The sequence below is a fragment of the Chiloscyllium plagiosum genome, unplaced genomic scaffold (assembly GCF_037043375.1).
Source record: "Chiloscyllium plagiosum isolate Xiang-an unplaced genomic scaffold, Cpla_swu_hap1 HiC_scaffold_26, whole genome shotgun sequence".
NCBI classification, from domain to species: domain Eukaryota; kingdom Metazoa; phylum Chordata; class Chondrichthyes; order Orectolobiformes; family Hemiscylliidae; genus Chiloscyllium; species Chiloscyllium plagiosum.
Window position 1 is genome coordinate 7,956,444 of NW_028270164.1, and position 122,511 is coordinate 8,078,954.

A 122,511-nucleotide genomic window follows, 5' to 3' on the forward strand; every position below is an offset into this window, starting at 1 on the left:
AAAACATTTAAAAGGCATCTGGATGGGTATATGAATAGGAAGGGTTTAGAGGAATATGGACCAAATGCTGGCAAATGGAACCAGAATAATTCAGGATATCTGGTTGACCTGGATGAGTTGGACCGCAGGGTCTGTTTCTGTGTACAACTCTATGACTCTATGTCTCCAAATGTTCCTGATGAAGGACTATTGCCCGAAACATTGATTTTCCTGCTCCTCGGATGCTGCCTGGCCTGCTGTGCTTTTCCAGCACCACACTAATCTGCACTGTCCTAGCTACAATTCAAAAATACAAGTGTGTCCTTTACTGACCTACAGATGTACTTTTTTTCTTTCACAAATAGTTTGACTCCTGCAGGATCTTGTGGTACCATTTGGTGGCAGCAGAGAAATGCTCACTATTGCTAATGCTTGCAGTCACTCAGGGAGCTATCTAGAAGAATGACTCACAATGCAGGCAGCATAAGGATTCAGGAGCAGGAGGCTATTCAGCCCCTTTAGGATTCTGTTAGGGTTAACATGCAAGTTCAATTAGCAGTTACGAAGGCAAATGCAATGTTAACATTCCTTTCAAGAGGGCTAGAATACAAGAGTTGGGATGAACTGTTGAGGCTGTATAAGGTTCTTGTCAGACCACATTTGGAATATTGTGAGCAGTTTTGACACCCATATCTAAGGAAAGATTTGCTGGCTTTGGAGAGGGTCCAGAGGAGGTTCATAAAAATGATCCTAGAGAAGAAGAGCTCGTCATATGAGGAGCGGTTGACGACTCTGGGTCTGTACTCGATAGAGTTTAGAAAGATGAGGGGGGGATCTGAATGAAATTTTCAGAATACTGAGAGGCCTGGATAGAGTGGATATGTAGAAGCTGTGTTTCCACTAGTAGGAGGGACTCCAGACCTGAGGGCACAGCCTCAGAATGAAGGGGCGACCCATTAGAACTGAGATAAGGAAACTTCGTCAGCCAGTGAGTGGTGGATCTGTGTAACCATTGCCGCAGAGGCTGTGGAGGCCAAGTCATTGAGTGTGTTTAGGGTAGAGATATATAGGTTCTTGATGAGTAAGGGGATCAAGGGTTACAGGGAGAAGGCAGGAGAAAGGAGTTAAGAAACATTTCAGCCATGATCGAATGGTGAAATAGACTCAATGGACTGAATGGTCTAATCATGTTCGTATATCTTATGGTCATATGTTCTTGCAGCCACCAATAGAGTAATTAAAATCCAGGATGCCCAAGAGGCTAGAATTAGATGAATGTAGAGATCATGGGAAGTTGGGGAGTACAGAAATTGGAAGGAGCACGGCCAGGGTCAGTTGAAAATAAGTTTGCAAATTGTAGCTGCAAATCACTGTAGATCAGTGAACACAAGATTGATGGGTGAATGGAACTTAGTCATAGAGTCATACAGTGTGGAAATAGACCCTTCGGTCCAACTAGTCCATGCCAAACATAGTCCAAAACTAAACTAGTCCCACCCATCTGTCTCTGGCCCACATCCCTTCAAATCTTTCCCATTCATGTTCTTATCTAAGTGTCTTTTAAATGTTGTAACTGTACCCACATCCACTACTTCCTCAGGAAGCTCATTCCACAGACGAACCACTCTGTGTAAAACATTTGCCCCTCGTGTCTTTTTTAAGGTAGACCCTTGGATGGTACACATTTACAGAGGGCAGAATAGAGGAGACCAGTCCAGAGTGATTTGTAATTGTCAAGTACAGAGATTAAAAAAAGGTATGAATGAGAGTTTCAGCAGCACATCAGCTGAGACATGGCCAAAGTGGAATGATAGAAATAGATGATTCTAGTAATAGTGTGTAAATACATGGCCGGGCGAATCTCAACTTTCCATCAAACATGACACCAACTCTTCAAACAATCTGGTTTAGTTCCACAAAAGAAGTGGAGCTGACTCTACAGTTAGGGAACTCTACAGTCTGGAGCTGGGGACCAGAAGTAACAACTTCACATTATCAAATTGGAGGAAATTTCTGTTCATCCAGTACTGAATGTTGGGTACAGTCTGATAATTTACCACCAATAGAAGAACAGAGAGATAATGTTAAGGTGCATGGGACGTAATGCCATGACTTCAGACAATGCAGCTGGGAAAGCCTGTGAATGAGAAATAGGAATGATGTGGAGGTGCCAGTGTTGGACTGGAGTGGACAAAGTCAAAAATCTCACAACACCAGGTTTTGATCCAATAAGTTTATTTGAAATCACAAGCTTTTGAAGCAACAGTCCTTTGTCAAGTGCGGTGAGAGAGGTCACAGTGACAGAAATAGATAGGCACCATGGACAATTTCTTAGGGACACCAACTTTAATAATGTGCAAGACATTGTAAATTCAATGAAAATTATGTTCCTGTGACATTTGTGCTGATACCAAGATCCTTTTGTATCAGGCAGTCTTCCTTTTGACTCTTCTATGAGGGTCCCAAACTTGGACTATGAATAGATGCCATCTAAAGGACTTTGGGTAGAATCATCAACACTGTTTGAGACAGATTCTGTGCATTAGCTGTGAGGACTGGTGTACTAACATCAGCATCCTTGAAATAACCAATAACACTCGCATTGAGGCCATGATCATTCAAAACCAACTCCTCTGGGCAGGCCACATACTCAGGAAGCTTGAATTCCAACTGCCAAAGCAAATCTTCTCAGCACAGCTCAAGGATGGCACTCAAACAAGAGGAGAACAAAGAAACCATTTCAAAGACTGCCTGAAGGCTTCCCTCAAGAGATTTCCTCAGCATCAATGGGAAGCCCTCATTCAGAAGAAACTGACTTGGACAAAGCTCCTGTATGAATGGACAAAATTCTTTGAGAAGACCCGGTGGCAAGAGGAAGTAAAAGGAAATGGAGAAAGAAATGCCAGCAATCTCAGGCCCAAGGACCAATTGAGCTTTCTGGAAACATCAGTCTGACAAGGAGTCACACAACCCATGACCAGGGATACTGAATTACCTAGGTGGACAACAAGCGATTGTCAATGATAATGATACTCTGGTAATGATCAGACATTAAAAGTAGTATAAGAGCAGTGCTGTCAGGAAGAGGCTTTGGGAGAGGGTGGTGTTGTCAACAAGCTTCAGATGTGTCGAGAATTAAGGAAAGCATGGTGGAGATGGGAGTGAATGAAAGGTAAAAGAGAATCCTCAACTTAATGGTTGGGCAACCTATCTAGATTTAGTTGGAATTTCACCCAAAATGTGAAACTCTCGACTAGGTTATCAGGAAAAGATTTCCCTGTGACAAACCATAGACGATTCTGAATTAGCTATGCTGCTGAGTGAGTCTCTAATTAACCCCCTGGCAGCACTGCTACAGAAAAAGCCAGGAAACAAAGAGGCAATATTGGGAGGCAGGGTTTTCCGAGAATTAGAAAGCCTTGCAAATATAGACTCCATTACATCTACATGTCAGCCTCTGATAACGCAATCTCTAGTTTTATCATAGAATAGAATGGAATCCCTACAGCATAGAAGCAGGCCATTCAGCCCATCAAGTCAACACCAACCCTCCAAACAGCATTCCACACAGACCCACCCCAACATGAACAAAAACATATGACCTCATGCTTACATGTGCATCTTTATGAAACTTCTACACTTCATTTGTGACCTGATACTCAAGATATTGGATGCATGAAAAATACTGTGTGTGCAAATCCCTGATTCTAACATTTCCAGAACATATTCCAGGGAATGTTTGAACTCCTTACTAGGATTGTGAATATCAGCCCATGGTATAACTTTCAGTTAATTCCAGAATATCAGAGCAAGAGGCCATGAGTCTAGGGTTGTAACAATCAATTTGAGGAGACAGATCAGGAGTAAGCAGTATCAGATAACAAGTCACCCATTTAAGACAGAATTGAGGGAGAATTTCTTCTTTCAGATGGTAATGAATGAGCGTACTGTTCTGAAGGAAGGTCACTGGACTCAAAACGTTAACTCTGCATTCTCTTGCTACAGATGCTGCCAGACTTGCTGAGTTTCTCCAGCAATTCTTTTTGTTTCAAATCTTTAGTTTCTGTAGTTGTCATACAGCACAGAAACAGACCTTTGGTCTAACCAGTCCATGCAGACTATAATTCCAAATTAAACTAGTCCCACCTGCCTGCACTTGGTCCATATCCCTCCAAACATTTCTTATTCATGTACTTATCTTGATGTCTTTTAAATGTCGTAACTGTACCTTAACCCTAACCCCTTCCTCTGGGTGTTCACTCCACACATGAACCACTCTGTATAAAAGAATTACCCCTCATTTTATTTTAAATATTTCTCCTCTCACCTTAAAAATACACTCCCTGGTTTTGAAATCCCTACTCTAGGGAAGAGACACCTGCCATTCACCTTACCTACGCCCCATTTTATAAACCTCAATGAAGATCAGCCCTCAACCTCCTACGCCCCAGTGAAAAAAGTTTCAGCTTATCCAGCTTCTCCTTATAAATCAAACTCTTTTATTTTATTTTAATGAATTAATTAATTCTTTATCCCAGAGGGCTATGAAGTCTGGGCCATCAAGTATATTCAAGGCTGAGATAGAGAGATTTTTAATCAGGAAGGGAATCAGAGATTATGGGGGAAAAGGCAGAAAAGTGGAGTTGAGGATTTAGATCAACCATAATCCCATTATTAAAAATCACAAGACCAGGTTATAGTCCAACAGGTTTATTTGAAAGCATTAGCTTTCGGAGCACTAGTGGTTGTGACAACAGCGGACAGCTACCTGATGAAAGAGCAGTGCTCTGAAAGATAGTGCTTCCAAATAAACCTGTTGGACCATAACCTGGTGTTATGTGAATTTTAACTTTCTACACCCCAGTCCAACACCAGCATCTCCAAATCATGATTCCATGAAAGGTTCAGCAGACTCAATTCGCTAAATAACCTTCATATGCTGCTACATTCTATGGTCGAAGGGAAGTGTTTCAATATAGAGGCAGTGCAGGGTTTCCAGGAAGAACTCAATTGGATTGATATAATGAGAAGTTGGCATTGGAGGGTTGGAAGGAGGTTTGGATGGGAGTGCTGGGACAGAGGAGACTGATTCGATACATTGGGATGGAGAGGTTAGGATGGAAGGCCATCATGAAAAGGTTCACTTTGAAAAGTTGTGATCCAATGGTTTGGATTGGAAACTTGCCAGTGTGAAAGAATGGAATAATCTTCATCTAACCCAATCTTAGGATCAAAGGCCAAACTTATAGAGATATTCAAACAAGATGCAAGCAAATGATTTGTCATAATATCTTTAATATATATTATCTAACATTTCCTTTGTTGTCAGAACACAAGGCACTTCCTGAATCCAGTGCACTGATTAATCAGCTGATTAAAGTCCAACTGTTGAAATACAACCAAATTTCATAAAGAACATTTTTAAATAACAAAACACATAAAGCATCTCCTTTTCAGTCTACAAGGAAAAAAAAATGAAATCTCAACTTTCTGCAACACTGGAGGAATAAAAACAAAAAGAGGTTACATTATTTAGAGCAACTTTATCTAATTCAAGTGTTACAAAAGGTGTTTTTTTTTGCCCTGGTGGTATTGGCATAGTATTTGATAATAGAATTAACCTGTGCAAAGATGTTATTATACACCTCTGGAGCAGGTCAGACTTCAACTGAGCCTCCGGACTCAGAGGTAGGGACATTACCAATGTGCCAGAAGAGCCTACAGCTAACTGTTACCACCACATAGCAACTCTTCCAGCTAGCTTATTGTGCCGTGAGTGAGGCATTTAGTGTGGAACTCACCATTAAAAAGGCAAAGACTTGTCAAAGTGTTTTACTGCCTCTGAAGTGCTCTTAAAGTGCAGTCACTGATGTAATACAGAAAACGCAGCACACGATTAATGTGATTATGGCCAGATATTTGTGGTGTATTTTGAGAATGTTGACTGAGGGATAAATATTAACCCAGGACACCAAGAGGAGCGCTCCACTGTTCTCTTAAAATAGGTGCAATTAAAAATCCGATGGCATTTATCCTCAGTGTTATAATGGACTGTGCAGAAACATCGGAAAGGAGCTGGTCTTCAAGCTCAGAGGTAAGGGCACTATCACTGAGGCATGACTGACAATGGGAAGCAGGGCTTAAATGGTCACTCCTACATTGATCAAATAAGAATAGCTCTTGGCACATCTATAAACAAATATCCTCATGTATTTCTCAGAGATGTTAAGCTGTGAGTACGGTTGGATAAGGTCCCTTTTCCTCAGGGCTCAGACAAGATGAGAATATATTAGGAGAATTAAGACAGACTTTATCCAACTGATCGTGTAACCTCAGATAAAACTTCAGATTATGGCATTCATTCCACATTTATTTACTGTCCTGGTGCCTGGGAATATACTGCTGTTTCTATGCATCACCATACAGTCAGTTCTGCTAAAACGTGGTAGTTCCGTTCTTGTGCAAGCCCATGTTATAAGAACATTGTGTAAAAGCAGCACCATGGAAACTGATGGAGTTGGAAATGCACTATAACCAATACACGCTTTAAAATTTCACACTTAGAAACAATGTCCCCAATTTGTCAATCATCTTATAGTGAATTTGTATTAACGAAATACATATTATAGCAGAACAATCTGTATTATTGGCTTATAGAATGGTTACAGCTCAGGAAGAGATAATTTAATCCACTGTGTCCTCACTATCTCTCTTGGAAGAGTAATTTAGATAGTTCCACTCTCCAGCCCTTTCCCTTCAATTCTGTATATTTCCTTCCTCAAAAGCCTTTTTACGGATATCCCCATTTCGGATTTCCATTCTCAGCCCATTTCTGACATGAGGGAGAGATAACTGATCTTGTATTAGTTACATGATAAAGAAAATTAGAAAGCTTTCCTTTGATCCCAGTGCCAATATAATTCTGGAAGGATTTCGAAGGAATGGGTTTCTATTTGACATTAAGGGTGGGGAAAGGGATCTGGGCTACTATAATAATCCATCAGTCGCTGTCCTACACTCCCAAAGTTCAATGAAAAATGTGGCTGGAGCCTGGCAATGTTATGCCTTACCTAAGGAGCACACAGCCACAGTAACCAGTGTAACATTTCCCACCCCTCTCCCCATGATATTTGGTGCCACACCTGCATATCCTGAACGTAATGAGTTTGCTGGTCCCAGTGTAGTTCTACATGGAATTTGAACTACAGCTTTATGAGACAATCTCAAGTCTAGACAAGTATGTGAATGGAAATGAGAGTCATGAGAGATATAAGAGACTAAGATGTAAAAATTAAAGTGCATTGGATTGGGGGGAGTGTACTGACATAGTTAGAGAACAGGAAACAAAAAGTAGGAATAAATGGGTCTTTTTCCAAGAGGTAAGCATTGACTAATGGGGTGCCAAAGGAATCAATGCTTGGATCCCAGCTATTCACAATGTCTCTGAATGACTTAAATGCAGGAACTGGAAGTAATATCTTCCAGTTTGCAGACGACACAAAACTGGTGAGCTGTGAGAAGGATGCAGAGATGTATCAGTGGGAGTTGGACAAACTGACTGAGTGGGTAATTGTAATGGCAGATTATAGATAATATGAATAATGTGCAAGTGCAGCTGGAGGTGAAGAAGGTAAATGGTGTATTGGCCTTCATAAGAAGAGGATTCAAATACAGGAGCAGGGATGTCTTGCTGCAATTAAATGAAGCCTTGGTGAGACCACACCTGCAGTACTGTGTGCAATTTTATACCCCTTATCCAAGGAAAGATACTCTGGCTAACGAGGGAATGCAACAAAGGTTTGCCAGACTGATTCCTGGGATGGCAGGACTGACATATGAAGACAGACTGGGCCAGTTAAGATTTATAATCATGAGTTTTGAGGAACGAGGGGACATCTCATAGAAATCTATAAGATTCCAACAAAACAAGGTACGGGAATTGTGGGAAGGATGTTCCAGATCAGTGGGGGGGTCAAGAATGAGGGATCACAGTCTAAGGATATGGAATAGGTCGGTTAGGAGAAAAGTCTTCACCCAGAGAGTGGGGAGCCTGTGGAATTCTCTGCCACAGAAAGCAGTTGAGGCCAAAACATTGAATGTTTTCAAGAAGAAGTTAGATATAGTTCTTGGGGCTAAAATGATTAAAGGGTACAGAGAAGAAAAACAGGAATAGGATTTCAAATTGAATGATCAGCCATGTTCATACTGAATGGTGGAATAAGCTCAAAAAAAGCCAAATAGCCCAATCCTGCTCCTATTTTCTATGTTTTCTATGAGACATTGGTATGATTGAGGTTGAGTTTGGAAACAGAATCAATTACTTCTTGGGTTTTTACTCTGTCCTACACCTGACCTGAGGACTTTCTAGTCCCTACAGAAGAGTATTTCAAAGAGAATAAGTAACGAGTTTGGGGGAAGAATTTTAGTGTCAGAAAAATGACAAGCCCAGTTAGACTAGATAGAATTATAGTTAAGTGCAGAAGTAAGCTTGCTGTGGTTGGTCTCAGGAATGTTCATTAACCCCAAACACAACAGTACCTCTCCAATTGTGATGAAATTCATTTCCATTTCTAAATAGAGATTAGCTTATTCTTCTGAAACTGTCCACGAACTGATAAACATGAATTTGACTTCAAACAAATGCAACCAGATTCTGACATTTAACTTGCTAAAGCAATACAATCTAATCCACAGTGAAAAGGTAAAGAAGTGGCACGAGGTGAATTGCTTCATTGGAGGGACAGTACAGACGTGAGGGCAATAATGGCCTCCCACAAAAAAATATGAACCCATCTGAATGCATATTTGGTAAAAGGGTTAGGATTTTGCTGCAATCCAGCTCATCCAGAAGAACTATCAAGAACATCATAGAATTTAATCTTCCCTTTGTTGAATGGTGTTCATACTATAGACTGGAATTCTCCTGTAATGCCTGACCCAGTGTGACATTGGGTTACATTTCTCACCCACCCAGTGGTAAAGGGGTTGCTGTCAGGTCATTATATTTAGCACTTTTCCTTCTCTTTAACGCTTAAGGTGAGATTTGAGTACAACACCTGTGCTGCCACTCCTGCACAGTACCCTTGAGGGGAGTGCTACAACATTAGAGCTACCAATCCTTTAAGGAGTAAATCTTTTGCTATCAGTTGATGGCTATCAAGAAGTTCTGAATAAGGGGTTGACCATTTAGGATTTAGATGAGGAGCAACGTCCTTGCAAGTCTTTAACTCACATACTGTGGGTAACCAGTTGCCCTATCATTTATTCATTCTCAGGATGTGGGCATCAATAGTTGAGTCAGCATTTATTGTTCATCCCTGGTTAGGGAATGGTGAGGGTGAGCTGCCTCCTTGAACTGATGCAGTCCATGTGCTGTAGTTAGACCCAAAATACTGTTAGGAAGGAGACTCCACAATTTCAGTCCAGAACTGCGAAGGAACAGAGTTATATTTTCAAGTCAGGATGGTGAGTGGGGCTTGGAAGGAAACTTGCAGGACGATATGTTCCCATGTATTTGCTGCCCTAGTCCTTTGAGGGTTGAGGTTGCAGGTTTGGAAGGTGCTGTCGAAGAGTCTATGAGCACACTCAAGTCTGACATCAGTAGTGTTTTGATACTATGAAAATCAGAGGCTTGGACAAGATGATGGACTTAAAGGAGAAGATCAGACATGAATGATGAAGCCATCAGTAGGGCTGAATGGCCTCCTGCTCCTATTTCTTATGTTCTCCTAGTATCTTTGCAAATTTTCCTCCCTCACCCAATCTAGTGAAAGTAATTAACAAAGTTACCCATATTGTATACCAAATAGTTGCTGCAATCTTCACATTACAACAGTGATTACAGTTCTCTGTGTGTCCATGTACAAGTCTTTCCTTTTCTACTCCGTAGCCCCCATTGTGAAGGATACCAATACACAAATACTTAACAGACTTGCCAGAAATTCGTCTCTCTGCTATAACATTGGACTTATCATCCAGAACATGGTGGCTCAATTCCCACCATGGCAAGAAATTGAGTGTAGTAACTCTGGTAAAGACTGGGTCAGCACCAATTGGAAAAGAGCAAGTATAGATGTTGTTGTAAAAACCCAAACACCAATAGCCTTTGGGAAAGGGAACCCGCAACCATAACCTGGTTAATTCAGTTGCAGATTGTTGCTAGCAAAGCTGACATTAATTGCAATCCCAAGATTCAGTGGGGAAAGAAATGCTGGTGGGTGTTCATCTTGGAGTGCCACAGTCTCTGTGGCATAAGGACCGTCTACATTTGCAAAGTCCCAAGGCATTGAAACAATATCTCAAGCCCCACAGCAGCATGGCTGATTCAGCAAATCAAATGGACAGTGAATGCCATCTTGCAAGCCTCAAACACGCTCACAAAGAGATGAAAATACAATTAACCTTTAGCAGAGTTACAGACCCCTTTAACTTGAACTGTCTTCCATTAAGAAATAGAAAAAGAGGAACTTCAGGCTAATGCATTAAGATTTTATACATTGGCATCTACTTTACAAACCTTCATTTTTACCAATAATGAAATTGCAACTAAATGTTCCAAGTTCTCACTATATTCACATTTGGCAATATATTTTAAACAAACAAAAAAGAGAATTAAGCAAGATAGATCATTTACCTGATAGAATCAAGTGTGTGTTTTTTTTAAAAAACAGTTCTACTTAAAAAAAAACTTGAAGCAGTTAATTCAGGTTCCACATGATTATTACGGTGATCTCTGGTACATTATACCTTCAATGTCCATTCTCTTAGGAAGATTACTGCAGCCACATCAATCAGTGAGACGTATCAGTTAAAGCAGAAGTATAGACAAAAGCGACCTTGCCACTTCTCAAATAGGCGAGGGTAGCTGCGTGATGATTTAAACGCAGCAATGTCCATTGTTAAAGCCTGTACTGGCATTCAGTCTATTCCAATGTTGCATTACGTCCGTTCAGAAATAATGCATGTTACAGTGGCCGGTCGCTTGCTAAACCTCAGCTCTGGTATGAGAATTTTGACTCCTCTATCGTGCCTGTTTTCGAAGGTGCTGAGGAAAAAAAGACAATGGGATGTGAAAAATGAGCAGCAGCTCTTTCAGCCCCAGAACACATTGACAAACATTGTGTGGTGAATTAACTGAGCAAAAGTATAACATATGAACATACAAATTATTAGGGGTAAACCATTCAGCTCCTCCAGGCTACTCAATCATTCAATAAGATTGAAAGTACAATCAGTCACAATCAAGGATTTGATTGTCCCTTCAACTCCACGTTCTCACCTGTCCCCAGTAACCATTGACTCTATTGATGGTCAAGAATATATCTAGCTCTGCTAGGTATTCAATGATCTCCACCACTGCACATGTTAGGGAGGAGAATGTCCAAAGACTCATGACTCTCATAGAAAGAAGGTCCTCGTCGTCATCTTAAATGGTAGACGCTTTCCTTTTTAAACTGTGTCCCCTCATTCTAGTGACATCCTGCTTTAGTACTCTCCATGTGTCCCGAAGAAATCCACCCTGGATATATTATTTTCCATTGGGCAGAAGATGCAAAACTTTGAAAACATGTACCAACAGCTTCAGAAACAGCTTCTTCTCTGCTGTTATCAGACTTATGAACAGACCTCTCATATATTAGAGTTGATCTTTCTCTGCACCTTCCCTGTAGCTGTAACACTATATTCTGCATTCTGCTCTATTACCCAGATGCACTTACACTAAACAATCTTTTCACTGTATCTCAGTACATGTGATGGGGAGTGGTGTTTTTGGTTAGGGATAGCATTACGGTTGTACTTAGGAAGAATATTCCTAGAAGATTATCCTGTGAAGTTATATGGTGGAACTGAGGAATAAGAAAAGGAAGATCACCTCGTAGGGATTATATTATAGTACCCCACTAGTCAACGGGAAATTGAAAAGCAAATATGTAAGGAGATCTCATATCTGTAAGAATGATAGGGCTGTAATGGTGGGGGATTTTAACTTTCCAAACATAGACTGGGATTGTCATAATGTTAAGGATATGGAGGAATTTGTTAAGTGTGTACAAGGGAACTTTCTTAATCAGTGTGTGGATGCAACCACTAGAGAATGAGTAATATTTGACCTTCTGTTAGGAAATAATGCAGGAAAAGTCTGTGGGGAGCATTGATCATAAATCTATTAGTTTTAAAATAGTGATGGACAAGGATAGAACTGATCAAAAAATTTACATTCTAAATTGGAGTAGGGCCAATTTTGACTGTATTAGACAGAATCTTTAAAAATTGATTGGGGGAGGCTATTCACAGGTAAAGGGACATTTGGGAAATAGGAAGCCTTTAAGAATGAGCTAACTAGTGTTCAGACACAGTATGTTCCTATTATTGTGAAGGGCAAGGCTGGTAAGTGTAGGGACTGCTGAATGACTAGAGAAATTGAGGCTGTGGTCAAGAAAAGGAGACATATGTTAAGTATGGACAAGTGGATCGAGTGAGTCCCTACAGGAATATAAGGGCATTAAGTGTGCTTAAGAGGGAAATAAGGAGGGAAAAAGGTGATATGAAATAGCTTTGGCAAATAGAGTCAAGGAGAATCCAAAGCGATTCTGTAAGTACAATAACAGCAAAAGAGTAACTAAGGAGAGAATAGGGCCTCTTCAAGACCTACATGACCATCTACGTGTGGAATCACGGAGATGGATGAAATATTAAACAAATATTTCACATCAGTGGTTACTGTGCAGAAGGACATGGAAGCCAAGGGATTTGGGAAAATAAACATTGACATCTTGAAAACAGTTGATATTACAGAATAGGAGATGTAGGAGATAGCATAAAAGGTAAATAACTCTCCAGGACATGATCAGGTATTTCCCAGAACTTTGTGGGAAGCTAGGGAAGAAATTGCCGGGCCCCTTGCTGAGGTATTTGCATCATTGATAGTTACAGGTAAGGTGCCAGCAGACCGGAGGTTGGCTAACGTGGTACTTTATTTAAGAAAGGCTGCAAGGAAAAGCCAGGAAAGTACAGATTGTTGAGCCTTAGTCGTGGCTAAGTTGTTGGAGGGGATTCTGGGGAACAGGGTTTATATGTATTTGAAAAGGCAAGGACTGATCAGTGATAGTCAACTTGGCTTAGTGCATGGGAAATAGTGTCTCACTAACTTGATTAAGTTTTTTTGAAGAGATCACAAAAAGATTGATGAACGCAGAGCTGTAGCCATTGTCAGTATGGATTTCAGCAAAGCATTCGACGAGGTTCCACTTGGTAGACTGGTTAGTAAGGTTAGATCACGTGGGATCCAAGGGGAGCTAGCCAATTGGTTTCAAAATTGCCTTGAAGATAGGATACAGAGAGTCGTGGTAATAGAGGGTTGCTTTTCGGACTGGACGTCTGTTACCAGTGGTGTGCCATAAGGATCGGTGCAGGTTCCACTGCTTTTCACCCTTTATATATATGCATATAGGAGGTACAGTTAGTAAGTTTGCAGATGACACTAAAATAGGTGCTGTAGTGGACAGTGAAGAAGATTATCTCAGAATACAGCAGGACCTTGATTAGATGGGATGGACCAAAGAGTGGGAGATGAAATTTAATTTAGATAAATGTGAGGTATTGCATTTTTGTAAGGCAAGTCAGGGCTGGACTTACACACTTAATGGTAAGGTCCTGGGGAGTATTGCCAAGCAGTTTCTTGAAAGTGGAGTCACAGGTAGACAGGGTGGTGGAAAAAGTATTTGGCATGTTTGCCTTCATTGGTCAGTGCATTGAATCGAGGAGTTGGGACATCACGTTGCAGCTGTACAGGATATTGGTGAGGACACTTTTAGAATACTGCATACAATTCTGATCACTCTCCTATAAGAAAGATGTTGTTAAACCTGAGAGGGTGCAGGAAAGATGTACAGGGATATGGCTGGGACTGGAGGATTTGAGCTATAGGGAGAAACTGGATAGGCTAGAGGCAATTTTCCCTGGAGCTTCGGAGGGTGAATGGTGACCTTACAGAGATTTTTAAGATCATGGGGGCATGGATAGGGTAAATAGCCTAGGAAGGCGGAGTCCAAAACTAGAGGGCATAGGTTTAAGGTGAGAGGGGAAAGATTTAGAAAGAACCTAAGGGTTCACACAGAGACTGGTGCATGTATAGAATGAGCTGCCAGAGGAAGAGATGGAGCTAGTACAATTACAACAAATAAAATGTATCTGGATAGGTATATGAAAACAAAGGGTTTTGAGGGATATGGGCCAAATGCTGGCCAATGGGACCAGGTCAGATTGGGATGTCTTGTCGGCGTGGATCAATTGGACCAAAGGGTTTGTTTCCATGCTGTATGATTCTATGACTCTATAAACAAATCAAATTAGAAAGTATTCTTCACACGAGGAATTGTATAAATTTAGAAGCCATATCAATGCGTTGTCATCTGTCCTGTTTACACAAATCCTCAGGCTATGTTCTGTCGGTGGATTAGTAGGAGGATTGCAGAATTAATGGGAGTGGGAGAGGGGATGCAAGGCAACTGATCATAACTCCTGTAACTTGAGGTCATCCAAAATACCACTCACATTTCCAAAATTTCATCAAGAGAACCTGAGAAAAGGCCCCATGAAATTTCTGACCAAGTCGAGATTGTTGAAAGTGCAAATGGCACAGTGCAGACCAATTTCTAGGTCAAAGTCTAATGTTCTGGAATAAAGGTCTTCCCTGTTGACTGACCCAGTGACTGTCTGCTTACCTGCCATGGTCTGATGACTGTGTAGTCTGTGCACCAGTATAAGAACCAGGTAGAAGAGAAGAGCAAGACAGCCAAACGTTAGTCCGCACACAAGAAATATATCAGTTTCAGGTGACTGAATAACCTGAAAGGAATCACAAGTTGAATTAGTCAACATGTTGTAAAATCGATGGTCAACAAAATCAGAAAGAGGCCATTTTCAATCTCCATGAAATTATGGAACTTAGGGCAGGGACTAATCCCTGACTGACCTCATGTAGTGTGTATGATCAACACTAACTCCTTCCCACCCACTTTGAAAAGTTGGACATTACGCAGAAGAACCTTCTGGAAGTAAAGTAGGATTTTCTCCTGCAGCTCCTAAAACAGCTCTCCATCTCACCCAATCAATCAATCTACTTTTTTCTCCATGTCCTTTGAAATGTGCCCTCTCCAAATATTTATCCACCTCCACTTTTCAAGCCATCATGGGTTCTGCTTCTAATATTATTGCCTCATGTCTGAATAACATTCTGTATGGAAGAGATTACTCCTGATTTGCCCCTCTCCGCTCACCCTATTTAGTTTTGGTGATTAACTTAAAAATATACATGCTTTCACCTACATAGAGCGTTCAGAAAAGCCAGAATTATTCTCTTCAGGGGAGGTTGAGGTATGAAATTACATTGTGTTCAGGTCGATAGGGGAAAACTGTTTCCACAGGCAGGTGGGTCAGAAATCATAGGATGCAGATCTAAGACAATGGATAACAGAAATGCGGAGAGAGATAGGAGTTTGTCTTTTCTCTGTGACACACCTGTCATAAAGTTCTGGATTCAAATCCAACTTGGTACTCAAAGACATAATGCCTTATGATATTGGAGTAGAATTAAGCCATTTGACCCATTGAGTCTGCTCCACTATTTGAAATGTTGATGTTTCTAAACCCCACTCTCATGCCTTCCTCCTGTAACCAAGAGAAAGTGAGAACTGCAGATATTGGAGAGTCAGAGTTGAAAAGTGTGGTGCTGGAAAAGCACAGCAGCTCAGGCAGCATCTGAGAAGCAGGAGAATTGATATTTCAGACATAAGCCCTTCATCTGCCTGAAACGTCAACTCTCCCAGTCCTCAGATGCTGCCTGACCTGCTGTGCTTTTCCAGAACCACAATTTTCAACTTCTCCCCATAACCTTTGATTCCCTTACCAATCAAGAATCTGTCTTTAATGACACTCAGTGACTCGGCCTCCACAGTCCTCTGCAGCAGTGAGTTCCATAAATTCACCACCCTCTGGCTGGAGAAACTCCTCCTCATCTCAGTTTGAGGCTGGGACCATGGGTCCTAGTCTCTCCTACTAGTGAAGACACCTTCTACCCGTCCTCTCGGTATTCTGTAAGTTTCTATTAGATCCCTCTTCATCCTTCCAAACTCTAACAAGTACAGACCCATGATGGGAAGTGTACTAGCTGCCTTGGAGACTGATGGGAGTAGGTCTGATGACTTTACGAACGGAAGGAGATAAATTCTGAAAAGCAGAAATGATTTAGAGTGATAGGACGAAGCTGGGGAGTGGGGCTAACTGGGGGGGGGCTCTGCCAGCAGAGACATGATGAACCAAATGGCCTTCTTCTATGCTGTTTGGTTCTATCCTCTAGTGAATGACTGATCAAACAGTATAACAGGTATTTTCCCATTTTGCCTTATCAAAGCTCCTCAGCATTTTGAATACCTTTGTCACATCCCTTACAGCACTTCCTCTGTTCTACTGTAAATCCAGTTTCCAAGTTGGAAAACATCCAATAACAATTACTCTGATTTCAATAATGGATACATTAAAGTTATTAAGAAGTTTCCACAAGCCTTATTCAAATACCATTTGTAAATCAATCTGCTTTAATTCCTTTTGGGTGCCTTGAATATAAGCTGTTAGATGTGTTGGGCATAATTTCTATTTTTAGAAAAATAAACATTTACTCACTGATCCAACAAGCATCTGGAGGGCGAACTCACCGATTCCCGCCCCAGTCACCAGCACAGTTGTCGCACATCCTAACAGATGAAGTTAAAAGAAACAATTAAGAACTATCCAATTGGCTTCAAAGTACATATAAAGATAGAGTTGTGAAGCATCCTGAATGCTTTCAATCATCTGGCAGAGTCAGAGATGAAATCTCTAGAGTTTTCTCCCTGATCACACTCCACAATTAACCTCCTAGGAGAGATTAAACAAAGCAATGTCACTTGGGGATAACAAGCGCTTGACTAGAATCCAAGATGTATAAATTGTATTTCTGGTACACAAAGCATTGGAGGACTTCAGAAGGACATATAGACAATGGAGAGAGTGACATCTATCAGAATGATACTGATGCTCCGAGGTTTAGTCCTTGGGATTAAATGATCTAGTTTCATTGACATCTTCGAGACGTTAAGGAGGTCAGAGACAGACAAATAACCTTTTCTGAGGAGTCTAGAATCTAGGTCTTTCAAGATTGAAATTAGAAAACATTTCTTCACACAAAGGTGGAAATTTGGAATGTTCTTCCATAAATAGCCACCTGGATTGACTGTTAACTTTAAAACAACGACTCATGGATTCATTCACAGGATGTGGGCATTGCTGTCTCTGTTACTTGACCAAGGGCAGTTAAGAGATAAATCCATTGCTGTGGACCTGGAATCATATGTAGTACAGATCACGTAAGAATGGCAGATTTCCTTCCCTAAAGGGCATTAGTGTCCAACAACAATTGGCAGTGATTACAAGACGACTAGGCTGCTATTTTTTAATTCAAGATTTTATTTTAAAAGTTTGAAATCATGTTCACCATCTGCCATGGTGGGTTCTGAGCTTCCATGTGCCCACACCAAAAGCCCACATCTCAGATTACCAGCCCACTATGCCACTGCCTCCCCTCAGCAAAATGTCTTTGGAGATTTGGGACAGAAATGGGATACATGGAGTTAGGTGAAGGTAAGCTATGACTTCACAGAATGAATGGGAGCCTCCTGTTCCTATGTATCTATAAGCCTGGATTTTAGCCCAGTTTGTCTGGCAGGAAGGGTGTGAGAGGGACACACAGCGATGGTTGGATGGAAGCTGCTTTGAAGAATAAAGTATTCACAAGGAGTGAAGTTATGATAAACCTGCACAGGAATTCGACTCAGCTGTGGTAAGTGCAGAGTGTACAGAGTTTTAGTCGCCATGCTATAAAAAGGCAAAAGAAACATTGGGAGAGGTGCAGAAAGGATTCAGCAGAACAGAGAGAATACAGCTTTCATGAAAAATTAGTTCGATACAAAAAAACTGCAGATGCTGGAATCCAAAGTAGACAAACAGGAGGCTGGAAGAACACAGCCAGCCAGGCAGCATCAGGAGGTGGGGAAGTCAACGTTTCAAGTACCTGGCTGGCTGTGTTCTTCCAGCCTCCTGCTTGTCTACTTCGAGAAAAATTAAGCATGTTGGAATTTTCTTTCTTTAGTAAAGAGAGGACTTGGAGGAGAACATACAATAGGCTTTAAGATTTTGTAAGGTTTAGGAAGCATAAATCAAAACACGGGGCTGTAAAGTCACCAATAAGTACATGAGGGAAATAAGGAGAAATACATTTACTCAGACGGTGGTTAAAGTTTGGAACATTCCATTATAGAAAGTGATTAAAGAAAAAAGGTTAGATACTTTCAGAAGGAAATGAGATGCGCACATGAGAGAAATGTAAACAGCAGGACAGGCTGAAAGGCTGAGATGAGGCAGGAGGAATGGCAGAAGACTCATACAGAGCATCAATACCATCACAGGAGAATTGAACTGAAAGGTCTGTTTCTGTGCTTTAAATTCTATACTTTGCACAGCTTAACTTATGCGATTTATAAAGGAACGCAAATTCCCCGGCAGTGTGATAGGAATTAAAAGCACAGCATCTGGCAGGCGGTGCAACGAACCTTGGTAATTCAAGATGTCTTCAGTATAAGCCAACATACTGGGAAAGGTGCTGCTCAGGAAAAAACCCAGAAGTCCTGTTCCCACATAAAGACAAACAACACTGACTGGGAAACACAGCATCAGGACAAAGGTGCCAATGATTCCACCCTGCAACACAGAAAGCGCAAACATCAAAACAATGTTTTTAAATGATATATAGAAGCAGGATTTTTGCCAAAACGATTACAAGAATTAGATACAGGAAGACAAAAGTAGAAAAATAAAACAACTTCTGTTTTTGTTTCTGATTTCCAGCATCTGCAGTTCTTTTGATTTACAGATAGAGGGAGAAATGGGTGCACTGTAGTCATGGATACTTCAAATACTGAGATGAACAAATAATGTACACTCTGCTCATCTCAGAGGACAGGCAGACTTCAGTTTACTGGCTAGTCTAGAAGCCAGCACTTCTAACAGTGCAGCATTCCCTGGGCGTTGCAGTCGACTGACAGCCTGGATTTCTATGCTCAACATTGAAGAATGCCGTAACATGACCACCCAACTCCTATACTCAACGCGCTGACCAATAAAGGGCAAGCATACCAAACACCTTCTTCACTATCCTGTCTGCCGGAGAGAGACAGCTAAGGTCTTGAGTCCAATATGACTTCTTTGGAAGAGCCGGGGGGAAGATAGGGAGAAACAGCAGTGATTTTAAATTTGAAACATGCTGCGATAGAAAATGGTCAAAGAATAGCCTAGATACTGGTAGGTTACTCAAGCAAGTGCACAGCACCCAATTATACATGTTAATGAGGCTTCCACTCATTTCTAAACAGAAGACCACAGAGGGGAAATAGAATATAACAGTGACAACTCTGAACCCTGTCTGAAGCTGCTGTATCATTGACACTAACATACAAATAATAGCAAGTGTCATTAGTTAGGTTAGTGAGAGAGCAAAATTTGGTGTAAAAAATACTCACCAGGTTTATAAACACCATAGTCACAGGTTTTAACTTTCCAGATACTGGAATAGAAGCCAGTCTGCCCAGGGTGATCGAAGCCCAGAAGAGACTGCTGAGGTAGCCAGCTACCCTCGGCTCAATGTACAGAGGTTTCTCCACAGCATAGGTATATACAAACCCAGAGTACTCTCCCTGTCAGAGATCAAATACACGTCAGGTACATTGTCACTAAACTCTACAGCTTTATTTCTCTACACCATCAACAACCAATAAGACAGGCTCTCCAAAAGCAGACTCAGCCTTGCTCAATCACAGAGTGTGAAGGCCCTCAATCCTTCCCCTTCCTTCTTATCTAATGAAATCTACACTGTCTGTCTATTTCTCCACCTCAGTCCCTCCTATTGCCTGTACTAACTTTTCCATTTCACTATCTTGTCTCTCCCCATATCCAGTCCATCTCTCCACCCCAACCCCAAGTCCACGCAGGAAAGTCTCTCCCCTTCTCCATTCCACACAGGAAATCTGTCTCACCTATCACTCCCTTCAATCTCAGCCTGAAGGTCTCCCTCATCTCACTTCCCCTCCCTGCCCCTGGCAACTCCCGCCTTTTCCAGTTGCCAATCTTCTTCCCCTCTATGGCAACTCCCCCAGTGCAACCCACACCCACTGTCTACACTCCTAGTTGTTGATAGCTACCTATTTGTCAGCACCGCGCCCCATCCCAATCCCAGTTCATGCTGGGGCCCTCCACTGTTTCCCTGCCACCCACCCCATTTGTTTGCCGCACCCTCCTCACTGCATCTCCTGACACAGCCACTCCACAGAAAGCAGCTCACTGCAAGTTCTCAATATGAGTTTGCAACAATTAAATGAACATGCATACAGGAAGCAGGAATCTCACAGGGTTCCTTCTCTTCTCACAAGACACCAACAAAGGAGCGGGTACGTACCAAAATCCCGTCGGTCATAAAAAGCACAACAGCCCCAATAATGTGGACAACAAAGAAAGTACAAGGAGCTTCCTGAAGACGCAGTCCTTTGAGGCAGTCGATAAGACCATCAGGCTCTGAAAATGGAGGAGAAGAAAAATAACAAAGATTTCATTTACAGACAGGAATGGCTACATAGAATATACAATACAGCAATAGGCCACTCGGGCCAACTGCAGTCCATACTGGTGCTCTATCCTTTTGAGGACAAGTCCATCCCTCTGCAAGGAGGTTGCCTAAGGCTGACCAAAACAATTCAGCACTATGAGCACCAAGACAAAGTTTATGACCACGTTATCCTGTTATCACACCCGCTCCATTAAATTCCACTCATGGCATCAGTCTGGCTACACTTTTACCTGGGGCAATGCATTGTGAGTTTAAATCTCAATCCAGAGTTCAGAGCTCGGTAATCTGGGTTGAGATTTCAATAGTGCTACCGAAGGAATACTGCACTGTCAGAGATGTGACTTGTTTGGATTAATTTTAAGAACTGCCAACTCAGGCATGTACCGAAGGGGTGCAGAGGAGTTCTCCCTGGTGAGCTTGCCAATCTTTAAATCGGCATCATGCAAACAGACCGGTTAATCATCATCACATTACTACAGGCCATTCTGTTATAACCTATGTTTCATAAAGCAATTGGCAAACTGGGGACAGTTTCTACAGTGCCAACTTTTAAAACATGATTACATTGCCAATACTTTAAGCGCTGTTTCCAAAGCATGAGCTTGCCCAAGAACGCAACCATCACATTACAGAAGAACTGACTATATCTGTAGCAGCTTGCTGTGTGCAAATTGATTGTCACATTTCCTATAAAGTGCAGTTCCTGTTCCATTACAAGTGCTATACTGACTGAAAAGTGATTTGAGATCGTGGAAGGTCCAACATAAATGCATGTCTTTCTTTAAGTTTCATGCATCTTTATGATTGATGTCCTTGGGCTATTTAGAATTCACCTTGACAGGATCCTGATAAAAACTAACAACATGAGCAACTCAGCATTCTTGAACACTCTTCTTCTGCTAGCTCTACTGCTGAGAAGGACTAGAAAAATTGGAAATGCCTGCATTTCTGAGTAAGGTTACCAACTTTGGTTGAGTGTATTCCTGGGAGGTTGTGGACTGATCCTACTCCAGAAACCTCAGTTTGCAACTAATTTTGAGGGCTCTTGTGGTACAGAGGTGGTCCTTTGGGCCAGAGGACATGGGTTCATAGCTCCACCTGCCCCAGTGGTGTATAAAGTAGGCAAGCAGGAGATTGGAACACTACAGCAAGCCAGGCAGCATCAGGAGTGACTTTCCCACCTCCTGATGCTGCCTGGCTTGCTGTGTTCTTCCAGCCTCTTATTGGTCTACCTTGGATTCCAGCATCTGCAGATTTTTTTGTCCCTAACTAGCGGGGTGTAACAACAGGTTGATTGTCCAGCATCTATGCTGAAACTCGGATACAACACTGCGTCATCGGAGGTGGCTTTTTGTGCGAGACCCTCGCCATTCTCTCAAGGTGAATGCAAAAGATTATGTGGTGGTATGTCAGAGAGGAGAAAGGGAGCTCTCCCCAGGGTCCTGGCCAAAATTCATCAATGTTTAAGCAGCATCACTAAATCCGATTATCTAGTCATTAACACATTGCTCTTTGTGGGATCTTACCATGCACATATAGACTGCTCTCCTGTCTACACGACAGTGGTCACACTTCAAGAGTATTTCATTGCCTAAGAAGCTCTTTGGGGGTAGTGAGACACTTTAAGTCTTTCCTTTTCCTGGATATATTTCAGGTACAAGTATCTTTATGATAAACTTTGGATATCGATGAGATTTCAAGATGGTAGTGATCCCAATGAAACAAAAATAAAGAACTTCACTAAATTCCATTTGAAGGTTGAAGCATTAGGTGTTTCTCCAGCCCTGATAAAATCAAGGAGCTAACGACCGGTTTGCAGTTTCACAGTCACCAGATAAACTGGCTTCAAACAGCTTCACACCGTTTCAAAACCACATCACAAACAATAATCATCTGTCATCTAACCGAAGTGGTGCAACACAGAAAAAGGTCATTCACCTCATCCTGATCTTTGCCAGCTCTTGGAAAAGAGCATTCCAATTGGTTCCACATTCACCTGCTTTGTCCCCATCGTCCCTAAATGTTGCCCTGTCTGGTCAGATAACCACAGCTTTGCTCTACACAAAAGGGAGATCTAAACTTTCACTCTAGGTAAGACAGGAACATCAATGTGGCCTGGGATGTTATTTGTTGCAAAATATTTGTTAACCACAGACCTCATTCCAGTTGCTATCATACCTTGCTTACTGTAAACACATATTGTTGTATCTCCACCCTGTCATTGTAATCTCCCACTCTCATTTTTCTTCAATATACTCCTCCTCCATCTTCACCTCCTGAAGATAGAAAATGGTAGTTGGGGTACAGATTTTAAGCAACCTCTCTGACAGTGTTATGGTTCCCAATATCTCTTTGTCTAACTTGGTATCAAAATGTAGTTTTACTCCCCAGTGAAGTGCCTTTAGAGGTTTTGCTGTGGGAAAGCTTCTCTAGAAATATGAATATTCAACCATACAAATTAGGAACAGGAGTAGATCACCTAACCCCTCCAGCAATAAGGCCGTAGCTAATCTGATTAATCCAGACTCCCCGCTACTCCCAATAACATGTCACTCCCTTTCAAATCAAGAGTCTTTCCATCTCTGCCTTAAAAATATTCCAAAGTCTCACAAACTTCAAGGGAAAAAAACCTCCTCATTTCTGCTTTAAATAAGCAATCTTTTATTTCCCCTAGTTCTAGATTTTCCCACAAGAAGAAATATCCTCTCTACATCCACCTGCCAAGACCGTATACACTTGTCGTTTCTTTTTGTAACCACACAGACAGGATCTCGATGTTTCATCTGACTAGCCATTATTTTCACCTGAACCTAATCTGTCAGCACCCTAATACTGTCACCACGCCCGTGTGTGGCACAGTGGTAGTGTCCCTGTCCCTGGACTGGGAGACCTGGTTTCAAGTCCCACTTGCTCCAGAAGCATGTAATAATATCTCTGAACAGGCTGATTAGAAAAAATGGGTTAAATTTAAAAAAACGTCACCATCATCCAACTCATTGGAGAGAGATGACTGATGGTGGTTTAACCTGAGGGTCACCATGCCTCAGGTGAGGGGAGACCTTTAGAAGGAAAGTCTTTTATGGTCATCTCAGCTGGTGCAGGAATTGAACCCACGCTGTTGGCATCACTCTGCATTGCCAACCAGCTGACTGAAGTAACTGCACTGAGGCCAAGTCACCCTTTATTTACTTGTGCACAGTACATTGGCTGTTGCCAGACAGCTCCAAGTCAATCCCTGAACTGAGGAGATTGTAAATCCCCTGTTTATTTCTGGGTTTTTTTCTCCTTATAAGCCCCCACGCTACTGCTAATCAGCAGTAGTGCTTATTTTAATCCCCTGTTTATATCTGTCAGCCTGGACCCCCTGATTGGCCCAGGTTAACAACTCCAATCAAGGATCTCAGTCAACAAAATTGACCTGGTTCCAATCACGACACTGACTGAACTAACACCCAAGCAATGATGATGAAAGAACAAATTTGCATTAATCTCGCAAATTCTCAGATCATCCCAAAGCACTTCACAGTCAATGATGTAATTTCAAAATGTTATCACTGGTGTAAAGTAGGAAAATCAGCAGCCAATCTACACATAGCAAAATACTGTAAATAGCAATGTCTGATAAATAACCAGATAATTATGATGATGTTGTTCGAGAACTTAATGTTGGTCAGTCCAATGCTCAAGTTCTCTGTTACGACGTGCCATTGGAATTAGCTTTTCTACCTCAGCAGTAAGACAAGGCTTTCATTCAATGTCCCTTTAATAAAATGCCACCACAGTGCTCCCTCTGCATCACACAGAAATGTTTACCTGGGTTACCTGTTCAAGACACTGAGTGAGTCCTAAACCCACAGCCCTCTGACATGGAGGTGAGAAAGCTACCAACTGAACTAACAACATTCCTCAGAGAAAATACTTTATGGTGCAATGATATATGTAGGTTAGTTTTTATCCTTAATGGCACTTATGACATTCTCTCAAGTGCCAGAAGGGTCAAGATAAGAGGTTGCATTTAGTTGCTGAGCAACCACAGCTTGGCTCACTGGATGTGATCAGTGACACTGACTGTTTAAAAGGTTGGGTTTACAAATTATCAGTCCACACAAATCCAGTAGGTCACTTAAGCCTTATACCTGTTGGCAAGAAACACAATAGACTTCACCCTAACAATGGCTTTTTAGTCAATGACCTTTAACCAAAATAAACTTCACATCACCTCCTACTTGTGTGCCTTGTTGATACATTTCAAATAAAAACAAAATTTCCATTTCCATAAGAGTTTGTATGACCTCAGGATGTTCAAAAGCAATTCACAGACAATGAAGCTTTTTGGAAACGCAATCACCTCTGTAAATCAATAGCTGCATCTCAGCAAAAGTATTTAGAATATCCACATCATTACCTGCCCTCTCCCAGTCCTTCCTCATTTTAAGTCATTTGTTCATTCAAATTAATCTATTCATCCAAGAGATATGGACGTCACTGGTTAGGAAGCATTTATTGCCCACCTCTAATTGCTCAGAGGGCAGTTAAGTCAACCCCATTGCTGTGGGTCTGGAGTTACATGTAGACCAGACCAGGTGAGGATGGCAGATCTCCTTCCCTAAAAGGACATTAGCGAACCAAGTAATTTTTTTCCCTCCAAAAATCTACAATGGTTTTGTGGTCATCATTCGACTCTTAATTCCAGAATTGTTATCGAATTCAAATTCCACTATCTGCCATGGTGGGATTTGAACCAGTATCTCCAGAACATTAACTGAGTCTGGATTAATAGTCCTACAATAATATCACTTGATCATCACCAACATGAACTCCCTCGTGACTCAAGACTACCAAGCACCTGTTCCTAGAGCTGGGAATAGGGTTTCTGGGGATTGTCAGGCGCTTGGGTGTTGGGATGTGATGTACATGTACCTTTAAGGGGCTGTATCCAAAACATTGTCCGTCACTACCTATTGTTAATGGAATGAAGCAGCAGTCCTATTGGTCAGACATGTCTACACAGCCACCCAGTTAGAACTGTTGGCATACAGTCTAATCTCGAAATAAAGAACCCACATTATGACTTTGCCAATTCTTGTTGTGCAATTAGTACACAGGTGATAAACAGAAGAATATGATGCTAGGAAACAGGAAAACCTCAGTCAGCCCCAAATTTAAATCAGGAGAGAAAAGAGCAGCTGGAGGGAATAAGGGAGCAACATGTGGAGTGTGAGTAAATGGTTATCCCTAAAACTTAATTTGTTTATTGATCTTGTATGATGAGGTACTGGTTTTCCAGATTTTCAACCTCTCTGGTTAGTGGGGCTTAGCAGTGCAGGCAAGAGATATTCCTTACTAAATCCCTACAGTGTGGAAGCAGACTATTCAGCCCATAGAGTCCATACCATCCTCTGGGGAGCATCACACTCAGACCCTCCTATGCTTGTAACCCTGCATTTCTAATGACTAACCCACCTAGCCTGGACATCTTTGGATTGTGGGAGGAAACCAGAGCACCCGGAAGGAAACCCACACAGACACAGGGAGAATGTGCAAACTCCACACAGACAGTTGTTTAACAGTGGAATTGAATCCAGGTCCCTGGCACAGTGAGGTATTAGTGCTAACCACAGAGTCACCATGCCGCCCCAAACTCCTACGGATCTGATCATTGGACATTTGACCACAAATCAGAATTTTTTAACATTATTCATTCATTAGATAAAGAACATTGACTGGCCATCCTGAATTGCAGAGAGAGTAGTTAAGAGTCAACCACAATATTGGAGTCACATGTAGGCCAGACCAATTAAGGTTGGCAGATTTTCTTCCTTAAAGAATATTGGGGAATCAGGTGGGTTTTTCTGACAATTGACAGTGGTTACATGATCACTGTTAGACCAGCTTTTTGAAAAAAAAAACATTGTTACTGAATTCAAATATCACCATCTGCCTAGGCTTCAGGATTACTGTTCCAGTGTCAGTGGCACCATATCACAGCCTCCCCTAGAATGCCTGGTCACTCAAAGAATCCCGACAGTGCAGAAAGAGGTCATTCAGCCTATTGAGTCTGCGTATTCAAGTCTCTCTCTGCCAGTCGCTTTATGGTACAGTGTCTGAAGTAGGGGAACCGGGAGAAGGAGGATGGATTATTGTTCTGTGATGTTGGCATGCCCAACAGATTCATATTCCAATCCTGTGAGATCCCGTGGCTAATTCACAATGTTGGGTAATCCTAGCTCACCACACTGCTAAGGAAATACATTACCGAGAGTTCCAACAAAAGTACTCTAGGACGAGAAGTGGGAAGAGGCCAAGTTATTGAAGTTAGGGTTGTCCTTCTTAAAGCAGAGAAGGTTAGGAGGAGATTTAACAGAGCTGTTCAAAATCAGCGAGTGTTTTCATATGGTAAATAAGATAAATTTAGTTCCACTGGCAAAGGGTTTGGTGAGTACAGGTTAGCAAGACTTGCATTTATATGGCACCTTGCAAAACCACAAGACAAGCACCCCAGCTGGACTAGTTTGAGCAGTTCCGGATGCCTCACTACAGGAAGGATGTGATAGCGCTAGAGGGGGTACAGAGGAAGTTCACCAGAATGTTGCCTAAATGGAGAAATTGAGTTGAAAAGTGTGGCGCTGGAAAAGCACAGCACGGCAGATAACATCGGAGACGTTTTGGGCATAAGCTCTTCATCAGAAGTTGAGCATTAAGGTAAGACTAGACAGGCTTGGATTGTTTTCTTTAAAACAGAGAAGAATAAGGGGGGGGGGGTAGGATTGAGGTGTAAAAGAATGTGAGGGTATGGACAGGGTGGATAGAGAATTGCTGTTCACCTTAGTTGAGGGGTCAATCATGAGAGGGCATAGCTTTAGGGTAAGGGGCAGGAGATTCAGAGGAAATCTGAGAAAAAACCTTTTCACTCAGTGGGTGGTGGGAATCTGGAACACACTGCCTGGGAAGGTAGTGGAGGCTGGAAAACTGACAACCTTTAAAAAATATTTGGATAAGTACTTCAAATATCATAACATTCAAGGATATGGGACAACTGCAAGAAATTGGGATTAATGCACTTTTAGTGGTAATTACGTCAGTGCAGATTTCTTGGTAATTACGTAACTTCAAAAGTAGCCAATTTGCATGTAGCAAGTTAGCTCAGTTAGCTGGAAGGCTTGTTTATGATACTAACCATGTGGAGAAAGTGAGGACTACAGATGCTGGAGATCAGAGTTGAGAGTGTGGTGCTGGAAAAGCACAGCAGGTCAGGCAGCATCCGAGGAGCAGGAGAATTGATGTTTCGGGCATAAGCGTCCATTCATGACGAAGGGCTTATGCCAAAAACGTTGATTCTCCTGCTCCTCGAATGCTGCCTGACCTGCTGTGTTTTTCCAGCACAACACTCTCGGCATTAACAGTATGAGTTCAATTCCTGCACTGGCTGAGGTTATCATGAAAGGCTCTCCTTTTACTGAGGTGTGCTGATCCTCAGCTTAAATCATCACTAACCATCGCTCTGTAAGGAGAAAGCAGCCCTATGGTCTGATAAGACTAGGGCACCTTCACCTTTACTGACCTAGATAGATTTTTACAACAATCTTAGATGGTAATCTTTTATTCAGAATTGATACAACCAGTGAACCTGCCGAGTCCGCCCCTCCTGAAATAAGTGCACACAGTAGGTGTGGTCTCACAATGCCCTATATGGGCGGCAAGAATACCACACATTTACACTCATCCCTGTTTTAATAAAAGCTCACTAGTCTGCTCATTGCATGAACAAGATCAGTTGTTAACTGGGTGAAATCTTGACTGTGAATGGCGGATGTAAATCCTGTGTCCTTGACTGTACATAACACTGCCAAGGGCGTGGTGCTGGAAAAGCACAGCAGGTCAGGCAGCATCAGAGGATACCTGACCTACTGTGCTTTTCCAGCACCACACTCTCGACTCTGATCTCCGGCATCTGCAGTCCTCACTTTCTCCTGTATGCAACACTGCTGCTATTTAAACATAGCAGACTGCATCCAGCTATTTACACAACACAACTGCAATGTTTTGCAAACAGGTTTGAAGATTATCAACCTCCCTCACCTTTCCTGATGCACCACAGTGTGTGTTCACCATTCAGTTCTAACCTCAATGGTTCTCACCAACCGCACTGCAAGAATTGTTCCATCACCAGGAGCTTGCTGTGCACATTTTCGAAAATATAACAATGACTAAACTTAAAAACATACTTCAATAGCTGGACACTGCTTTGGAATGTGCTGAGGTTGCAATAGGTGTTACAAAAATGCACAGTCTAATTCTATAAACAGCCATGTTAACAGTAATGGGGGAGATGCCATACTGTCCCCCCTTCTTGGAATGAGTGTTGCATGTGCTAAGGTTCAGTACTTTTTGGAAAATGTATAGCACACTGAGCCAGGAAGATGGCAGCCTTATGGAAATGCTGCTGGTTATGAACTCCAGTGACCTCAAGCTAACATTCCGGGCTCCTGGGTTGAAATCCCACTATGCAACTGGAGATTTCACTCGAGTTTTAGAAAGACTATTTGGCTCTGCACTACCATCATTCCACCTCACCGCCCAGTTACATCTTCCATGTTCATGTCTCATTCATGTAACCTTGTACTGTCCAAGACAGCTCCACGTCACCTCATACGTGGCCTTTACTCCATGATCATATCACAGCCACTCACCCAGTACGCTCTGGGGCATGAGCTATGCAAAGGTCTTTTTTTTAAAATTCCAGACAGGTTAATATAAATCTCACATATACATATTTAATACAGTAAAATAGCCCTCATTAATGAAACACATTCAAATATTGAGAATCCCCTCCAGCAGTCAATCTACTATAAAAACAAACTTTGATTCAGTGACCATGTCAGACAGTTTGATCCTTTAATACCACTTTAACACTGTCAATTAAATGTGAACTCAGCAAACAGCAAGATCATACAAACAGCTCATTATAGCCCATTGATTAATGAATAAAAATGACGGAATGTGAATGAGGGAAAACTCCTCTGAACTTCTTTGCTAAAGTTCCACAAGAGTTTTGATGCCTAGCGGAGAGGGCAGATTGATCTCTGGCGAAACATTTAATCAGAAAGACTCTCTAGCACTCGCCCAGCAACTGCATTTTATGCACGAGACTCTGGAGGGGGGGTTTGGACCCACAATTTTGTTTCACAGAAGCAGATTTTACAAAGACGCATCATACAAAGCCAGGAGGACAATTCCATGTAGCCACACCGCAGCAATCTTCAATGCTTTGAGAAGCAAGAAGACAGGGTGAGAGAGCAGGAAGATATTGTAAAGCATTTTAGAATCTAGGTAACAGTTAAAATCTATTACTTTTAAATCTAATATCATGGAATATAGGCCAAAACATATCCAACAAACTGCAAGGGATTATTATCATTTGGACTGATAATAGTTCACTAAGTATAGCATTGAACAAGATAACTGCCAAAGAAGAGTGTGAAGTTCAGTCTATTTGTTTAACAAGTGTAATTAGCATGTTCTGTGATAACCGGTTCATATCTCTTGTTGGTACAGATTGACCACTCTGGAAAGAAAATTTAAGTTCTCATCTTTAACTGCCTACTTCAGCAGCGTTCCAGAGAAGTGATGGCAATCCGCCAACCCTGTACTCACAAACTGAAAACAACGTGAGGGAGGTGTATGAACTTTCGGGAAGGTAGATTCTGTCAGAGGCACAGCAAATAATCACGAGCCTGTACCTGTGTATACCATCTCTCCCCTCTTATTCTGAAGTCATTCAGGGAAGGTTTAGGAAAACAAACTTTAAGAGATTGTTTCCAAGGGACTGTGGAATTCAGTGGCATGATGGATTGTAGAAACCAGAGCTGCTTTCCTTACAGGAGGCTGGGGTAAGATTTGACAGAAATATTCAGAACTAATGAGGGTCTAAAATAGGCCAAATAGAGAGAAACTGTTACCATTAGTGGAAGGATTAAGAACCAGACCATATGAATTTAAAATAATTGGCAGATGAACAATCAGTGACATGAAGAAAACTTTTGTTTTAATGCTCTCAGTGGTTATGATGTATAATGTGCTGTCTGAGAATGCAGTAATGATAGAGATGGACAGGGTAGTGGCAATATCATAAGATTAGCTGTCTTTGATATGGTTACTGAATAGAAGTTTATTTGTTTTTATATAGATTGACCACTTGAGGGGGATTCAAAATCTTTGAATACATTTCACGAATGTGTTATTTTACAGTATTAGGCATGTAGATGTGACAGACTGAGCTTGTAACCCAGAACCCCAGGCTAATGTTTTGAGGACACGTGTCAAATTCATACCACGGTGAAACTTTAATTCAATACGGTTCTGAAATAAAAGTTGCCTAATGGCAGCCATGTAACTATCATTGTTTAAAGACCCATCTGGTTCACTAATTCTCTTTCAGTAAGTGAATCTGCCATCCTTATCCAGCCTGGTTTATACTTGACTCTAGACCCACAGCAATGTGATTGACTCCTGCCTACCCTCTGGGGAATTAGGGATGGTCAATAATTGCTGGCCACATCCCAGAAATACATTTTTAAAAAACAATTCAACTATTGGTTTCAAAAGAGAATTTGATAAGCATCTGAAGAAAAAGTGTATGTGGGTCTCCTGGATAAGAGTGAGGTTGTATGACTAGCTGGGTTGCTTGTGCAGAGAGTGGGCATGGATTCAAACAGTGAGTGGGCTCTTTCTGTGTCATAACTATTCCATGATTTTATGTATATGTTGCCAGTTCTCTATCTCTGCATTTCACAAACATACATAGTCAAAGTCTTCTGCTCTGGTGTTTTTCACTCACCTTTCTCTGTCTCTCAGACCCAATAGTGCCTACAACTACATAGTACCTTTCACAACATCACAATGTCCCAAGGCATTTTTTGGTCAATGAAGTGCTTTTGAAATTTAGTTCCTGTTATCACATCAGAAATCCAGCAGCCAATTTGCAAATGGAAATCTCCACAATAGTAAAGCAGATAATGATCAGATAGTCTATGGTTTTTGGGAGATTGGCTAAGAGACTGAATAGAAGCTATACTATCTTTTTTAAGAAAGTGCTTGGAGACGTCGGACAAGAGGCAGGGTGCTGAATTTGCCACCTGATCCAAAGGCTGCAGCAATCTGACAATGCAGCAACTCTGAGTGCTACACAGACCCGGTCAGCCTGAATTATGTGCTCAAATCCCTGAAGTCAATTTCAAACCCATGTCCTTCTGACTTCATAGAATCCCTACCATGGGGAAGCTGGCCATTCAGCCATCAAGTCTACAGTGACCCTCCAGAGAGCATCCCACCCAGCTATGCTTATTCTGCATAACCCTGCATTTCCCATGGCTAACTCATCTAGCCTGCACATCCCTGGACACTATGGGCAATTTAGCATGGCCAATCCACCTAACCTGCACATCTTTGGACAGTGGAAGGAAACCAGATCACCTGGAGGAAACCCACACAAACACAGGGAGAATGTGCAAATACCACACAGACACAGTCACTGGAGGGTGGAATCGAACCTGGGTCCCTGGTGCTGTGAGGCTGCAGTGCTAACCACTGAGTCACCATGCTCTCAGACAAAAGTATACTGCACTAAATCAAGTTAACATACCCGCATGAATATATGTGTGAAGACAAAGTTGAAAATCACACGATACCAGGTTACAGTCCAATAGGTTTATTGGAAAAAAAACCCTTTTGGAACGCTGCTCCTTCGTCAGGTAACTGCTTCGAAAGTTTGTATAAAGCTGTTGGATTATAACCTGGCATTGTGTGATTTTCAACTTTGTCCACCGCAGTCCAACACTGGCACCTCCACATCATGTGTGAAGACAGATACACCTGCACACATACATTTTACTCTGCGCTGATATTCCACCTCTTTGTGCACACTCTTGACTAACCTTTAGCATGCAATGTCTTCTCCTGTCCTGGTGCTAATCTGTCCATCTGCAGATCAGGGGGAAGTTCCTCAGCTGGTAAGAGTGGTACACTTTTCTTTCCACAGCAACCCCCAACTCCCTGCTTACACATCAGGAAAAGTACAGCAATAGGCACTGGCAGCTGCAGAGAAACAAAAAAGTATTGGTTAAAATAAGAAGAGCTATTATGAGCACCTCCCAAGCATTGTCTGTACTCAGCCATTAAAATTAGAATGCACACTCTATTAGCAATGGCACTGAGAAATAACAGGTTCAAACTTTCTTCTGTGCAAGATTGATGGCTAGAATGTTTTTTTTTACATTTCATTCACGGTACATGGGCATTGCTGACTAGGCCAGCATTTATTGCCCATCCCTAATTGCCCAGAGGACAGTTAGGTTCAACCGTATTGCTGTGTGTCTGGAGTCACATATAGGTCACACCAGGTAAAGATAACACATTTCCTTCCCTAAAGGATATGAGTGAATCCTGGTGAGCTTTCCAACGATCGAACACTTTCATGGTCAGTATTAGACCTTTAATTCCACATTCTATATCGGATTCAAATGTCACCCTCTGACATGGTGGGATTTGAACATAGGTCTCCAGAATATACTTAGCAGATCTGAGATAAAGAATCTTTTGCAAAGACAGAAATTGCTGGAGAAATACAGCAGGTCCGACAGCATCTGTGGAGAGATAGCAGAGTTAATGCTTTGAGTCCAGTGATTCTTCTTCAGGACTGACAGCAGGTCAGGCAGCATCCGAGGAGCAGTGGAGTCAACATTTTGGGCATAAGCTCTTCATTCCAGAGTCTCTGTAAAGAATCATTAAATGGCTGGCGCTTTTAAAAAGTCAACACAGACATGATTGGCCAATTGGTCTCCTTCTGTGCTATACAAAAGGGTTTTATTTGAACTTTTGTTGGATCTTCTAATCACCATCCTGTGACTGTTATTGGAAAGTATGAAAAGTACTGTAACACAAGTAGAATAGCCAAAAGAATTAGTACATCTTGGCTATAGACAGTCAGTCAGATAATTAGCCTGAGCATCTTATGTCCAGGAGTAAACTCACAGAGTGCTTCATCACACTGTGTTACTCAAAGGGAAAGGCTGAAGGTGAGATTGGTAATAACATCAGGGGCCCTTGTGATCTGAACTGGAAATGGTGCCCTGTATAACGGCTATCACGTATGTGCCTCCATCGCTCCTCTCTGAGGGACCTGACACTTGGCTGGGATGCAGAAATATGAAACATCGAATGCCCTACCTCCAACCTTCCCATCTCTGGGTTAAATGGAGATGGGCTGTGAGCAGGCAGCTAGATTTCTCCCAAGTAGTGAGTTGGAAATTTCCATATTTGAATGAAGTTCGAACTTCACTTTTTACCCACGGTGACAGATTGTGTGTCTCTGGTCTTTAAAACCCCAACAGCTTTGTGAAGGAAGCGAATGTTTTGGCAACACTGCCTGTGGCTGTGAGGATCAAGTTTGCTTTTCTCAGCCCCACAAACCTTCCTTCTCCCCCTTTATTAAAAGAAAGATGATTGACCTGGAAGTTAATTGCTTCTCCTGCTATAGATGGCCAATCTGTGGGCCATTTTCTGCATGTTGTTCAGACCTCCAGAATCTTTCGCAAAAAAGTCTTTAATGGGAGCCCACTACACTGACATGAGGGTCCCGGAGAAGGTACAAGTGATTTGCCAGAGTGATTCCAAGGATGGGGAAGGGGAAATTTTAGCTGCAAAGTTACTTGGAAAAGTGGAGGTTGCTTTTCTTGGGATGATCGAGGTGTACAAGATGATGACAGGTTTGGAGACGGTAGGCTAAGAAAAGCTGAGCTGATGGCACAAAGACTAGACTTAAGGTTTTGGGCAAGAGATTCAGTGGAAATTGTGAGAACGAAGACAGCAAATATTGACAACCTGGAACTTGCTGACTGTGACTGGGGTGGAGGCAGGGATAATGAGTGACTCCAAAAGGAAGCTGGATGCACACACGAGAGAAATAAACTCTCAGGGCTACAGGGATACAGCAATAGCCACTGGCTGGATTATTGTACAGAGAAAAAGCATGGGGAGAGGCTGAATAAGCTGGGGCTATTTTCCCCTGGAGCAGCAGAGGTTAGGGGTGACCTTATAGAAGTTTATAAAATCATGAGGGGCATGGATGGGATAAATACACAAAGTCTTTTCCCAGGGGTGGGGGAGTCCAGAACTAGAGGGCATAGGTTTAGGGTGAGAGGGGAAAGATATAAAAGAGACCTAAGGGGCAACCTCTTCACACAGAGGGAGGTGTGTGTATGGAATGAGATGCCAGAGAAAGTGGTGGAGGCTGGTGCGATTATGACATTTAAAAGGTTTCTGGATGGGTTTATGAATAGGAAGCTTTATAGGGATATGGCCAAATGCTAACAAATGGGACTAGATTAATTTAAGATATCTGGTTGGCATGGATCGAAGGGTCTGTTTCCATGCTTCCATTGATTGACTTCCATCTGTGCCATTTACCTCATGCAGATTAAAGTGAAGAAGCAAGGATGACAAAAGATCAGTGTCAGGAGTGACATTGAAATTTTACAACCAGTTCTTAGACAGTAGATGGAGAGCACTTAAGATTGAAATAAACACAGAAGTGGAACAACACTGAATGAGACTATTCGACCCATCTTGTCTGCACCAGCTGTTCAGTCAAGATCTCTTGCTTTTTCTCCAAATCCTTGTACATTGTTGCTGTCCAAATAATTGTCCATCGCACTGTGGAATGCCTCAATTGAACCTACAGCCATCACATTTCATACCCAATTACTTATTGAGTGTGAAAGATTTATCTCCTTTTTCTTTGCTCTTTTTACATATCACTTTAAATCTATGCCCTCTCATTCTTGTCCCTTTTAGGAGGGGAAACATTTTCCCCCAATCCACTCTGTCTAGCCTGCTTATGATTTTGGAAATCTCATCAGATCTTCTGTCAACATTAGTCAGTCTCATCAAATCTTCTGTCAACTTACTGGCGACAGTAAGGATTACAGATGCTGGAAGAAATATTCATTTTCCTGTCCCTCAGATGACCTGTTGTGCTTTTCCAGCGTCACCTTCTATCAACCTTCTTCTCTCCAAAGAGATCAGTTCCAATTTCTTTAATCTCTCTTCCTAACTTACATCAGCTTAAAAACAGCAAACTGCATTCAATTATCAGCTCACAGTGCAGCCTGGCAAAAAAATCAATGGATGACACAAAGCCTTTGGTGAACAATATGTTTGGAATAATTCCTAGCTCCAAGTAATGATTTCTGCCAGCACACAACTATGACAGGATTAAAGTAAATTACTTGTCAAAGTCAACAAAATGTTAAATACTCAGAACCCTCTTACTGATAAATAATTAATTGCAACATTAGATCTGGACCCAGAATGAAGGATTTTGAATGGCGGGGAAAGTAATAAGCAGATGACACTGACTTAAGGTTTTTAAAATTCATTCGTGGAACATGGAAGTTAGTGGCTGAGCCAGCATTTATTATTGCCAATCCCTCGATGCTCTTGAGAATGTGGTGGTGAGTTGCCTTCTTGAAACATGTGCTGCTGTTACATCCACAATGCTGTTGGGAGAGAATTGCAGGATTTTGACCCAGTGACACTGTAGGAATGGCGATATATTTCCAAGTCAGGATGGTGATTGACTTGGAGGGGAACTTGCAGGTGGTGGTGTTCCCATGTATCTGCTTCCCTCGTCCTTCTAGACAGAAGTAGTTGTGGGTTTGGAAGATGCTGGCTAAGGATCTTTGTTGAGTTTCTACAGTGTATCTTGTCGGTGGTACACGCTGCTGCTACTGAGAGTTGGTGGTGCTGGTAGTGGATGTGGTACCAATCAAGTGAACTGCTTTGTCCTGGATGGTGTCAAGCTTCCTGTTGGAACTGCCCCCATCTAAGCAAGTGGGAGTATTCCAACACATTCCTGACTTGTGCACTGCAGATGATGGACAGGCTTTGGGGAGTCAGGAGGTGAGTTACTCACTGCAATACTACTAGCTTCTGACCTACTCTTGTAGCCACTTGGTTTATGTGATGAGTCCTGCTGAGTTGCCGGTGAGTGGTAACCTCAAAGATGTTGATAGTGGGGGAACTCAGTGATGGTAACACCACTGAATGTGAAGGGGCAGTGATTAGATTGTCTCTTGTTGGAGATGGTCATTGCCAAGTGGCCAAAGAACCAGAGGGGCAAATCTTCTTTTCTAACATGGTAGAATTTAATGGCTTAGAACATGTTGCCTGAAGAAAAGGCAGAAGAAAATTGAATAAAGCAAGAAGAGACCTACATTTATTCAGCACCTTTCACATCCTCAGAGATTCTGAAGCACTTTGTAGTCAATGACATATGTTCAAAGTTTAGTCACTGCAGTGCTAACTCTCAAAGACAATTAGGTGGAACTGACCAAAGAACCAGCACACAATATGGGCAGAATGGCCTTCTTTCATACAACTAACATAAAACATTAATTTAAGCCATTCAGCCCCTCTAATCTGCTCCATCATTAAGTAAGATCAGGCTGCGGCCTCGATTCCACATCCTACTCTATTGGCAATAACCACTGACTCCCTTCGGAGTCAAGAATCTAATAACCTCCGCTAAAACCGAAACAATGACCCCGCCTCCATCGATGTCTGAGGAAGAGTTCCAGAACCTCACAACTTCCTGAGAGAAAATGTTATTTTCATCCCTCTCTTAAATGGGAGAGCCCTTCATTGCTTAAGCTGTGCTCCTTATATTTTAGTCCCACAAACAAAACACCCCCTTAGTATCGATTCTGTCAAATGTCCTCAGGGTCTTACATATTTCAAGAAGATCACCTCTCATTCCTCTAAACTTCCAGGGACATAGGCCCAGCTGATCCAACCTTTCCAGGTAATGTGACACCTCTATCCTAGATACCGATCGAGTGAACCTTCTCTGAACTGCTTTGAATGTATTTGCATTCTTCATAAAAGAAGGGTGCCTGATTGTTTGATTCTACACTTGCCTGGATCACGTACAGATTGCTTGGTTAAAGAAGCAACTGGGAAAGAGTCATACTGGACCTGGAATGCTAACTCTGTACCTCCACAGATGCTGCCAGACCTGCTGAGGTTCTCCAGCAATTTTGCATTTGTCACAGACTATCTGGGTGATTTGTGTATTTGCCATTTGCGGTACCTTGTGTACAAATTGGCTGCCATCTTTCTCGCCTTCAAGAAGTGTTTGGGTTTAGAGGTGGTGGTGGTTTAGGTAGTTCCAGATTAGGGTATGTCCTATACGTTGTGGGGAGGTGATGACCTCAGGGTATTATCAGTGGATTATTAATCCTAAAAGCCCAGAAATGGGCTGGGGAACCTGAGTTAAATCCTACAATGGCAGATGGTGGAATTTCAGTTGGATTTAAAAAAAAATCTGGAATTAAGATTCCACTGATGACCATGAATTGATTGTTGCAGAAAAACATTTGGGTCGCGAATGTCCATCAGGGAAAGGAACTGCCGTGCTTATCTGGTCTGGCCTATGTGTGACTCCAGACCCACAGACTCTGAACTGCCATCTGGACAATTAGGAAAGGACAATAAATAAGCCAGTGATGCCTTCATCCCATGAATAAATAAACAAAAAATATGGAAGTACTTCCACAGATAAGATCTTCTTGACTGGTTCCAACTATCTGAGGGGATCAGAAATGAATTTTCAGAGGAGCATTTTCTCTTTGGGATTTTGTTCTTTTTTTTAAAATTCATTCATGGGATGAGGGCATCATTGATTAGACCAGCATTTATTATCCATCCCTAATTGCCCAGAGAGAAGTTAAGAGTCAACCACATTGCTGTGGGTCTGGAGACACGTGTAGGCCAGACCAGGTAGATTAGATTAGATTAGATTACTTACAGTGTGGAAACAGGCCCTTCAGCCCAACAAGTCCACACCGCCCCGCCGAAGCGCGACCCACCCATACCCCTACATCTACCCCTTACCTAACACTATGGGCAATTTAGTATGGCCAATTCACCTGACCTGCACATCTTTGGACTGTGGGAGGAAACCGGAGCACCCGGAGGAAACCCACGCAGACACGGGGAGAATGTGCAAACTCCACACAGTCAGTCGCCTGAGGCGGGAATTGAACCCGGGTCTCTGGCGCTGTGAGGCAGCAGTGCTAACCACTGTGCCACCGTGCCGCCCACAAGGTAAGGATGGCAGTTTCCTTCCCTGAAAGACAAAAGTGAACCAGATGGGTTTTGCCCAACAATCAACAATGGATTCATGGTCATCATTAGATCCCTAATTCCAGATTTTTGTTAAATTCAAATTCCACCATCTGCCGCAGCAGGATTCAAGCCTGATCTCCAGAACATTACCTGGATCCCTGGATTAACAGTCCAGTGATAATACCACTAGGCCATCAACTCCCCTGAACTGCCAAATCTGCAGGATGGGCTGGAGGTAAAGTGGGGGTCGGCTGTGGCAGAGGAATGGAGTGCCCAGAGGGCTGAGGGATGGGAGATTCCATTAAGGTGTCTGGGTCAGGCTTCATGGACCAGCGAGCTAGTCTTTTCCTGCCTGTCACCACTGTCCGCTCACTTCAGTTCATATCTTCCTTGATTTGGTCATATCTTACATTGATCAGGGCCATGATCCAGAAGGCGTAGGACACTTGCGAGATGACAAGTCCGTCAGTCGGCAGCACGAACTGGGTCTCATTGACGACATGGTGGGGGACCAGGGACTTCCGAATGTGGGTCAAGTCAGAGAATGTCCCGTTCACAGTGCGGTTGTTCTGTATGCAATTTGTTTCGGAAAGGAAAGGATCAGCTATCATGGGGCTGAGAAATGCCCCAAAACCAACGCAGAAATGGAGAACCTGTTAGCAAAGAGAGAAGGAAATCGTCAAGCCAAGTCAAAAGATTTCCATCAATCAATCAATTAAGAAAGAATGAAAAACTCTTAAAATCACGATTCTTTTTTTCTCCTTTCTATTTGTTTAAGAAATGAGCCCCACAGGATCACTGAAAATTCTCCCTCTGGGGATGGTATCCCAATGTATCTGCTGCCCTTCAAAGAATCCCTACAGTGTGGAAGCAGGACATTTGGCCCACTGACCCCCTGAAGAACATCCCACCCAGACCCACCCCCTACACTTCCCATTGCTAACCCACCTAATCTGCACAGCCCTGGACACTATGGGCAGTTCATTATGTCTAATCTACCTAACCTGCACACCTCTGGACTGTGGGAGGAAACCTCCACAGAAAAGGGAAATGTGCAAAGTGACGCAGTCACCTGAATGTGGAATCGAACCCAGGACCCTGGCATTATGACATTGCAGTGTTAACCACTGAGTCACCACACCACTCAAAGAAGATAATGAGGATATCTCAAAGCATCAAGAAATACAGCCCAACATATGCCTGCCCAAAGGTAACATTATGCTCTAATTTGGAGATGCCGGTGTTGGACTGGGGTGTACAAAGTTAAAAATCACACAACACCAGGTTATAGTCCAACAGGTTTATTTGGAAGCACTAGCTTTCAGAGCGCTGCTCCTTCACAACAACCACCTGATGAAGGAGCAGCGCTCCAAAACCTAGTGCTTCCAATTAAACCTATTAGACTACAACCTGGTGTTGTGTGATTTTTAGCATTATGCTCTAAATCAGTGTTTTTGTATCAAACAGAAATTCAAGTGTTTTTACATGAACTACATTTAAATCCAGTTAATAGAACTCTGCTGTTTGACTTGTTCGCATTCCTGTCCAGTAAAGGGTTAACCTTTTCTAAAACAGAAAGCATCTGACTGGAAAATTAGAAGTCCATGTTTAAGATTGTGAAACTCAATGGTAGGTGTAACTTAAATAATTTGCATAATGTAAACAATGTAGGACAGAAATGCCGAGCAGTTTCTTTACATTCAAAATAGTATGACATTTGAAGTGAGCTACATTTTGCTCAGAGTCAAGCAAAACACAACAAGGAGAAAGAACTAAATATGCAGAAAATAAAGCCCACGTTCCTGTCTGACCTTCAGTGTTAGAGCTTTAATTCATTACAGCGTTTGCCTTTAGCTGAGAGGTTTGAATAAAATTCAGATCAATTATTATCCTCATGCTAATTCGTTGAAAATGGTTCATTCAAATCACTATTATTACTTCCAAATAAAATGCCAATATTAAAGCATGAGAAGCAGGGTTGAGTTAATTTATGTCAAATGCACCTGCTTTGTTTCCAGCCAGCATGACCCATGTTCTTATACAAACAATAATTTACCCTCAAATCCTTCCCCCTTGTCAGGCACAGTGCAGTTGGAGGTTTTGCTCCCTCATTGTCATCCTAGAGTGCTTAGGGACTTGTTTTCACTATTTTCAATTTCTTCAAAAATTCACTCCAACTAAATGGCTAGACAGCATTTAAATGTCCATTCTCATTGTTGTAGAGTCAGAGTCATACAGCATGGAAATATACCCCTCGGTCCAACCAGTCCATGCTGAACATAATTCCAAACTAAACTAGTCCCACCTGCCTGCTTCTGGCCCATATCCCTCCAAACCTTTCCTACTCATGAACTTGTCCAAATGGCTTTTAGAGTCATAGTCATAGAGATGTACAGCACAGAAACAGACCCTTCAGTCCAACTCATCCATGCCAACCAGACATTCCAACCCAAACTAGTCCCACCTGCCAGCATTCAGCCCATATCCCTCCAAACCCTTCCTATTTATATACCCATCCAGATGACTTTTAAATGCTGTAATTGTACTAGCCTTCACCACTTCCTCTGGCAGCTCATTCCACTCACGCACCACCCTCTGTGTGAAAAAGTTGCCCCTTAGGTCTCTTTTATATCTTTCCTCTCTCAACTTATGCCGTCTAGTTCTGGACTCCCCCACCCCAGGGAAAAGACCATGTCTATTTACCATATGATTTTATAAACCTCTATGAGGTCACCCCCTGACGGTCCAGGGAAAACAGCCCCAGCCTATTCAGCCTCTCCAACCCTGGCAACAATTCTTGTAAATCTTTTCTGAACATTTCAAGTTTCACAACATCCTTCCAATAGGAAGGAGACCAGAATTGCACACAAATATTCCAAAAATGGTCTAACCAATGTCCTGTACAGCCGCAACATGACCTCCCAACTCCTGTACTCAATACTCTGACTAATAAAAGAAAACACACCAAATGCCTTCTTCACTATCCTATCTACCTGCGACGCTACTTTCAAGGAGCTGTGAACCTGCACTCCAAGGTCTCTTTGTTCAGCAACACTCCCTAGGGCCTTACCATTAAGTGTATAAATCCTGCTAAGGTTTGCTTTCCCAAAATGCACCATCTTGCATTTATCTAAATTAAACTCCATCTGCCACTTCTCAGCCCATTGGCCCATCTGATCAAGATCCTGTTGTAATCTGAGGTAACCTTCTTCGCTGTCCACTACACCTCCAATTTTGGTGTCATCTGCAAACTTACTAACTAGACCTCTTAAGCTTACATCCAAATCATTTATATAAATAATGAAAACTGGCGGACCTAGCACTGATCCGTGTGGTACTCCACTGGTCACAAGCCTCCAGTCTGAAAAGCAACCCTCCAGCACTACCTTTGAGCCAGTTCTGTATCCAAATGGCTAGTTTACCCTGTATTCAATGAGATCTAACCTTGCTAACCAGTGTCCCATGGGGAACCTTGTCAAACACCTTCCTGAAGTCCTTATGTCTACCGCTCTGCCCTCATCAATCCTCTTTGTTACTTCCTCAAAAAACTGAATCAAGTTTGTGAGACATGATTTCCCATGCACAAAGCCATGTTGACTATCCCTAATCAGTCCTTGCTTTTCCAAATACATGTACATCCTGTCCCTCAGGATTCCCACCACTACCGATGTCAGGCTCACTCGTCTATAGTTCCCTGACTTGTCCTTACCACTTTGCTTAAATAGTGGCACCACGTTAGCCAACCTCCAGTCTTCTGGCACCTCACTTGTGACTACTGGTGATACAAATATCTCAGCAAGAGGCCCAGGAATCACCTCGAGCTTCCCACAGAGTTCTCAGGTACACCTGATCAGGTCTTGGGGAGTTATCCACATTTATGCGTTTCAAGTCATCCAGCACTTCCTCCTCTGTAATCTGGACATTTTGCAAGATGTCCCCATCTATTTCTCTACAGTTTATATCTTCCATATCCTTTTCCACAGTAAATACTGATGCAAAATACTCATTTAGTATCTCCCCCATCTCCTGCGGCTCCACACAAAGGCCACCTTGCTGATCTTTGAGGGGCCCTATTCTCTCCCTAGTTACCCTTTTGGTCCTTAATGTATTTGTAAAAACCCTTTAGATTCTCCTTAACTCTACTTGCCAAAGCTATCTCATGTCCCCTTTTTGCCCTCCTGATTTCCCTCTTAAGTATACTCCTACTGCCTTTATACTCTAAGGATTCACTCGATCTATCCTGTCTATACCTGACATATGCTTCCTTCTTTTTCTTAACTAAACCCTCAACTTCTTTAGTCATCCAGCATTCCCTATAACTACCAACCTTTCATTTCACCCAAACAGGAACATACTGTTTCTGGATTCTCGTTATTACTTTTCAGAAGGCTTCCCATTTTCCAGCCGTCCCTTTACCTGTAAGCATCTGCCCCCAATCAGCTTTTGAAAGTTCTTGCCTAATACCATCAAAATTGGCCTTTTTCCAATTTAGAACTTCAACTTTTAGATCTGGTCTATCCTTTTCGATCATTATTTTAAAACTAATAGAATTATAGTTGCTGACCCCAAAGTGCTCCCCCAGGGACACCTCAGTCACCTGCCCTGCCTTATTTCCCAAGAGTAGGTCAAGTTTTGCACCTTCTCTAGTAGGTACATCCACATATTGAATCAGAAAATTGTCTTGTACACACTTAACACATTCCTCACCATCTAAACCCTTAACACTATGGCAGTCCCAGTCTATGTTTGGAAAGTTAAAATCCCCTAACATAACCACCCTATTACTCTTACAAATAACTGAGATCTCCTTACAAATCTGTTTCTCAATTTCCCTCTGACTATTAGGGGGTCTATAATACAATCCCAATAAAGTGATCATCCCTTTCTTATTTGTCAGTTCCACTTAAATAATTTCCCTGGATGTATTTCCAGGAATATCCTCTCTCAGCACAGCTGTAATGCTATCCCTGATCAAAAATGCCGCTCCCCCTCCTCTCTTGCCTCCCTTTATATCGTCCCTGGACCATTTGTATCCTGGAACATTAAGCTGCCAGTCCTGCCCATCCCTGAGCCATGTTTCTGTAATTGCTATGATATCCCAATCCCATGTTCCTAACCATGCCCTGAGTTCATCTGCAGGTTAATTTATCAGTCCTACCTTGTCCCTGCCAGCCCTGACTGTTTGACTCGCTTCTTTTCTCAACTTTACCAGTCTCAGATAGATCTTTTTCCTCACTATCTCCCTGGGTTCCCCCCCTACCCCACCTTACTAGTTTAAATCCTCCTGAGCAGCTCTAGCAAATCTCCCTACCAGTATATTAGTGCCCTTCCAATTTAGGTGCAATCCATCCTTCTTGTACAGATCACTTCTACCCCAGAAGAGAGTCATCCAATGATCCAAAAATGTGAATCCTTCTCTCATGCACCAGCTCCTCAGCCATGCTTTCATCTGCTCTATCCTCCTATTCCTGATCTCACTAGCTCGTATTACTACTGGATATTACTACTCTCGAGGACCTCCTTTTTAAATTCCTCCCTAACTCTCTGTATTCTCAATCTTTTCCCTTCCTATGTCGTTGGTTCCAATGTTTATGATGACCCTCTCCCCCGTGAGAACATTCTGCACCCTCTCTGAGACACCCTTGATCTGGCACCAGGGAGGTAACACACCATTCTGCTTTTTCGCTGCTGGCCACAGAAACGTCTTTCTGTGCCTCAGATGAGACAGTCCACTAACACAATTGATCTCTTGGAACCTGACGTACCCCTCATTGCATTAGAGTCAGTCTCAATACCAGAAACTTGGCTGTTTGTGCTACTTTCCCTTGAGAATCCATCACCCCCTACATTTTCCAAAACAGCATACCTATTTGAAGTGGGGCTATTGTGCCCACATCAACCACTTCCTCAGGAAGTTCGTTCTACAGGTGGACCACCCTCTGTGTAAAATATTTGCACCTCCATGTCTTTTTTAAATCTCTCTTTTTAAAAACATATCCCCTAGTTTTGAAATCGTCTATCCTAGGGAAAAGACAACTACTATTAGCTCTAGCTATAACTCTCATTATTTTATAAATTTCTATCAGGTAGCCTCTCAACCTCTTTCATTCCAATTAAAAAAAATTCCCAGCCTATTCAGACTTTCTTTAGAATTCAAATCTGCTATACCCGGCAACATCCTGGTAAATCTCTTCTGAACCCTCCCCAGCTTAATAAAATCCTTCCTATAATTGGGTGACCAGAACTGGACACACTACTCCAGTTCTCACCAATGTCCTGTACAACCTCAACATGGCGTCCCAACTCCCATATTTAACGGACTGAGCAATGAAGGCAAGTATGCCAAATGCCTTTGTAACCACCCTGTTTATGTGTGACCCTTGAGGTGGTGGTGCTGAGCTGCCTTCTTGAACCACTGCGGTTTCTTTACTGTAGGTGAATTGACAACGGCGACTGTGACACAGCGTCTTGTTCAGTTTGAGACAGAGATTTTCAAAAGATTGGCAAGTTTCCAAACAGTCATTTTAAAGCTTCACACCAGCAGCCTCTCACCTGCCTAACCCCAATCTTATCTAAACCTCTGCTGTTTGTATCGGGAACTCACCTTGATTCCTGTTCACCTATCACCTCCTGTGCTAACCAATCCACACTAGCTCTCGGCCAAAATACTTCAAATTCGAAACTCTCATTCGTGTGTTAAAAATCTCTTCCTTCGTTTCATTTGTGCACCCTGCATTGTCCCCCTCTCTGTAAACTCCTCCAGCCCCACAACCGTCTGAGATCTCCACACTCCTCCAATGTTGGAGTCTCTTGCTCATTCCGATTTTGATTGTCCCACCATTGGAGCCGTGTCTCCAGCTATGTAGCCCCTAAATTCTGGAATCACCTCCCTCTCTGCCTTTAAGATGTCCTTTAAAACCAACTTCTTTCGATAAATTTTTAGTTACCTATCATTTCAACTCGTGTGTGGCTCACTCGATAACACCCTGGTGACATATTCGAGCATCCATTCTATTTTAAAGGTACTATATAATCTAAGGGGTTTTAGAAAGAGTTTTGTACATGTGGTATTTGAACTTGGATGGTGGTCTTTAATTTATGCTAATAGTCTTATTAAGTTATATGATATCAGCACAGGCAATGGGAAGGCAATGATTGGGGGGGGGATAGTTAGCACTGGTGGGAAGGTGGAGGGGGACAAACTGCAAAGGCACTATTATTCATGAAAAGTTGTGGACGGTTGATGTGTTGGTGGGTGCTACATAAAGTGATAATCAACATTAGCGATTTTTCAGAAGATTTGTAGCTCAGGTTGATGATAAGTATGTAAGTTAGCTCGCTGAGCTTGAAGGCTTGCTTTCAGATGTTTCGTCACCATACTAGGTCACATCATCAGTGAGAGTCTCTGGTGAAGTGCTGGCGGTATGTCCCGCCTCTCTATTTATAGGTCTTGGTTTCTTAATCAATGTGTTTGGTCATATTGTCAACACTCCATCTTTGGCTATCAAGTCAAACCTGAACCCTGGACGTCTGAGCCAGAGGGATAGACACTACTCACTGTGCCTCAGAACCTCCCAAGATAGACGATAACCCATGAATTTAAGGGGTTCTAGTGTAGGCTCAGTCGATTGAGCATTTATTTTTTAACATTCTTATGCTCGTGATCCTATAGATAATGAGGAATTGGTTAAATAAATCTATCTGAAGACCAATATTGCCCAAGAAGTGTTTGCCAACCTGCAGAAAGACAGGCGAATCCTTCTGGTAGATGCGGACCAGCTGTAGGTTAGCGATGGTGTCTATGCAGCCCATGGCCAGTCCAGCCACAGCCAAGACGAAAGCAAGGATGATCACATTGTTACAGAAGGGGATGATGGAGAACACAGCTGATATCAGGAGAGTGGAGACAAATAGAGCACTCAGGGAGCAGGAGAACCTAGTGAAGAGAATAAACAGGAAACAATTATTAAAACACATGGGGAACAAGCATGGCTTTTCAAATCATGGGCATAGTACTTGGAAATGGTATTACAACTGACGAGGACTCTCTCCTCTCCTCTCCCTTCCTCCCTGTTGAGAAAAACAAATTCATGTAGTTGAGACAAATGAGTCATAATCGATAGTGAATGAGCTTCAAAGCAAATTCCACTACATGCAGGTACCTTCCAGATACTTAACTTGAAATAAGTGAGAAATTATTAATATGTTTCAGCAAACTGTAGCAGGGACATGCATTCCCCGTAAACCCCAATACTGGACTCACCCACCAAACGCAATCCTAATTTCTTCCTCACCGGTTAGAATGCCTGATCATTCAAGGGTTTCTAAACCATAGCTGATGCTGTGACTTTATAGTGATTTTTTTTCACCTTTATTCATTTACTCATGGGGTAAACAAGCCACATTTACAGGTCCCATTTTGTCAGATTGACCACTGAAACCGAGCCTGTCATCCTAGTGAATTCATACAGCATTCTCTCCAAGACCAATATATTCTTCAAGGTTCAATGCCTAGTTGTGCTCTGCCGAAGAAACAGAAAGGCACTGGGAATGTTGTTTGGAGTGGCAAGAGTCAGTGTGATTTTACACCTGAGTATAGGACCAAAACAAGCCATTCTGGAAGCACACCTTAAGGAAGGATGGAATGGTCTTGGGGTCAGAGCAGGGTAGATTTAGTCAAATAACCAGAAAAAAAAAAAAGAACTGCGGGTGCTGGAAACCAGAAACAAAAATAAACAGAAACTGCTGGAGAAACTCACCAGGTCTGGCAACATCTGCGCAGAGAAAGCAGAGTTAACGCTTTGGGTCCAGTGACCCTTCTTCTGATCTGGGTTGATCTATATATGCTGAAGTTGTGGTGAGGGGAGAGAAGAAGCATAAATGATAGGTGGAGATGGGGCCTAGAGAGAGACAGAACAACAGTTGGACAGGCAAAGGAATGGGTAAAGGTCACCATGGGAGAATCAATCACTGCTTAGTGAGGACCATTAATTGCTGACAATGGGTTGGTTGTGGTGGCGTTATGAAGGATGGTGACCGGACCCGAAACATAAACTCTGTTTCTCTCTCCACGGTTGCTGCCAAAGCTGCTGAGCTTTCCAATAATTTCTGCTTGCGTTACGAGAGGGACACTTGAACTTCTGATTTCTCAGTAGCAATCAAGCAAATTGCAGTGGCACTCCCTAGAATTTGGTAAGCTAATGGATGATGCTATTGAAATTTACAAGACATTAAACAGAACATTTCGAGTCAGTAAGTGGTTACCTCAGCCATTTGGGGAGATAGGGATATAGTCAAAAATTTAGAGTCAGACCTGAGTTTAGGAAACATTTATTCATGCAGGACATGGTAAAAGTAAAATTGAGATCGGGAATTTTTTGTTAACCAAATCTATTGAAGGGTATGGGTCAAAGGCAGGTCTATTGCGTTAGATTGCAAATCAGATATAATCACTTTGAATGGTGGAATAGATTAAAGAGTCGTATCATCGCATTCTGTTCCTACTAAGCAACTGTTTAAAGGAGGTGGTGCCATACTGGATTAGCAATCAAGACCTCAGTTTTAATGCTCTGAAAACATGAGTTCAAAATCCTAATGCAGATTATTAAATTTAAATTCAAACTTTAAATTAAAAAAGCTAGTAAAGATGACTTTCAAGCCATCGTCAATTGTTGCAAATATGTATCTAGTTCACTAATACTGCTTAGGGTGGGAAATCTGCAGTCCTTATCTGGTTTGGCCTACATGTGAGTCCATTCCATAGCAATGTGGTTAATTCTTAACTGCTCTCTGAAATGGCCTAGCAATCCACTCAATTCAAGGGCAATTGGAGAACAGGTGATAAATGCTGGCCCAGATGCTCATATTCCATAAATAATAACTTCTATAAAAATTTGCTTCATCCAATAATGTTCAGATTTACCTTTGATTGTTTACAAATAAGCAACAGAGAGCCAGGTGGATAAGCTATCCGGGAGACAGTGTGAGGGTTTGCCACCAATATTATACATGGCTGTTCCAGATACAAGAATGCCACAGAGTCCAAGCAACAGTACAGATTTCTTACATACCCACTGCAACAGACATAGCCCATTCAGCACCTCCAACCTGGATTGCTGCTCAGTTAGACTATGAATGATCTATATCTTAGCTCTGTTTAGCGAGCTTGAGTCCATAACCCTTAACAAACCGACTAACCAAGCTGAGGAGATGCTGGTGTTGGACTGGGGTGGACAAAGTCAGAAGTCACATGACACCAGGATATAGTTCAACAGGTTTATTTAACATCATGGGCGGCATGGTGGCACAGTGGTTAGCACTGCTGCCTCACAGCACCGGGTTCAATTCCCACCTGTCTGTTTGGAGTTTGCACATTCTCCCTGTGTCTGCGTGGGTTTCCTCCGGGTGCTCCGGTTTCCTCCCACAGTCCAAAGATGTGCAGGTTAGGTGAATTGCCCATGTTAAATTGTCCATAGTGTTAGGTGAAGGGGTAAATGTAGGGGCATGGGTCTGGGTGGGTTGCTCTTCGGAGGGCCAGTGTGGACTTGTTGAGCCGAAGGGCCTGTTTCCACACTAAGTAATCTAATCTAATCATAAACTATCGGACCGCTGACCCTTAATCCTCACAAAGGAGTAGTGCTCCGAAAGCTTGTAATTTTAAATAGACCTGTTGGGTTATAATCAGTCAGAACTGGTGTGAGTTCTGACTGTCCCAACTAACAGAATTTTCTCACTCTTAGCTTTGAGCTTTTCAAATACACAGTCCCCACCAGTCTCAACTGTACAGGAGACAGTGCCAAACTTCCAGGAGTCTTTTGTGAAGGAGTTCTTAAAGTCACCCCTGAACACTCTAGCTTTAACTATAAGGGTCTGCTCCCTTGTCCTGGGCTTCTCAGTGGAAATAATTTCTATGGATCTGGCAAGTGCACCCAATCCATTAACACTCTCTTCTCACATTATAAATGTTAACTTGCCCCTTGATTAGATTCCCTACAGTGTGGAAACAGGCCCTTCGGCCCAACAAGTCCACACCGACTCTCCGAAGAGTAACCCACACTAACCCACTTCCCCTCTGACTAATGCATCTAACACTATGGCCAATTCACCTAACCTGCACATCTTTGGACTGTGGGAGGAAACCGGAGCACCCGGAGGAAACCCACGCAGACACAGGGAGAGTGTGCAAACTCCACACAGACAGTTGTCCAAGGCTGGAATTGAACCTGGGACCCTGGTGCTGTGAGGCAGCAGTGCTAGCCACTGTGCCGCTTCAGAATTGCCCTGATGGACGCAAAGTTGTTAAAGCTTCAATAAAATGTGTTTGTTTTGCTCCCCAGCAATGCTCAAAATTTGTCGCAGAGTAGCACTCCTCCAGTACTGGCACAGACAGAGAGTTAGCTTACATTCTGCGCACAAGTCTTGGGAGTGAGACCTTAACATTCAACCTTCTGACCCTTTATTGTCTGTCCGCCCACCATTCCCATCTCCCACAAGTGCAGCTGCACTGAGTCGTACTTTCACAAGGGACTGCTGGGTTAGAAGGATTCGCAAAACATAGAAATACTTTGAAACTTGCTATTGTTAAGACATGCATTGAAATTCCACAATAGTGACTCATTAAAGTGAACAATCACTTCATTCAGCGTGGGTTACCCAGACTTAAGCGAAATAAACCTGGAATCATGATTTGAAATGACATTTGTACGTCAAGGGTTTTTAACAGAGGTAGGAGCAATACAATGGAAAGCACATTATTACTTTATTTGTTAAGTCATGTGCAGTTAAATCAACAATCAAAAACAAGTCATTATCAGCTGGGAACTGCACACAAATCACCAAAAGGACAATTGAAGGATATGTTATATTTAGTTAGGTTTTTCTTGCTGTAGTGATGGGGGGTGGGATATTGTGGGAAGGGGAGATGAGAAGCGGTCTAACTATGAATGGGACAAATAAACATAATTTAGAACCCGCACCTATGATGTTGACTAATCAGATTAAATGGGGCTTGCAAGTGTATAGAATTGGACTTGTATCATGCAATGTGACATTGGTATTGTTTAGAAGAGAGAAAGCTGGCACAAGGCAACATGAGGACTTGCTACAGGATGCACCTGGTAAAAGGAGACAGTCTGTGGGATCCTGATCAGACCATGGAGGGTTACAGGAGAAATAGTTAAGAGGCTATATGACCAAGAGTCAATCTTAAAAAACTGCACATTTTATATATTATATATTGCATTTATACAGCACTGTTTTGCAGCAACATTAAAACAAAAACTGATGCCAAGCCCAGAGTGAGCTATTTCATTGTGAATTATTTAGGCAGATAACCAAAACATTTATCAAAGTGGATGGTTTTAAGGAACATCAAACAAGATGGGGAGAGAGGTTTACTGAGCAAATTTGAGTTTCGACCGAGATAGCTGAAAGCACTGACATCAATGGTGCTGGAAAGGAGGTTAATGATAGCAAAATTCCAGAGTTGGAAGAAAGCAGATTTTACTGAAAGTTATCAAACTGTAAGGAGGAAGAGATAGGGAGAGGTGATGAGAAGGCAGACAATTTTGCCAAAATTCATGACTGGATTGTTGAAGAAAAGGTGGACTGAAGGGATACAGGAATGTGTTGGGTAAATTAGTTAGACTTACATGTATTCAAGGAATGTAAATGTCATCAGGCACTGTTTGGGGCAATTGATCTGTTTTTATGGAAAAACCTGTATTTGAGAAACTCCCAGTGAGCATGAAACCACAGACCAAAGTTGTTTGTGTTAGATAATCAGTCTCATTGACAAACCTAGAGTTTCAATGAACAAAAAAACTAACATCTGGTAACAAAGTTAGTGTTCTCCTGTATGTAGAATTTATGTTTGAGCCATAATGGCAGCCTTAGAGAATACAGCAGGAGAAAAGGTAAGGTAGAAGCTTAAGCATGATTCTATTAACTGGTAGAATAGGCTCAAGAAACTGAATGGCCTTATTTCTTAAAATCCGCCAAGAATTCTGCACTCCTTCCAGTCCTTGCTTATCTCCAATTTCTGTCACTACTGAACTTTCACTGATCTGGGTCCGAGACTTTGAAATTTCCCCTCAAAACCTCTCAGCTTCTCATTCCTTTAAGTTACATCTTAGACCCTACCTCACCTATCCTAATAGCTCTTTATGTGGCTCATAGTCAAATTGTCTTTGCTGACACCTTGTTAAAGCACCTTGGAACTCTTGCTATGCTACATAAACACAGATTGTTGCTGAGGTGGCATGGGGCGTTATTTCGCTTCCAGCTTTCAGATTTGCAAACAGTTAACATAGCCACTGGTCATTTACATTCATGACAAGAATACATTGACAACACATTCCATGACTCATGATTAACTGCAGTTGAAATTAGCCTGAAATGTTAGAAATAAATGAGAGGTGCGATTAAAGTTTTGATTTCAGTGCAGAGCTGGGCGGCTAAATCGTGCTGCCTTCACTGGGTGGAACATTATCACAAATAAATATACTCCTCAAAAAATTTGCCAAGTGAATTATTCAACTGAGAATCCAACTATGCAAACCAGTTCCACCCAACCACCACTCCCCCCCCCATTAGTACTGTGCAAATTAGTCTGGCCCTGACACTGCCAATACCTTCAAGAGTCCAGCAGCAGAAGGAATCAAATGGTGAGGTATCATTGAGACGTAGCAGCCTGTACTGTATAGGCTTTAGAAGGGCTTTTGCCCGAAACCTCAATTCTCCTGCTCCTTGAATGCTGCCTCACCTGCTGTGCTTTTCCAGCGCCACACTCTCGACTCTGAAATCTCCAGCATCTGCAGTCCACACTTTCGCCCTGTACAGACTTTCCCTCAGGAGAAACTGGAGTCCAATTTCAATTCTGCTTTCTTCTGTAGTGTTCATGCTCTCTTTCACCTTTGACATTTGCACCTTCTACTGTGGGGGGCTCTAAGCTCCAGAACTCCCCCCTCCCCAAACCTATCTGGCCCCCACTAAAAATTAAGCACAATTTAAAACTTACCTTTTTGACAAAACCCTGCACTTAATATAACCTCCTGTGGCTCAGTAATAAATATTATTTGATAACTCTCCAATGAAGTGCTTTGCGATCTCCATGTTACTACGTTAAAGACACAATGTAAATGCAACTTGTTGTTCACAGCTATGAGTGGGCCATAGTGGAACAGTGTAATCCACTGTCTAATTGAGAAGGGCACTATCACTTATGGATCCCAAGACAAATCATGCATTTGCAAACTGGCAGCTGGACAGTTGCTTATTAGTAAGGTGGAATAAAATTAAAGGCAACTCACTTTCCACAAGCACATAGCCTTCCTTCTGTTGCTACATTTATTGGTATCTGCTTCTTTCACTAATGAGGAAATCATATTGACCATGGATCGAAGGGTCTGTTTCCATGCTGTACATCTCTATGACTATCTGAAGCTGAGACCCATGGGATAAATGGACTAACATCTACTATTAAGCGCCAAAATCATATTGAGGAGTTTAAAATCTAATATGATCTTGTTTGATCTGGTCAGTAAAACAGCAATTAAACTGTTAGATGCTATTGATCAATTGGTAACTGATTGGTAACAGTTTCTGCAAGCTAATTGTGATCTGTTGCATCAGAGAGATGATCATATCGAACAGAATTGTAAATAAGACCATCAATATTTCCAGCATAGAATAGTGGAACATTGGAGGAGGTCATTCAGCTCATTGTGCCTCAACAGACTGTTTGAAGAGCATCCTAGTTAATCCAGACTCTCATTCTTTCCTCATTGCCCTACAATCATTTTTCAGCAGGTACTTGCAAAAGCCATTATTGAATCTGTCTAGAATGCAATGCACTCCAAATCCTAACTAATCAAACTCCTCACCTCAAACAATGGTCACTGGACTTGAAGTGTTAACTCTTCTTTCTCTCCAGAGATGCTGACAGACCTGTTGTGTTTTTCCAGCAATTTCTGTTTTTGTTTCAGATTTTCAGCAGCCCCAGTTCTTTGTTTCATTTCATCTCAACTTTGATTCTTCTGCGGTCACTTTAAACCTGTGTCCTTTAGTTATTGGAAACAATTCTTCTTTACTTATCCAATTAAAACACTTGCTAAAACAATACTTCTATCAGATCTCTTTTTAGCCTTATTGCTTCAACAGAAACAATCCCAGCTTCTCCAGTCTGTCCCATAGCTTCTGCCTGTCCCAATGCAGTGTTTCTCTTTGATACCCTCTCCAAAGCCTTCCTAAAATCAGGGGTTCCCAGAAACTGAACAATCTATATTTATATTTTCTACTGGTTTAGCATAATTTCCTGGCTTTGTATTGATAAAATCTGCCTTATTGAATACTTCAGGAGTACAAATAGATTCCATTGGGACCCGACTGCTTTCACTGGGGTAATTCAGAAGGTTCAAGATTTAGAACATAGAACATAGAAAAGTACAGCACAGAACAGGCCCTTTGGCACACGATGTTGTGCCGAGATTTAATCCTAATGTAAAATATAGTAACTTAACCTACGTACACCTCAACCCATGTGCATGTCCAGCAATCGCTTAAATGTCCCCAATGACTCTGCTTCCACCACCACCGCTGGCAATGCATTCCATGCATTCACAACTCTCTGCATAAAGAACCTACCTCTGACGTCTCCTTTATACTCTCCTCCTAATATCTTCAAACTATGATTTCTCGTACCAGTCAATCCTGCCCTAGGGAAAAGCCTCTGGCTATTGACTATCTATTCCCCTCATTATTTTGTACACCTCGATCAGGTCTCCTCTCTTCCTCCTTCTCTCCGGACAGAAAAGTCCAAGCTTATTCAACCTCTCTTCATAAGGCAAGCCCTCCAGTCCAGGCAGCATCCTGGTAAACCTTCTTTGCACCCTCTCCAAAGCCTCTGTATCTTTCTTATAGTAGGTCGACCAGAATTGGACACAATATTCCAAGTGTGGTCTCACCAGGGACTTGTAGAGCTGCAGCAAAACCTCACGGCTCTTAAATTCGATCCCCCTGTTAATGAATGCCAAAACACCATATGCTTTCTTAACGACCCTATCCACTTGGGTGGCAACTTTACTTCTGTGTTCTGGGCCAGAGAGGACCAGGGGATAAAAGCAAGTAGGTATTCCAAACCTAAGTAAAACTAGCATCTTTCTCAGCTGGTGTACCACAGCTTATTGTGGTGCCGTAGGTTAGGAAGAATGTGAAGATTTTGAAGGAAGTACAGAAAGGATTTACTAGAATGGGCCAAGTCTCCACTGGCATTGTAGCTCATTGTATGAAAAAGGTTCAATCAGCTCCACCTGACACAACACATCCTCAACCAAAATTAAAATGAAGTGTCATTTAATTCAACAAAGGTACAATGTTGCTCCAAGAGCTGATGAGAGGAATGTAAAAAAAAACTTGATTAAAGTCTAGTACAGATTATCATGTGAAGGTTGTGGTTGAAGCAGGGAACTAGAGTCTTAATGACCCAACTGCAGGAATTCCCACCAGAGACTCCATTCCAAAAGGAATTAGAGCATAGAACATAGGATTCATTGATTGTAAAGCTCTTGGGGATGTCACGAGGGCATGAAAGTTCTACCTAAATGTAAACACTCTTCCCCTCGTCTATTCTTTATCTTTTCAGATACTCCTTGGTATTGAAGGCAAGTTAAATTAAAATGGTGAAAGGGATTAGAAAAGCCAGAGTTGTATTCAAAGGTAAGGTCACCATAGTCTTCCAGATCATTGGGCTGCTCTCTCATTAGAGAGAGGGAGACGACTGGTGGTGGCTTAACCTGAGATTACCACACTTCAGGGCAGGAAGAGGTTGAGAAGGAGGACCCTGTGTGGTAACCTCAGCTGGCACAGGAATTGTACCCATGGCAGTAGCACTACTCTTCATTGTAAAACAGCTAGCCAACGGAGATAATCTACCCCTTGAGCTTGGACGATAAAGATTGCTTCAATTGATGCTTAAGACAGGACAGCACTGTGGCACAGTGGTTATCACTGCTGCTTCACAGTGCCAGAGACCCAGGTTCATTCCCAGCACTGGGTGACTGTCTGTATGGGTTTCCTCCGGGTGCTTCAGTTTCTTCCCACAGTCCAAAGGTATGCAGGTTAGGTGGATTGGCCATGCTAAATTGTCCTGTTGTGTGTAGGCTAGGTCGGTCAACTATGGCAAATGTTAGGGGGATGGGGTGGGATACTGTTTGAAGGGTCATTGAAGACTTGAATGGCCTCTATCTGCACTGTAAGGATCCTATGATTAAGGGAAACTGAGTGGATACATAGAGTAAAAACCAAAAGAATTGTGGATGCTGTAAATCAGAAATAACAACAGAAGTTGCTGGGAAAGCTCAGCAGGTCTGGCAGCATCTGTGAAGAGAAATCAGAGTTAATGTCTCAGCTCGAGTGACCCTTCCTCAGACCTATTCAGACACCACTTCTACACACAAAGGTTTGGAATTCTTTTATTGCAAACAGGTAAAGCTGACAAATAAATTGTTAAATTTAAATCCTAAATTGTTTAAAAATTTTGTTAACCAAATGTATTCACAGAAATAAAACAAAGATGGGAATATAAAGTTAGGTGGCAGATTAGAATGCATTGCCTGGATATGTGGTGGAGGCAGGTTCAATGGAGGCCATTTAATGATTATTTGGACAGAAGTGGTGTGCGGGCAGAGGGGAAAAAGGAAGGAGATTGACTCTAGAAAGAGAGCTGGGGCAGACACAATGATCTGAATGCTTTCCTTCTATTCTGCAATTCTGTGAACACATTCTTAAGAAATCTTTTCATGTTTAAAGAAAGAAAGCACACTTGCATTTCAGGAGATGCAGTTAACCCAATGTAAGATGGAAGTTTCCATCTGTGAGGGACCCAAACAGAGGTCATAAATACAAGATAGCCAATAGGAAATTCAGAAGAAATCTTACAGGTCAGAGACTTGTGAGAATGTGGAAATTGTGACTACATAAGATGTTCACCTGAACTAATCTAAGTCAGGCAAGTGCATGGAAGGTGAAAGGAATCGAGGGGAAGATGAAGGCGGGTGTGTGCAGGCTGGTGTAAACATCAGCAGGGACCCACTGTGCCAGCTGCCCTGTCTCTTTTCTTTGGATTCTTTGTAATGTAGGAAGATCCTTGAATCATGGAAAAGGTTATGGTTAGAAGGAGGCTATTCAGCTAGACAACCCTGTACCTCTCACAAATCCTATCCCCACATTCTGCAGTGAGGCAGTCTTTATCAACAACAAGACTGAAAATCCCACTCCTCACTTGAAATGCAAGCCTCTTACACTCGCCCTTAGCCTCATTTAAGGCTCTTCTCGGTACTATCTTGAGCATTTCTGTGCGTCTTGTTGCTTGGCAACCAAAAATGGATGCAGTGTTTGAAATGCAATTCGACTAGAGCACTATAAAGTTTGATTATTAACTCCTTCTGGCCACATAGTACATCTTTCTATTGATCTTCTTAATGGTTTTTTCATATGGACTGGGTAGTGCTGAACTGAAAAAGATTCATAAAATTCAGAAATCCTTCTGTACAGCAGAAGGCCAGTCAGCCCATCTTTGAAAAGAAGATCTTATTAGCTTCACTCCCAAGGTCATTCTCAGTCTAGAAAATTTCTCCTTTGCACATATATTTCATGACCCTTTTGAAATTGCTATTAAATCAAGTGGTGCATTTCAGATCACAAAGATGTAAAAAAGACTCTAGCTCTTTTTTTGGGGAACCTTAAGACAGTGTCCTTGAATGTGAACTGCCTTATTGGTTTCCTATTCTAGTTTATCAAAAATTCTTCACAATTTCGATTACCTCTTCACTTTCCTGCTCTGAGGAGCATGATCCCTGTTTCATGACGCCAGATAATTAATGGTGATCATCCCTGGCATTATTCTAATACATGTCTGTAGTCTCCCAAACACTCCTTTCAACTTTAATTTTGGTTACTTTAATATCATGCTGCTTATGTTGTCCATTTTCCTATCTAACATGTAGCATTTTACACTTCTTAACATTAAATTTGATCTTGCATTATTTTGTCCACCTGCATGTTTTGTTATGCAAATTCTAAGCTGCCTCTTCTGATAAAGTGTTGGCCCATCAAATTTGCCAACATCTAAAAATTTATTACTTTCTAAGTGCCCCTTTTTCAGTTCCAGGTTGCATTTAGAATTCAGTTCTGGGCACTGCACCTTAGAAAGGATATATCTGCCTTGGAGAGAGTGCTGTGCGGAATCACCAGTGTGACACCACATCTAAAAGGGTAAATTATATGAGCAAATATTTATATTCCCTCAATTATAAAAAATTAATGGGTGAGCTCATTAACATGCTTAGAGTTGATGGATTTGCTAAAGTTAAACAATTTCTTTGGGATGGAAGTCTAAGACAAGGGGGCATAATCTTAAAAATAAAGCCAGGTCATTCAGGAATGATATCAGGAAGAAATCTTTCTCACAAGGAGCAATCAAAATCTGGAATTCCATCCCTCAAGAGCTTTTGAAAGGGATCATGTGAACACTTCAAAACTCAGATTGACGAAACAACAGAATAAATGGCATTTGTAAATGATATTACAAGCTGTGGGATGAAGGTGGGTTCGTGGAGATAAAATACAAATTTGTAATGAACTAACTGAATGTTGGCAGAGTTGAGGGGCTGAATAGTCTCTATTCCTATGATAGCAGGGTCCTGAGTACCAGTGATGTAAACGATACTTCCTCAAGTGCAATACCAGAGAGGCATAAGGGCAACTTGTCCAATACATTGCCCAATTAGAGCCACTGTATTTGTAGATACTGCTTGGCAAGTAGACAGTGCAGTCAGTACAAACTGTAATGTTGCACCATTAACATTAATGTGACACAAAAACACACTGAAGCTACTCGACAAAGTCAGGCCATTTGGTCCAAAAGTAGCCTCATGTCAGTTTTACCCTGCTACATCAACTACCATATTGCATGCCTGTGGCAAGCAAGAGAGATTGGGATGGCAATAGCATAGTGCTAATGGCTATGGGCTAGTCATCTTGGAGTCCCAGTCTAAGGCTCTGAGGGCTGGGGTTCAGATCCCACCATGGTAACTGGAGAATTTAAATCAATAAGAACTGGAACATAAATCTAGACCCACTAAGGCTGACCATAAAACTCTTGCTAATTGTTGTAAAAATCCATCTGACTCACCAATGGGAAGGAAATCAGTTGTCCTTACCTGGTGTGATCTACATGTGACTCCAGGTCCACAGCAATGTGGTTGACTCTCAACTGCTGTCAATTAGTTTAGCACTCAGTTCAAGGGTAACTAGGGGTGGGCAATAAATGCCCACATCCCATGATAAGAATAAATAAAGTACAGGAGACCAATTATGTGACTTCCTGATTGAATGGTTTAGGTCCACAGTCTGAGGTGTGTTATCAAAGGGAGTTTTCTCCGTGTGGAGATCCTCCGTTTTAGCCAAGTACTTTATAAGCTGTGAAGCCAATTTGGGCAATGTGAGATTTCTGAAGGTGTTATGTCAATATATTCATATGATAATGAAAGGTAACGCCTGATCGGACATTAAAAACAAATTTAAAGGAATAAAGACCTTTGTAGCACTTTTCAAGGACTCCGGATGCCCTAAAGCACTTGCCAGCTAATGAGGTACGTTTTGCAGTGTGGGCACGGTTGAAATGTGGCAAATGTGATCACAAGTTTACATAAGCTCACATAATCCATGACATGCCAACGATCAGATAAACTGGTTCAGTGATGTTGATATAACAACTAGGGCGCCAGAGTGAACTCTCCCACAGCCTTCAACACACAGCTCTCGGAACTTTATGACCAACTGCTCAAATCGCGAGAGTTGGGCTTTTCAAACAGGTTTGGATGTATGCATAAAAAGGTGAAATTTGCAGGGCTGTAGGGTAGGAATACAGGAGAGGAATTAACAGAAAGTTCATAAAATCCTATAGTGTAGAAGCAGGTCATTCAGCCCACTGAGTTCATATTGACCCTCTATCAACTACCATACTGCAGGTGTATGGCAAAGATGTGAACAGAGAGATGGGGCGGTAGTAGCATAGTAATAACGGCTATGGCTGAGTTATCTGGAGTCCCAATCTAAGCTACCGAGGGCTGGGATTCAAATTCCACCATGGTAACTAGTGGAATTCAAATCCAAGTAATAAGATCTGGAATATAAACCTAATCTCACTAAGGCTGACCATAAAACACTTACTAACCTCCTTAGTCTATTCTTGTAACCCTGCATTTCTCATGGCTAACCCACCTAACCTACATACAAAAGTTGGGAAGATGTTTCCATTGGCAGGAGAGACAAGGACCAGAGGGCACAGCCTTAGAGTAAAGGGAAGACCTCTTAGAACAGAGATAAGGAGGAACTTCTTCAGCCAGAGAGCAGTGGATCTATGGAACTCATTGACACAGAAGGCTGTGGAGGCCAGGTCAGAAAGTATATTGAAAACAGAGATAGATAAGATCTTGATTGCCAAGGGTATCAAAGGTTATGGAGAGAAGACAGGAAAATGGGGTTAAAAAACGTATCAGCCATGATTGAATGACAGAGCTCATCTGATGGGCCAAATGGCCTAATGTATGCTTCTATGTCTTATCCTTGGATACAACAGGCAATTTAGCATGGCCAATCCTCCACACTGGGTGAATACTGGAGCAACCAGAGGAAACTCACACAGACAGGGAGAATGTGCAAACTCCTCACAGACAGTCACCTAAGGCTGGAATCAAAATCAGGTCCATGGTACCGTGAGGTAGCAGTGTTAACCACTGAGCTACCATGTTGCCACATTCCTTCAAAAAGAAAAATATTTTGCATGGTTCCAGATTTACATCCTCACTCGTGAGAGTTCATCTGATCCTGCCTTAGCCCATTAGCTGCTGAGATTCTCATCCATGCATTGGCCACCTCCAAATTCAATTATTTTGAATACATTTCTGCTCAATCTCCCATCTGACACTGTTTAAGCTTCACACGTACCCTAACCCACTCCAGCTCCCATTCACACATTACCTCTGTGTTCACTGACGAATACTGGCTTGCAGCCCAGCAAGGTCTTAAACATAAAATCTTCACATTCAAGTCCTTACACATTTGTACCTCTTACTTCCTGAAGTCTTACATTCTCCCAGGTCTCTGCACTTTTCCAATACTGGCAATATGTGCCTCCCTGGTTTTTTTCCAAATCAGAGCTGAAAATGTGTTGCTGGAAAAGCGCAGCAGGTCAGGCAGCATCCAAGGAGCAGGAGAATCGATGTTTCGGGCATGAGCCCTTCTTCAGGAATCATGCCCGAAACGTTGATTCTCCTGCTCCTTGGATGCTGCCTGACCTGCTGCGCTTTTCCAGCAACACATTTTCAGCTCTGATCTCCAGCATCTGCAGTCCTCACTTTCTCCTTTTTTCCAAATCACTCAACTATTGGAAGTGGAGTCTTTACCTGTCTGGATGCTACAACCTCTGGAATTTTCTCCATAAACTTTCTGCCTCTCCACATCTTCCTGCTCCATTTAAAATGATTCTGAATACTTAACTCTGGACAAACTTTGCAATGCCTGGCCTAAATTCTTCTGGATGCAGTAGCACTGAACATTTACCTGACTATATTGCTGTAAAGAGCTTTGAGAAATTCTACTACACGCTGCTATATAAATCCAAGTTGTTACTGTAGATACATTTAGCATAACACAGCCAGACAGAATATATTGTTCTTTTGAAGCAAGTTTTGGTATAAAGTTATTGGGCTGTCTTTGACAATCCATCAAGAGCTAAATCAATGGAGAGAAAAAAAATATCTCTGTGAGGTGTTAGTCCAACAGGTTTAATTGGAAGCACTAGCTCTCAGAGCACCACTCCTTCACCAGGTGGTTGTGGTCCATATCCACCTGATGAGGGAGCGACGCTCCGAAAGCTAGTGCTTCCAATTAAACCTGTTGGACTAATACCTGGTGTTGTGTGATTTTTAACTTTGTACACCCCAGTCCAACACCAGCATCTCCAAATCTGTGAGGTGGGTGGTTGAGTTCAAAACTGTAGGGTTTGGCGAGTTAGGAGACCAGTTCAACAGGTTCTTGCATTTCTCTATACATACAGGCATTGACAGCAGCATTGATCACAACTGAATTGGACGTGTACTTTTATGTTTTTGTCAATTTCTTAACATTTTGGACGGCTGTGTTGTGTCAACTCTCCTTTTCTTAGACAGGGTACCAGGGTTGGATGATCAGCCATAATCATATTGAATGGCAGAGGAGGCTTGATGGGCCCAATGGCCTACTCTTGCTTCAATAATTTTGGACATTTCTGTTCCGCTGGTGCCACAAGTGAGCCTGCAGTTGGCAGCTTGTTGTAAATTGGCTGCTGCAGTATCAGTCACTAAATCGGTGCACTGCACACATCAAACTCAGTTTCTAAACAGATCACGAGTTGCATACAAAAAGTTACTTGGAACCTTAGATAGTTTCATTCTTTTTACATGCCCTGTCCCCCTGAGTACTACTCACTCATCACATCCATCTCTGTTGGCTTGCCCTAGTTCCTTCTCCCCAAGTTCACAGGCTGTGAAACTCTCAACTTCAGCTTCAAGCCCACCCACGGGCCTTTGTTTACTAACAGTGGCTAACACATGTCTGTCGCTGAGTCAGTACAGACACAATGGGCCAAATGGCCTCTTTATGTGCTGTGGCCATTCTATAGCAACCTGCAGCTAAAACGGTTTCTTTACTGGTTCTAAGATTTATGTTTGCAAATGTTGTGGCTATGCAATTGGCTAGAAACAAAGTCATTATACCTTGTAAAGAAAACCACATCCGGGATGCTGGAAAATCAAAATACCTTCCAGCGTTAGAGTCAAGGTAGGTGCCTCTCTTGATTTAAGAAAAATAAGTTTCACTGTCAACACCAACTGAAGTACACATTAATTACTTTAGCCAGACATACAGATTTTTTTTTCAAAAGCTGTGAAGCTTGTAAGTATTGATATTCAAAGAGATGTGGGTGTGTCAGGACAGGGGAACAGAAAGTCAGTATATAATTGCAGCAAGCAATTTAGAAGGCAAATGGTATGTTGGCCTTTATTGCAGAGAATTCAAGCACATGCATAAAGACGCATTGTTCCAATTATGCATTTACAAGTGGCCACATCTGGTGTAGTCTGCATATTTTTAATGCCCTTGTCAGCAGTGCAGCAAGAGTTCCCCACATTGGTCCCTGGGAGTTGTTCAGAGATGAGGGGGAGTAAGGTGGGCTTATGTTATCTGCAGGCAAATGTGAGGATTGCTCTTATGTTATCTGTAGTTTAGAAGAATCCAAAGCGATCTCACTGAAACATACATAATTCTAAAAGGACTTGATGGGGTAGATGCTGACTGATTGTTTTAGATATCTCAGCCAGTGAAAACAGAGGCACAGACTTGGGGAAATGGGTCAATCATTTAAGACTGAGATGAGAAATACTTCATTCAAACCAATAGGTGGATGTGGGCCATTCAACTTTGAGTATGTGGATCACTAAACCATAAGATATAGGAACAATATTAGTCCATTCGGCCCATTGAGTCTGCTCCACCATTCGATCATGGTTGATATGCTTCTTAATCCCATTCTACTGCCTTCTCTCCAAAACCCTTGATCCCCTTACTATTCAAGAGCCCATCTATTCTGTCTTATATATGTTCAATGGCTTGGTCTTCACACCCCTCTGCAGCAATGCGTTCCACAGATTCACCATCCTCTGGCTGAAGAAATTCCTCTTCATTTCAATTCTAAAGGGTCATCCCTTCTGAGTCTTCATTTTATGGTCTCTCCTGCTAGTGGAAACATCTCCTCTATATCCAATATTCAGGCCTCTCAGTATTCTGTAAGATTCAATTAAACTCCCTCCCTCATCCGTCTACACTGTAGTACATCTGTTCTTATATTCTAGCTCACTTGAAATGAATGCTAACACTGTATTTGCCCTCCTAGCTACCAAATTAACCTGCATGTTAACCTTAAGAGAATCCTGAATTAGCACTCCTTATTCCTTCGTGCTTCAGATTTCTGAGGCCCTTCCCCATTTAAAAAAATAGTCTGCACCTTGATTCTTTCTACTAAAGTGCATAACCTCACACTTTCCCACTTTGTACAGTTCTGTTCCTGACAGCCAAACTTTATTTACACTATAGTTATGACCAGGACTAAAATTGATATAAGTGTGTTTGATCCCAATCATCACTAAATAGTCTGCACCCTGTAAAAGACAGCTTTAAGTTCAACCCAACCTCTGTGGCAAATTTCTATGTCAACAATATCTGCTGCTAATGAAGTAAACCATCCCAGACAGCTTCATAAGTGTATTATCACAAAAAATCTGACTCTGAACTACACAAGATGATATTATAAACAAGTGACCAATGCTTGGTCAGAGGTATGGGTCTTTAAGGATCATCTTAAAGAGTGAGAGAAAATGGTTGAGAAGCAGAGAGGTTCAGAATGAGAATTGCGGTGTTTAGGATACAGGCAGCTGTAAGTGTGGCCGTCAAATGGAGGAGTGATATGTGACATAAATCGGGAACTCCTTCCCACAAAAGGTTGTGGATGCCAGCGATTAAAGAGCATTCAAAACGAGCCTGACAGATTTTGAATGGGGAAAGGTTTCCAGAAATAGGAGGGACAGGTGTTATAAAGAGCTGAGATGCTGATCAACCCTAATTTAACCGAATGAGCAAGCAGATCCTTGAGTAATATTGTCTCCTTCGATTCTATGTCCCTATATTAATATATACAATTCAACAGTTTAATTCAACTTGAAAGCAAGTGATCCTTGCTCCATACTGCCATTCCATTAAATGCACAACAGACGTTGCGCCCTTGTTCCAAACTGGTTGGTTACCTATGACCCCAATCTCATTCCTAGTTTTACATTTTCCACTGCCACAACTTTGAAGTTCCATCTGTTCTAAATGTTTCCAATAGTGTATATTGGGAATCTCAGGATTCCCAATTCCCACCAGTACTTCAGCAAAGAATCAATGTATTGTCCAAAAACTGTCAGCTCTAAGCACAGCACAGCCTATTGGATTCTTGGTGATCATCTTATATCAATCACTTCTGGCTATGCTTTTTCCCCATAAAGAGAAAAGAAAGTATTCTCTTCGTATCCCCTCAATCAAAGCCATTGGTAGTTTTAAAGACCACTATTAGGTCACTCCTTGGCCATCTTCCTTCAAGAGAATTAGACCAATCCTTTCCTGATATTGTTAGCCTCATGTTTCATTCTTACACTTCTGATCTCTCCACAGTCCCTTTATATCTTTCACCTGATAGTAACCAGAAACGCAGTAATGCTTTAAATGTGGTCAAACTAAAGTTTGATAAAAATTTGGCATACCTTCTCTCCTTTTCAATTCTGTATCCTAGAAATAAGACCTACTAGGAGAAAGTGAGGACTGCATATGCTGGAGTACCAGAGTTGAAAAATGTGGTGCTGGAAAAACACAGCAGGCCAGGTAGCATCCGAGGAGCCGGAGAATCGACGTTTCGGGCATAAGTCCTTCTTCAGGAATCCCGAAACGTCGATTCTCCTGCTCCTCAGATGCTGCCTGGCCTGCTGTGTTTTTCCAGCACCACATTTTTCAAATAAGACCTACTAATCAATTTAGTTTTATGTTACTGGGCACATAGTCAGGCTAGGCAAATGACCCAGAATGATGAGTTCAAATTCCACTGCAGCAGGAAGGGAATTTCAATTTAGTTAATTATATAAATCTTAAATAAAGGCCACTATCAGTGTCACTGCCTGGAAATGTGGTGGAGACACATTCAAATCAAGAGAACTTTGAATGATTATTTGAATAGAAATGGTTTGTAGGAATAAGGCAGGACATTGGCTCTTGGTAATAGAACCAACTCAGGAACTATAGGTTGAAAGGCTATGATTAATGACTATGGACAGGATGTAATGTGTCCGCTAGTTGGAGGAGCCTGCATCAGCTCACTGGGGCCTAACTGAACTAAATGCCCATCAGGCATTTAACTGGCTGATGGGACTCATTGCAGCTCATGTGGACATGCAGGAGGCTAGAAGAACACAGCAAGCCAAGCAGCATCAGGAGGTGGAGAAGTCAATGTTTCAGATGTAACACTTCACCTCCTGATGCTGCCTGGCTTGCTGTGTTCTTCCAGCCTCTTGCCTGGTTACTTTGGATTCCAGCATCAGCAGTTGTTTTTGTCTCATTGCAGCTCATGCCAGTCTGTTCACCAGGATCACAGAACCCCTGCAGTGTGAAAGCAGGCCATTTGGTCCATCACTTCCACATCAACTCTCCAAACTGCATCCCATCCAGACCCACCCCCCCATCCCTGTAACCCTGCATTTCCCCATGGCTATTCATCCCAAACTGCACATCTTTTGAGTAGGGAGAACATGCAAATTCTACACAGTCACCCCAGGGCGGAATTGAACTCAGGTCCCTGACACTGTGAAGCATGAATGTTAACCACTGATCCACTGTGGTACCCTTAAATGACCCCCCAGGCCAGATCTGAGTGAGGGTGGGATGGAGGGTCATGGAGTTGGGAGGTTTGGGGTGGGATGGGGAGGAATGGGTTGAACCTGGATGCAGGGCCAGAGATGTGGCATTCAGCAGCTATCCTCTGCGTGACCTCAGGTGTTGTCTGATTTGGCACTAAGTGCCTTTGAAAGTGGGACCCCCCTGTGCTCAAGAAGATCACAAGCAAACTCAACAGGCTTTCTGGGAGCATGGGCAAATCATTCCATTCTCAGTTAACCCCTGATGTATCATTAAATTCAGCTGGATGCAGGTGTCAATTGGCTGCTTCACGAATCTAACTGAGATCTGCTAGCAAGCGGCTGAATTGAACATTTAATAACTGCTCGTCTGGCCAGAGGCACCCAAAAGAAAAGTACAAGAGTTAAGTTCTGGATTGACACATGGCACTAAACAACACAGCAGATTGAGAGTTTAAATCAAACTTGATATACTGGAGGACAAAATCTCAGCTGACCCTCCAGTGCACTACAGAAGGTATACTGTGTTGTTGGAGGTACTCTCTTTTGGATGAGACAATAAACCTCATCTGTCCTCTCAGATGGTCATAACAGAATCATTAGCACCATTTTGAAGAAGAAGAAAGGGGAGTGCTGACTAATACTTACTCTTCAAATCACATCAGTAAAGATTGTCGCATTGTCACTGTCGTGTCACAGCTTAAGGGATTTTTGTGCAGGTAAATTACTTGCTGTGTTTCATAAAATACAACTGTATATACTGTACAACACGCAATCAGCTGCAGACGGATTTCAAACATCCTAAAACATCTGTTTTCTCCTTCTTTCTTCTCCAGATAAAGTGTTCAGATAAATCCTGGAATTAGTGAGATTCTACAACCATCATTCTGGGTGTATGAATTTAAATGGGCTGGATTACTTTTCTCAGCCTTAGCTTTTAGAATCTTAGAGACAGAGTTATGCAGTATGGAAACAGATCCTTTGGTCCAACTCATCCATGTTGACTAGATATCCTTAACAAGTCCCACTTAACAGCATTTGGCCTATGTCCCCCTAAGTGCTTATTATTCATATACCCATCCAGATGCCTTTTAATTGTAATTGTAACAACCTCCACCATTTCCTCTGGCAGTTCATTCCATACATGTACCACACTCTGCATGAAAAAGTTTCCCCTTAGGTCCCTTTTAATCTTTCCCTTCTCACCTTAAACTTATGCCCTCTGGTTCTGAACACACCTCTCCTGGGGAAAAGACCTTGAGTATTCACCCTGTCCATACCTTCCACATTCTCTTCAAGTCACTCCTTATCCACTGACTTGGAGATATGTCACTGTTCCTTCACTGTCACTTGGTCAAATTCCAGGAACACTCACCCTAACAGCACTATGGGTTTTTCCACACCCTGAAAACTGCAACAGTTCAAGAAAGCAGCTCACCCCCACCCACTCAAAGACAACTGGGCAATAAACATTAGCCTAGCCAGCAATGCCCACAACCCCAACTTGAATAAAAATGGAATAAAGTTCATGCAAGGATGGTGGGAAAAGCTTCTTATCAAATACAGGAGCAAGTTCAAATGGAGCAAGTTCAAATGGCTTACTCCTGCCCCCAAACAATGTTTATTTACATTTTTCCATTCACTTGTGCGATGTGGGCAGGACTGGCTGGCTTGCATTTATTGCCTATCCCGAGCTCATTACCATCATCTCAAGGGCTACCGTGAGTGAACAACAAAAAAAAACAACTTTCAATAAAAAGTCTCTAGATTAATATTTGAGAAAGAAAGATTTGTAGGGCTTTGGAGAAAAATCAGAAAGTTGGAAATTTTGGACAATTCCTTCAAAGAGCTAGCACAGACATCATAGATTGAATGGCCTCTTCCAGTAATTAAAAAGAAATTTATGAACTTTATGGGAGTGTCTATTCTCCTAACACCTGAATTTGGGGATTACAACTGCACTGCTTCTAGAACTTTCTATCACTTATTCACAGCCCACATCAAGCAGTGTAATCTGTTAAAAATGCACACACAATGAGAGATTTGGTATTTTCTTGCAAGAGGAGATCAAGGTGAAAATTGTTTTGTTAAAATTCATGACCTGTTGACGTTTGCACACAATCTTATCGTCTACAGATTAAAATGTTTCACCTCTGTCCTTTGCGAATGTAACTATTCTTTCAAATTGAAATGGGGAGGAATTCCAGGTTAAATGGAATAGAACTGAAAATTAACCATGTCAATCCCAGAATAAATTGGATAGAGTCAAAATCAATTCCCTAAAAATTAAACGATTGGCAAAATAGGGATTAACTCTCAGTCCTTTGAATATTCATAGTCCCCAGTATTGCTGGAATTAATTTACTTTCTAGCACTTCAAACTACAGGAGATCATTCAAATTAGTCCATATCACAACAGACGGAATGGGAAAAGAAGATTGAACAGAGTTTAGCACCTCTCATACCTCACCTTTCCTAAAGTTGAGGTCACCCAAAACTGCTCATGATCTTTTTGTTGTAAACTGCCCATGGCCTAAACATGCCTCCGAACATAATTCATCCATAACCTCTGTGCTCACTGGATAAGCAACGAAATTTCAAAATCATTGTTTTTAAATCCTCTCATTGCTTTGCTCCCCCCTACCTATATATTATTATTGTAAAGGTGGCACGATGGCTCAGTGGTTAGCATTATTGTCTCACAGCGCCAGGGACCTGGGCTTGATTCCACCCATGGGTGACTGTCTGTTTGGAGTTTGCACATTCTCCCCATGTCTGCATTGAGTTTTATCCCACAGTTCAAAGATGTACTGGTTTAGTGGACTGACCATGCTGAATTGCCCATAGTGTCCAGGGATACATAGGGTAGATTAATCATGGGAAATATAGGGATACAGGGATAGGGTAGGGAGTGGGGTTTGGGTGAGATTCCCCTTAGAGGGTTGGTGTGGACTCAATGGGCCGAATGGCCTGCTCTCACACTGTAGGGATTCTATGAATTAGAAATTTCTGTACTAGGACTATTCCAACATCCTGATTTGTAGACGTTACTGGCAAAAGCAACCTGCCTTGTCCATCAGTAACAGTCCTTCAGAAGGGGACGGTTGAAGTCAGTACGGTGTCAGTAAATGTAGGGTATTGTTAGCCATACATAGTCATAGAATGGCACAGCATGGAAATAGACCCTTCAGTCCAACTTGTCCATACCAACCAGATATCCCAACATGAAGGGGCTTCAGGATTTTGAGTTAACAACAATGAAGAGAGTGATCTGGTTCTGAGTCCGGACGGTACATGGCTTGGAAGGAAACTTGCAGGTCGAGGCATTCAAGTGTATTTATTACCTGGTTGCACCCAGAATGACTATGCTACTGTGCAACCTGTTCAGCTGTAAGGTATTTTGAGACGATTGTACTGAGGGAAAGGTATTAACGAAATGCAGATCGAGTATCCTAATTTTTAGTCACTGTGCCTGAGATACTGGGGTCCAAAAGATGACCAATAAATGCTGGCCTTGCCATCGATACCCTAATCCTGTGAACAAACAGCAAGAGAGGTCCAAATCTCTCCCCAAAACTTGCCACCTCTCTCCCCCCCGCCCCCACCTGCCCAAAGTCTAGTGACGTCTTTTAATGTTTCCTTAGCAAGTCACATGTCAACTTTTACTGGATTAGGAGAACTTCAATAGCTTACCTTCCATCCTTCTCATGGGTAGTGAGAGGAGGGGGTGAGGATGGGGAAATAAAAACTAACAATTGCAAAGTACGATCCCAAAGGAAACTGATTAATTTTTTTAAAAAAATACAGTATTTGATTCAACTGGTGTGAATGCCGAAAGCCGGATTACAAACGGGCTGTGCAATATCAACCATAGTCCCAAAAGTCTGATCCAAAGCAGTGAATAGGAATTCCATGCCATTATAAGTGAACTTGATTTATGCCAATATTTGTAATCCAATGGATTCCCTCGGCTGACTGTAAACTAATGCAGTTAAAGTAGCAAACAGCCAATTCCAGAGACAGAAAGACAAAGCAAACGCTGAAGATTGGGGGGAAACAAGGGGGGATATTAGAAGATGGGAGATTATGAAACAGGGACAAGTACAAGCCCCTGGCTAATGCAAAAAGCCTCACGTTTTCTTGAAGACGCCGCCAATGATTGTCCCGACGAGGACGCAGAAGTTCTGCGCAAAGAAGACCCAGGTGATCTGTTGCAGGCTGGAGTGGGTCTGACAGCGGAGGTCGAGCAGGGTCGGCCCCAGGAAAGCCATGCACAGCCCAAAGGAGCAGAAGGCGCTCCACAGGGTCAGGGTGGGCTGAAGGTTCCGCTTGAAGAGTCCCCAGCGGCGGTCGTCCCACATCTCCCAAGGCACTGCTCAGAAAGGGGCAACTCAACTCAACTCAACAAACTGGCGTGTGAAATTACAGCGCTGCCTCTGCTCTGTTGCTACTTAATGGATTAAGACTCCACCTCCAGCAGGTTCTGAGTTCACCAGCCAGCCCCTCTCGGTTTTATACTCTGCTTCTGCCAGGTATTAACCCTTTGCTCACACACCCCTATGCCAGGACTTTGCACTGTTGTACTCTGATGTAAACCCCTGGGCAGTAATTAATGGTTCACCCACCGCGGGGGTGAGAGTTACTCAGTGCCTTTCACAATCAAAATATTGGACAAGACTTCCAGTTTCCTTAAACTGTTAGCGAGTTCGGTTACACGCATGAGCAGCAGTTAATGTTTCGTTTCGCTGCAGTTAAACTGGTAAAAGAACAAGTTACAGCTTAACGTGGGGGCAGTTAGTGTATTTTCAATGGCAGGTTGAAGCTATAACCAACCACTCACTCTCCCCCTTCCCACAAAGTCAGCATTTGTAGCCCATTCCCCTATCGCCACTTGAATTGTGGGTCTTGCCTTTCAGAGGGCAGTTAAGAATCAACCACATGGTTATGGGTTTGGAGTCACATGTAGGTCAGACCATGAAGAATAGCAGATTTCTTTCCTTGAAGGGCATTAATGAACCAGATGGGTTTGCAGAGTGGCTCAGTGGTTAGCACTGCTGCCTTGCAGCGCCAGCTACCTGGGTTCACTGTCTGTGTGAAGGTTGCACGTTCTTCCTGTGTCTGCATGGGTTTCCTCCGAGTGTTCCCACAGTCCAAAGCTGTGCTGGTTAGATGGGTTGCCCATGGTGTCCAAGGCTGGGTGGGTTAGCCGTGGGAAATACGGGGTGGGTCTGGGTGGGATGCTGTTTGGAGGGCCCCTGCTCTGGATGGTCTGTTTCCACACTGTCAGGATTCAATGAGGAAACGTTCTACGAATCTCTCGAGTTTACAGTTGTAATTACTTAAATATCTGATGTTGCTAATTGAAATGAAATTCTACTCGATGCCCTGGCTGGATTAGAACCTGTGCCCCAACAGAATATGGGCAACTAAATTATTTGCCAGTCTAGAGTCATTACTGATACAACACTGATCACACAACAGTGCAGATTCAGTAGGAAGTACTGGTTGAGTTACAAGTGGATGTAAAAGATCCCATGCACTAAGTTTTTTCGAAAAAATGCCCTCTGGGATCTGGTCATTAGTTTTCCCTCATAGAATCCCTCCAATCTGGAAGCAGGCCATTTGGCCCATTGTGTCCCCACCATGAGTACACCATTCTACCCCTGCGTTTCCCATGGCTAACCCACTTGGCCTGCACATCCCAGACACTGCAGGAAATTTAGCATGGCCAATCCACCCTAACCTGCACATCTTTGGACTGTGGGAGGAAACCCACACAGACAATGGGAGAGTGTGCAAACTCCACACAGACAGTCACCCGAGCTGGAATCAAACCCAGGTCCCTGATGTTCTGAGGCAGCAGTGCTAACCACTGAGCCACCATGCTGCCCCATGCCCTCAACAACTTTTGTTTGGACTGGTTAGCTGCTCATTATCCACAATGGTGCATTCAGGAAATGTTGGTATCCTAGCAAGGTCAGCATTGTTGCCCATCCCTAACTGGCCTTGTAAAGGAGACAATGAGCTACCCTCTCAAACTGCTGCAGTCCATTGGTGTAAAGACACCCACAGTGCTGTTAGGGAGGAAGTTCCAGGATTTTGACCCACCAACACTGAAGGAACAGTGATATATTTCCAAGTCAGGAATGGGGAGTGGCTTGGAGGGGGGTTTACAGCTTTTGGGATGTCCATGCAGCTCTTGCCCTTGCTGTGTGCAAATTGACAGCCGGGCTTCCGTAGTTACAGCAACAACTGCACTTGGTGGCATTTTGAAGTATATTAAAATGTATGGAGACAGTGAAAGAAGTAGATTCTTTAATGAAAACCAATCATTTTCTTTCTTCTTTGAACTTTCCCGAATGACGTTTGAGATTTTTTTCTACAGGAATACATAAGAATTAGGGCGGCACGGTGGCTCAGTGGTTAGCACTGCTGCCTCATGGTCCCAGGTTCGATTCCAGCCTCAGGCGACTGTCTGTGTGGAGTTTGCACATTCTCCCTGTGTCTGCGTGGGTTTCCTCTGTGTGCTTTGGTTTCCTCCCACAGTCCAAAGATGTGCAGGCCAGGTGAATTGGTCATGCTAAATTGCCCATAGTGTTAGCTGCATTAGTCAGAGGGAAATGGATCTGGGTGGGTTACTCTTCAGAGGGTGAGTGTGGACTGGTTGGGCTGAAGGACCTGTTTCCACACTGTAGGGACTCTAATCTTATCTCATCTCTAAATAGGACTCTCATTTTCTCAAGTTGGCTTGACCACTTCATAAGATCATAGCTAATTTTTCTAACTCAATTCCACTTCTTTTAACAATCTATATCTGTCACGATTTGGAGAAGCTGGTGTTGGACTGGGGTGTACAAAGTTAAAAATCACACAACACCAGGTTATAGTCCAACAGGTTTAGTTGGAAGCACACTAGCTTTCGGAGCAACAGTCCTTCATCAGGTGATATCTGTCACAACCATATTTATTGGAGTATAGAAGATAGAGGAGGAATCTAGTAGAAGTCTATAAAATTCCAACAGGACTAGACAGGGCAAATTTAGGAAGGACATTCCTGATGACCAGGTCCAGAACCAAGGGTTAAAGGCGAAAGTTATAGGATAGGCTGTCTCAGACTGAGCTGAGAAGAAATTTCTTTACTCAGAGAGTGGTGAACCTGTGGAGTCTCTGCCATAGAAAGAGGTTGAGGCCAAAACATTTAATGTTTTCGAGAAGGAGTTAGATATAGTTCTTAGACTAAAGGGATCAACAGATATGGGGATTAAATGGGAACAGGGGCCTGAGTTGGATGATCACTGTGATCATATTGAATGGACAGCAAGCTCAAAGGGCCAAATGGCCTATTCCAGCTCCTATTTTCTATACATATTTCTATGTATCATACATTAATTCCCAAACACCCCAAACTCTATTGATCTTAATAAGAACATGGGTATTTCAAATGCTAATCATCCATTGCTCAAGTCCTCTCTCACCTACACTCACTGTTAGGTTTGTTTTGTAAAATAAATAGCAACACAAAAAGCATCTTTGTTTCTTGCACTCTTTGAGGGCTCTCCTCTTTTCTCTGTTTTTTTTTAAAGCACAGATTCATACTGACTCCTGCTTCAATGACCAAAGGCATAGCCTCCAGTAACGCACCCAAACAATCCACTGTCCACATGAATATTTGATCGCAAACCATCATTCAGCACAAACAGTCCATGAATTTGGCTTTTTAATAAACAGATAGATTCTTTAAAAGGAGGAATATTATGGAGCAGACAGGATTGCAGGATTTGAAACAGAGCAGACCTGATGTAAGAATTAATGATTCCCTTTGTGAGCAGTGAATGGGGCTTATGGCTGTGGAGGGCATCACAGCCAAGAACAGCCAAGATTTTGGCTCACCTAATGTTCACACAAGTACGCTTCCCATTTGGAAGACATAGCAAATCACAAGGGAGTTTTCTAGTTCGTTTTTCTCTATAGTAAATAATAAATGCAATATAATTCTGCTATCTTTATTCACTGCAGCATTTCCTGTTTGCATTCAAATGGGAACAGAGCAGAAGAATAGAAATCACTCCATTGTGTCTGAACCCGATATAAATGCAAACTGGAAAAACAACCAAAACGTATGACAAAAATACAGGAAATGTTTTATTGTGTGCAGGAAGTGTCTGATCAAGGTATGGAAGCAACTGCCTTGCCAATTGATCTCTCCTGCATATTGCAGAATGCTAAGGTGGATGCTTTTACTAATTCTGGCTTCAGGTGATATAGTTGGGATGGGTGACTCACAGTGAACTGTATCATTGAATTTATGTCTTCACAGCCATGTTCGAAATGAGAGGTGTTGGCCTAGTGATATTATCACTAGATTGTTAGCTAGAAACCCAGGTAATGTTTTGGGGACCTGGATTTGAATCCTGCCATAGCAGGCAGTGAAGCTTGAATTCAACTTTTGGAGTGACACGGTAGCTCACAGTGGTTATCACTGCTGCCTCACAGCACCAGGGACCTAGGTTCGATTCTAGCCTTGGGTGACTGTGCGGAGTTTGCACATTCTCCTTGTGTCTGTGTGGGATTGCTCCAGTTTTCCTCCGCAGTCCAAAGATGTGCAGGTTAGGTGGACTGGCTGTGCTAAGTTACCCATAGTGTCCAAGGATATGCAAGCTAGGTTGATTAGTCACAGGGAATGTAGGGATAAGGGGGCTGGATCTGGGTAGGATGTTTTTTGGAGGCTTGGTATGGACTGAATGACCTGCTTCCACCCTGTGGGGACTCTGTAAGTGACACTTACTTTACTATTTATTTTGTCACTGTTCGTGCAACCTTGCTGAATGCAAATTGGTTGTTAAGGTTTCTAACAGTGTCTACACTTCAAAAAAGTACATAATTGGTGATAGGATATTGTCTTGAAAGGTATTATATAATCCAAGACCTTCCCCCAAACATTGATGATGCTCAAGAGCATTTAGCAGTGACATAGCTTTTAGCAGGTAATGTGTATGGAAATAAAAATGGAGTGGAGAGAGAGGCTAGTTAGCTTAGTTGGCTGGACAGCAGATTTGTGATGCAGAGAAACATTAGCGGCATGGGTTTGAATCTATACTGTCTAAGGTAACTATGATGGACTCTGTTTCTCAAACTCTTTCTCCCCACCAGGGGAATCATGACCCTCAGGTTAAATCACCAATGGTGAGAGAGCAGCCCTATGGTCAGGTAAGATTAGATTAGATTCCCTACAGTGTGGAACCAGGTCCTTCAGCCCAACAAGTCCACATCGACCTTCCGAAGAGCAATTCACCCCCCTACACTTACTGCTGACTAATCCACCCAACACTACGGGCAATTTATCATGGCCAGTTCACCTGGCCTGCACATCTTTGGGCTGTGGGAGGAAACCAGAGCACCCGGAGGAAACCCACACAAACACAGGGAGAATGTGCAAACTCCACACAGACAGTTGCCCGAGGCAGGAATTGAACCCAGGTCTGTGGAGCTGTGAGGCAGCAGTGCTAACCACTGAGCCACCAATCCACCCCAGACTATAGCACATTTACTCTTAATGAAAATACTGGAGAAACTCAGCAGATTGGCAACATCTGTGGAAAGAGAAAAAACAGAATTAATGTTTCAGTCTGAAGACTCTTCTGAACTAATATAAATTGTGGATTACTTCCTGTGTTTCTCTGGCTATCACACATTTATTCCTGGCTTAGAGATTAATAATGAGAACATTATTGATCTCTGAGTCTCAATTACCAAACCATTTACCTATTGAGACAATGACAGGGTTTACTAGTTAATTTTCTACTCAGCAGATCATTCTGGAAAGAGATTAGCACAAATTTAGGTAATGGTAGTTGACAGTTTAATGCTGAAACTGTTGACCTCTTAAGCATGCACGTCTCAAAAAAAGGGGGAAGGAATTAAATCAGTAATTCATTGTTTGCTATGAAGTAATGAAAGGGAAGTTAGAAAAGAACATTCTTTCACAACTTTAAGATGTCCCAAAGTATAGCCCAACCATTAATGTACTTTTTCTTTATTCATTCACGGGATGACAGCATCACTGGCTAAGGCAGTATTTATTTCCCATTCCTAAATGCCAAGAGGCCTGTTAAGAGTCAACCACGTTGCTGTGGGTCTGGAGCCTAATTTATGCCAGACCTGATAAGGATGGCAGTTTCCTACTCTAATGGACGTTAGTGACCCAACAATTGACAATGGTTTCATGTTCTTAATTCTTAATTCTAGATTTTTACTGAATTTAAAATCCATTATTTGCCATGGTGGGATTCAAACCCAGGTTCTTGGAATATTACTTGGGTGTCTGGATTAATAGACTAGCAATAATATCATTAGGCTGTTGCCTCCTCCATAGGATGTACTATAGATAAGCTGACAACCAATTTGTGCACCTTAGCTCCCACTAAAGCAATGAGATTAATAGTCAGAAACAAAACCAGAAATTGCTGAAAAGCTCATCAGGTCTAGCAGCTTCTGTGAAGAGAAGTCAGAGTTAACATTTTGGTTCCAGTGACTCTTCCTCAGGTTTCCTCAGGCTCTCACACAGTGAGCAACCATCAGGAAGGGACAGAAGAATATTTTTTACTTCCAAATGGCTTCAGATCAATACAGCCTTAGATGTAAAACTTGTCTCAGCAGAGATAGATCGGAAAGTAAATTGGAAGAAGGAATCGACTCAAAATGAAAATTTATTCTAGGAATGGTTTGTGCCATTGGGATTGCTGTCAAAAGTCAGGTTCTTGTTTAATTCTTCCATTGAATTCTCTCCTTGTTTCCAGACACTGTTTGATGCAATGAACATTCTTGTCATGCACTTAAATGGTCAATTATCCAGCATGTTCTAGCCAAACAGTGACTCCAAGATATTTAACTGTGGGGCTAGCAACATGTTGAAATTTTGATATGTCCTTACACAATGTATACACACACTCTTCCAAAATGAATTGTTCACTGGCAGACAGAGACCATAACCTCTTGGTGGTTTTGCCCTCAATGAACTGGGGAAGCAGAAATTCATAGTAGCAGTTGGATTCAGGTTAGTTAATTTCACTGCTGAAGTTTCATCCACCTTACTCCATAAACTGCGAGACAGTTGATTGCCATTTCATTAAACACTACCTTTGACTGGTTTGTTGTCTCATTGGTGCTAGCACTCATGATGTACAAACTGTACTCATCTGTCAGTTCCCAAGATCAAACCGTGGAGATGTGGGAGTGGACTGTTGACCCTTTGAGTCTGCTTGACCATTCCACAAGGTCATGGTTGGTCTTGGTCTTAATGTTTGTCCTATTCTTTATTAATGCCTGTGGAGAGAGAAAAACAGAAAATAAAATGTAAAGTTAATGCAGATGACATTACATCAGCTCTCCATTTTTCTTACATTCTGTTTGACCCCCCCTTCCTACCTTGCCTTGTTTGTCTCGTGTTTAGATTAGATTACTTACAGTGTGGAAACAGGCCCTTCGGCCCAACAAGTCCACACCGACCCGCCGAAGCGCAACCCACCCATACCGCTACATTTACCCCTTACCTAACACTACAGACAATTTAGCATGGCCAATTCACCTGACCTGCACATCTTTGGACTGTGGGAGGAAACCGGAGCACCCAGAGTAAACCCACGCAGACACGGGGAGAACGTGCAAACTCCACACAGTCAGTCGCCTGAGACGGGAATTAAACCCGGGTCTCTGGCGCTGTGAGGCAGCAGTGCTAACCACTGTGCCACCGTGCTGCCCATTTACTTTGGTCTTATTAGAGAGGACATTCTTTCCATTTCACACTTTAATTTCACCTATTTTCATTTCTTTTTCTCTCTCAACTTTTGCACTGGGCCTTTATTCCATCTGCCCCCTTGCTCCTCCTCCACTTCTATCGAAAGTATAAATAAAACAATCGTCCAAAATCTTTCAGGTCTGAAGAAGAGCCATACCAAACTCAAAATATTAACCTCTGTTTTTCTCTTCACAAATGCTACCAGACATGCTGAGTTTTTCCAACAGTTTCTGTTTATTTGTGAAAAACCTACTCATCCCAACTTTGAGACTTTCAGTTGACATCTAACCATTTTGGAGCTGAGAGTTTCAAAATTTGCAGATTATCCATCACAAAGAAAAATTTCCTGAAGTTCCCTCAAACAGCCAATCTTTAAAATTAGGTTATTCCTAACTATTTTTGTCTCTTTCCACCAGAAGGAGTTGTTTCTCTCTACTATTCTTTTGGTCATTTTAGAGTGAAATTAAGACTGAAAGTGCTGGAGAAACTCAGCAGATCTGCTAGCATTTGTGGAGAGAGAAACTGAGTTAATATTTTAGTCCCCTATGACTTCTTCTAGTTCTGAAGAAGCAGCATATTGGACTTGAAACATTATTTCTCTTACCACAGATGCTAACAGACCTCTGAATTTCTCCAGCACTTTCTGTTTCTCATTTCAGATTTGCAGCATCCGCAGTACTTTATTTTTAATCTATAAATGATACTGATGTTAGAGGGTTCAACTACAAGGGGAGGATATATAGATGAGACTCGAATTCTGTCGAATGTAGCAGATTAAGAAATCTCGAACGATGCCTCTTACCAAAGGTTGCACAGATACCTTCCTAATACCATGCATCTTGTGGAAAACTACACATTCCTGCAAGGAAGTTCACAAATCTTCAGTTGCAATTGTTTTTAAAATTCATTCATGGAGCATCACTATCTGGGTTAGCATTTATTGCCCATCCCTAATTAGCTAGATGGCAGTTGAGAGTGAACCTCACTACTATGGGTTTGGAGGCCGCATCCTTCCCTCGAGGACGTTAGTGAGCCAGATGGGTTTCTTCCCAAAAATTGATTTATGGTCACCTACATAATGCCAGATGTTTTTTAAAAACATTGAATTCAAATTCCACTATCTGCCTTGGAAGGATTTGAGGCCAGTCAGTGTAACAGTATCACAATATGACAAGTTTTTAAAAATGACAGATTGTAAATTGAAGTGTAAGAATTCTGATACAGTGAGAGATATTTTTTAGTTCCAAGGTATATCAAGAATCAGGGCACTTACATTAACAGAGCCTGTACTGTGGGAAAGGTGACTTGGCTCAGAGATTCTCAACCTGTTATACTTGCTTATCTGCTGGAAGCCAGCCATTATGTATTTTCCTACCTCAGCTTACTGTTAGCTGGAATACAGCTTGATCACAGCCGGAACAATCCAGGACACACCTTTCTCCTGACTTATCTCAACAAACAAAGCTGTCTTCAACACAGTACATATTCAAAATAACAAACACGGGGCTCCATTCAAAATTTGGTAATTCAAGAGAAATATTTCCTGGATGCTATGTATTAGGGTAAAGTTAGTGAGTAAGTTGAGACTAGACATAAGAACATAATTAATAGGAGCAGGAGTAGGCTATCTGACCCATTGAGCCTGCTCCACCATTCAATGAGATCATGGCTGATCTTTTCATGGACTCTGCTCCACTTGCCCGCCCTCTCACCACAACCCTTAATTCCTTTACTGTTCAAAGATCACACAGTCAATTGTAGAGTTATAGAGAATTAACAGCAGAAAACAACAATATTCCTTTCAACTCTCTTAAAGTGCCTACTTCATCAAATTCTGTTGAGGTATTTCCCCTGCCTATCTATGTGCACTCTTCCAAAGGACTGTAGAACTGAGGAGCGGGGTTAGGCTGTGTGAAACCTGTTCCATCGTTCAATAAGGTCAGAAGTCACATGACACCAGGTTATAGTCCAACTAGTTTATTTGAAATCACAAGCTTTTGGAGCGCTGCTCCTTCGTCACCTGAGACTTCACCTGACAAAGGAGCAGCGCTCTGAAAGCTCGTGATTCCAAATAAACCTGTTGGACTATAATCTTGTGTTATGTAACTTCTGACTTTGTCCATCCTGATCCAACATGGGCACCTCCACGTCATTATCATTCAATATGATCAGATTAGTCTGATTATGGTCACAACCCAACTTTCCTGTCTGATCTCCCACCTCCACCCCGTTACACTCAACTCTTTTAGAGTCATAGAGCTGTACAGCACAGAAACAGATCCTTCGGTCTAACTCGTCCATGCCAACCAGATATCTTAACCTAATCTAGTCCCATTTGTTAGCACTTGGCTCATATACCTCCAAATCCTTCCTATTGATATACCCATCCAGATGCCTTTTAAATGTTGTAATTGTATCAGCCTCCACCACTTCCTCTGGCAGCTCATTCCACACACGCACCACCCTCTGCTTGAAAAAGTGGTTCCTTAGGTCCCTATTAAATTTTTTCCCTCTCACCTTAAACCAATGCCCTATAGTTCTCGACAAAAATCTGTCTCATTCTACCTTGAATAAATTTAGTGGCACAACCTCCATTATCTAATGGGGAAGGGTATTTCAAAAACTATCAGGGGAGAAAAATAAAAATTCTCATCACAATTTTAAAGGGGAGTCAACCCTATTACTCTTAAACTCTGAGCCTAGTTCTAGTCTCCCCTAACGTACATGTGCCTTGTCTTTAAGAGAGTTCACCCTTAAGGATGCTACCTGCTGTGCATATGCAAAGTTGTGACTCTGCCTGGCGATCAATCTACTCTAGCTTTGTACATAGAAATCATTTGGATTACTGTAATGACTACTTCACAATTTAGAATATGTTTTACTGTTTTAAGTAAACAAATCGGAACAAATGAAATTTGGTGACAGGCAGTTGAAAAATTCCGAGGCAGGAGAAATGAAACTGAGCATCGAGATAACCTCAGAAACGGAATGATGCCAAAAAGACTCAGTTAAGGGCACTGTACCTCAATGCATGCAGCAGTCATGAGGCAGATGATCTCAAAACACTGATTGAGATACATGGGCATGAGCTAGTTGACCATTACAGAGACATAGCTGCACGGTGACCAGGACTGAGAACTCAATATTCAAGAATATCCAACATCTAGGAAGGATAGATAAGAAGAGAAAAGAAGTGAAGCAGTGTTAATAATTCGGGTTGGGATCGCTACATGAGTGAGGGAGGATCTCGGATTGGAAGAACAATGTGTAGAGTCTGTTGGTGGAGCAAAGAAACAGCAAAAGACATCAGATATTGATTGGAGTTATTTATAGACCACCGATTAGTGGTCATGTGGAGCATGGTATAATTCAGGGGATAAAAGAAGCATACAGCATGTAATCATGGGAGGCTTCAATCTGTATATAGACTGGTCAAACCAGTTATGCACTAAAGCTGTGGAGGACAAGTTTCTGGAGTGTCTTATGAATGGTTTTCTAGAGCAACATCCTGAAAGGCCAACCAGAGGACAAGTTATTCTGGATCTGGGACCATGTTATGAGAAATGGTTAAGTAGTAATCTTGTAAAATAACCTTTAGGGGTGTGTGACCACAATATAGAAATAAGGAGGACCCCATTTAGAACTGAAATGTGGAGAAATGTTTTAACTCAGAGGATGGTGGGTCTTTCTAATTCTCTGCCCCCGAGGGCTGTGCAAGCTCAGTCTTTGAGTGTATATCGAGTTTTATAAGTTGTTGGTTATCAGTGGTGTAAAGGGCTAAGGGAACAGTGTATAGAGAAGACACTGAAGTATTCGATCAGCCTTGATTGTATTAAATGGTAGAGCAGACTCAATGGGCTGAATGATTTCCTCCTGCTCCTATGACTTGGTGAAGGATGGGCCAAATAAAATTGATGCAACACTAATGTCTGATACTAAGGAAAACAGATGCTACCTAAATAGCCCAGTACACACTGATAGGCTTCCCTACATTACTTACACGGGAACTTGATAGCCTAGTGGCATTTCATATTCGACAGAAATCTATCTGTACCTCAACCAATGTCAGCTACTGTATCCGTTGCACCCAATGTGATCTCCTCTACATCGGGAAAACAGGACGTGTTCTTGCGGATCGTTTCAGAGAACATCTCTGGGATACCCGCACCCACCAACCCCACTGCCCCGTGGCTGAACACTTCAACTCCCCCTCCCACTCCATCAAGGACATGCAGGTCTTGGGCCTCCTCCACTGCCAAACCATTACCACCCGACGCCTGGAGGAAGAACGCCTCATATTCTGCTTTGGCACCCTGCAACCAAAAAGGATGAATGTGGATTTCAACAGCTTCCTCATTTCTCCTCCCCCCACCCTATCCCAGTCCCAAGCCTCCAACTCGGCACCGTCCTCCTGACCTGTCCATCACCTTTCCCATCTATCTGCTCCACCTCCCCCAACTATCACTTTCCCAGCTACCTTCCTCCCAGCCCCAGCCCTCTCCCATTTATCTCTCAGACACCCCCACCCACAAGCCTTTTTCCTGATGAAGGGCTTATGCCCGAAACGTCAACTCTCCTGCTCTTCAGATGCTGCCTGACTTGCTGTGCTTTTCCAGCACCACACTCTCGACTCTGGTCTCCAGCATCTGCAGTTCTCACTTTCTCTAGTGGCATTCTCAATTGGCTGTTAATCCAGAGAGCCAGATACTGTTCTGGGGACCTGGGGTAGAATTTGTATTCAATACATATCTAGAAATTAAGGGTCTAATGCTGACCATGGATCCATTGCTGACTGTCAATGATAACCACATCTGGTTCACTAATGCCGTTTAGGGAAAGAAAATGCTGTCCTTATCTGGACTACATGCCACTCTAGAGCTGCAGTTGACTTTTAACTGCCCCCTGGGATGGGTAATAAGTGCTGGCCTAGTCAACAATGCCCTCATCCCATGAATGTGTAAAAACGCCTTGACCACTGGGCCATTGCTTTCGGCTAGATTAGAGTGGTTCTGGAAAAGCACAGCAGGTCAGGCAGCATCTGAGGAGGAGGAAAATAGACATTTCGGGCAAAGACCTTTATCATTGCTTTCAGCTACCAATAGTCCTAAATCTACTCTCCCATTCTTTCTGCTTTTTTAAGACTCTTTTAAACCCACCTCTCTGATGTGATTATTGGTCACCTGATCTAATGTTTCCTTATGTATCTTTGTCCATTCATGCTCCAATGAAACAACTTGGGACTTTTTAACAATGTTAAGTGTGCTACATAAATGCAGGTTGCTGCTGCAGAATTGCTGCTACAGAGTCGACAAGGGAAACCTTTACATTGGCAGAGGTTTTCGATCCCAATCCATGCTGAAAGTCAGTAATTTTTTATTCAGATCAGGTAGAGCAGAATCAAGTTCATGACCTTGACATCAGCTGACATCAGACTGTCATACATCCACTGTTGAACCAAGTGTACCTCATTCAGGCACAATCAAAGGTTAAAAATTCTAATCTTTGGTTTCCGCTTTCAAAAGATTGCAAAAGTGATTGATGACTCAAGGGTGCAGTCATGAGGAGCAAACGATTACCTATAAAGTTGGGGACAAAGTGATAACCTGCTTTACTGGATCAGTGCTAAGGCCTTTTCAATTCTTGTAATAAGTGACTCAAATAACTGACTGTTTTGCTTTGCTCCTCAAATGCTTGCCAATCACAAATCCTCAAACAGTTTGATGAAAACACAATTTAGCAAGCAGAGTACATGATTCCAATCTCACTCGCAGTATACACATGTTGGTTAAGAGTTCATGAGCTGCCCCCCTCCCCCTTGCACCCTCTGTAAACCTGAGCTTATCTGAAACTCTGCTGCTAACATGCAAAGTCTTGACCAGCCACCCATCTCTCACCTCACCTATACTCCATGAGCCATGCTGTCTCCCAGTCCAGCAACATTTAGATTAAAAAATTCTTGCCCTTCTTTATAAATCTCTTCTGGCTTCACCCCTCTCTAGTTCCACTACCTTCAGTCCTCAGCAACATTTCTAGCCCGAAACATCCCTGACATTAACGCTGCACTATTGATGGCTGAGCCTTCAGCTGCCAAGAGATTAATCTCTGGAATTCCCTCCCTACACCTCTCTACCTGTCTCTATCCTTAGACCATAAGACTATAAGGTGTAGGAGCAGTGCTAGGTCATATGGCCCATCGAGTCTGCTCCACCGTTCAATCATGGCTGATATGTTCCTCAACCTCATTGCCCAGCCTTTTCCCCATAACCCTTAATCCCCTTACTAACCAAGACCCTAACTTTCTCTGTCTTGGATACACAAAATGACTTGGCATCCACACCCTCCTGAGATCAACAGATTCACCACCCTTTCAAGGCTCTTCTCAAATACTTGACATTTGAGCTAGTTTTTGTCCATTAGTTCTAAGACACCCTTACATGACTTGACGTCAAGTTTTATTTTGTGATTAACCATACGATAGCAGTTTGAGTTATTCTAATGTGGTGGAGTACAGCTTGGTCCATCTGCTAAGGTAGAAAGAAACCAACCTGCATTTATTTAGCTTTTTTTTGTGACTTGAAGATGTTCCACAGTGTTTTACAACCAAACTTAACAGCTGCACCTAGACAGTGCTTATCAACAAAGAATTTAACCATCAGGGCTTCAAAACTGAATCTCATAAATGCTCATTATTTCTCCATTCCTGTGGTAATGCATTCATGATCAACAACAATCTGTATTGTCTTTAACACCTCGAGGAATGTGAACAAGTAACATTTGAGACCGAACCAAAGGAGGAGACATTAACGCAGGAGGTAAAGAGCTTAAATCTCAAAGATGGGGCAGGATTTGCCCAGACTGGGAACAACGTGGGCACTGATGAGTCAGTTGGGAAAATATTATGAGAACGGAAAATGGGATTCTCATCATGGAGAAAAAAAGGACGATTGCACACATATGATTTAAGTAGTTAGATGAGAATCTCACCAGAGAATAATGAAGGTCGTATCTACATGCAGTGAGATCTCATCATTGCCAAATCTCACCTCATTTATAAGCGGTTTGCTGTTCTCCTAAACAGTGGGGAGATGGTGATAATTTCCACCATGAAAGTCAGAGCAGGTGCTGTGACTCACTGGTGTCTTCAAGGGTGTGGAGGTGCTATGTTGGACTAGGGTGGACAAGGTCAAAAGTCACACGACACCAGATTGTATTCCAACTAGTTGAGTATAGAAGTTGGGAAGTTAGGTTGCTGTTGTACAGGATGTCAGTGAGACTGCACTTGGAGTATTGTGTTCAGTTTTGGTCACTTTGCTAAAGGAAGGATATTACTAAACTGGAAAGAGTGTGGAAGATGTTTACAAGGATGTTGCTAGGACTCATTGGTCTGAGTTATAGAGAGGAGTTGGACGCGCTAGGACTTTGTCCTTTAAAACGTAGGAAACTGAGGGGGGACCTTATAGAGGTATATAAGATCATGAATGCACTCAGTCTTTTTCCCAGGGTTGGGGAGTCGAGGACTAGAGGGCATCAGTTTAAGGTTAATGGGGAAAGAATCAAAGGGAATCTGAGGGGCAACTATTTTACACAGAGGGTGGTACGCATATGGAATAAGCTGCCAGCTGAAGTGGTTGAGGCGGGTACAGTAACAACATTTGAATTGCATTTGGACAAATACATGGATAGGAAAGGATTAGCAGGATATGGGCCAAGTGCAGGGAAATGGGGTTAGCGTGGATGGACGTTTTGATCGGTATGGAGCAGTTTGGCCCGAAGACCCTGTCTCTGTGCTTTAGGACTCTATGACTCTTTGACTCTAAGTTTGTTTGAAATCACAAGCTTTCAAAGCTCTGCTCCTTCATTAGGCAAAGTCACCCTGTGAAGGAGCAGTGCTCCAAAAGCTTGTGATTTTAAATAAACCTATTGGACTATAAGCTAGTGTCGTGTGATATCGGTCAAGGGAGTGGAAATGTTGCTGGATGATATCATGTTAAAACTGGACAATGAGGCAGCAGCTCCCATGATAAACACACCAGGGGTATTTCCACCAAATGGCCATCTCTGACATTCAAAAGGGGAGTCATCTTCAGTCAAGTCCAGGGCAGTCAGTAGGACACTGGCACAGTCAAGGGCATCATCTGTCATCATTTCCAGGCCTTGGGCGCAGTCAGTTGGTCACTTAAGGCAATCAGGTTGAGGGGTTTCTTATCGATGCAATCTGGGGAGTGGGCCTGCCAGGTCACATGTGGTCTCCACTCTCTCCCACAAGCACTTGAATCCCCTCCTTATTCTGGGTGTTGGGCACTTTGTCACCATCTTGGCTCTTCCAGTCCTATCATGGACCCTTTCTCCTGCAGTGAAACAGTGGGCAGGACTGAGTGAGGTGGTAGTGAGTGGTACAGCTGTTAGCACTGGTGCAGACGGGGAAAAGGTGGTGAGGTGTGCTGAGTCAGTGAGTAGGAAGCACAGTAGGCAGAAAGGGTTAGCAATCTGGTGGAATGGGGTGGACAAGAGCCATTGAGCGAAGATGCTGCAGACAATGGTGGATGTGGTAGAGCATGAGCCTTGGTGGGAGGTGGGTGGAGCAGCTCTTGGACTGTTAGTGAAGACTCAATGGGCCGAATGGCCTCTTTTTGCACTGTAGGAATTCTGTGAATCTATGAGATTGACACTGAGCTGATTTATTGGGGAAAGTCAGCACTTTGTTTTAAAGGAAGACAGAGAGCCAGAGAGGGATTTTCAGAACTTAGGAGATATTTGTATCATCGATAGTCACAGGTGACATGCCCGAAAGACTGGAGGTTGGCAAATGTGGTGCCACTGTTTAAGAAGGGTGATAAGGACAAGCCAGGGAACTTTCGACCAGTGAGCCTGACATCAGTGGTGGGCAAGTTATTGGAGGGAGTCCTGAGGGACAGGATGCACATGTATTCGGAAAGGCAAGGACTGATTCGGGATAGTCAACATGGCTTTGTGTGTGGGATATCATGTCTCACAAATTTGATTGAGTTTTTTGAGGAAGTAACAAAGAGGATTGATGAGGGCAGAGCAGTAGATGTGATCTATATGGACTTCAGTAAGGTGTTCCACAAGGTTCCCCATAGGAGACTGATTAGCAAGGTAAGATCTCATGGAATACAGGGGGAACTAGCCATTTGGATACAGAACTGGCTCAAAGGTAGAGAAGACAGAGTGTGGTGGTGGAGGGTTGTTTTTCAGACTGGAGGCCTGTGACCAGTGGAGTGCCACAAGGATCAGTGCTAGGTCCTCAACTTTTTGTCATTTACATAATGACAAATGACTTGGATGCGAGCATAAGAGGTACAGTTAGTAAGTTTGCAGATGACACCAAAATTGGAGGTGTAGTGGACAGCAAAGCCTGTTACCTCAGATTACAACAGGATCTTGACCAGATGGGCCAATGGGATGAGAAGTGGCAGATGGAGTTTAATTCAGATAAATGTGAGGTGCTGCTTACAGCCCAAGAAAAGTAGTGAGGTAACTGCAAGGATGATGTGACATACAGGTTGGCATGGTGGCTCAGTGGTTAGCACTGCAGCCTCACAGGGCCAGGGATCTGTGGTTCAATTCCACTCTCTATCTGTGTGGAATTTGCACATTATCCCTGTGTCTGTGTTTGTTTCCTCCCTCCATCCAAAGATGTGCAGGTTGGACAATTAGCCATAGGAAATGCAGGGTTACAGGGCTTGGTCTGGCTGAGATGCTCTTTGGAAGGTCAGTGTGGATTTGATGGGCTGAATGGCCTACTTCCACACTGGAGTTTCTATGTAGTTGCTGCTGATGCAGTGCCTAGTAAATGATACCACCCTTCATCCTGAGAACTGGTCACTTAGTTCATAGCAGAAAGGTAACCCTGTCAGCATATGGTCAGACTATTTCTTAGGTTACATAACGCTTTGCTGTCCTTTCCTGACAATCTCAGCCCCGGCTTAAAATTTCAACTGTATCCAGAAGGGTAACATCGCCACGGGATCAAAATCCTGGAAGCTCCATAGTGGGCGGCACGGTGGCACAGTGGTTAGCACTGTTGCTTCATAGCCTCAGAGACCCAGGTTCAATTCCCGCCTCAGGCAACTGTCTGTTTGGAGTTTGCACATTCTCCCCGTGTCTGTGTGGGTTTCCTCCGGGTGCTCCGGTTTCCTCCCACACTTCAAAAAATGTGCAGGGTAGGTGAATTGGCCATGCTAAATTGCCCATAGTGTTAGGTGAAGGGGTAAATGTAGGGGGAATGGGTCTGAGTGGGTTGCTCTTTGGAGGTGGGTGTGGACTTGTTGGGCCGAAGGGCCTGTTTCCACACTGTAAGTAATCTAATCTGCCTTCAATGATGTGGAGGTGGATCTAGTATGTGGAGTACAGTGATCGGGAAGGGCAACTAGAGATGACCAATGATTGGTCATCTCAATACTCAGATCCTGGAACTAGATTTATAAAATAAAGGTCAATCCAGAATAAATTGGGATTTTAGCACAGGTGTAAAGGGGGAGGGAGTGTGAGATTCAAAATACGTTTATCGATTTGTGAAAGCATTGGATGTAGTTATAACAGAAAGAAAAAGTCCAGGGGTTTTATTGTTGATACACAATATCAATGTTGTGATAAAAAAACAAACTCTATTCATTTCCAAATCTATCATGTGCTTTTAATACCTGGAACCTCATGACTGTATGCTTTAAGTATGCCCTAAGACTGTTAGCGATATATTCTCGTCAGCTTCCTTTTGAACTGAACACTTACCCTTTTATAACTGTATCTGTTTGTGTGTGTCTGTGTTTGATAAGGTTTCTTCATTATTTTACTTGGAGAAATTGCTCTTTCACGCGGGAAAGCCTTATAACTTGCTGTTGATTGTTTCACAGAAACAGGAAATAGGAACAGGAGTAGGCCATTCGGCCCTTCAAGTCTCCTCCCCCATTCAATATGCTCATGGCTTATCAGTCGCCGGGACCCACTTCCCCCGTTACCCTTTGATCCTTTTAGTCCAAAGATTGAGGTGAACTTGGTAGCAACATTTTAATGGGGTGTAGCTTCATGCTAAACAGAACATAAATAAATAAATCTTTGATGCAGCCAACCAAAGATGTCGAAAAGAGTGGAGACGATTTGCTGTTCCTCACCTGATTGTAACAAGGGATACATTCTGTTAAAACACATGGCCCATAGCAGAACTCTGAGAGGGCATCTGACTCTGTACACTAGCCTCCTGTGTAATTTGCTTTTGATTTTTAAATGTATTGCAGCAAATTGTACTGAAAAGCACAAAGATTGTCGGCCTGGAGAAACAGCAAGGTCAGTGCATTTAAACACGACACCATGGCAACGCAGATTGCTGAAGCTCCTCTAGTTATACAACATGCTCGGTGCTGAGGGTGATGCCTGAATTTCATTTCAATCAAACTTATTATTACTTAAGGTATGATAAAGAATGAGATGACAACATGGGAAGGGATGAGGTGTAATGTTTGTTCCGAATCCCATCTCCAATCTGCTAAATAAGGGTGCCCTTGAAAGCTCAGATTGCAGGTTATAAGCATTTGGTCAGAGGAGGTGGTGCATTGCTGGCTGAAGCAGTATTTATTGCCAATGTAGCTTTTGAGAAGGAGGTGGTGAGCTGCGTTCTTGAATCGCTGCAGTCTGTGTGCTGTAGGGCAACTCACAATGACGTTAGGGAGGGAATTCCACAATTTTCACCATTCACACTGAAGGAATGGTGATATTTTTCCAAGTCAGGAGGGAGTGCCTCGAAAAGAACTGGCAGGTGGTGATGATCCCATATATTTGCTGCCCTTATTCTGTCAGGAAGGAGAGTTTGTGTGTTTGGCGGGTGCTGCTGAAGGACCCCTGATGAACTCAAGGTTGAACTTAAACAGCGTGCTGCACCAGCACAGGGGCAAACATTTGTACACATACACTGTCACATGTGGACAGTCACACAGATATACAGTCAGGCACACAGACACACTGATATACAGACAGTCACACAGACACACTGATATACAGACAGTCACACAGATATACAGACGGTCACACAGATATACATGCAGGCACACAGATATACAGATGGTCACACAGATATACAGACATGCACGTGGATATAGACAGTCATGCAGATATACAGACAGGCACACAGATATACAGACAGACACACAGATACACAGACAGTCACACGGATATACAGACAGGCGCACAGATATACAGATAGGCATGCAGATATACAAACAGGCAGACAGATATACATATAGTCACACAGATATACAAACAGTCACACAGATATACAGACAGGTGCACAGATATACAAACAGTCACACAGATATACAGATAGGTGCATAGACGTACAGGCACGCAGATATGCAGACAGGCACACAGATACACAGACAGGCATGCAGATATTCAGACAGGCACACAGATAGACAGTCAGGTGCACAGATATACAGATAGGCACACAGATATACAGACAGGCACACAGATATACAGTCAGGCACACAGATAGACAGTCAGGCACACAGATATACAGTCAGTCACACAGATATACAGACAGACACACAGATATTCAGACAGGCACACAGATACTCAGATTGTCACACATATACTGATAGACACACATATATAGTCAGTCACACAGATATACAGACAGGCACACAGATATACAGACAGGCATACAAATATACAGATAGGCACACAGATATACAGACAGGCACACAGATAGACAGTCAGGTGCACAGATATACAGATAGGCACACAGATATACAGACAGGCACACAGGTACACAGATAGGCATACAAATATACAGACAGGCACACAGATACGCAGACAGACACGCAGATACACAGACAGGCATACAGATATTCAGACAGGCACACAGATGGTCACACAGACATACAGATTGTCACACAGATATACAGACAGGTGCACACACGTACAGACAGGGACACAGGTATACAGACAGGCATACAAATATACACAGGCACACAGATATACAGACAGGCACACAGTCAGTCAGGTGCACAGATATACAGAGAGGCACACAGATATACAGACAGGCACACAGATACACAGACAGGCATACAGATATTCAGACAGGCACACAAATACACAGATTGTCCCACAGATATACTGACACATACAGATATATAGTCAGTCATGCAGATATGCAGACAGGCACACAGATACACAGATTGTCATACAGACTTACAGATAGGCACACAGATATACAGACAGATGCACAGATATACAGACAGATGCACAGATATACAGAGTGGCGCACAGACATACAGACAGGCACACAGATATACAGACAGCCACACAGATACACAGACAGTCATACAGATGCACAAATGGTCACACAGATATACAGATTGTCACACAGATATACAGACAGGTGCACACACGTACAGACAGGCATACAGATACGCAGATAGGCATGCAGATACACAGATAGGCATACAGATATTCAGACAGGCACACAGATACACAGATTGTCACACAGATATACTGACAGACACACAGATATATAGTCAGTCATGCAAATATACAGACAGCCACACAGATACACAGATTGTCAAACAGATGTACAGACAGGCACGCAGATATCCAGACAGGCGCACATATATACAGACGGGCGCGCAGATATACAGACAAGCACACAGATATACAGACAGTGATGCAGAGAGACAGGCACACAGATATACAGACAGGCACTCAGATGCACAGATATACTGACAGACACACAGTTACACAGATTGTCACACAGATATATAGACAGGCACACAGTTACACAGATTGTCACACAGACACATAGACAGACATAAGCACGCAAAGTGGAAAAGTTTCACACTAATACACCAGCCCTGAGATTGTAGGGTGATGTCCACCAAGTTTAGAATAGTATATTTTCAGATGGTGTCTCCATTTCTCCAGTTTTTCTCAGAAGCAACTTTTTGAGATTTTTTGCAACCTTTGGGATTCACGTTCAAAGATACCCAGACTGTCTCTTTCCTTTCAAATAAAATGCTGCTTTTTCTTTCCTGTAAATGCAGAATAGTTAACATTTCCGCATATTAGAATCCATCTGCTGAACCCGCTCGCCCGCAGACTTGTGACCTTCTCTTCACAACTTGGTCCCTACCTCTCTTGATACCACCAGCAAATTTAGCTCTCACCTTTTCAATCCCTTCATCCAAGTCACTGACATGGATTGTAAATAGATTACTTTACTTACAGTGTGAAAACAGGCCCTCTGGCCCAACGCGTCCACACCAACCATCCGAAGCGTAACCCACCCAGACCCATTCCCCTTCACCTAACACTATGGACAATTTAGCATGGCCAATTCACCTAACCTGCACATTTTTGGACTGTGGGAGGAAACCGGAGCACCCGGAGGAAACCCACGCAGACACGGGGAGAATGTGCAAACTCCACACAGTCAGTTGCCTGAGGCGGGAATTGAACCCAGGTCTCTGGCGCTGGGAGGCAGCAGTGCTAACCACTGTGGCGCCGTGCTGCCCACATTAGTCCACCAATCAAACCTTTCGAAAACTTCAAGCAGCACATATTCTACATCAGGAACACAGTCGAGGTCTCAGCACTGATCCCTGGGACACTCCACTCAGCTTGCCAACCTGAAAAAGATCCATTTATCCTGTTTCTGTTCCCTCCTTTTATCCAGGTCAAATTGCTAACCCACTGCACCCACCACACCAGGTGCTCTTGTATAATGCAGCAGCCTTTGTTGTAACACTATCAGAGAAACATGAAAGGTGTATGCTGAATGTTAAATGGGGAAGATATCAAGCCTGAGATCAGCCAGGGTTAGAAGCCTGCTATTGCATAGGTCCTGGAAACTGACATTACAGGTGGTGCTGGAGATGAAGAAGTGACTGTGTTCCTGATGTAGAACATGTGCTGCTTGAAGTTTTCGAAAGGTTTGATTGGAGGACTAATCAACACACCTCTGTTCTCAAAAGGTGAAGTTGTCACAGCCCTAGTGGACCGTAGGGCTGCTTGTGGTGGTTTCACCCAAGGGTCTCTGTGCCTCAGGTGAGGGGAGAGTAGCAATTTCAGTTGATGTAGGAATTGAATCCATACTACTGGCATTACACTGTATTGCAAACCAGCTGTCCAGACAACTGAGCTAACCAACCCCTACATATATATTGAACCAAGATAATAGACTTGCACATTTACAGAAATTGTTTTGAAAAATAACCCTTTATTGTCATGTGTACCCAAATGCAGAAATACAGGAGTCCAATGAAAAGTTTCACAATGTTGCCTCTTAAGGTGCCAACCTCGGTACAAATCTTGGATACAAAAAAGAGAAAAAGTAAGAAATGTAGTGCATTACTTTGTAGAAATAAGACATAGTTAAAAGGATTGTCATTAATGCCATATAAACAAATTACACATAAACATTACATTGCAGTAGCTGAGTGCAGGGTCACACATGGTCTGACCACCCACACCAGACCCCACTTTAACAACCGTCCCCAGTTCACTCCAAGTCTCCAGTCTGTCTTGGATACCTGCATAAACCCACACCCACTAAACCAGACTGACAGGATCACACACATACACATTTACAGTGGGTTTTCAGACCTCAAGGCAACAAGGCGAAAGTGAGTACTGCAGATGCTGCAGATTAGAGTCAAGATTAGAGTGGTGCTGGAAAAGCACAGCAGGTCAGGCAGTATCTAAGGAGCAGGAAAATCAACGTTTCAGGGAAAAACCCTTAATCAGGAATGAGGCTAGGAGCCTCGGGGATGGAGAGATAAATGGGAGGGGGTGTGGGGCTGTGGTAAGGTAGCTGAGAGTGCAATGAGTGGATGGAGGTGGGGGTAAAGGTGATAGGTCGGAGAGGAGGGTGGAGCGTATAAGTGGGAAGGGAGATTGACAGATGGGAGAGGTCATAAGGACAGTGCTGAGCTGGAAGGTTGCAACTGGGGTAGGTGGGGTGAGGGGAAATGAGGAAACTGGTGAAGTCCACATTGATGCCCTGGGGTTGAAGTGTTCCAAGGCGGAAGATGAGGCATTCTTCCTCCAGGCGTCGGGTGGTAATGGAGTGGCGATGGAGGAGGCCCTGAATGTCCTTGGCAGAGTTGGAGGGGGAGTTGAAATGTTCAGCCATGGGGTGGTGGGGTTGATTGGTGCGGGTGTCCCGGAGATGTTCTCTGAAGTGCTCTGTGAGTAGGCGTCCAGTTTCTCCAGTGTAGAGGAGACCGCATCGGGAGCAACAGATACAGTAAATGACGTGTGGAAGTGCAGGTGAAACTTTGATGGATGTGGAAGACTCCTTTGGGGCCTTGGATGGAGGTGAGGGAGGAGGTGTGGGCGCAGGTTTTGCAATGCCTGCAGTGGCAGGGGAAGGTGCCAAGAGGGGAGGATGGGTTGTTAGGGGGCGTGGACCTGACCAGGTAGTCATGGAGAGAATGGTCTTTACGTGGATAGGGGTGGGGAGGGAAATATATCTCTGGTGGTGGGGTCTGCTTGTAGGTGGCAGAAATGGCGGAGGATGATGCGATGTATGCAGAGGCTGGTTGGGTGGAAGGTGAGGACCGGGGGGGTTCTGTTCTTGTCGCGGTTGGAGTGGTAGAGTTTGAGGGTGGAGGTGCAGGATGGTGGATGAGATACACTGGAGGGCATCATCAAATATGTGGGAGGGGAAATTGTGGTCTTTAAAGAAGGAGGCCATCTGGTGTGTTCTATGGTGGAACTGGTCCTCTCGGGAGCAGATACAACGGAGGCGGAGGAATTGAGAATAAGGGATAGCATTTTTGCAAGAGGTAGGGTGGGAGGAGGTGTAATTCAGGTAGCTGTGGGAGTCGGTGGGTTTTTAGAAAATGTCAATGTTGAGTCGGTCACCGTTGATGGAGATGGAGAGGTTCAGGAAGGAGAGAGAGGTGTCAGAGATGGTCCAGGTGAATTTAAGATCGGGGTGCAATGTGTTGGTGAAGTTGATGAACTGTTTAACCTCCTCGTGGGAGCACGAGGTGGTGCTGATGCAGTCATCAATGTAGCGGAGGAAAAGGTGGGGAGTAGTGCTGGTGTAACTCCGGAAGATGGACTGCTCTATGTAACTGACAAAGAGACAGGCATAGCTGGGGCCCATGAGGGTGCGCATGGCTACCCCTTTCATCTGGAGGAAGTGGGAGGATTTGGAAGGAGAAATTGCTGGGGTGAGGACCAGTTCAGCCAAACAAATAAGCGTGTAAGTGGAAGGGTATTGGTGGGGACATCAGGAGAGGAAGAAACTGAGGGCTTGGAGGCCCTGGTCATGGCAGATGGAGGTGTAAAGGGACTGGATGTCCATGGTGAAGATGAGGCATTGGGGGCCAGGGAACCGCAAGTCTTGGAGGAGGTGGAGGGTGTGAGCTTCAGAGCAGAGGAGATGACCTGGTGGTTGCAGTGAGAGAGAGACTCGCTGAGACCCTTGTAGAGAGAAGAAGAGAAATTCTTCAAGGTAGGTATCCTTGGAAGAGGATTCGCAGTAAGGTTAAAATCAAGTAGGTGAAAGTGAGTACTACAGATGCTGGAGATCAGAGTCAAGATTAGTCAAGATCAGGGCACCTTCCCCTGCCACCGCAGGAATTGCGAAACCTGTGCCCACATCTCCCCCTTCACCTCCATCCAAGACCCCAATGGAGCCTTCCACATTCATCAAAGCTTCACCCACACATCCACACATGTCATTTACTGCATCCATTGCTCCCGATGCAGTCTCCTTTACATCAGAGAACATCAATCCTGAAGAAGGGCTTATGCCCGAAATGTCGATTCTCCTGTTCCCTGGATGCTGCCTGACCTGCTGTGCTTTTCCAGCAACACATTTTCAACCCCACCAATCAACCAATCAACCCCACTGCCCCGTGGCTGAACATTTCAACTTCCCCCCCGCCCCCACTCTGCCGAGGACATGCAGGTCCTGGGCCTCCTCCACCACCACTCCCTCACCATCCGACGTCTAGAGGAAAAACGCTTCGTCTTCCGCCAGGGAACCCTTCAACCCCAGGACATCAATGTGGACTTCACCAGTTTCCTCATTTCCCCTCCCACCCACCTTACCCAAATTCCAACCTTGCAGCTCAGCACCATCCTCATGACCTGTTCCATCTGTCAATCTCCCTTCCCACCTATCCGCTCCATCAACCCCCTCTCCACCTTCACCCCCACTGCCATCCACCTATTGCACTCTCAGCTACCTCCCCCCCAGCCCCACCCCCCCTCCCATTTATCTCCCCACCCCTGAAGCTCCCAGCCTCATTCCTGATGAAAGACCCCGGCTTGAAACGTCAATTTTCTTGCTCCTGAGAAGAGCAACAAGGTCAAGTGACAGCAGACTGGGAAACTCCTTGACCAGTTTTGACCTTGGTACATGGTTTCACGTTCACATTATAAAGGGCTGTGGAGAAGTGTAACATTTGTTCACCTTAAATGTTTGCTCTTTCTCCACAGAAGTTGTCAAACACTTCTTGTTTTAGTTCAGATCTGCAGCATCCTGAGAACTTTGCTTTTATGTCTCTGATAGCTCACCTTTACCTGACTTAACACTTCCTATGGAGTGATGCTAAAATGACTCAAAGAAGAGCAAAAAAGACTTGGAAAACAAGGAATCTGATTAATAACGAATTGAAGCTCAGTAATCATCTGGACTTTTGCAAACATTCACACGTCTTTTTTTTTGGTATATTTAAGTATTGGGTGTATGTGAGAGGAAAACAAACTGAAAGACAAAGAAATAACTCAGAAATGTAGAGCAGCTTCATCATCATGCATAGAGTCGCACAAACACAGACTGGTCAAGGCACTGAAGGAGGCGAATCAGCCCATCATACCTGTTCTGGATCTTTGAAGGAACAATTCACCTAATCTCCTGCCTCCATCTGTGTACTTTCTGAGGATGGTTAGGGGCAATGAATGTTGGCCCAGCCAGGGATTCCTGCATCCCTCTGTAAGGAACAATCACCACAGTTTTACCAGACCATAAGGGTGCTCTCTCATTATAGAGTGAGAGAGAGAGAGATGACTGGTGTGCACTTTCTTCCTTTTCAAATAATAATCCAATTCCCCCTTGAAAGTCTTGCTTGGGTCTGCCTTCACTATGGTCTCAGGATCGCATTCCAATTCCTAATCACTCACAACGTGAGCACATTTTTCATCATGTTTATGTTGCTCCTTTTGCCAATTGCATCCAATTTGTGTGCTCTGACTCTCAATCCTTTCACCAGTGGGAATGCCCTCTTCCTATCTACTCCGACATGTCACCTCATGGTTTTGAAATCTTCTATCAAATCTGTTCTCAGTCATTTCCTCTCAAGGAAAACGGTCACCACTTCTCCAACTCACCACATCACTGAGTGTCTTCATCCCCAGCAAATTCTTAGTGGTCTTTTCCACATTCTGTCTAATGCCTTCACATCCTTGATGTCATGATGTAGGACACAAAATCGAGATATTATGATGGACTCTTTATTAATCACTGGTTAGGTCCCAGCTGGGAACACAGCATGCATTTCTGGGCTTCAGAAAACATAGCAAGGCCTTTGAACATTCAGAAAGATCAAGAGCAGAGTATAATGTTTTGGGCATAACTCAGGCTCAGAAGTAGAAAACAAAGCAGCAAGTTTGTTTGCATCACAAATGCCCTTTCTTTCCTCAAACCAGAAATATTCTGCTTTTGCATTCCATGTATACGCACTGTACAGATCAGGAGACTGAGTGTCAAGTTAGAGATCTCTGGGACAGAGTGGTTTTTGTTTATTCATCCACAGGTCTTGGGGGATTGGTTAGCTCAATCGACTTGATGATTGGCTTGTGATACAGAGTGAGGCCAACAGTTTAGGTTCAATTCCTGCACTAGCTGAGGTTACTGTAAAAGATTCTCCTTTGCAACTTCCTTCCTTTCCCTCAGGTTAAGCCACTAGTCGTCTCTCTCTAATGATCGAGCAACCCAATGGTCTGGTAAGCCTGTGGTGATTTAACTTAGTATAAGAATGTGGGAGTACTTGGCTGGGCCAACATTTATTATCCTTTCCTAACCATCGTCAGGAAGACGGTGGTAATGGGAAGAGAATGAATAATGGTGTTATTGCCAGACTGTTAATCCAGAGACTCTGGCAATGTTTTGGGTACCTAGATTCAAATCATGCCATAGAAGATGCTGAAATTTGAATTCAATTTTTTTAAAAAGTCTGGAATTAAGGCCTAACGATGACTGTGACTTCATTGCTGATTGTCAGGAAAATCCCATCTAGTTCACTAATGTCCTTTGGGGAAGGAAAATTCTGTCTTCACCTGTTCGGGCCTACATGTGACTCCAGACCCACAGCAATGAGGCTGATTCTGAACTGCCCTCTGGGCATCGATGGACAGGCAATAAATACTGGTCCTACCAGGATATTTTCAAGCTGGAGAGAGTTCAGAAGAGATTTGCCAAGATGTTGCCAGGTATGGAAGGTTTGAGTTATAAAGGAAGGCTGGATAGGCTGGGACATTTCTTCGCTGGAGCGTAGGAGGTTGAGAGGCGATCTGATCAAAGTTTATAAAATAATGAGGGGTATAGGTAGAGTTAATGGCAGTTATCTTTTCCCTAGCATGGGGGGATTTCAAGATCAAGGGGCACACTTTTAAGGTGAGAGGAGAGATATTTAAAAGAGATGTAAGAGGCAATTCTTCTACAGAGAGGGTGGTTTGTGTATGGAATGAACTTCCTGAGAAAGTGGAGGTGGGGTACAATTGCAACATTTAAGAGACATTTGGATGGATACATGAATAGGAAAGGATTGGAGGGGTATGGGCCAGGAGCAGGCAGATGGGACTAGTTTAGTTTGGGATTATGTTTGGCATGGACTGGTTGGACCAAAGGTTCTGTTTCTATGCTGTATTACTCCATGACACTATGAAGCCTACATCTCATGAATGAATGAAAAAAGCTGCTCTCTTGCAATCCATGGAGTGGGAGAATACCAACAAATACTGTTATGTTATTAGTAATGAGGTCTGGGAGGGATGTCTGAAGTAATGGAACTAGGAAACAAGTGATGGTAATGTGCTAATTGAGCGCAATTGAATGAGAACTTGAAAAGGTGTATATAGGGGAACAAGTCATTAATGATATTACTGTTGGTATGTGTGACCTAGAATAAAAACAGTTTACACTCTGGTATTGATCAGTCATGGAGGGAATTCCAAGATTTTGACCCAGTGACAGTGGAGGAACAGCGATATATTTCCAAGTCAGGATGGTGAGTGGCTTGGAGGGAGACTTACAAGAGGTGGTGTCCCCATATATCTGCTGCTCTTGTGCTTCTAGACTGCAGAGGTTGAAGGTTTGGAAGGTGATGTCAAAGAAACCTTGCTGAATTACTGAAGGCCGTTTGTAGATGGTACACACAGCTGCTACTGTATATCAGTGGTGATGGGAGAGAACGTTGAAAATGCTGGAGTGAGTGCCAGTGGACTACTTTTTCTTGGATTATGTCAAGCTCCTTGTGTCAAACTGCACCCGTTCAATCAAATGGAGAGTATCCCGTCACTCTCCTGATTGCGCCTTGCAAAAGGTGAACAGTCTTTGAGGAGTCAGGAAGTGAGTTACACAATACAAAATTCCCAATTTCTGACATGCTCTTGTAGCCAACATTTATATGCTGGTCAATGATAGCTTCAACTTGTTATTTAAGGGATATTAAGTGATGCACTATTCAGTTGGACTATATGAGCCAAACATAGTGGAGCTGTTAGATTTCATAACCTTTTGAAACAGTGAATTGAATCTGATTCCACTATCATCTCATGTGGTATAGTCTACATCACAGTAGCTTGTTACATACAAAGGTCATTCTCATCCTCATTTTTACTAATCATTTAAAAGCTCTGACCTTTAGTCACAGACCTAGCAGCCACAATATTTTTCTTATTTACTCTTAACAAAACCGTCCATTGTTTTATAACCTTGAACGAATCCCCTATTAACCTTTCTGCTGTATGGTGAACACATTTGTTTCCACATAATTGAAGCCCCTCATCCTGGTGCCATTACATTTTATTTTCCTTCTCCTTTCTTGGGATACGGGAGTTGCTGGTAAGGCCAACATTTGTTGCCCATCCTTAACTGCCCTGGAATTGAGCAGCTCGCAAGTCCCTTTCAGAGGGCAGTCAAGAGTCAATTGCATTGCTGTACCTAATGGAGTTATGCGTTGGTCAGACTGGGTAAGGACAACAGATCTCCTTCTCTAAAGGGCATTAGTGAACCAGATGGATCTTTGCAACAATTGGCAATAGTTACCATGGAGACTAGTTTTGCATTCCAGATTTATCGGCTGAAATTAAATTTCGTGAGATGCTATAGTGGGATTGAGCCTGTGTCCCCAGAACACTAACCTGAGCTTCTAACCTGCTGGTCTAGTGGCATTAAAGTTATCTCACCCAAATCACTAATGGCTTGACATTCCTCCTAAAGTGAGGTTCCCACCAATGTTGAGTCTCAGCTGAAGCCCCGCTGGGGTACTGAGGGAATGCTACATGGTCGGAGGTACCATCTTTGGGATGAAGTTTGAAACCAAACCCCAGTTTGCCTGCCCAGGTAAATGGAAAATATCCCACAGCACTGTTCCAAGGTGGCATCCTCCCCAGTGAGCTGATTTGTTTACCCTTCAATGAGCATCGATAAAATATGTTATCAGGTCATGATTACATTTCTCAAAACTGAAAGAACTGCGGATGCTGGAAATTAGAAACAAAAAGTAGAAATTACTGGAAAGGCACAGCAGGTCTGGCAGCATCTGTGGAGAGAAATCAGGGTTAACGTTTTGGGTCCAGTGACCCTTCCTCAGAACAGCCCACTCACTCCCCCATTCCTTTTGAGTTTCATTGTAGTTAGATTTAGATATATGTTGGGAGCTAAATATTCTTATCAAGACATCATCCAAGGCCAACAAGCCAGTGCAGCAAGCTGTTAGGAAGGCTATTGGTATGTTAGCCTTTACCACAAGAGGGTTTGCGTACAGGAGTAATGAGATCTTGTTTCAGTTCTGAGAAAGGATCAATGGACCCGAAACATTAACTCTGATTTCTCTCCATAGATGCTGCAAGATCTGTGGAGCTTTTCCAACAATTACTGTGATTACATTTAAGTTTTAGTGAGTTTGCTGTGTGCTAATTGGCTTGGTCTTGTCTACATTAGATCAATGGCAACACTTCAGAGGCATTCCATTAGCTCTTAAAGTGTATTCAGTTATCATGAGGCCGTGATTCAAAGCAAATTTGTTCCTTTATAGATATTTCCTAACTAACCTGTTCAGGGATGTTTTATTCACCTCTGGAACAGGTAAGACTTGAACTCAGGCCTCCTGGCTCGCAGGTAGGAACACTACCACTGGGCTGGCAATGGAATAGCAACACTAACAGCAAGAGGCTGTGTGACTGCTCATTGAAAACATTGCTGCTTGAATGCAGCAGATCTTTGAATGGAAACTAGCGTTTTGACAATAAAAACATAAAGAAAAATGTAACTGGATTACTGATTGATGATTTCTGCAACTGAGTTAAAATTAACGCACATTTGGGTTCAACAGGATGTGAAATGAGTGTCTAACAGTATTTGTCAATTTTTAATCATGACTAACCAATCCTGATTAAATACCGTATCATGACGCAACTTTGAACATCTACTGTCAGAATGATTTTACTTTCCAAAAATGTCTGTTGAGGTATCCATGGATACCATGATTCAGATGGATAACCTCTCCCTATAGCTCAAATCCTCCAAACCCGGCAATATCCTTGTAAATCTTTTCTGAACCCTTTCAAGTTTCACAACATCTTTCTGATAGGAAGACCAGAATTGTATGCAATATTCCAACAGTGGCCTGACCAATGTTCTGTACAGTCGCAACATGACCTTCCAACTCCTAAATTCAATGCTCTGATCAATAATGGAAAGCATACTAAACGCTTTCTTCACTATCCTATCTACCTGCCACTTCACTTTCAAGGAGCCATGAACCTGCACTCTACGGTCTCTTTGTTCAGCAACACTCCCTGGGACCTTATCATTAAGTGTATAAGTCCTTCTAAGATTTGCTTTCCCAAAACGCAGCACCTCACATTTATCTAAATTAAACTCCATCTGCCACTTCTCAGCCAATTGGCCCATCTGATCAAGATTCCATTGTAAGCTGAGGTAATCTTCTTCGCTGTCCACTACACCTCCAATTTTGGTGTCATCTGCAAACTTACTTGATGCAGAGGGTCACATCAGCTGGTGGGAGAACCATGCTGACACTTTGAGCCAAGGTCTCAGGCTTTCACGTGGAATTGAGACCACAAGAGCAGAGGTCCCACACAATGAAGCCAGTTAGAGGCTAGAAGATCTCTCATACCGTTGACCTGGAGGTAACCATAGTTGCTGCCAGAAAGGTTATAGAGGCCCAGGATTATAGAGGATCAAGGTATAAAGCAAGTCATGTGGATAGACAAGGTGTAGGGTGGGTAGAGAAGTAAGTTGGAGTTAGTAATTTCAGGCAGAGTGAGAGAGATGAATCTGGAAGCAAGGGCAGAGGGATGGCTCCCAGCAGCTGAGTTCAAAATTGCTCCCAGTCTTCAGGCTTGCTGCTTTTCCTAGCAACTTTATATGACTCCTCTTTGAATGTAATACCATCCTTTACTTCTTTTTTAACCATGGTTGGGCCACATTTCCTGTGAGCTCCTTTAACTAAAAGGAATGGATAACTGCTATAATGTGTGCATTTGCTCTTTAAGTATTACCATTGTCTGTTCACTACAATGCTTTTTAATAAAGTTACCCAGTCTATTGCAGGCAACTCACTCCTCATTCAATTGTTTAGATTTAGATGCATATTGGGACCTAACTGTTCTTAGCAATACATTACAGAAGGCTAGCATGCCAATGCAGCAAGCTGTTACGAATGCTAATTGTAAGTTAGCCTTTACCACAAGAGGATTTAAGTACAGGAGTATTGAGATCTTCCTTCAGTTGGATTGGTAAGTCCATAACTTGAGTACTATGTGTGGTTTTGGTCCCTTAACTTTGGACGAAATTATTTCCTTAGAGGGAGGGCAATCAAGGTACATTGGACTTGTTTCTGGGATGATGAGACAGTCCTATGAGAAGAGATTGGGGAAAATAAGCCTGTATTCTCCAGAGTTTTTGAAGAATGAGTAGTGATCTCATTGAAACTTAAAAAGACTTAAAGGGATAGATTGACAGATTAAATGCTGGTGTGATGTTTCCTATAGTTGGTGAATCTAGAACCAGGGGAAGACGTTTCATAATGAGGAGAAGTCACTTAGACCTGAGATAAAGAGAAATTGGTTTACTCAGAGGGTTATGAACCTTTGGAATTCTCTACCTTAGAAGGCTGTGAAAATGTGTTTAAGGTAGAGATTGATAGATTTCTGATTACCAGTAGTGTACAGGGTTATGGGGATAATGTGGGTAAAAGTCATTGAAATGTTCAATCATCCATGATTGTATTAAATGGTGGAGCAGGCTTGACAGGCTGAATGGCCTCCTCCTGTTCCTTTGTGTGTGTTTATGTACGAACTGAGCGTGTAGAATTTATACTTGGTACCTTCCAATGTTTCATCTAACCGTTTCCACTGTGACAAAGCTGCTCCTTTGTATTTGTTTTTTTTTTCAGAGAGGTTGTAAAAGACACAGACTCCGAAAATCTAAGTTGAAGGGTTTTAGGGCCAGTTTGATTATAGCTAACAGGCTTTTAAATTAAATTAAAAAAAACACTTATACAATGAAAGGGGAGTGGCCAATTCTCCGAGCTCAGCTTTTCTCTTGTCTGGCTATACAGAGGAACCTCCATTATCCAAAGGACACAGGTGGGGAATATTTCGATCATTTAACCAAATTCCAGATAATTAAACCTGTCCCCCTTAGTCCAAGAACTACCCACCTACGTTCGGGACACCACCCATGCCCTCCACCTCCTCCATGATTTTCGCTTCCCCGGTCCCCAACGCCTTATCTTCATCATGGACCTCCAGTCCCTGTACACCTCCATCCCCCATCACGATGGACTCAAAGCCCTCCGCTTCTTCCTTTCCCGCCGTACCAACCAGTACCCTTCCACTGACACCCTCCTTCGACTGACTGAACTGGCCCTCACCCTGAACAACTTCTCTTTCCAATCCTTCCACTTCCTCCAAACAAAAGGAGTAGCCATGGGCACCCACGTGGGCCCCAGCTATGCCTGCTTCTTCGTAGGGTATGTGGAACAGTCCATCTTCCGCAACTACACTGGCCCCACCCCCCACCTTTTCCTCCGCTACATCGATGACTGTATCGGCGCCGCCTCGTGCTCCCACGAGGAGGTTGAACAGTTCATCCACTTCACCAACACCTTCCACCCTGACCTCAAATTCATATGGACAGTCTCAGATTCCTCCCTCCCCTTCCTCGACCTTTCTATTTCTATCTCAGGCGACCGAATCAGCACGGACATCTACTACAAACCAACCGACTCCCACAGCTACCTGGACTACATCTCCTCCCACCCTGCCCCCTGTAAAAACGCCATCCCATTCTCCCAATTCCTTCATCTCCGCCGCATCTGTTCCCAGGAGGACCAGTTCCAAAAACGTACAACCCAGATGGCCTCCGTCTTCAAGGACCGCAATTTCCCCCCCCCCTCCCGACGTGGTCGACGATGCCCTCCACCGCATCTCTTCCACTTCCCGCTCCTCCGCCCTTGAACCCCGCCCCTCCAACCGCCACCAGGACAGAACCCCACTGGTCCTCACCTACCACCCCACCAATCTCCATGTACAGCGTATCATCCGCCGTCATTTCCGCCACCTCCAAACGGACCCCACCACCAAGGATATATTTCCCTCCCCTCCCCTATCAGCATTCCGTAAAGACCACTCCCTCCGTGACTCCCTCGTCAGATCCACACCCCCCACCAACCCAACCTCCACTCCCGGCACCTTCCCCTGCAACCGCAGGAGGTGCAAGACTTGCGCCCACACCTCCCCCCTCACCTCCCTCCAAGGCCCCAAAGGAAACTTCCATATCAGCCACAAATTCACCTGCACCTCCACACACATCATCTATTGCATCCTCTGCACCCGATGTGGCCTCCTCTATATTGGGGAGACAGGCCGGCTACTTGCGGACCGTTTCAGAGAACACCCCTGGGACACCCAGACCAACCAACCCAACCACCCTGTGGCTCAACATTTCAACTCCCCCTCCCATTCCACCAAGGATATGCAGGTCTTTGGACTCCTCCATCGCCAGACCACAACAACACGACGGTTGGAGGAAGAGCGCCTCATCTTCCACCTAGGAACCCTCCAACCACAAGGGATGAACTCGGATTTCACCAGTTTCCTCATTTCTCCTCCCCCCACCTTGTCTCAGTCAAATCCATTGAACTCAGCACCGCCTTCCTAACCTGCAATCTTCTTCCTGACCTCTCCGCCCCCACCCCAGTCTGACCTATCACCCTCACCTTGACCTCTTTCCACCTATCGCATTTCCGACGCCCCTCCCCCAAGTCCCTCCTCCCTACCTTTTATCTTAGCCTGCTGGACAAACTTTCCTCATTCCTGAAGAAGGGCTTATGCCCGAAACGTCGATTCTCCTGTTCCCTGGATGCTGCCTGACCTGCTGCGCTGTTCCAGCAACACATTTTCAGTGCAGGATAACATAGTTTAACTGAGCATCGGGACCTTGTGATCTTGCCGGATAATCCGATATTTGGATAATCGAATGCCAAAGAATCGAGCTTCCTCTGTATACTGAAAGCTGTCAGGCAGTAGAAAAAGCTGCTGGACCCAACAAAGCAGCTCCAGGCTTGTCCTCTCTCTGTCTGACATCTCTCCTGTAAGATCCTGGGTTTGATTTTCCCTTTTGTGCCAAGGGGTGTTTAGGGGGATCGTTGCAAGTATTTGGAACAACTTCATTAAATTGGTATAATTTGTTGGGTTTTCAGATAGATTAAGTTATTTGGTATCCTGTTCTCTTTTGTTTGTATTTCATTTGGTAATCTTGTAAATAAATTCTGTTTTGTTTAGAACTACATGGTTTGATCAATTACATCCCTCCTGATACATCCACGTTACACCTGCTTAAAACAACTAACAAAGTTAGGGTCTGGGCTACTTTCTTGAAATGTTTTAAGGGGGTCTGGCCTGGTCCATAACACCCCTCAGTGACATTATCCGAAAATACATTTCACATGTATACTGACCTCACTCAGTTCGACATCATGGCCAACTCTCTCAGCTCGTCAACTGTCTCTGATTGGCCATAGTGCTTGCTCAGCATTCAGTTTTGGATGAGCGGAACTTCCCTTCAACAAAGTATTTGGAAGAGCCAAACTAGTCACTGTTACAAACTCTCTTCCCTCATCACAAACTCCATGCTCTTTCCTGGTTACTGATTGGCAAGTTGACAAGTTCAACTCCAATCTAATTAACCCTGAGTTAAATTCTGACCCAATGTCCACTGTATGACCAGAACCACTTAAAAAGATCTTCCAAAAAATTTGGCTGTTTCTGCCCCACCCCAGCCCATTTACAGAGGCAATTCTCTCGAGGCCTTTGGGTTCCCTCCAAATTTAACATTGTCCTGGCCAACTTCCCACTTTACACCCTCTATAAGAGTTAGCTCATCCACAAACTCAGCTGTCCATAGCAGAAGTCATATTGTATCTAGCTCACCCTCTCACCCCAGCGTTCACTGGCATCGGTGTACAGTTAATGTCTCAATCTTAAAATTCTCAGACATGTTTTCAACTTTCTCCATCACTTATATTTGTAATCTCCTCCAACCTTACAATCCTCCAGGATCTCCGCATTCCCCCAATTTTGGCCTCATGTGCATCCTCAGTTTCCAACTCTCCCTCACTTGCAACCATACTTTCAGCTGCCTATGGCATTGGAATCCCCTTTTATGGCAATTTGATAATTTCCCAGCAATCATTGCTGAGACTAATGTTTCCAGATGCATTTACATAACCATTTTTAAATTCTTTCAGCTGCCAAGTGTGATTAGAATTACTGCCTCTAGATTCTTATTCTAACTCGGTCCAGTAGCATAACCAAATGCTCCAGCACATCTCTGAAGAAGAGGCATATTGGACTCAAAACATTAACTCTGTTTCCTTTTCCACAGATGTTGCCAGACCTGCTGAGTTTCTCCACCAATGTCTATGTTTGTTTGCTGTAGCACACCTCTGTGTGTTTAAGTGCACGGGTATATGTGTGCATGGGTGTGGTTGTGGTTGTGGGTGTGGGTGTGTCTGTGTGAGGGGTGTCTGTGTATCAGTCTGTACGTGTGTTTGTCTGTGTTTGCATGTATCTATGTTTTGTGTGTGTGTCTTTCTGTGTCAGTGTTTGGCTGTGTGCATCTGTATGTGTATCTTTGAATGTCAATGTGTGCACCCATGTGTGTGATTAACTTGGAAATGTTTGTCCATAGAGACCTCCTTAGTTTCACAACAGGTCACAGAGTGGAACTAGTTTTACTGAATGTGCTGACTTGAGACTTCTTGAAAAACCAACCGGAACTTTGCAATGAATTTCATGCTCTGCCATAAATAGTTTACAAATAATTAGCATGACTTGCTGAACCAATATGCTGTGATAAAGTTAAAGTCCATTGGCCAAACTTCCCTATTCTGCTGAATGGAGAGGTGAATGTCGAAGGAAAACTGAGAGATGATGATGGAGGGGGAGAATGACAGGGGAGCATTTTAATGAGAGTCAGAATGCGTACAAAGACTATGCCTGTAAGAAATTATCCCGGTTGAAGAGATGATTAAATGCTTTAAATTGACAGCTACCAGCTGCTTTTAAGTGTGCTAGCCATGGCCTCTTTGGGTAACAGTGTCACCTCTGACTCAAATGTTTTTGGGGCTCATGTTCCACTACAGAAACATGAACATACAATCAAGGCTGATCTTCCCTGTGAGAGACTGCTGTGCTGCTAGAAGCACTGTCTTTCAGGTCAAATCCCAGGTGATTTCACAGCAATATATTGAAGAATAGAAACTTGGGCCAATGCTTATCCCTCAACCAAAAGTACTAAAATAAATAATTAATAATATTCCAATAATAATTGGAAAGTCTTTCTGGGAGTTACGTTGATAGTGATGCTGAGGGAGACTATTCTGTCATGACCTGATTCATTATATATATGACTTTCAAAGGATGTGGCTATCATTTGCTAGGCCAATGTTTATGGCCCATCTCCAGAAAGTAGTGGTGAAGCACTTTTCTAAACCACTGCACTCCATGTGCTGCCGATACATCGTAAATGTGTGAGTTTGAGAGTTAGTCTGTGAGAGTTAGTCTGAGAGTGAATTAGTCTGGGAGAGTTAGCCTGAGAGTTAATTGGTCTGAGAGTGAGTTAGTCTGTGAGTTAGTCTGAGGTATAGTCAGTAAGTTTGCAGATGACACCAAAATTGGAGGTCTAGTGGACCGTGAAAAAGGTTACCTCAGATTACAATGGGATCTTGATCAGATGAGCCAATGGGCTGAGGAGTCGCAGATGGAGTAACACATTTAATTTAGATAAATGTGAGGTGCTGCATTTTGGGAAAGCAAATCAGAGCAGGACTTATACACTCACTGGTAAGGTCCTCCAGAGTGTTACTGAACAAACAGGTTCATAGTTCCTTGAAAGTATAGTTGCAGGTAGATAGGATAGTGAATAAGGCATTTGGTATGCTTTTCTTTATTGATCAGAGCATTGAGTATAGGGGTTGGGAGGTCATGTTGCAGCTGTACAGGACATTGGTTAGGCCACTTTTGGTATATTGCATACAATTCTGATCTCCTTCTTGTCAGAAGGGTGTTGTGAAACCTGAAAGGGTTCAGAAAAGATTTACAAGGATGTTGCCAGGTTGGGGGATTTGAGCAAAGGGAGAGGTTGAATAGGCTAGGGCTGTTTTTTCTGGAGCATCAGAGGCTGATGGGTGACCTTATAGAGGTTTATAATATCATGCAGAACATAGATAGGATAAATAGACACAGTCTTTTCCCTGGGGTGGGGGAGTCCAGAACTAGATGGCATAGGTTTAAGTGAGAGGGAAAAGATATAAAAGAGACCTAAGGGGCAACTTTTTCACACAGAGAGTGGTATGTGTATGGAATGAGCTGCCAGAAGAAGTGGTGGAGGCTGGTACAATTACAGCATTTAAAAGGCATCTGGATGGGTATATAAATAGGAAGCATTTGGAGGGATATGGGCTGGGTGCTGGCAGGTGGGACTAGATTGGGTTGGGATATCTGGTCAGCATGGACAGGTTGGACCAAAGGGTCTGTTTCTGTGCTGTATATCCCTTCGACTCTATGACTCTAAAAGCCATTTGGACAAGTTCATGAATAGGAAAGGTTTGGAGGGATATGGACCAGCAGCAGGCAGGTGGGACTAGTTTAGTTTGGGATTATGTTCAGCATGGACTGGTTGGACTGAAGTTTCTGTCTTCATGCTGTATGACTCTGACTCTACAACAATGAGGAATGGATAATAAATGCTCTCTCACCATTTAGTCTAGAGGGCATAGATTCAAGGTGAGAGGGGAGAGATATAAAAGGGACATAAGGGGCAACTTTTTCACGCAGATGGTGGTGCGTGTATGGAATGAGCAGCCAGAGGAAGTGGTGTAAGCTGGTACAAATACAGCATTTAAAAGGCATATGGGTGGGTATATGAACCGGAAGGGTTTAGAGGGATATGGGTTCTAGATTAGAGTGGTGCTGGAAAAGCACAGCAGGTCAGGCAGCATCTGAGGAGCAGGAAAATCGACATTTCGGGCAAAAGTTCTACATAGGAATAGAGGCAGAGTGCCTCCAGATTTTCCTGCTCCTCGGATGCTGCTTGACCTGCTGTGCTTTTCCAGCACCACTCTAATCTAGAATCTGGTTTCCAGCATCTGCAGTCCTTATTTTTACCTTAGAGGGATATGGGCCAAGTGCTGGCAAATGGGACCAGATTAGTTTAGGATATCTGGTCAGCATGGACAATTTGAACCAAAGGGTTTGTTTCCATGTTATACACCTCTATGACTCTATGACTTTATGAGTGAATTAGTCTGTGTGAGTTAGTCTGTGTGAGTTAGTCTGAGAGTCAGTTAGTCTGAGTGAGTGAGTCTGTATGAGAATCTGTATGAAGGTCTGTGTGTGTGTGTGTGCATGTGCGTACACATGCACTCCTGACTGCTTCAGAGGTGTGTAATGGATTCTACAAACAGAGTGATACTATATACACACTTAACTCTCTCTCTCTCACACACACACACGCACACACACACACTCTGTCTCTCTTAAATACAGATACACACTCTCGCACACATATGCGTACATACATACTCAGGCATACATACAGTTGCACTCATGCACATGCACATACTGCCAAATTCTCTCACACTCAACAATGTACGCATCAACACACAACCCTCTGAAAAATGCTTATAATTATGTAATCAGTACTAAAGACAGCCATACAAGGAGCGAGTGGAATATTGCTGATCAGCGGCAAACAAAAACTGTGAATGAGAGTAGTAACATTCAGATTACAACAACACACAGATTAAAAGGGATTAAACAGATGGGCCCAGCAGGTCTGACCTAATGGGAAAGAACAACAAATGGTGTAATGTGGTGTAGAAAATAGAACCAAGTATATAGGTGCCCTTTAACCCAGGAGGAAAACATAAATTATTTAGAAGTGGTGGCCAATTATTCATTGTAGGCTCCAGTCAACATTACATTGTTATCAACAAAGTTAACCAAATATCATGATAGAGCTCAAGGTCAATTGTAAATTAGATCATGTTAGTACCGGATTGGCGCTGTGCCTTAACCTGGTCTACTGGTCCTGAATGACTTTGAGCATTAGATTGAATTTATTTTGCCAGTGATTGTATCCTGTGAGCTTTGGTTCAGCAGCTTCTCCACATCCCCTCACTAAGCAACCCTCCTAATCAACATTCCAAAACAGCCAATAAATCACCAGGGTAATGGAATTGGAAAGCAGAAATGTGATGCTGAACTTGCACTGAATCTTCATTAGAATATACTTAGAGAACAGTGCACTATACAGTGCATTATTCTGACTTCTACACTTGGGGGACAGTGCACTATTTTGATTTCCACACTTGGGGGACAATGCGCTAAGCTGATTTCCATATTTAAAGGACAGTGCACTATTCTGATTTCCACACTTGGGGGACAGTGCACTATTCTGATTTCTACATTTGGAGGACAGTGCTCTATTCTGATTTCTACATTTGGAGGACAGTGCTCTATTCTGATTTCCACACTTGGAGGACAGTGCACTATTCTGATTTCCACACTTGGGGGACAATGCGCTATTCTGATTTCCATATTGGGGGGACAGTGCACTATTCTGATTTCCACACTTGGTGGACAGTGCACTATTCTGATTTCTACATTTGAAGGACAGTGAACTATTCTGATTTCCATATTTGAAGGACAATGCACTATTCTGATTTCCACACTTGGTGGACAGTGCACTATTCTGATTTCTGCATGTGAAGGACAGTGCACTATTCTGATTTCCACACTTGGGGGGCAGTGCACTATTCTGATTTCCACATTTGCAGGACAGTGCACTATTCTGATTTCAACACTTCGAGGACAGTACACTATTCTGACTTCTACACTTGGAGGACAGTACAATATTTTGATTTCCACACTTGGGGGACAGTGCACTATGCTGATTTCTACACTTGGGGGACAGTGCACTATTCTGATTTCCACACTTGGAGGACAGTGCACTATGCTGATTTCCACACTCGGGGGACAGAGCACTATGCTGATTTCCACACTTGGAGGACAGTGCACTATGCTGATTTCCACACTTGGGGGACAGAGTACTATGCTGATTTCCACACTTGGAGGACAGTGCACTATTCTGATTTCCATGCTTGGGGGACAGTGCACTATTCTGGTTCCCATATTTGGAGGACTGTGCGATATTGTGATTTCTACACTTGGAGGACAGTGCACTATGCTGATTTCTACACTTGGGGGACAATGCACTATTCTGATTTCTAGACTTGGAGGCCAGTGCACTATTCTGATTTCCACACTTGGGGGACAATGCGCTATTCTGATTTCCATATTTGGAGACAGTGCAATATTCTGATTTCCACACTTGGAGGATAGTGCACTATTATGATTTCCACACTTGGGGAAAATGCGCTATTCTGATTTCCATATTTGGGGGACAGTGCACTATTCTGATTTCTACATTTGAAGGACAGTGCACTATTCTGATTTCCACACTTGGTGGACAGTGCACTATTCTGATTTCTACATTTGAAGGACAGTGCACTATTCTGATTTCCACACTTGGGGGCAGTGCACTATTCTGATTTCCACATTTGCAGGACAGTGCACTATTCTGATTTCTACACTTGGGGGACAGTGCACTATTCTGATTTCAACACTTCGAGGACAGTGCACTATTCTGATTTCTACACTTGGGGGACAGTGCACTATTCTGATTTCAACACTTCGAGGACAGTACACTATTCTGACTTCTACACTTGGAGGACAATACACTATTTTGTTTTCCACACTTGGGGGACAGTGCACTATGCTGATTTCTACACTTGGGGGACAGTGCACTATTCTGATTTCCACACTTGGAGGACAGTGCACTATGCTGATTTCCACACTCGGGGGACAGAGCACTATGCTGATTTCCACACTTGGAGGACAGTGCACTATGCTGATTTCCACACTTGGGGGACAGAGTACTATGCTGATTTCCACACTTGGAGGACAGTGCACTATTCTGATTTCCATGCTTGGGGGACAGTGCACTATTCTGGTTCCCATATTTGGAGGACTGTGCGATATTGTGATTTCTACACTTGGAGGACAGTGCACTATGCTGATTTCTACACTTGGGGGACAATGCACTATTCTGATTTCTAGACTTGGAGGCCAGTGCACTATTCTGATTTCCACACTTGGGGGACAATGCGCTATTCTGATTTCCATATTTGGAGACAGTGCAATATTCTGATTTCCACACTTGGAGGATAGTGCACTATTATGATTTCCACACTTGGGGAAAATGCGCTATTCTGATTTCCATATTTGGGGGACAGTGCACTATTCTGATTTCTACATTTGAAGGACAGTGCACTATTCTGATTTCCACACTTGGTGGACAGTGCACTATTCTGATTTCTACATTTGAAGGACAGTGCACTATTCTGATTTCCACACTTGGGGGCAGTGCACTATTCTGATTTCCACATTTGCAGGACAGTGCACTATTCTGATTTCTACACTTGGGGGACAGTGCACTATTCTGATTTCAACACTTCGAGGACAGTGCACTATTCTGATTTCTACACTTGGGGGACAGTGCACTATTCTGATTTCAACACTTCGAGGACAGTACACTATTCTGACTTCTACACTTGGAGGACAATACACTATTTTGTTTTCCACACTTGGGGGACAGTGCACTATGCTGATTTCTACACTTGGGGGACAGTGCACTATTCTGATTTCCACACTTGCGGGACAGAGCACTATGCTGATTTCCACACTTGGAGGACAGTGCACTATGGTGATTTCCACACTTGGGGGGCAGTGCACTATTCTGATTTCCACATTTGCAGGACAGTGCACTATTCTGATTTCTACACTTGGGGGACAGTGCACTATTCTGATTTCCATGCTTGGAGGACAGTGCACTATGCTGATTTCCACACTTGGGGGACAGAGCACTATGGTGATTTCCACACTTGGGGGGCAGTGCACTATTCTGATTTCCACATTTGCAGGACAGTGCACTATTCTGATTTCTACACTTGGGGGACAGTGCACTATTCTGATTTCCATGCTTGGGGGACAGTGCACTATTCTGGTTCCCATATTTGGAAGTCTGTGCGATATTGTGATTTCCACACTTGGAGGACAGTACACCATTGTGATTTCTACACTTGGAGGACAGTGCACTATTCTGATTTCTACACTTGAGGGACAGTGCATTATTCTGATTTCCACACGTGGGGGACAGTGCACTATTCTGATTTCCACACTTGGGGACAGTGCACGATTCTGATTCCCACACTTGGGGGACAGTGCACTATTCTGATTTTTACACTTGGGAACAGTGCACTATTGTGATTTCTACACTTGGGGGATAGTGCATTATTCTGATTTCTACATTTGGAGGACACTACACTAGTCTGATTTCCACACTTGGGGGACAGTGCACTACTCTTATTTCCACACTTGGAGGACAGTGCACCATTCTGCTTTCTACACTTGGGGGACATTGCGCTATTCTGTTTTCCACACTTGGGGGACAGTACACTATTTTGATTTCTACATTTGGAGGACAGTACACTATTCTGATTTCCACACTTGGAGGACAGTGCATTATTCTGATTTCCACACTTGGGGGACAGTGCACTATTCTGATTTCTACACTTGGGGGACAGTGCACTATTCTGATTTCTACATTTGGAGGACAGTACACTATTCTGATTTCCACACTTGGGGGACAGTGCACTACTCTGATTTCCACACTTGGGAGACAGTGCACTATTCTGATTTCCACATTTGGGGGACAGTACATTATTTTGATTTCTACATTTGGAAGACAGTACACTATTCTGATTTACACACTTAGGGGACAGTGCACTATTCTGATTTCTACATTTGGGGGACAGTACACTATTCTGATTTCTACACTTGTGGCACAGTGCACTATTCTGATTTCCACATTTGAGGGACAGTGCACTATTCTGATTTCCATATTTGGAGGACTGTGCGATATTGTGATTTCCACACTTGGAGGACAGTACACCATTCCGATTTCTACACTTGGGGGACAGTACACTATTCTGATTTCTACACTTGGGGGACAGTACACTGTTCTGATTTCTACACTTGGGGGACAGTGCACTATTCTGATTTCTAATCTTGGGGACAGTGCACTATTCTGATTTCTACACTTGGGGGACAATTCACCATTCTGATTTCTACAGTTGGAGGACAGTACACTATTCTGATTTCTACACTTGGGGGACAGTGCACTATTCTGATTTCTAATCTTGGGGACAGTGCACTATTCTGATTTCTACACTTGGGGGACATTTCACCATTCTGATTTCTACAGTTGGAGGACAGTACACTATTCTGATTTCCACACTTAGAACATAGAACATAGAAGAATACAGCGCAGTACAGGCCCTTTGGCCCTCGATGTTGCGCCGATCCAAGCCCACCTAACCTATACTAACCCACTATCCTCCATATACCTATCCAATGCCCGCTTAAATGCCCATAAAGAGGGAGAGTCCACCACTGCTACTGGCAGGGCATTCCATGAACTTACGACTCGCTGAGTGAAGAACCTACCCCTAACTTCAGTCCTACATCTACCCCCCCTTAATTTAAAGCTATGCCCCCTTGTAATACCCGACTCCATACACGGGAAAAGGTTCACACTGTCAACCCTATCTAACCCCCTAATCATCTTGTACACCTCAATCAAGTCACCCCTAAACCTTCTTTTCTCTAATGAAAACAGCCCCAAGTGTCTCAGTCTTTCCTCATACGATCTTCCTTCCATACCAGGCAACATCCTGGTAAACCTCCTCTGCACCCGTTCCAGTGCCTCCACATCCTTCCTATAGTATGGCGACCAAAACTGCACACAATATTCCAGATGCGGCCGCACCAGAGTCTTATACAACTGCATTATGACCTCAGGACTCCGGAACTCAATTCCTCTACCAATAAAAGCCAGTACGCCATATGCCTTCCTCACCGCACTATTTACCTGGGTGGCAACTTTCAGGGATCTGTGTACATGGACACCAAGATCCCTCTGCTCATCCACACTACCAAGTATCCGACCATTAGCCCAGTACCCCATCTTTTTGTTATTCTTCCCAAAGTGAATCACCTCACACTTAGCTACATTGAATTCCATTTGCCACCTTTCTGCCCCGCTCTGCAGCTTCTCTATATCCTGCTGTAACCTGCCACATCCTTCCTCACTGTCAACAACTCCTCCGACTTTCGTATCATCCGCAAACTTGCTCACCCAACCTTCTAACCCCTCTTCCAGGTCATTTATAAAAATGACAAACAGCAATGGTCCCAAAACAGATCCTTGCGGAACACCGCTAGTGACGGCACTCCATGAAGAAACTTTGCCATCAACTACTACCCTCTGTCTTCTTCCATCCAGCCAATTCCTAATCCAAACCTCCAACTCACCCTCAATGCCATATCTCCGTATTTTCTGCAGTAGCCTACCATGGGGAACCTTATCAAACGCCTTACTAAAATCCATATATACCACATCTACCGCTTTCCCCTCATCAACCTCCTTCGTCACCTTTTCAAAGAATTCAATAAGGTTTGTGAGGCACGACCTGCCCTTCACAAAACCATGCTGACTATCCTTGATCACATTATTCCTATCCAGATGTGCATAAATCCTATCCCTTACAATTCTCTCTAAGACTTTGCCCACAACAGAAGTGAGACTCACCGGCCTATAGTTACTAGGGTTATCCCTACTCCCCTTTTTGAACAAGGGAACCACATTTGCTATCCTCCAGTCTTCTGGCACTACTCCTGTAGACAAAGAGGACATAAAAATCAAGGCCAATGGCTCTGCAATCTCCTCCCTTGCTTCCCAGAGAATCCTAGGATAAATGCCATCAGGCCCAGGGGACTTATCTATTTTCACTTGGGGGACAGTGCACTATTCTGATTTCCACACTTGGGGGACAGTATACTATTTTGATTTCTACATTTGGAGGACAGTGCACTATTGTGATTTCCATATTTGGGGGACAGTGCATTATTCTGATTTCCACACTTGGGGGACAGTGCACTATTCTGATTTCCACACTTGGGGGACAGTATACTATTTTGATTTCTACATTTGGAGGACAGTACACCATTCTGATTTCCACACTTGGGGGACAGTGCACTATTCTGATTTCTTCATTTGGAGGACAATACACTATTGTGATTTCCATATTTGAAGGCCAGTGCACTATTCTGATTTCCACACTTGGGGGACAGTATACTATTCTGATTTCCACACTTGGAGACAATACACTATTCTGATTTCTACATTTGGGGGACAATACACTATTCTGATTTCCATATTTGAAGGCCAGTGCACTATTCTGATTTCCACACTTGGGGGACAGTGCACTATTCTGATTTCTACATTTGGGGGACAATACACTATTCTGATTTCCATATTTGAAGGCCAGTGCACTATTCTGATTTCCACACTTGGAGGACACTGCACTATTCTGATTTCCACACTTGGAGGACACTGCACTATTCTGATTTCCACACTTGGGGGACAGTGCACTATTCTGATTTCTACATTTGGGGGACAGTGCACTATTCTGATTTCCACACTTGGGGGACAGTGCACTATTCTGATATTTACATTTGGGGGACAGTGCACTATTCTGATTTCTACACTTGGGGGACAGTACACTATTCTGATTTCTAATCTTGGGGACAGTACACTGTTCTGATTTCTACACTTGGGGGACAGTGCACTATTCTGATTTCTAATCTTGGGGACAGTACACTATTCTGATTTCTACACTTGGGGGACAATTCACCATTCTGATTTCTACAGTTGGAGGACAGTGCACTATTCTGATTTCCACACTTGGGGGACAGTGCACTATTCTGATTTCTACATTTGGAGGACAGTACACTATTCTGATTTCTACACTTGTGGCACAGTGCACTATTCTGATTTCCACATTTGAGGGACAGTGCACTATTCTGATTTCCATATTTGGAGGACTGTGCGATATTGTGATTTCCACACTTGGAGGACAGTACACCATTCCGATTTCTACACTTGGGGGACAGTACACTGTTCTGATTTCTACACTTGGGGGACAGTGCACTATTCTGATTTCTAATCTTGGGGACAGTGCACTATTCTGATTTCTACACTTGGGGGACAATTCACCATTCTGATTTCTACAGTTGGAGGACAGTACACTATTCTGATTTCTACACTTGGGGGACAGTGCACTATTCTGATTTCTAATCTTGGGGACAGTGCACTATTCTGATTTCTACACTTGGGGGACAATTCACCATTCTGATTTCTACAGTTGGAGGACAGTACACTATTCTGATTTCCACACTTGGGGGACAGTGCACCATTCTGATTTCCACACTTGGGGGACAGTGCACTATTCTGATTTCTTCATTTGGAGGACAGTGCACTATTGTGATTTCCATATTTGGGGGACAGTGCACTATTCTGATTTCTACACTTGGGGGACAATACACTATTCTGATTTCTACATTTGGGGGACAATACACTATTCTGATTTCCATATTTGAAGGCCAGTGCACTATTCTGACTTCCACACTTGGGGGACAGTGCACTATTCTGATTTCTACATTTGGGGGACAATACACTATTCTGTTTTCCACACTTGGAGGACACTGCACTATTCTGATTTCCACACTTGGGGGACAGTGCACTATTCTGATTTCTACATTTGGGGGACAATACACTTTTCTGGTTTCCATATTTGAAGGCCAGTGCACTATTCTGATTTCCACCCTTGGAGGATAGTACACTATTCTGATTTCCATATTTGAAAGACAGTGCACGATTCTTACTTCCAAAATTTGGTGGACAGTACACTTATTCTGATTTCCACTCTTAGATTATCAACAATGGAATGGATTGAGTGAGTTGCTTACTATGCATTTTATGCAAATTTCTTACAATCTTTAAAGGCACACCAAAACTGACTATCTTTCTATGTCGCTTTCGTCCTTTCACATTGACCCCACTAACCTCTGCCCTATGTTGCTCAGTGTCCCTGGTCAACCAAGCATTTTCTTGTACAGAGAAACTGTCTGAACACACACTGGATGAGGCCCAGTTTTTAGGCCCTAATCATAAAACGTTAACAACAAATGGAGGTCATTCTTCCCATGCTGTTCATGTTGGCTGTCTGCCAATGCAACTTTGTTCATCCCATTCTTCTGCCTTTGTTTGCTAGTCCTACAGTTTCTTTTTTAATCAATTACCTGAAAACCTTTCGAAAGCAATGATTGAATCCACTTTCATCAAACTCTCAGGAAGTGTATTCCAGATTTTAATACAAGGAAAGTGTTTCCTCAGGTCTCCTGTGGTTCTATTCACCTTATATTAGTGTTCTCTAGTTCTACACCCCGTCACCAATAGCAGGTTTCTTCTATTGATTGCCTTCATGATTTTCAAATCTTCCCTCACCCTCACAAAATTACCCAGATTCTCCAATCCCTCTTTATACCTGAAGTCCTGAAAATATTCTTGTAGTTCGTTTCTGCCTTCTTTCTAATTTTTAAAGTTTTTATTTTATTTATTTCTGGGATGTAGGCATCACCGACAAGACCGGCATTTATTGCCCATCCATAATTGCTCAGAGGGCAGCTTAGAGTGAACCACATTGCAGTGGGTCTTGGGTCATATGTCAGACAGACCAGGTAAGGATGGCAGATTTTCTTCCCTACAGGATATTAGTAAACCAGATGAATTTTTCCCCAATAATTGGCATGATTCATGGTCATCATTAGATTCTTAATTCCAGATTTTTATTGAATTCAAATTCCACCATCTGCAGTGACAGGATTTGAACCTGGGTCATCAGACCACCTGGGTCTCTGGATTAATAGTCCAGTGATAATTCCACTTGACCATTGCCTCCCCCAATTCAATTCCTTTCGAAAGTGTGGTGTCCGGAACTAGAAAAAGTATTTCCAGTTGAGTCTGAACCAGTTAAAAGTTCCTTATAACCATTTTGTTTTTATGTTTCTATTTATAAAGCCTAGGACTCTGTATGCTTTATTAATCACTCTCTACACAGTCTCTGTCACTTACAGTAATGTGTGTATATATCCCAAGTGCTGTCTGCTCCTGCATCGCCTTTTAGTATTATACCATTCATTTTATGTTGCGTTTCCAGGCTTGTCCTTCCAAAATAAATCACTTCACAGCATTAAATTTCACTGGGTTCCATGTTTGTCCATTTCACGGAATAATATAATCCCGACAGTGTGGAAGTAGGCCATTTCACCCACTGAGCCCTCACCAACCCTCTGAAGAGTATCCCAGTCAGACCCATCCCCCTACCTTATCCCTGTAACCCTGTATTTTCCATGGTTAATCCATCTAGTCTGCACATCTTTGCACTACGGGAGGAAGCTGGAGCACCTGGAAGAAACCCACACAGAGACAGGGAGAATGTGCAAACTCCACTCAGTTCGTTGAAGGTGGATTCAATCCAGGTCACTGGCGCCATGAAGCAGCAGTGCTAACCACTGAGCCACTGTGCCATGCCAACTTGCCAATGTCATCAGCTCCTTTTTTAAAAAAATGTATTCACCCGATGTGGGTGTTGCTGGCTTGGTCATCCTTAATTGCCCAGACAGTAGGTAAGAGTCAACCACATTGCTCTGGATCTGTAGTCTAATATAGCCAGACCAGGTAAGGATGACAGTTTTCTTCCCTGAAGGGCACAAGTGAACCAATTGGGTTTTTACAACCAACCAACAGCGTATAAGGGATTAGTTTATTCAGATGGCTGGATAAAGCAAGGTGACACCTAATGGTTGTGACACCAATATCAGTTTCCTTGCAGAGAAGAAGGCCGAGAGGAAATTTAATAGAAGTTTTCGACATCATGAGAAGGCTGTACAAGATAGGTAGGGAGAAGTTGTTCATGCTTGTGAAAGAAAAGCGACCAAGAGGACATAGATCTAAAGTGCAAACAAAACAAGAATGGTGTGAGAAAGAAAACTTTAACACAGTTTGCGTGTGGAATACAATACCTGGAAATGTGTTGGAGACAGGTCTAATTGAGGCATTCAAGGGAGTATTGGATGATAGAAATGACACACAGCGATATGGTGAAAAGTTGGGCGGTTGAATTTGGGTAGTTTAACCAATACAGGAATGAAGGGCTGAATAGCCTCCTTCTGCACTGTAACAATTCTATGATTCCATGGGTAAAAGGTTATTAGAGGTAAGCAGATCAACAATTTGCAATCAGATCAGCTGTAATCATATTAAATGCTGGAGTAGGCTCAAGTGGCCAGATGATCTACTCCTGCTTCTGCCTATGTTCACATCATGTATAAGAATCTATGAAGTTGCTGCAAGCAAATAGGTGAGATCTGCAGGTAAACAGCACTGGAGGTGTTGTTTCTACTGATCTATCCTTTCTATAATGATGTGTACACAGACTGTTCCTCTAAATATTAACACTCAGATCTTCTGAAAACAGTAACACATTCTGATGAATCCTCTGCTTCAGAACTTCCTGCATAAATATTGACACAAATGCCAGGAATCCCTTGAAAGTGTCAATATGATTATGCATACTTTCTGATCAACCTGTTCAGAGATATTATTACACACCTTTGGAGTAGATGGAGCTTGAACCCAGACTTCCTGGATTAGAGGACGGACATTACCACTACACCACAAAGGCACCCCCCTGCCACTGATTTCCTTTTTGATTAAAAAGATTCCATTAATACAACGTAAATGTAGGGCAAGTAAAGGGGAGATTTTAAGTTACATCTTCAAGGAGAGAACCGAATGGGGAGGGAAAGGTTTAAGGAGAAAATTCCAGAGCAGAGGCCCTAAGGCAGAATGGGAGCAGCACTGAAATACAGAAGCAAACAACCTAAATATACCTAAAGTCTCATGACAACACACCAAAAAAGCCCTCAGGATGGGTCAGTCGTCTCACCAATGGTCAAGCCCAGACTGGATAACCAGACTGAGCTAGATATTCAGTCTGCAACTGTGATCTCAGTGCAAATTAAAATCTCACCACTGGGAAACTAAGTATAAATAAATAAATAGGGAAGGGGAAATACACGTTAACAATGCCCATAAAATTCATAGATTATTGTAGATTTACTAATGGTTTAGAGAAGTAAATCTGCTGTCTTTCAGTTAGATGCAAAAACATTTCTGAATATTCTTCTTAGCAATTGTGAGGAGGAATTCCATTTGTATTCCTGAAGGGCTGGAATGACGCCTTAATCCTTTAACCAACTGTCTAAACACTAACTGGGAACAATATGTACTGTGTACCACAAGCAGTAATGAATGCAAACAACTCACCAGTTTTTTACCCAAACAGCTATTTAATAATCCACCAATTCTAGTAAGCACTCGTAAATTGATTCCTGTTGTATGCAATGGCTCTGGATTGGTGTAAGAATTGTGAATAATCACACTT

General features: G+C 42.9%; 1 protein-coding gene and 1 pseudogene across 1 annotated transcript; both read right to left on the reverse strand.

Moving 5' to 3' along the window:
- Positions 1-5,254: 5,254 nt before the first annotated feature.
- Positions 5,255-70,870, reverse strand: slc60a1a (solute carrier family 60 member 1a). Its single transcript, XM_043716380.2, has 10 exons — positions 70,540-70,870; positions 46,610-46,808; positions 39,283-39,525; positions 32,623-32,782; positions 20,522-20,637; positions 19,590-19,763; positions 18,624-18,771; positions 16,660-16,730; positions 14,703-14,826; positions 5,255-11,023 (listed from the first exon to the last, which is right to left on the reverse strand). Exons 1-10 carry the CDS (start codon positions 70,764-70,766, stop codon positions 10,971-10,973), a joined length of 1,515 nt encoding a protein of 504 aa, XP_043572315.1. The 5' UTR covers positions 70,767-70,870; the 3' UTR covers positions 5,255-10,970.
- Positions 70,871-103,515: 32,645 nt separating this feature from the next.
- The window catches only part of LOC148145074 (uncharacterized), a 19,837-nt pseudogene continuing 841 nt past the window's right edge, over positions 103,516-122,511 (reverse strand).

What these genes read in the sequence shown, in the direction of transcription:
- slc60a1a (XM_043716380.2), bottom strand. Translation starts at nt 70,766, where the DNA reads ATGTGGGACGACCGCCGCTGGGGACTCTTCAAGCGGAACCTTCAGCCC. An exon ending in ATTCGCCTGTCTTTCTGCAG is followed by an intron (nt 39,526 to 46,609) that starts GTTGGCAAACAC and finishes CTTTGCTAACAG; the next exon opens with GTTCTCCATTTCTGCGTTGG. An exon ending in CAGTCATCAGACCATGGCAG is followed by an intron (nt 11,024 to 14,702) that starts GTAAGCAGACAG and finishes TTTTTTCCTCAG; the next exon opens with CACCTTCGAAAACAGGCACG.